We start from the raw sequence: 115006 nt of genomic DNA, 5'->3' as shown, positions 1-115006 counted from the left end.
CTCAAACACACACAGCACAAAAAAAACCCAACAACAACAACAACAACAAAAAACAAACAACAAAAACCTAACAGAAGCTGCATTTCTACACGACAGAAAATCCCCACAGAGAGCAGTGAAAAACCTCAGTTGGACTTTGAGACAGAAAGTGACTCCCAGAGGCATAAAAAGATTTTTTTTCTTCAACCTTATTTACATTTCTTATTTTGACAAAAACTGTCGATGGGACACATCTCCGCCCACTACACGTTGTTGTCACGTGATGGCGCACACGGACCCAAACATGGCGCCGCGAAAGTGCGGAGAAACTGCTGCGAGTGTTTAAAAAAACTGCACAAAATGTGATTAAACGTTTAACAGCCGGTAAGCAAACAAACAAAACAGCTCGTGTTTGTTGTTTATTATAGTTAAACACCAGGAATTTACCGTTATGTGAGATTTTCTGAATAGTTAAAGGTTTTTGCTGCGAATGTTTTATAACAACTCGGAGGTTTTAGTTTGGGTTTTAATTGTTGTTTTTATTTGTTTATCTACAGAGCTGCTGACTGAAGCCATACGGACTGACATGAGACGAACAAGAGGCCGACAAACAGGTAGAAATACCGCTTTTAAATAAAACAAACGTTTAATACAAATAATGTGAAGAAGTGATGGAATAATAAAGTCTGAAGAAAAAATGTCTGATTCCTGGCAGCCAGTGTTGCCAGATCCTGTCAGAGAAACAAGCAGCCATCGTTAAACTATAAATAGGCACCTAAAATTACTGTAACACTTATTAAAGTATTTTTTTCATTAGTCAATTGCTGTTCAGTGTTTAGATAGCCAAAATAAATTACATTAAAAAAATCCTTGGTGAGAAACTTTGCTATGGATACAGAACCCGCTCTTATTTAAACTACGGTACTACCCACCCTCATGGTTCATGCACATCCCTAACATTAACCTTAACAATAGGTTTTAAGCTGGCAGTTTGCCACTTGCCTCTTGTACACTTTCGACACATAAGTGTCCCTCTTTATCGCCTGACAACCACTGCGGTTTGTTATTGGAGGCTGTAGTGGTGGAATATGGTGTCATATCAATAGCTACATCAGTTTAAGTCATGTAGTTCAAGTCAGGTGTGGGAGCATACACTGGTGCCACGTTCACCACACCTTGGAACCACCTCGGGTCCTGGATCTGGTCCATCCACACTTCACAAGTGTCCACCTGACTGACACAGCTGGCTGAAATGTGGGCGTGTCCGTGACCTTCTCCAGCTGCTGAGGTTCTTGACACTGAGACACGTGTGTTGGATCATGCCCACAGAAACACACCACATGACCAACATGTTATGGTGGATGACTCAGCGCATGTGGTATTCATCATCTGAGTCTCCCTATGTAACCTCTTCTTTGACACAAAGTCATTCCATTGGGACCTAAGGATCCTCTAAACAGGACTGGTACCAAAGGCATCTAGTCATCGATTTTAGGTTCCAAGTTTCACAACCGTACAGTCAGACAAGAAACACCAGGACCCTAAACACTTGGACCTTCATTCTCCTGTAGAAATGTTAGCATCACCAAACACCTCTCATCTTTGAACTAGTGACTTCAAAAGCTCTTCCCAGGTGTATCTGGATCTCACAGGCTGAAAACGCATAGACATGAATGTCCCTGCTGAGATCAGTGAGTGTCTTTACAAGTTCAACATTTTCACCACATAGACACAGTTTTGATGGATAAGTCAAGGAAGTCATTGAAAGACTTATCTTTGTCTGGATCCAGGACCATCACAAACCCAGCCTGATCCCTCACTCAGTGCTGCAGTCAGGTTATCCAGTGATTCTGGAAAGACTGCAGCTTCATCCATGAAGTCAGGCTCAGTAAACCTTTCCTCACCAAGAAAAGCACCTGAGCTGCTGGTTTCCGCAGTCTGAGTTAACACCCAATCCATGCAGAAACTGAACAGTGTAGGAGCCTGAACACATCCCTGGCAAATGACGGAATTCCCTGAAAAACATCAAGTTCTGCCCCCGCTCCATCCAGCACTGTCATGTCCAGAAAGTAGTGTATTGGGGATCTTGTGAATTTTTTGATTGTCCCAGAGAATATGGAATTTGTTTCTATGACAACAATAAACGTCTGATGACTATCTTATAAAGTACTCACCCTCAGCAGGAACATAGCGTCTGTCCAGATCACATCTATGTGTTTGCATGAGAAATGAGTACCATGTGTTTGGTCCAGACCAGGACTGTGTGTTTCTCACTCACAATCCCCCAAAACACGTTCACGAACCCTTAAAATACATTAGTAAAAATCTCTTTGGACAATGTATTAATTTCTTTTTTGGGTCTCTGTTGGTCTCAGTCACTCTGGAAGGGACCACAAGGGCTCTGAGGCAGCAAGTCGACAAAGATGATGATGGTGTTTCCTCTGGAAGTCAGCCGATTGAAGAAGAAACGCAAGAGGATGATGCTCTCGATGATGAGGTAAAGAGATGCGAGGAGTCTGATGGGATCAGCCAAGGATGAGTTCACATTTTTAGGACTGCATGACTTGATTAAAAAAAGCCAGATTGTGATTATCGCAGCAAATATTCCAGTTGTGTTTTGTCAACACAGATTGGTCTCATAATTCTGTTTCCCTGTTCAAGAAAGCTTAATGAGCAAAATCACTACAGTGTATTCTGAAATATTAATTAGCAATTAAAATAATACATTTGTGGTATTACTGTGCTTCAGGGTCTGTTTGTTTTTAAATAAAGATTTTAGGATAGAACGACCGTTAAGTGGGTGTGTTCTTTTAAATGTAATCATTTTGAGGGTACATACACTCAACAAAAATATAAACGCAACACTTTTGGTTTTGCTCCCATTTTGTATGAGATGAACTCAAAGATCTAAAACTTTTTCCACATACACAATATCACCATTTCCCTCAAATATTGTTCACAAACCAGTCTAAATCTGTGATAGTGAGCACTTCTCCTTTGCTGAGATAATCCATCCCACCTCACAGGTGTGCCATATCAAGATGCTGATTAGACACCATGATTAGTGCACAGGTGTGCCTTAGACTGCCCACAATAAATTCATCTCAAAATGGGAGCAAAACCAAAAGTGTTGCGTTTATATTTTTGTTGAGTGTATGTTGCAGATGTCTAAAACCTGCAGGTTTAGGCCTAAATTCTGTTTTGTGGCAGATGGAAATCTGAATGCACACTCGAACCCTTTACCCTGAAAACTCAAACGTGCTGAAACTGTAAAAAGTAGATTTTTACGCACAGTCATCCCGTTTAATGATGACTTTCTTAGTTCAAGACTTTAATATGAAGTATTTTCAGTTGTAAAAGTTACATCAGAAAAAAGCCAGTTAATCGTTTTAGTGAAGTGATAAACATTATCGAGCTGCAGATCACCAAAAAGAGGCAAGCTGAGAGGATTGAACGGCTCTCAGCTCTGATGGATCTTCATTGAATACTCGTATTTCAACAAACTCAGTGAGGTCTGTGACAACTTTGATTGAATAATTTATTTGTACAGTTTCACACGTGACACACAAGTGGCTGGATGACAGAACTGCAGCACCGTGTGAGGAGCCGCCGTCCTCAGAGCCCCACGCGGCCGTGGCTCGTGTGACACAGTCACAGCGTTTGACCTCTTCAGGACGCCGACGGCTTTTGCTTACACATTGATCCTTAATAAATGGCTTCAGTCATTCCTCAGTAATCAATACGACAGGTTCTCTGTTGATTCTATTTTGCGGGAGTGGGGGGTGTGTGTGTGCATGTGCTACTTGAAGCCCGAATCAGATCTTGTCTTTGTTGTTGCAGAAAACGCTCTCATCTTCACGACTTCAGTCATTAAGAGAAAAACGCAGGAGAGGACGAGAAAAACAATCCAAAGGTACAAAACCTGACTGTGAAGTTACCGAAATAATTTCAGAACATTCACATCTGGACTTATTTCTTAACAACATGCACCAAAAGTGTCAGTAGTAATGTTTTTTAAACTTGTGCTTTGATTCCTTGCTGTTTATGGTTTTGTCTTATTGGTTTATGTCAGAGTTTATTTGCAGTGCATGTCAGGTTTGGTTTCTGCAGTTGAAGACTTCTGTAAATCGACGTTTCCTTTGGCTGTCAGCAGTGTTTTGATTTAGAGCCTGTGTGTTGATTCCAGAGATGACAGAGAAGGAGATGATGGACTTCGCTCTGCGTCTGAGTGAACAGGAAGCCTGCGTGGCTGCCGTCAAATACCAGCAAGAGGAGGAGGCTGTGTTGAAGGCCATCGAAGAAAGTGTAAATACAGGGGAGGGGGCTTCTTTGTTTGTTTTGTTTTCAATCCTTGAGTTTATTAGTTACTCTGGTGTGGTGTCAGAGCAACCGTGGCACTGAGGTGTAGAAGCAGGTCATAATGTTTCTGTGCTGTGCTGGAACAGATTTCACCCTTTTTCTATTTCTATGTCTTTATATTTTTGGTGGTTTTTTTTTTTTTTTTTCCACATAGATGGTTAGTGAGATGCAACCAAGCTCTCAGCCAGAAAGTCAGAGTCTTCATGCTGATGCTGATGCCTCAGTCACACTCGCTTCTCAACGCAGAATCTTCCGCTTGAACAGAAAGAAGGCTTCCATGTACAGGAAGGGAGTGACAGGAAGCAGTGTCACGTCGAAGATGAACCTAAACCGAGGTGAATAACTCAGAACTTCTGTGCCGCTTCTGTACTTCACTCCGTTTAATATGAAGAACTTTGTCATGGAATAAAGATGCCTTTGACTGTTTTACCAAGATAATTCTTAGGACAGACACACTGTCAGGTGCAAAGCACATCTGCTCCTGATAAGGTACCTGTAACGTTTCTAGGATTCAGTGAATATTCAGAATTAGTACTAATATCCGGACAGGTCTATGGTAAATCAAATAAGCAACGCAAACTTGCATAATGTATTGATCTGATGCTTCGAAGTTAACCAAATTTTAATCGGTTTCTCCTCATTACGTGCCCTTAGGTGATAGCATTAATTATTTTGAGTTATTGAGGTAACATCCTGGAGGGGATGAACTCGTTTACCAGGGATGAAACATGTCCGCTTTTTGGCGGATTTCCACTTTTTTCCATCAGGCATCTCATTGGGCAGCAAGGGGCCCTTGAAGCAGAGCTGTTGGTTTTTATTTCATATTCTCTTCACTTTCCCTCAAAGCTAAAGTTTTCATTATCTGATTAGCTTTTCAGATAACTTTGAAAACCATCATCGGACCAATTATCTTCCGATAAGTTTTGGTCCGATAATTTTTAGACCACTAACATATTTTTGGAGACATGGTGAACAAAGCTTTATAGTTACAAACATTTATTAAGTTTAAAATCACTTAAGTACCTACCTGTTAAATGGTTTGTAGTAGATGCACATAGTGCAGCAGATAAGTGAAACAATCATGCAAATGGTGATAAAAGCACCAAATTCGGCAGAAATACTCCTTAGACACGTCTCTTTTGAAAAAAAAAAAGATTGGCCACTTGACTTTTCAATCGGTGGTCAGGTAGGGGTCAATTGAAGAATTACACAGAGGTCAAAATTAAAAGACGCTCCAATCATATTGAAAAATATTCCACATTATTTGCCTGATCATAAAGATTCCAAAAAAGTACAGTTTGGACTATCTGTGACTGAATTCTATGGAGTTACGGGATAAAAACAGTAAGAATGGTGACACAGGTCAGTTTCATTTTGTACAGGGGTCAAAAGTTAAAGTTGCTCCAATTTTGGTAAAAAGTGATGCAAATTATCGGTTGAGCTAATAGTATTAATAAATGGAATAGTTTTGACAGTGTTGAATGCTTGGACTCCAAAGTAAAGGCCAAACAAGGTCTACGTCTGTTGGATTCTATGACGTGTGACATATGTTACCCCGTAACGTGATAAGTAAGGATGATACATGGTCCAAACTATTCCTTTTTAAAACCCTGTTAACTAGTAATTTGCATCACTTTTTACCAAAATTGGAGCAACTTTAACTTTTGACCCCTGTACAAACCGACACTGATCTTTGTCATTCTTGCTGTTTTTATCCCATAACTCCATAGAATTCAGTTACAGACCATCCAAACCATAACTTTTTGGAATCTTTATGATCAGGCAAATAATGTGGCATAGGTTTCAATATGATTGGAGCATCTTTTAATTTTGACTCCTGTGTAATTCTTCAATTGACCTCTCCCTGAACGCCAACTGAAAATTCACATGGCCAATCGGTTTTTTCAAAAGAGGATTATCTGAGGACTATTTCTGCCGAATTTGATGCTTTTATCACCATTTGCAGGATTCCGCTCTAAATATTCTCTTATCTGCTGCACTAACAGCTCTGTCCTCTGTAAAGAGAGGAGAGCTGGTTCCAGAAGGAAGTACTCTATCCTCTGCAGGCAAAGGAGAACTGGTCACAGAAAAGAAAGAAAGAGCTCATTTCTTTTGACCCCATACTGATATGCTGCCAATATCACCCATGTCATCCAGAGGCATGGTTAAAATTTTAACCAACATAATTTCAGACAAGTTATTTAAATTAAAGTCATGTCTGAAGTTTTATAAAGTGAAAATATCAGATATATGTTTTATTTTTAAAGTATTGCACTAATTTTGAAGGTTTTAGTGTGGACATGCTGGCTCCAGGTGCATTACGGGTAATGTCAGTACATTCACGACAGAAGAAATGCATTTGAGATGCTCTCATCAGGTTCCACACGGACAACAGCATTAGACTCTTTGTATATTGTACCTAAAACGCTCGTGAATATATTCTCTGCGTTTATAGACGCTGTTATTGTGTTTGTTTTATGTAAAAATGCCAGATCATTGGTAGATAATCCAGATCTGACAATTGGGGGCGTCGGCCCCGATTTTAAATCATGGCAGGCAGCTGGTGTTAGGAGGCTACTTGATCTCTGGGACAATGGAAAATTTAAGTCATTTCAGGAGTTAAGAGAACAATTTAATATTACGGCCAGGGATTTCTATAAATATCTTCAGCTAAGGCATTATATTAAGGCAAAAATGCAATCGCTGGAGCTCTCTGGGGAGTGCTTCACTCTTGAAAACACAATTTTGGATTGTCATAAGCGCGGGCGCTTTATTTCAAGATTCTACTCGGAACTGCAGACATGCAAAAAAGACAGACTAGAAAAACTACGAACAACATGGAATACCACTCTCAAAATGACAATAGACTCTGAATCATGGGAGGATATTGTGCTGCTACCTTCCAGGATTTCAATAAGTAATCGATTTAGGGAGATGCAATACAATATCTTACAAAATGTTTATATATCGCCCAATATCTATAGCAAATATACTCCTGGGACGTCACCCAAATGCCCAAAATGTAAATTAGTCACGGGGACCAGATTTCATTGTCTTTGGGAGTGCAAACTCATAGAAGCATTCTGGCGGGGGATATGTGGTGAAATTAGCTCTCTTATAGGACAGTCACTCCTCCCCAGCCCACTGCTGTGTCTTCTTGGCTACATTCCAGGGGACTTCAATGCCTGGAATAAAGAGATCACCCAATTTTTATTGATGTTGGCTCGAAAATCGATTATGGTTAAATGGGTGGGGGATGAAGCCCCGTCCATTCAGGTTTGGAAAAAGTTAGTTTCGGAAGTTGTAAACCTAGAAAGAATAAGATTTCGGCTTAAAGGGAAATCTCAGGATTTTAAGACTTGGGAAAAAGTACTGGATACTCTTAAAAATTAGAGGGCTGGCTTGTGAAATTTGTGTATTTTCTTTTTCCTTTTGCTGGTACTACTGTACACACATGCCCTGTTTTATTATCTGTTTTTGCATCTGTGCTGTATTGTTTTTTTTTTTTTTTTATTTCTATTTGTTTTTTGTGTGTGTGTGTGTGTGTGTGTAAATATACTCAACAAAAATATAAATGCAACACTTTTGGTTTTGCTCCCATTTTGTATGAGATGAACTCAAAGATCTAAAACTTTTTCCACATACACAATATCACCATTTCCCTCAAATATTGTCCACAAACCAGTCGAAATCTGTGATAGTGAGCACTTCTCCTTTGCCGAGATAATCCATCCCACCTCACAGGTGTGCCATATCAAGATGCTGATTAGACACCATGATTAGTGCACAGGTGTGCCTTAGACTGTCCACAATAAAAGGCCACTCTGAAAGGTGCAGTTTTGTTTTATTGGGGGGGGGGATACCAGTCAGTATCTGGTGTGACCACCATTTGCCTCATGCAGTGCAACACATCTCCTTCGCATCATCCGTGAAGAGAACACCTCTCCAACGTGCCAAACGCCAGCGAATGTGAGCATTTGCACACTCAAGTCGGTTACGACGACGAACTGGAGTCAGGTCGAGACACCGATGAGGACGACGAGCATGCAGATGAGCTTCCCTGAGATGGTTTCTGACAGTTTGTGCAGAAATTCTTTGGTTATGCAAACCGATTGTTTCAGCAGCTGTCTGAGTGGCTGGTCTCAGACGATCTTGGAGGTGAACATGCTGGATGTGGAGGTCCTGGGCTGGTGTGGTTACACGTGGTCTGCGGTTGTGAGGCTGGTTGGATGTACTGCCAAATTCTCTGAAACGACTTTGGAGACGGCTTATCGTAGAGAAATGAACATTCAATACATGAGCAACAGCTCTGGTTGACATTCCTGCTGTCAGCATGCCAACTGCACGCTCCCTCAAATCTTGCGACATCTGTGGCATTGTGCTGTGTGATAAAACTGCACCTTTCAGAGTGGCCTTTTATTGTGGGCAGTCTAAGGCACACCTGTGCACTAATCATGGTGTCTAATCAGCATCTTGATATGGCACACCTGTGAGGTGGGATGGATTATCTCAGCAAAGGAGAAGTGCTCACTATCACAGATTTAGACTGGTTTGTGAACAATATTTGAGGGAAATGGTGATATTGTGTATGTGGAAAAAGTTTTAGATCTTTGAGTTCATCTCATACAAAATGGGAGCAAAACCAAAAGTGTTGCGTTTATATTTTTGTTGAGTGTAATTAAAATGTTCAATAAACATAATAAAAAAAAAAAAATGCCAGAAGAAGCCCAGGTTGCTTCTCCATTATTTTCAATTGGAATCATTGCAATTGATTCCTGTTTGATATTTAGAGTCCTGTTTATATCAAACACTGTCGTCTTTGTTCCAGTGTAATATATATATATATATATATATATATATATATATATATATATATATATATATATATATATATATATATATATATATATATATATATATATATATATATATATATAAGATGTCTGAAATTCAGTTTGCGTTATTAAATTCCACGCATCTTAAACGTAGCAGACACGGATTATCTGGAATTTTGTTTTGGCAAGTTTTCACGGTCTCTACTGCCATTTACTGGCCAGCAGTGTTCAGTGTTCATGGCAGTATCAGCATCTGGACAGCAGTAGATGGCAGTGTTCTATTTATATCAGATGGTTGTCAAAATAATAACTTGACTTTTTGCCTTTTTTTTTTTTTTTTTTTTTTTTACAAATAAAAAAGGTCTTATTTTACAAAAGCACATTTACGAGGTCTGTCCATAAAGTATCATACCTTTTTTTTTTTTTTTAAACTATATGGATTTGAGTCATATGTTTTCACATCAGACAAGCTTGAACCCTTGTGCGCATGCGTGAGTTTTTCCACGCCTGTTGGTGACGTCATTCACCTGTGAGCACGCCTTGTGGAAGGAGTGGTCGTCGGATTTTCATTGTCTGGAAATGGCGGAATGATTTGGGGTTTTTTTCCATCAGAATTTTTTCAGAAGCTGTTAGAGACTGGTACATGGAAACCATTCGAAAAATTTATCTGGCTTTCGGTGAAAATTTTACGGGCTTCACAGAGAATAAGGACTATTACTACAGCTTTAAGGATGGCCCACAATGGCGCTCGGTGCGCCGCGCTCCGAGCCGCGACGACAGGCACAAACCACCGGATTATTTCTAAACGGATGGATGTGTGGAGCTTGGACCGTCGTGTGCACTTTCACTGGTTATCACAAGAGCTGGACATCAACCATTTTCTGGCAGATTTCACTTTTAACAAGAGATTTTGTCATGGAAAGCCGCGCGTAGGCTTTGTGCGTCACGACCGATTCGCTGTTGAGCGAGACAAAGAACGCCTCTGTTTCGGCATGCCAGAGGACAAGTTCGGACATGTCCAGCTCTCCACAATTTCTCTTATAACTCACTCGACTGGTAAGCGTTGAAAGCCGAGATAGGCATGTCCAACCTTGTCCTCTGGCACGCCGAAACGGAGGTGTTCCTTTGTCTCGCTTCCAAAGCGAATCGGTCGTGACGTGCGAAGCCTCTGCGCGGCTTTCCATGACAAAATCTCTTGTTAAAAGTGAAATCTGCCGGAAAATGGCTGATGTCCAGCTCTTGTGATAACCAGAGAAAGAGCACACGACGGTCTCGTATCCACAGAGCCGTCCGTTTAGAAATGGTCCGGTGGCTTGTGCCACGTCGTCGCAGCTCAGAGCGCGGTGCGCCGAGTGTCCTTAAAGGGGTCCTTAAAGCTGTACTAACAGACCTTATTCTCTGTGACGCCGTAAAATTTTCACCGAAAGCCAGATAAATTTTTCGAATGGTTTCCAGGTGCCAGTCTCTAACAGCTTCTGAAAAAATTCTGATGGAAAAAAACCCCAAATCATTCCGCCATTTCCAGACAATGAAAATCCGATGACAGGGCGGGACCACTCCTTCCACAAGGCGTGCTCACAGGCGAATGACGTCACCGACAGGCGTGGAAAAACTCACGCATGCGCACGAGGGTTCAAGCTTGTCTGACGTGAAAACATATGAATCAAATCCATATAGTTTAAAAAAAAATAATAAGGTACGATACTTTATGGACAGACCTCGTATATGTAAACACACACACACACACCTCACATTAACATGTTGGTTTTTATATAGAATGAATGAGTCAACCAGTCAGTGTTAGTGGAGGCACATTTTACCCGTGATCCCTTTGGCATCTGTCTGTGTTTGTTACAAAACTTCAGAATTAGTGCATTATTTAAAATTAAAAGATATTTATGTTTTAAGTTTGTACAAATGACAGAATTGACATTGAGTTATTTTGTCGGTATTAATTTTATTTCTAAATGAAATCCATAAGTCAGCACTGCTGTATTTTCCAAGACCTCCGCCTCACGGCGACAATGCTGTTGAGTGAAGAGTTGAGCTTCGCTGCTCCTCTCAACTGCTTCACTGCTGAAAGCTATGTAGTAAACAGGAGCTTCCGGCAGGGGGCAGGACGCTCAAAGACAGAAGTGCTGACTCATTGTTTGGGTCTGTGGTTGCCTTTGATGTTACCTGAAGTGATCGTGGTGTTAAAACTCAAAATCAGCTTGTTAGTAGTTGTAAGTGTACCAGAGACCATACTGGAAGTTATCGTTTAGCTGTAGCTTCCGATAAATTTTTGGGTGGTTTATTGGTTTAGCTTTATAAAAGATAAGTTTTTAGTTTGCTGATTATCTGTTATCCAAGCTAACATTTTGGTTAGCTGTGCCCACCACTGGTAATACTTACCTTTTTATGTTAAACTTACCTGTTATGGTCTTCTGAAACAGTTGATAGATGTATTCTATAAATTAAAAAGGGGAGCAATGCTAACACATTAGCATGTCTATGGCATTTTCAATGTTAAAGTTAGCATTAAGCTGTCGCCTGTCAGCACATTTGTTTGTATTTGTGTTCAGTATAATAATTAATAACTCAGCATTTGTTGATGTAAAAGAGTCAAATGCATTACAGAAACTTACCTGGTAACTCCTGGATGTTTACTGTTGAACTATTTATTTGAAGGTTTATTTTGAACATAACAAAAGAAAAGTGCTGAGTGATTTGTGAGCCAGAACTTGTTTTGCTTTTTTTTTAACACTGAAATGCTTCTTGATAATTTGGTTTGTATATATTTGATGTGTGGTTTCCAACTGATTTTCTCATCTGTTATTGCCGCAAGGAATTTTTTTTCATTAACCTTTTCAATTTACACCCCATCTATCTGTATTTGTACTTGCTTATTTGTTCTGCAGTTGACAAATATCATTAGTTTTAGTTTAATTTTAGTTTAAGTTTAATGACAATTTTTTTTCCAGTCAAACCGTATTTTCAATTTGTTCATTTCTTCATTGATTTCCTCCAGAACTATCTGCCAAGCTAGAAAACTGCTGCATCCAAGTAAGAGCAGAATACTACTAGAGTGATTTTGAATTAAGAAAGTTGGGTTTTTTCTCACCAAAATGGATGCTGCACTCACTGCAGTTTGTCTGGGATAGCCCCACATTGCATTTCAGAGCTTCTAGAATTCAAACATTTTCAAGGGGGGTTGGGGTGGGATTTTGGGTTTCAGCTTTTTTTTTTTTTTTTTTTCCTGTTTCACCACTTTTATCCCTGATTTACTCACTACATGTTGCAGGGTACACACCTAGGGTTTTGTCCTCTAGGACAAATGGTATCACTTGGTCAACTTGATCACATATCTCTGGTTATTAACACACACACACACCCCACAAATAAGATTTTTTTGTTTGGGGGGGGTGGTTGTAGGTGTCACTCTTAGCTCTAATTTATTCAACTTCAATAAGTTATTTTGTATTTGTAGCTCCAAAGGGAACAGAAGATGAAAATATGTGCCAGAATAAAAAGCGGAAAAGGGAAGATGGCAGTCGGTTGCTGGAGACGATGGACTTCTGTCAGACCCAGAAACTCTGTAAACAGCCTTCACCCGACAGAACGGAGGCTGCCTCAGTGCCTTTGGACTCTCCGCAGGTGGGTAAAATGATTTTTGCTTTCTTTAAATTAAATTTTTCTACATCATTGTACACTTTTTCCCCCTCATTTGGTCGAATATCAAAATAGGGCCCATTGATATGAAGAAGACTTTTCAGTCAGATGCTGATCATCAAGTCAGTGTTCATTACTTGCAAGATGCCTTTTGATGTGTAGAGGAGATGCTGTGTATTAAGCTGTCCTCCCTTTGCCGATTTGTGGCCCTGATTGCCTTCCTGACTCCGAAAATGAGAAAATTGGGTAAAATTTATTACAATAGAAGTCCAAATTCATGTGTCGTACTGTTGTATACCGACAATAGCTGGTTAGTGCAAACTCCACACGGACACGGCACGACACCAATACTTTTGCACACAGCACTTATGTCCACTAGATGGAGCCAAATACACATGAATGCTCCATGCCTTCTTTGCGTTAACCTGGTGATTATTAGCACAGTATTACACAAAGCTAAAATGTTAACATCTCAAAGCTGTCATCTGTTGAAGAGCTCAGCGTGCATTTCATGGGATTCGTGTTGCAGAGGAGAATCAGAAGCATGCTTTTGGTCAGAGGACAGTAGGTCCTTACAGCTGTATATCCACTGAGCGACGAGCAGAGCTGTGCTAATCTCCCCCCAAACACACCCCCATGCACAGCCAATGTGCACCCTCACTCACCTTCTACAGTCAGTGAAATCACTTAGTGTTCTATTTTGAACATGTTTAAAACCTTCCAGATTGGTCACAGCATTCTTCACATATAGAATTGGGGGGGTTTTGTGCCCAAAAATTGGGTGTCAAAAATCTACAAAGGGAGACCTGCTTAAGATCTAAAGCTAATAATTGTTTTACTGTTTGTTGTGTAAATGTGGTGTAGTGCGACTAGGGGAATGAGTCCGTGGTTACCACCACGCTTCATAAATATAAGTGCAATCCTTCATACGGCAACATTATTTTCGGTATTGTTATCATAATAAAATTGTGTTAAAATGATTTCTGTGTCTGCTGATGGGCTTCCAGAAGTGTCGACTTGGTGTTTTGTGAATGTATATTTATAATTTTCGTGTTCTGTTTTTTTTGTTGTTGTTGTTGTTTCTTTTTTTACCCTCGCTGTTAGAGCTCTAACTCCACCCAGCTTGATGATTCCCAACTACCTAAATCTCTTGTCTTCCAAGAGGAGTCTTGCAGAGCCGAGGTTCATGTACGTCGCCTGACCCCTGATCTGCTGAAGACCTACAGATTCTCAGGATTTGTGTCATGTTCTCAGGACAGTTGGACCTTGATTCAAAAGACTCAACCCAAAAGCCCAACATTTCCCAAAAGCCCTGCACACACCAGTAACCAAGCTTGGTCCAAAAGCACACCATTTCCTGATAGTCCTCTTCTATCGGAGGGTGATCCAGGTGATGATGTTGAGATGGAGCACAGTCCTGAATATATTAAAAGCCCAACATTTGGCAGGAATAGTCCAGACAGAAGGTTTCCAAATACCTGCTTATGTCAACATGGTGTCTGCCACACAGCCTGTGAGAGCTCAGGGTTCACGTTCTGTTCTCTGGACAGTTTGACTTCCTCTGTGGGGTCCACAGCTTGTCGAATCAGAAGCCCGGTATTCCCAAGTAGCCCTGAATTTTCCAAGAACTGCAATCCCCATGACAGCCCAGCTTTTCTTAAAGGTAAGGTTTTCCAAAAACAAGGTCAAACTAGCACTTCTGCAAGCAGAACTGGACAGAAACAGAAGATCGTCAGTGTTCACAATACTGACGTTTCTTCAGATGTAGAAGTTGGAGATCCAGAAAGTGAAGAGGCTTCATCCTGCAGGTCACATCGATGGCCCACCAGGTCTCATGGACCACTTCAGAGCCTGAAGGCGGTAAGTTAAAACGAATGTTGTTTTGTCAAATATCAGGAAAAACGTCCACTGTAGCTTCTTCAGAGCATGCCCTCAGCACCTCGGTGCCTCAAGAACAGTTCTTGTTTTTTTTTGGGGGGGGGGGGCTTCCGGTGCTGGCATCGTTTTTCTTTTTGGACACTGAGATGGACCGAGGGCACTCCACTGTCACTTTTGTCTCATTTCTAGCTGCTCATTATTGCACTGATTTGACACAGACTAAACTCTGGCTGAGGGTGCACGTGTCCAGATGAACGTCTGTTTGGGACTCACCTGCTGCCCTCTTAACCTTTGACCTCGGCTACCCGTTGTCTGAATGTCTCGTTGTCGTTGTTTTGAATGCAGAACCGGAAAACTGATCTCCGTCCAGATGACTCCTGTAACAGGAGATGTGTGCCGGCCACCTCAGGTACAGTGATTTATTTTATTGTTGCCGTTTGTGTTTTTTGAAGGGGGTCTTGTTGTTTTTTTTGAGGGGGGTGTCTTTTTTTTTAAGTATTGCTGATGTTTTGTTTTTTTTGCCAGTGCATTGACTTACACAGTTGTCTGCAAACTCACTGCTGTATGATATTTGCCATTGAACCCTTCAAAATAAATACTTTTACAACACTCACATTAACTGTAAGTCTGTGATATACCACATAAATAAAAGTACTTTATAATGACTAGAGTTCATCATGAAGTACGTTTTGTCAGTTTTGTGCAAAATTGAAAGGGGCTGCACCTTTAAATTAGATGCATTATGTTGTCACAAAAATGAAGAAGAATCTTCGTGCACGTTGGTGTGAAACATTCTGTCCTGTGACCTCTGCCCTCCTTTACATGCTGCTAATGTGAATTTTAGATTTGTGACACTGTGCCTCTTTTTCTTGACATGAGAACAGATGAATTAGAATAAATGAATGGAGGTAACGGATCTGTCAGTCTGGTTTCCATCTTGTGTTCTGTGTGGTGGTTTCTATGCATCTGATGGTCTCACATTCTGACAGAACTGTTTGCTCTCCAACGAGAGAACACGCAGATTCTGTCAGCTTTATTTCAGACCCTTGTTACTCCCACCTCCTGGTCCTAATTCCAGGGTGCTGTCAGAGGAGTCCACATGTTGCTGATTCACACGTGTCTCTTTGTGTTTTCTGCTTTTAGACAATAATGAAGAGGAGGAGATGAATGAAACGGGTAAAGACTGGAATTCAGGCGGGCAGGTGATAACCAGCAACATGACCCTGAACTGGTCCGACGAGGATGATGACGACGAAACGGTAAAAAGACCTCTCTTCTTGAAGGATAAAGTGTCTAAAAACTCTCTACTTTAGATTAAAAAGTGAGGGGTGAAACAATGAATCGCGATACTCATATCGAATCGTCTTTTCTTTTTTCTTGTATTGTGATGCCAAGAAAAGCCAGTTACTGCATCGTAGAACAAACATCTTACAGAAAACTCATAATGGGACATCATCAAGGATTACAACTTGCATTTCAGAATAATTTGTTTCTTTTAAAGTTAAAATATTCACCACAGAGTACTTTCTGTGTAATTAGTGAGAACAGTGATGTCATCATGTATCGTTAAACTCCTGTCAGCTGAATGAATATTCATTTCTGACAGCTCGGAGGAAGTCAGTTGATCTGTTAAAATCTACATATTTACTGTATTCTACGGAGTATAAGTCACACCAGACTATAAATCACATCTTTTTTCTGTATTTTCAGCTCTTTTATTTGGGTTTTTTGTGCAGTTTTAAAGTCTACTTTCTATGATTGGAATTTATTCTTTAATTAATCATTTAATTTAATATTATAAAATATAAAAATTTCATATAATTTAGTGCTTTTCCAGAGTGTAACTTTGTCTTTTGTTCTTTTTACTAGTTTTGGAGGTTGTGCAACTTGTATACTGAAAAATCACAACATTCATTATTAATAATAATAGTTATTACTATTTATATCGGACTTTGCCAGAAACCAAAGCACTAAACAAAATAAACTCTAGTAATAAAAGAATAAATGCCAGTGATTAAAAAAAGTGCACTACAACAACATACAAAAATCCCAAATTAAAGAGCTGAAACTACAGAAAAAAGGTGTGACTTGTACTCTGGAAAATACAGTACTTTGATTCCTGGGGAATTCTGACATAAATATTTTAATTCTTATTATTGATAACAAATGTGTGACTTATTTTCTGTATTTAAATCACAGGACCTTTTAAATTAGTAAGTTAGTCCACATCATGGTCAGTGTGTTTTCCAGAGGAAGTTGATCTGCCCTCTGCATCCATAAATCACTGATTGTCCATGTCTTGCAGGTGGTGGACTCTCCAAGTCCCGTCTTCCCAGAGGAGAAACACTTACATCAGAACAGTCAGGCATCCCCCAAAACAAACTGCAGGTACAAACAACAACAACAGCACCTGTTGTTGGATAGATCAGGCTGGTAAACGAGGCTGCTGAGGTTCTTCAGTGTTCAGGCGAAGTCGAGGATCAGCTCCGTTGTCCCACATCTTTGATGACACACTAACTCCACCCTTGTGTTTCTCTGTCTCTCTCTCTCTCTCTGTCTTTTCAAAATGGCTCATTTCTGGTGTTTTTGTGTGATACCACATGTTGCTGTAATTAAACAGTAACAGTAAACACAAAATGTTACTTAAAATTGGAAACCTGACAGCCTGTTGGATCCCTAAGTTTTTCTGGTGGCTGCAGATCACCTTCACGGGTGATTTTGATAGATGATCAGGACTTTACCTTGAGGGCAGGAGCTCACACACTTACCCACCCCTGGTCTAGACCTTAATCCTCACTATGAACAAGAGTGCTAATCCTGGTGAAGAAAAGCTCCCACATTTTTATTTTACAGGAAGAAACCCGAAGTAGACCAGACTCAGTGAAGGGGTCATCTGCTGTGGTCATTCTAACAAGACAGAAAATAACAGGAAAACAGAAAACTGAGACACACGAACATCATTTATTGGTATCAGTAGACCACAAAGAGGTCCAGATCTGATTCCCAGAGTCCCTCATTGAGGCTGGAGGTATGCAGGAGTCTGATCTAAACCAGCTGGACCTCCAGTTTGATTCCATGGTGTTTTCCTACTTCTTGAAGTGACTTTCTCAGTTCTTAAAAAATGAATTCTATATCTTTAGGCTCCAAGTTATTTTGTGGGAAGTTTGTTTTTGTCTATTGAGTTTGAAGTAGGACTGTTGGGATGGTCCCTTCGCTTACTGTGCCACGTCCTCTGCTTGCAGGTTGAATCCCCACAGCTGTGATCCAGTCATCAGTTCAAAGAATGACTCCATCACTGTGGACCAGAAAGGCTCGGACCAACGCGTCGCACCTCCTTTGCCTTCCACGTCTACCTGCATTCCTGACCCGGAACTGCAACCAGGCAGTAGTTGGGTACCTGTTGGTGCAGCAGGGACATCTGCTGGCCAGACAACCGTACACTACTACTGGGGGGTTCCGTTTTGTCCTCGGGGTCTGGATCCAAATGCCTACACACAGGTGAGACCGAATCCTTTGTTGTGTTTTCTCATTATCATATTTAATGCCTCAGGAGACATTATTTGGAATATGTTACCTGGAACCCAACACGAGAGGTTGATTAAATTTCTCAGTCTGAGCTCAGCTGACATCTGCATTAATTGTATTTTTTTCATAAACCCAATGTGTTTATACAATAACAAGTTCTACACCCGAGCAGTTTCATTTGTAAGCTTGGACACTAATGCTTGTTAGGTTGTCTTGGACAAGTAGAAAAGGTTTTTGGTCAACAGGACTCTGTTCTGTCCCGTTGTCCGAATTGGACTAGCACAAATTTGTCTCCTTTAAGACATTTGCTTCGCCAAATGTTTCATTACTCACTTAACTCACTTAGTCACTTAACAATTCATGAGAAACTGCTGACATCTACTGGACAAATGATTTACACTTACTGTGATATTACAAGATGGAGGCCACATAGTGCAAAGTCAGTGGACACGTAACAGCCAGTAATGCTGTATAATTCATTATTGGGCATTGGTTGATATTAAACACACCAACTGGTAACATTTTCACATTATCTCAGAATTTGATATCAATCAATCAATCAATTTTTTTTTTATATAGCGCCAAATCACAACAAACAGTTGCCCCAAGGCGCTTTATATTGTAAGGCAAGGCCATACAATAATGATGTAAAACCCCAACGGTCAAAACGACCCCCTGTGAGCAAGCACTTGGCTACAGTGGGAAGGAAAAACTCCCTTTTAACAGGAAGAAACCTCCAGCAGAACCAGGCTCAGGGAGGGGCAGTCTTCTGCTGGGACTGGTTGGGGCTGAGGGAGAGAACCAGGAAAAAGACATGCTGTGGAGGGGAGCAGAGATCGATCACTAATGATTAAATGCAGAGTGGTGCATACAGAGCAAAAAGAGAAAGAAACAGTGCATCATGGGAACCCCCCAGCAGTCTACGTCTATAGCAGCATAACTAAGGGATGGTTCAGGGTCACCTGATCCAGCCCTAACTATAAGCTTTAGCAAAAAGGAAAGTTTTAAGCCTAATCTTAAAAGTAGAGAGGGTGTCTGTCTCCCTGATCTGAATTGGGAGCTGGTTCCACAGGAGAGGAGCCTGAAAGCTGAAGGCTCTGCCTCCCATTCTACTCTTACAAACCCTAGGAACTACAAGTAAGCCTGCAGTCTGAGAGCGAAGCGCTCTATTGGGGTGATATGGTACTACGAGGTCCCTAAGATAAGATGGGACCTGATTATTCAAAACCTTATAAGTAAGAAGAAGAATTTTAAATTCTATTCTAGAATTAACAGGAAGCCAATGAAGAGAGGCCAATATGGGTGAGATATGCTCTCTCCTTCTAGTCCCCGTCAGCACTCTAGCTGCAGCATTTTGAATTAACTGAAGGCTTTTTAGGGAACTTTTAGGACATCCTGATAATAATGAATTACAATAGTCCAGCCTAGAGGAAATAAATGCATGAATTAGTTTTTCAGCATCACTCTGAGACAAGACCTTTCTGATTTTAGAGATATTGCGTAAATGCAAAAAAGCAGTCCTACATATTTGTTTAATATGCGCTTTGAATGACATATCCTGATCAAAAATGACTCCAAGATTTCTCACAGTATTACTAGAGGTCAGGGTAATGCCATCCAGAGTAAGGATCTGGTTAGACACCATGTTTCTAAGATTTGTGGGGCCAAGAACAATAACTTCAGTTTTATCTGAGTTTAAAAGCAGGAAATTAGAGGTCATCCATGTCTTTATGTCTGTAAGACAATCCTGCAGTTTAGCTAATTGGTGTGTGTCCTCTGGCTTCATGGATAGATAAAGCTGGGTATCATCTGCGTAACAATGAAAATTTAAGCAATACCGTCTAATAATACTGCCTAAGGGAAGCATATATAAAGTGAATAAAATTGGTCCTAGAACAGAACCTTGTGGAACTCCATAATTAACTTTAGTCTGTGAAGAAGATTCCCCATTTACATGAACAAATTGTAATCTATTAGACAAATATGATTCAAACCACCGCAGCGCAGTGCCTTTAATACCTATGGCATGCTCTAATCTCTGTAATAAAATTTTATGGTCAACAGTATCAAAAGCAGCACTGAGGTCTAACAGAACAAGCACAGAGATGAGTCCACTGTCCGAGGCCATAAGAAGATCATTTGTAACCTTCACTAATGCTGTTTCTGTACTATGATGAATTCTAAAACCTGACTGAAACTCTTCAAATAGACCATTCCTCTGCAGATGATCAGTTAGCTGTTTTACAACTACCCTTTCAAGAATTTTTGAGAGAAAAGGAAGGTTGGAGATTGGCCTATAATTAGCTAAGATAGCTGGGTCAAGTGATGGCTTTTTAAGTAATGGTTTAATTACTGCCACCTTAAAAGCCTGTGGTACATAGCCAACTAACAAAGATAGATTGATCATATTTAAGATCGAAGCATTAAATAATGGTAGGGCTTCCTTGAGCAGCCTGGTAGGAATGGGGTCTAATAAACATGTTGATGGTTTGGATGAAGTAACTAATGAAAATAACTCAGACAGAACAATCGGAGAGAAAGAGTCTAACCAAATACCGGCATCACTGAAAGCAGCCAAAGATAACGATACGTCTTTGGGATGGTTATGAGTAATTTTTTCTCTAATAGTTAAAATTTTGTTAGCAAAGAAAGTCATGAACTCATTACTAGTTAAAGATAATGGAATACTCAGCTCAATAGAGCTCTGACTCTTTGTCAGCCTGGCTACAGTGCTGAAAAGAAACCTGGGGTTGTTCTTATTTTCTTCAATTAGTGATGAGTAGAAAGATGTCCTAGCTTTACGGAGGGCTTTTTTATAGAGCAACAGACTCTTTTTCCAGGCTAAGTGAAGATCTTCTAAATTAGTGAGACGCCATTTCCTCTCCAACTTACGGGTTATCTGCTTTAAGCTACGAGTTTGAGAGTTATACCATGGAGTCAGACACTTCTGATTTAAAGCTGTCTTTTTCAGAGGAGCTACAGCATCCAAAGTTGTCTTCAATGAGGATGTAAAACTATTGACGAGATACTCTATCTCCCTTACAGAGTTTAGGTAGCTACTCTGCACTGTGTTGTTATATGGCATTAGAGAACATAAAGAAGGAATCATATCCTTAAACCTAGTTACAGCGCTTTCTGAAAGACTTCTAGTGTAATGAAACTTATTCCCTACTGCTGGGTAGTCCATCAGAGTAAATGTAAATGTTATTAAAAAATGATCAGACAGAAGGGAGTTTTCAGGGAATACTGTTAAGTCTTCTATTTCCATACCATAAGTCAGAACAAGATCTAAGATATGATTAAAGTGGTGGGTGGACTCATTTACTTTTTGAGCAAAGCCAATAGAGTCTAATAATAGATTAAATGCAGTGTTGAGGCTGTCATTCTCAGCATCTGTGTGGATGTTAAAATCGCCCACTATAATTATCTTATCTGAGCTAAGCACTAAGTCAGACAAAAGGTCTGAAAATTCACAGAGAAACTCACAGTAACGACCAGGTGGACGATAGATAATAACAAATAAAACTGGTTTTTGGGACTTCCAATTTGGATGGACAAGACTAAGAGACAAGCTTTCAAATGAATTAAAGCTCTGTCTGGGTTTTTGATTAATTAATAAGCTGGAATGGAAGATTGCTGCTAATCCACCGCCCCGGCCCGTGCTACGAGCATTCTGACAGTTAGTGTGACTCGGGGGTGTTGACTCATTTAAACTAACATATTCATCCTGCTGTAACCAGGTTTCTGTAAGGCAGAATAAATCAATATGTTGATCAATTATTATATCATTTACCAACAGGGACTTAGAAGAGAGAGACCTAATGTTTAATAGACCACATTTAACTGTTTTAGTCTGTGGTGCAGTAGAAGGTGCTATATTATTTTTTCTTTTTGAATTTTTATGCTTAAATAGATTTTTGCTGGTTATTGGTAGTCTGGGAGCAGGCACCGTCTCTACGGGGATGGGGTAATGAGGGGATGGCAGGGGGAGAGAAGCTGCAGAGAGGTGTGTAAGACTACAACTCTGCTTCCTGGTCCCAACCCTGGATAGTCACGGTTTGGAGGATTTAAGAAAATTAGCCAGATTTCTAGAAATGAGAGCTGCTCCATCCAAAGTGGGATGGATGCCGTCTCTCCTAACAAGACCAGGTTTTCCCCAGAAGCTTTGCCAATTATCTATGAAGCCCACCTCATTTTTTGGACACCACTCAGACAGCCAGCAATTCAAGGAGAACATGCGGCTAAACACGTCACTCCCGGTCTGATTGGGGAGGGGCCCAGAGAAAACTACAGAGTCCGACATTGTTTTTGCAAAGTTACACACCGATTTAATGTTAATTTTAGTGACCTCCGATTGGCGTAACCGGGTGTCATTACTGCCGACGTGAATTACAATCTTACCAAATTTACGCTTAGCCTTAACCAGCAGTTTCAAATTTCCTTCAATGTCGCTTGCTCTGGCCCCCGGAAGACAATTGACTATGGTTGCTGGTGTCGCTAACTTCACATTTCTCAAAACAGAGTCGCCAATAACCAGAGTTTGATCCTCGGCGGGTGTGTCGTCGAGTGGGGAAAAACGGTTAGAAATGTGAACGGGTTGGCGGTGTACACGGGGCTTCTGTTTAGGGCTACGCTTCCTCCTCACAGTCACCCAGTCAGCCTGCTTTCCCGGCTGCTCGGGATCTGCCAGGGGGGAACTAACGGCGGCTAAGCTACCTTGGTCCGCACCGACTACAGGGGCCTGGCTAGCTGTAGAATTTTCCACGGTGCGGAGCCGAGTCTCCAATTCGCCCAGCCTGGCCTCCAAAGCTACGAATAAGCTACACTTATTACAAGTACCATTACTGCTAAAGGAGGCCGAGGAATAACTAAACATTTCACACCCAGAGCAGAAAAGTGCGGGAGAGACAGGAGAAGCCGCCATGCTAAATCGGCTAAGAGCTAGTAGCTACGCTAAGCTAGCGGATTCCTAAAAACACGCAAAGTGAATAATGTGTAAATAATTTAGAGGTGATTCAGCAGAATGAGTGCTTTAGTTAAGGCACGTAAAGATTACACTGGGAAACAAATCGTAATCTAGATAACTAGATCAATCTAACTGCGCAGATTAAACAGCTAACAGATACAGAAAAACACCGCTGTGCTCCGGAACAGGAAGTGATACAATACCGCAGTGAGAGCCAACCACCAGTAGAGACAAGCAGATATACAAGCAAGCTGCCCATAAGAGCAATGGACACAACTAAGTTGATTTTTGTCTGTCAGCCTGTCCTATTTTTGCTAAAATTTAATTTCAAATGAATAAACATTTGAGACCTTGACACACGTTTGACCAGATTTTGCCACCATCTAGTGGGCAGTGTGAGAATTTCAGGGCTTCCGATACAATTCCTACTTGAAACAAAAAATTTCAGTAAAAAAAAAAAAGAAGGAATTTAGAAATGTCAGAAATGTATGATTGGGGGGGGCACACAGATCTTTGGCCTCCCAGTAGTAATGTATAAACATTTTGATTTGAGAGTGTTTCTGTTGTGGGGTTTTAAGATATGAAAATTTGCCGGAAGGACAGAGCTTCTCCTGACAGGCGGAATGTACAGTTGTGAAACATTTAATGTAATGAGTACATCACACCACGGCTGATCGGTGTAGGGCAAGTTCAGGTCCTGGGACCTTTGGTCCCATAGTCTTTGACTCCCTGCACGGGACACCAGTCCATCACTGGTTACTTCCCCAGTGAAGGCTGCTGGTCTCCACTTCCAGCTGGATGGACTGGGACAATGCAGATGGAGGGTCGTCCTTCAGTTGCCCATCTCGCATCCTCCCCCCAGAAAAAGCACACATTTTAACTCCTCCCTCACCCAAACCGCGGCGTGCTGCTGACCTTGTGTCTGTGCATTGGAGGGAATCTAAGAATTTATTTACCTTTGTTTAACTGTATTTTCTTCTCTCCGGTCAGGTGATTGTAGCTCAGTTGGAGGTGTACGAGAAGAGCGTGAAATGGGCTCGGCGCTCTCTGCTGAAGAAGGCTGAGTGGGGGGAGCCCGTCCTCCCCCGGGCTGAGGTACGTATGTCCTCATGCTGTGTGCACATTTAACAATGCTGCAGCCACTTGTCATGTAAGAATCACCTTTTAATTTTTTTTTTTTTTTTTTCTGCAGAAATTCCCGTCACCTCACTCACCTGGTGAATCGCCGCCACAGCAGATTTCTAGAAGGTAAAACAGGAGAAACTGTCACCAGCATAGCTTCATGTCCACCTCTGACAAACATCGCCACTCTGTGACAAACTTTGACTTATGTTCTGTGGAGTAACCGTCATACTTCAGTGACAGAACATTGTTGTTGTTTTGGTGCGTTTGACCTGAGCGGAACGTTTTGTGTGGACCCAGGCAGGGCCTCAGGCTGAGGGGTAAAAAACCGACTGAAGCAGCTGCTGCGCCGCCGCCTGAACCAGAGGAGGAAAAGGACGGATACAAAGAAGAGGAGGAGCAGCGAGGACAGGATACCGATGACTGTGACGTCTGTCCAGGTACTTAAGTAAATGGTAAATGGGCTGCATTTATATAGCGCTTTTCCATCTGCATCACACGCTCAGAGCGCTTTACAAAGTAAACAAGTAAAACACAGGTTCTACCAAATTGGGGGGAGGTGGGGGTTATTTCACTGTATTTCTCTCCTTTTGTTTTTGATTGTTTTTTTTACAACAGAGACACCACAGCTGAGTGAGAAAGATGGCGACAGCACGCCAGAGCTGACTGTGGCCGCCGACGCCGGTGAAGAGGTCTGAGCGTGTTCCTGCATTACAATGTTTCTAAGAATTTATGTCAAATATAATAATGTTGACTCGCAGCACAACAAAATTCATCAACACCGAAGTATATCAGCTAAAAAAAAAACCCAGTATCAGTTAAAAATCAGTTAATGGACAATATCAGTTAAAGGACAGTATCAGTTAAAGCAGGGGTAGGCAACCTGTTCCAGAAAGAGCCGTGAGGGTGCAGGTTTTCTTTGCAGCCACTGACTCCACCAGGTGATTTTACTGATTAATATCACTTTGAGCAGATGGAATCAGTTAATCAGTGAAATCACCTGGTGGAGTCAGTGGCTGCAAAGAAAACCTGCACCCTCATGGCTCTTTCTGGAACAGGTTGCCTACCCCTGAGTTAAAGGATAACGATGCCGTACTACTGTGTTAGGTTTAATTTAGAGCATCATATTGATACATGTATTTCAATAACCATCTGTGTTTCAGGCCTAGTTCAGTAAGCCTTACTTTAGTGCCCCCTGCTGTTCATAAGATTAGAAACGCCTGCAAATAGAGACGGTAAAAAGAACTCACACGTCTTCAGCAGCTTACTCCAGTCAAGGGTCACGGGGAAGGGGGGCTGGAGCCTATCCTAGCAGTCTTAGGGTGAGGAGGGTTCACCCTGGACAGGACACCAGTCTGTCGTAGGGCCACATACAGACAAACAAACACATTCACACCTACGGACAATTTAAAGCTTCCAGTCCACCTAAACTGCATGTCTTTGGATGTAGGAGGAAGCCAGAGCACCCGGGGGGAACCCACACAAACACGGGGAGAACAGGCAAACTATACACAGAAAGGACATAGATGGAATCAAACCCATGACCTTCTTGCTGTGAGGCAACAGTAGTAACCACTAAACCACTGTGCTGCCCGAGTAAAAAGAAGTAATTCTTAAAAATCCAGTAGGTAAAAAAAAAAAATGAAGCGGTTATCTGAGATCTCCTCCCATCTGTGTTTGATCACACGCTGAGTCAGGTCTCTCAGGACCAGAACTCTCCTCAGGTCCACCCACCACCAGCCCGAACACAGCCGCGATAATTGACTTAATTGCTTGTACACTGAGCCATCGTCTCTCCATCAACAGAGCAAAGCCACGCCCCCTTCACGTCAACATTATGTACATTTGTAGGTCAAAACAGAACTTTAAAGTTGTGAAGTGCTGCATCACCTGTGAGAAACAGCTGTGGCTGATTTCTCCACAGATCCAACCTGAGAGCCCAGAACTGCCTCAGATCCTCAGCGGAGACTCTGCAGGCCACAAGGAGGCGCCACAGGAGGACATGGAGGTGGACGGTAGGTAACCTTAACGAAGACAACAGAAAGTCCCGCTAATGTGAAGACGATTTGGAAATATGAAGTTTTATTGAAGCATTTATGAAGCATTATTGGACTTAAAGCTACAGTGTGTAGGATTCAGTGACATCTAGTGGTGAGGTTGCAGTTTGCATTGCTGTGAGAATGTTTAAAGTGTTGATTTCCAGCAGGTGTGGCAGGCAGAGAGCCAGAGGAAAATGTTGCTGTGGACAGCTCTGTGAGAGGGGAGGAGGCAAAGGAGGAAGGAAGGGATCTAGGGGTACAAGAGCTGAAGGACGGTGGAGGTCAAAGGTCGGCATCTCCGGAGGTCGAAATAACTGCTGCCCCTCAGAGTCCAGAACCTGTTGTAGACTGCCCCATCTGTCAGAAGTCCTTCCGCTTCACACAGATTGAGCTGCACGCCGCCTACTGCGATGGGGAGGCGGCCTCCACCACCACCGAGACCAGGCCAGGGCCCGACTGTTTCCAAGGTGACCAAAACTGTATTATTTCTATATGTAAAATTCTTATTTAAAGAAATAGATGGATAAATGAGTCTATTAAATCTAGTTTAACAACAAAACAGTGAATGCTAGCACCACATAAAAATAAATACGTTTTGCAAATATAACAGTCTGCCGCCAAGGCCAGGGTGTGGCAGACGCCAAGGCCTGGAGGCCAAGAAGGCCACTGCTGCTTGTTAAGAAGAAAAACATGAAAATACGAGGTCTGTTAGAAAAGTATCGGACCTTTTTATTTTTTTCAAAAACCTGATGGATTTGAATCACGTGTGGTTGCATGAGCCAACCTTGAACCTTCGTGCGCATGCGTGAATTTTTTCACGCCTGTCGATTGCGTCAGTTCCTTGTAAGCAGCCTTCCTGTCATATCCAAACTTGCCTCTACTGGTGGTTGGCTCTCACTGCGGTATTGTATCACTTCCTGTTCCGGAGCACAGCGGTGTTTGCTGTATCTGTTAGCTGTTTAATCTGCGCAGTTAGATTGATCTAGTTATCTAGATTACGATTTGTTTCCCAGTGTAATCTTCACGTGCCTTAACTAAAGCACTCCTTCTGCTGAATCACCTCTAAATTATTTACACATTATTCACTTTGCGTGTTTTTAGGAATCCGCTAGCTTAGCGCAGCTACTAACTCTTAGCCGATTTAGCATGGCGGCTTCTCCTGTCTCTCCCGCACTTTTCTGCTCTGGGTGTGAAATGTTTAGTTATTCCTCGGCCTCCTTTAGCAGTAACGGTACTTGTAATAAGTGTAGCTTATTCATAGCTTTGGAGGCCAGGCTGGGCGAATTGGAGACTCGGCTCCGCACCGTGGAAAATTCTACAGCTAGCCAGGCCCCTGTAGTCGGTGCGGACCAAGGTAGCTTAGCCGCCGTTAGTTCCCCTCTGGCAGATCCCGAGCAGCCGGGAAAGCAGGCCGACTGGGTGACTGTGAGGAGGAAGCGTAGTTCTAAACAGAAGCCCCGTGTACACCGCCAACCCGTTCACATTTCTAACCGTTTTTCCCCACTCGACGACACACCCGCCGAGGATCAAACTCTGGTTATTGGCGACTCTGTTTTGAGAAATGTGAAGTTAGCGACACCAGCAACCATAGTCAATAGTCTTCCGGGGGCCAGAGCAGGCGACATTGAAGGAAATTTGAAACTGCTGGCTAAGGCTAAGCGTAAATTTGGTAAGATTGTAATTCACGTCGGCAGTAATGACACCCGGTTACGCCAATCGGAGGTCACTAAAATTAACATTAAATCGGTGTGTAACTTTGCAAAAACAATGTCGGACTCTGTAGTTTTCTCTGGGCCCCTCCCCAATCGGACCGGGAGTGACATGTTTAGCCGCATGTTCTCCTTGAATTGCTGGCTGTCTGAGTGGTGTCCAAAAAATGAGGTGGGCTTCATAGATAATTGGCAAAGCTTCTGGGGAAAACCTGGTCTTGTTAGGAGAGACGGCATCCATCCCACTTTGGATGGAGCAGCTCTCATTTCTAGAAATCTGGCCAATTTTCTTAAATCCTCCAAACCGTGACTATCCAGGGTTGGGACCAGGAAGCAGAGTTGTAGTCTTACACACCTCTCTGCAGCTTCTCTCCCCCTGCCATCCCCTCATTACCCCATCCCCGTAGAGATGGTGTCTGCTCCCAGACCACCAATAACCAGCAAAAATCTATTTAAGCATAAAAATTCAAAAAGAAAAAATAATATAGCACCTTCAACTGCACCACAGACTAAAACAGTTAAATGTGGTCTATTAAACATTAGGTCTCTCTTTTCTAAGTCCCTGTTGGTAAATGATATAATAATTGATCAACATATTGATTTATTCTGCCTTACAGAAACCTGGTTACAGCAGGATGAATATGTTAGTTTAAATGAGTCAACACCCCCGAGTCACACTAACTGTCAGAATGCTTGTAGCACGGGCCGGGGTGGAGGATTAGCAGCAATCTTCCATTCCAGCTTATTAATTAATCAAAAACCCAGACAGAGCTTTATTTCATTTGAAAGCTTGACTCTTAGTCTTGTCCATCCAAATTGGAAGTCCCAAAAACCAGTTTTATTTGTTATTATCTATCGTCCACCTGGTCGTTACTGTGAGTTTCTCTGTGAATTTTCAGACCTTTTGTCTGACTTAGTGCTTAGCTCAGATAAGATAATTATAGTGGGCGATTTTAACATCCACACAGATGCTGAGAATGACAGCCTCAACACTGCATTTAATCTATTATTAGACTCTATTGGCTTTGCTCAAAATGTAAATGAGTCCACCCACCACTTTAATCATATCTTAGATCTTGTTCTGACTTATGGTATGGAAATAGAAGACTTAACAGTATTCCCTGAAAACTCCCTTCTGTGTGATCATTTCTTAATAACATTTGCATTTACTCTGATGGACTACCCAGCAGTGGGGAATAAGTTTCATTACACTATAAGTCTTTCAGAAAGCGCTGTAACTAGGTTTAAGGATATGATTCCTTCTTTATGTTCTCTAGTGCCATATAACAACACAGTGCAGAGTAGCTACCTAAACTCTGTAAGTGAGATAGAGTATCTCGTCAATAGTTTTACATCCTCATTGAAGACAACTTTGGATGCTGTAGCTCCTCTGAAAAAGAGAGCTTTAAATCAGAAGTGCCTGACTCCGTGGTATAACTCACAAACTCGTAGCTTAAAGCAGATAACCCGTAAGTTGGAGAGGAAATGGCGTCTCACTAATTTAGAAGATCTTCACTTAGCCTGGAAAAAGAGTCTGTTGCTCTATAAAAAAGCCCTCCCTAAAGCTAGGACATCTTTCTACTCATCACTAATTGAAGAAAACAAGAACAACCCCAGGTTTCTTTTCAGCACTGTAGCCAGGCTGACAAAGAGTCAGAGCTCTATTGAGCTGAGTATTCCATTAACTTTAACTAGTAATGACTTCATGACTTTCTTTGCTAACAAAATTTTAACTATTAGAGAAAAAATTACTCATAACCATCCCAAAGAGGTATCGTTATCTTTGGCTGCTTTCAGTGATGCTGGTATTTGGTTAGACTCTTTCTCTCCGATTGTTCTGTCTGAGTTGTTTTCATTAGTTACTTCATCCAAACCATCAACATGTTTATTAGACCCCATTCCTACCAGGCTGCTCAAGGAAGCCCTACCATTATTTAATGCTTCGATCTTAAATATGATCAATCTATCTTTGTTAGTTGGCTATGTACCACAGACTTTTAAGGTGGCAGTAATTAAACCATTACTTAAAAAGCCATCACTTGACCCAGCTATCTTAGCTAATTATAGGCCAATCTCCAACCTTCCTTTTCTCTCAAAAATTCTTGAAAGGGTAGTTGTAAAACAGCTAACTGATCATCTGCAGAGGAATGGTCTATTTGAAGAGTTTCAGTCAGGTTTTAGAATTCATCATAGTACAGAAACAGCATTAGTGAAGGTTACAAATGATCTTCTTATGGCCTCGGACAGTGGACTCATCTCTGTGCTTGTTCTGTTGGACCTCAGTGCTGCTTTTGATACTGTTGACCATAAAATTTTATTACAGAGATTAGAGCATGCCATAGGTATTAAAGGCACTGCGCTGCGGTGGTTTGAATCATATTTGTCTAATAGATTACAATTTGTTCATGTAAATGGGGAATCTTCTTCACAGACTAAAGTTAATTATGGAGTTCCACAAGGTTCTGTGCTAGGACCAATTTTATTCACTTTATACATGCTTCCCTTAGGCAGTATTATTAGACGGTATTGCTTAAATTTTCATTGTTACGCAGATGATACCCAGCTTTATCTATCCATGAAGCCAGAGGACACACACCAATTAGTTAAACTGCAGGATTGTCTTACAGACATAAAGACATGGATGACCTCTAATTTCCTGCTTTTAAACTCAGATAAAACTGAAGTTATTGTACTTGGCCCCACAAATCTTAGAAACATGGTGTCTAACCAGATCCTTACTCTGGATGGCATTACCCTGACCTCTAGTAATACTGTGAGAAATCTTGGAGTCATTTTTGATCAGGATATGTCATTCAAAGCGCATATTAAACAAATATGTAGGACTGCTTTTTTGCATTTACGCAATATCTCTAAAATTAGAAAGGTCTTGTCTCGGAGTGATGCTGAAAAACTAATTCATGCATTTATTTCCTCTAGGCTGGACTATTGTAATTCATTATTATCAGGTTGTCCTAAAAGTTCCCTAAAAAGCCTTCAGTTAATTCAAAATGCTGCAGCTATAGTACTAGCGGGGACTAGAAGGAGAGAGCATATCTCACCCATATTGGCCTCTCTTCATTGGCTTCCTGTTAATTCTAGAATAGAATTTAAAATTCTTCTTCTTACTTATAAGGTTTTGAATAATCAGGTCCCATCTTATCTTAGGGACCTCGTAGTACCATATCACCCCAATAGAGCGCCTCGCTTTCAGACTGCAGGCTTACTTGTAGTTCCTAGGGTTTGTAAGAGTAGAATGGGAGGCAGAGCCTTCAGCTTTCAGGCTCCTCTCCTGTGGAACCAGCTCCCAATTCAGATCAGGGAGACAGACACCCTCTCTACTTTTAAGATTAGGCTTAAAACTTTCCTTTTTGCTAAAGCTTATAGTTAGGGCTGGATCAGGTGACCCTGAACCATCCCTTAGTTATGCTGCTATAGACGTAGACTGCTGGGGGGTTCCCATGATGCACTGTTTCTTTCTCTTTTTGCTCTGTATGCACCACTCTGCATTTAATCATTAGTGATCGATCTCTGCTCCCCTCCACAGCATGTCTTTTTCCTGGTTCTCTCCCTCAGCCCCAACCAGTCCCAGCAGAAGACTGCCCCTCCCTGAGCCTGGTTCTGCTGGAGGTTTCTTCCTGTTAAAAGGGAGTTTTTCCTTCCCACTGTAGCCAAGTGCTTGCTCACAGGGGGTCGTTTTGACCGTTGGGGTTTTACATAATTATTGTATGGCCTTGCCTTACAATATAAGGCACCTTGGGGCAACTGTTTGTTGTGATTTGGCGCTATATTAAAAAAAAAAATTGAATTGATTGATTTGTGTGGGAGGTGTGCTGTGCGCTCTGCGTTTTTTCATTCCAAGGAAAGACGGAACGACTGGAGCAGTGCCGCATCAAATTTTGCCAGAAACTGGGCGACAGCCAGGTGGAAACCATTCGGATTATTCAGACGGCTTTCGGTGACGATCCTATGGGCATCACACAGATTAAGGAGCGGTACAACCGGTTTAAAGATGGCTGCACAACGGTGGAGAGCGAGCCACGCTCCGGGCGGCAATCAACATGCTGAAATGACCGGATCATTTCCAAAGTGAACGCTGTGGTGATGCGGGACTGTCGTGTGACGGTTCCGCATGAAAAGAGTTGCAGCGAAATTCATGCCGATGCCTTCGGCACGAAGCTGACGGCAGAGCAAAAGCGCCACCGTGTTGAAGTCTCACAGGACATGTTGTGACATGATTACCTCTTCCACAATTTCTCGGATAGTCACACGAATGAAAACCCACCGAAAGCCGTCTGAATCTTCCGAATGGTGGAAGAGGTGGGCATCATTTTTCGGAGTCCAGCATATTCTGTGAGAATTCAACACGGTGGTGCTTTTGCTCCATCAGCAGCTTCGTGCCGAAGCCAACGGCATGAATTTCGCTGCAACTCTTTTCATGGCCAAATCTTCTGTCACAGTGGAATGTGCCGAAAAAGTGCTGATGTCCACCTTTTCCGCAATTTCTCGGACAGTCACACAGCGGTCCCGCATCACCACAGCGTTCACTTTGGAAATGATCTGGTCATTTCAGCATGTTGATGGCCGCCTGGAGCGTGGTGCGCTCTCCACCGTTGTGCGGCCGTCTTTAACCCGGTTGTACCGCTCCTTAATCTGTGTGATGCTCATAGCATCGTCACCGAAAGCCGTCTGAATAATCCAAATGGTTTACACCTGGCTGTTGCCCAGTTTCTGGCAAAATTTGATGCAGTCGCGCTGCTCCAGTTGTTCCGCCATTTTCCTTGCAAAGAAAATCCGACGAGAGACTACACCCACCCTCACACAAAGACTGCTTACAAGCAAATGACGCAATCGACAGGTGTGAAAAAATTCACGCATCCGCACGAAGGTTCAAGGTTGGCTCATGCAAACACACGTGATTCAAATCCATCAGGTTTTTGAAAAAAATAAAAAGGTCCGATACTTTTCTAACAGACCTCGTATGTGGCTTTGCACATGTTGCATCTTATGCAGATCACAGTATGTTCAGCATCAAACTTTACATGTTCCACCATATCAGTGATCACTGACTCTGCTGCCAGAAGTCATATTTTCCATCTCTACCTTGTTGGAACACACCTGATAATCAAAGTATACAGGCTGCCCACACACACACACACACCTTTCTGTACGTTTGTACTTTCAAATGTACTGCTGGGTTCGTACCTCAGTGTAGAGAATGATTTTAAAAGGAAGTGTTCTTGTCATTTTTAGTGTCTGTAAAACCTCGGAGGGTGAGAACCAAGAGGGTGGATGAGGAGTCCGTTGATTCTTACACAGGTAACAAGTAAGTATAAAACATAACGTCTTCATCACCGGAAAAAATGATCAGACCGTTTAAAAAAATAGCTCTGTTTTGTCCAGAACCAGTCACAACCTGGAGAAGTGCTACATATGCCAGAAAACGTTTCCTCTGAGCGAGTACAGCCGCCACACCAAGGTCTGCATCCGGCGCTGTTCAGCAAAGCCTGTAAGCCACGCCCCCACATTCTACCAGAAATACACAACATTACAAACTACAAAGAAATTAATGTTTTACAGACTAACCTTTGACTTTTTGGATGAGATCTGTTTTATTTGTGTTATAAGTTTGTGTTCATTGCTGATCTTCCAGAAGGGAAACCTGCTTTCAGCTCTGGAGCAAACCGAGAGCAAGGACACAGGTACGAGCCCAGGTCTGAAAGGTCTGTTAAAAAGTAGATTTTTTTTTTTTGTGGAGACATTTTCCTTTGTATTTTTAAATATTTTGTATTCATTAGCTTTTCAATAGTTTTACACCTGTTTTGTGTTGTGCAGTATGTTTAATCTGTAATGATTAAGAGTCTTTAAATTATTTGATATGTGAAAACATCACTGTTTTCACAGTGTTGCTTTTCATACTGTATTTACTGCACGCAGCACATATGCACTCCATTATAAAGTGACTGTGATCGAGATTTTTTGATTTTATTGATAACCTTCTTGTGTGTGTTAACAGAAGCTGGCCCATCCACATCCAAACTCCAGTCCGGGTAAGCCTTGGTCGGTGTTCATCCTCTTAACAGACACAAGATGATTTATTCCTCAGTCCTGGTTTCTCTGGTATTTTATAAACCATTTGATCCAGATTCTGTCAGCGTTGCTATAGATTTGATGCTGTCTGTGCTAAGGTTGGGATGATCCGATCCAGTATTGGTATTGGCTTCCAGTACCAACATCCAAGTATCGGAAAATACCGATACAACCTGCGGCATTTTCCGATACTGGAGAGAAGCTGCGTCTGTGAAACGTCTCAAGTGCTGCATGCTCTCTGCTATGTTCACTGCTGAGCGTGAGGGGGGAGGGGGACCTTTCAGAAATGAAGCCAACCTGTTTGTTCCGCAGTCTAGGGTTTTAAGCCACGAGTAGCAGCAAATTTCCACCCGTCTCTCGGGTTCAAATTGTCTGTGCTGCCGAGCACGGATTTTCTGAAAAATGAACTGAATTGTTACTGAGAAATCAGCCGCTTCAATGTCCCGAGACTGTGAAACGCTATGAAACAGCAGCTCAGAACACAGAAGCAGAGCTGAACAGAGTTTCTGTATGGTGAATGGGGAAAAAAACTCTATCTAAATTAAACTATCAAAATTCTTCAGTGTTAGTCCAGACTTCCTCGCGTGAGTGTCGCTAATGATACATTTAGAAATTTACTATTTATTTTACAGTTGAAAGGCTTCATGTTTCCAGAAAGTTCCAAATTTGCTCAGAAGTAAAAAGGCGAGAGAGAGAAAGCGGAAAAGGGAGAGAGAGAAAGCAAGCATGAGAGAGATGGAGAGACTTTTTTTTGCTCCCACTTTTTTTGTTGTTGTTTTGTTTTGTTTTTTTGTTTTTTTTTGCTCTAACACTTAATTTCACAATGTAAATGTTTGTTTCAGTTGGACTTGAATTGAGAGAGAGACAGAGGGGGAGAGAGGACTTAGTTTTTACTGTAACACTTGGTTTGACAATGTAAACTTATATTTATCATGCCAATAAAACTCCATTGAAATTGAGAGGGGGGGGGGGAGAGATCGCTGTCTTTTCTCTTTTAAGTCTATAAAAATAAGTCTATAAATAAAAGTACTTAATTCTTTCAGCAAAATGTCAGATCTAGGCTTCCATCTTAGATGAACAAAATGTTGATCGGTGCATCCCTAGTCTACGCCACTATACAGAGTCCACCACAAGTGGTACTGTAATCATTCCACTTGTTTTTTGTGTGCTTCCACTCACTGAGATACTTGAAACATCCTAAAACTGGTCAATAAGGACTGAAAAACAAATCTTTTCTTTGGTCTGTAGCACAAATGTATTTGTCCTTTAATCCTCTGGGGTCCACACACTCATTGGCATATCCAAATCATTTTGCCATATCATCAGAAATTCTCCTTTTGGGATACTTGCATGTAGTATTATGCCCATGTGTTGCATGTCACAATGTTCAGAACAATCTCAGCTTTCAGCATTTGTCACGTAATTATCCAGTACACTGTAAAAATTTATAATTTGGCTCTAAAGCTGAAAATATGAAGTATGTTTTTAGAAATTCTTCTTTTTTGGAAAAAATACACCTTTTATTCATGTGGATGAACTGTTGTGGTGTTAGAAATTTTACGAAAGTCTTTAGGTCCCAAAATCAATATTCAGGGATGAGATTTTTCCGCAGATCCGCGGATTTGACAGTCCCGGGGGTCGATTTTGTGAAACAACCAAATCCGTTGAGAAAATTTTAGGGGGGGTAAGAATGCAAAAAAAAATTAATGCCAGGACTACCTTTGTTTAATAAAATTGTCGGCTATTCAGAATACTGAATGGTCTTTGTTATCGCTGACGCAGCAAGTTCAATCAGTCCGTCAGTCAGCGGAACGCGGAAGTAACGCTGTGCTGATCAGTGACCAGTATGAAGTAGGTGCACAATGAGCATGTAGTGTAAGGGAGGTAACTGTGTAGTCTTTCAACTTCCAATATTCGGTAGTTTTCCCTCCAACAAATCATAAAAACCGAGACGGTATCGAAGCGCAGTCCAAGGTATTACGCACATTTTCATTGGTTATTACAAAGCTTATGACCAATCAGCGCAAAGGTTATATATGCGTTTCTCCCGCCCTTACATGTGTGTTTGTTGACAAGTGTGCCATGCTGAAAGTGGAGAATGCTGAAAATCAAGTAAGTCTAGTTATGAAAAAATATTTTGGTCACAAAAATGCACATGTACAGTAGATGGTCTTAGTAAGGGTTTACAGTTTGAATTATAGATATGAACACCTGGCATTTATAGTAGTTTTTAATATTTTAGTGCAATTTACATGTTTTAAAACAGCAAAAATGCTTTGGCTTCAGGGGGACTTCGCCCTGCACCCGCCGGGGCCTGCGGACCCTGGCTTATTTTCCTCTGAAAATCGAATTTGCCAATCTCATCCCTGAATATTACAAACTGTGTGTGTGTGTGTCTATATATATATATATATATATATATATATATATATGTGTAGAGAGAGAGAGCGAGACAGAGAGAGAGAGAGAGAGAGATATTTATGCATAATAAATTAATGAATGTATAAAATTTAAATATGCACTGTGCAGTGCAGCAGCGTCGCCTGGTGGAAGCCTTATGACTGGGAGCTGGTACATTGCAAAAGAACATATTTGGAAAATAAAGTCACATATTGTCAACTGGATGTCTTCTATTTTCAAATAAATTCTTATTGTACACTCAACAAAAATATAAATGCAACACTTTTGGTTTTGCTCCCATTTTGTATGAGATGAACTCAAAGATCTAAAACTTTTTCCACATACACAATATCACCATTTCCCTCAAATATTGTTCACAAACCAGTCGAAATCTGTGATAGTGAGCACTTCTCCTTTGCTGAGATAATCCATCCCACCTCACAGGTGTGCCATATCAAGATGCTGATTAGACACCATGATTAGTGCACAGGTGTGCCTTAGACTGTCCACAATAAAAGGCCACTCTGAAAGGTGCAGTTTTATCACACAGCACAATGCCACAGATGTCGCAAGATTTGAGGGAACGTGCAATGAGCTGTTGCTCGTGTATTGAATGTTCATTTCTCTACCATAAGCCATCTCCAAAGGCGTTTCAGAGAATTTGGCAGTACATCCAACCAGCCTCACAACCGCAGACCACGTGTAACCACACCAGCCCAGGACCTCCACATCCAGCATGTTCACCTCCAAGATCGTCTGAGACCAGCCACTCGGACAGCTGCTGAAACAATCGGTTTGCATAACCAAAGAATTTCTGCACAAACTGTCAGAAACCATCTCAGGGAAGCTCATCTGCATGCTCGTCGTCCTCATTGGGGTCTCGACCTGACTGTAGTTGGTCGTCGTAACCGACTTGAGTGGGCAAATGCTCACATTCGCTGGCGTTTGGCACGTTGGAGAGGTGTTCTCTTCACGGATGAATCCCGGTTCACGCTGTTCAGGGCAGATGGCAAACAGCGTGTGTGGCGTCGTGTGGGTGAGCGGTTTTCTGATGTCAGTGTTGTGGATCGAGTGGCCCATGGTGGCAGTGGGGTTATGGTATGGGCAGGCGTCTGTTATGGACAAAGAACACAGGTGCATTTTATTGATGGCATTTTGAATGCACAGAGATACCGTGACGAGATCCTGAGGCCCATTGTTGTGCCATACATCCAAGAACATCACCTCATGTTGCAGCAGGATAATGCACGGCCCCATGTTGCAAGGATCTGTACACAATTCTTGGAAGCTGGAAATGTCCCAGTTCTTGCATGGCCGGCATACTCACCGGACATGTCACCCATTGAGCATGTTTGGGATGCTCTGGACTGGCGTATATGACAGCGTGTACCAGTTCCTGCCAATATCCAGCAACTTCACACAGCCATTGAAAAGGAGTGGACCAACATTCCACAGGCCACAATTGACAACCTGATAAACTCTATGCGAAGGAGATGTGTTGCACTGCATGAGGCAAATGGTGGGCACACCAGATACTGACTGGTAGCCCCCCCAATAAAACAAAACTGCACCTTTCAGAGTGGCCTTTTATTGTGGACAGTCTAAGGCACACCTGTGCACTAATCATGGTGTCTAATCAGCATTTTGATATGGCACACCTGTGAGGTGGGATGGATTATCCCAGCAAAGGAGAAGTGCTCACTATCACAGATTTAGACTGGTTTGTGAACAATATTTGAGGGAAATGGTGATATTGTGTAAGTGGAAAAAGTTTTAGATCTTTGAGTTCATCTCATACAAAATGGGAGCAAAACCAAAAGTGTTGCGTTTATATTTTTGTTGAGTGTATGAATAAGTCTTGTAAACTTTCCCTTCACTCTTGCAGATATTCTTCAGTCACAAATCATTCCTGCCAGTGCCACCTTTCTCCACCCACTCCACCCTGCCTACACTCTCTTCTTCACCTCTCGACCACACTCTCCATTACTTTGGACAGTTGACCCTAAGTATTTAAACTCATCTACTTTCACCACTTCTACTCCTTGTAACTGCACTATTCCACTGGGCTCCCGCTCATTCACACACATGTACTCAGTCTTGCTTCTATTGACTTTCATTCTCCTTCTTTCCAGAGCATATCTACACCTCTCCAGGCTAGACTCAATCTATTCTCTGCTCTCACTGAAGATCACATTGTCATCTGCAAACATCATAGTCCATGGAGACTCCTGTCAGGTCTCATCAGTCAATCTGTCCATCATCATTGCAAACAAGAAAGAACTCCGAGCTGATCCTTAGTGTAATCCCACATCCACCTTGAATGAGTCTGTGATTCCTACTGCGCATCTCACCACTGTCACCCTGTCCTTGTACATGTCCTGCACTACCCTCACATACTTCTCTGCCACTGCAGACTTCCTCAGGCAATACCACAACTCTTCTCTTGGTACCTTGTCATAAGCTTTCTATAAATCCACAAACACAATGTAACTCCTTCTGGCCTTCTCTTTACTTCTCCATCAGTATTCTAAGAGCAAACATTGCATCTGTAGTGCTCTTTCTCTTTATGAAACCATATTGCTGCTCACAGATCTTCACCTGTTTTCTAAGCCAAGCTTCTGCTACTCTTTCCCATAACTTCATGCTGTGGCTGATCAACTCTATACCTCTGTAGTTACTGCTGCTCTGAAATATTTTATTGTTTAATTTGTATTTATATTTTATTTTATTTTTTGCATTTTAAAACACTTTGGAGTTATGATAAAATATTTTATCGTTCATTGTATTTCGGTTTTTGTATTTTAAAGCACTTTGAAGATATGAGAAAGTTCTTATGTTTGCTGATCATTATCTTAAATTGGGATACATGTGCTGCGTTTGTGTGAATGTATTCTTTGATATCTGACATCTTGTGTCCTATCTCTCTTGCAGAGAGGTGATCGACCTCCGGGACAAGGACATAAGCATCTCAGGATTCCAGATCAGCAGTTCTCCCATCAGAACTTTCACTGCCATCTCAGAGGCCTCAGACTGTTTGATCGACTTTAAGAACCAGCACAGGGTCAAGAGGTCAAACCGGAGACGGAGATGATCGTGACTGAAAGTCCTGCAAACCGCTGCCTTAACCCCTGCATCGTAAAATAAAAGCCTCGATTTTTTTTTTAGGATATTTTCTCCTGATGGGACTGTAATATTTCCTGCTGTTTCAAAATGTCACTGAAATATCGATGCACTTAAACTAATACGAACTGAACGCATTCAAACTGTAATGTTCTTCTCTTCAAAATGCAGATTTCTTATTCATGAGCTCATAAACTTCTTTTTGTGCTACAACTGGGTGTTGTTTCTTGAACCTATTGAAAACCATCTTTATCACCTGAATTTTGACATTCGGTTATTGTTCGTGTTAAAATGTGTAAAACTGTTGCAGCACTTTGAGTATAAATCAGATCCAACCAGCTGTCGTTTCCCAGCACCAGAATACGAGGTCTGTTAGAAAAGTATCCGACCTTTTTATTTTTTTTCAAAAACCATATGGATTTGAATCACGTGTGATTGCATCCCAAGCTTGAACCTTCGTGCGCATGCGTGAGTTTTTTCACGCCTGTCGGTTGCGTCATTCGCCTGTGAGCAGGCTTTGTGTGAGCAGTGGTCCACCCCGCTCGTCGGATTTTTATTGGGAATAAATGTCTGAACGATTTGGAGCTTTGCTGCATCAGTTTTTTCCAGAAACTGAGAGACCTCCAGGTGGACACCATTCGGAAAATTCCGATGGCTGTCAGGGACGATTTTATGGGGATTACACAGATTGAGTGCTCCAGCCGTCTTAAAGACCGCCCACAGCGTCTGAGAGCGCGCCGCGCTCCGAGCGCTGATCGACAGGCTCAAACCCCACTGAAACAACCAGATCATTTCCAACGTGAAGGCTTTGTTGATCCGGGACGTCATCTGACTTACACAAAAATGGCAGGAGACGTGGACATCAAGACTTTTTCGGCACATTCCACTGTTAGTTTTTTCATGGAAAGAGGAGCGGAGGAATGCGCCACCGTGCCACTCACGGCGCGGCACAAAACCACCTCCATGTTGGTGTCACAGGACGGCTTTCAGTGGCTTTTCAGTCGTGTGACTATCCAAGAAATTGTGCATGAGCTGGACATGCCGGAACATGTCCTGTGAAGGCTTCATCATGGCGTTGCTTTGCGCCATGCGGCTCCGTCCCGACGCGCGGAATTCCTCCACACGTCTGTCTCAATGTGCCGAAAAAGTGCTGATGTCCACGTCTTCCGCAATTTCTGTGCTAGTCAGACGACGTCCCGGATCAACACATCGTCCAGTTTGGAAATGAACGGCACATTCCACTGTTACAGGAGTTTTTGTCATGGAAAGAGGAGCAGAGGAATTCTGCGCGTCGCGGCAGAGCCACATGGCACAAAGCAACGCCGTGATGAAGCCTCACAGGACATGTTCCGGCATGTGCAGCTCATGCACAATTTCTCGGATAGTCACACGACTGAAAAGCCACCGAAAGCCGTCTGAAAGCCGTCCTGTGAGACCAACACGGAGGTGGTTTTGTGCCGCGCCATGAGTGGCACGGTGGCGCATTCCTCCGCTCCTCTTTCCATGAAAAAAAGTCCTGTAACAGTGGAATGTGCCGAAAAAGTCTTGATGTCCACGTCTTCTGCCATTGTTGTGTAAGTCAGACGACGTCCCGGATCAACAAAGCCTTCACGTTGGAAATGATCTGGTTGTTTCAGCGGGGTTTGAGCCTGTCGATCGGCGCTCGGAGCGCAGCGCGCTCTCAGACGCTGTGGGTGGTCTTTAAACCGGCATGGAGCACTCCTTAATCTGTGTAATCCCCATAAAATCGTCCCTGAAAGCCATCTGAATTTTCCGAATGGTGTCCACCTGGAGGTCTCTCACAGTTTCTGGAAAAAAATTGATGCAGCAAAGCTCCAAATCGTTCAGACATTTTATTCGCAATAAAAATCCGACGGGAGGGGTGGACCACTGCTCACACAAAGCCTGCTCACAGGCGAATGACGCAACCGACAGGCGTGAAAAAACTCACGCATGCGCTCGAAGGTTCAAGCTTGGCTGATGCAATCACACGTGATTCAAATCCATATGGTTTTTGAAAAAAATAAAAAGGTCGGATACTTTTCTAACAGACCTTGTATATGAAGACAGGATGAATTCTTCGTGTCCCACAAAAGCCTTTGCTCAAGGTTCTTGAAATGGAGCAGTATCTCCACCTGGTGGACATTTACCATTAATGCAGGTACAATTTCACCAAGAGGTCCACTTTAGTAGATCTGAATGCAAACTGGATGGTTGAAATGTTTGCTTATGCAGGGTCATATTCCATAAAGCAAACCATGGACCAGGGTAATTTTGATAAGTCACACTCTTTTTATTTTTTCTGTTTTATAAAATAATGTATAAAAACGGAGTTACTGTAACAAAATTAGAGTTCCACCTTTCTGTATATATTTATTTTACTGCTGCCATGGTGGGCTGTATCATTGCCAGTGACCAGGAGGCTGAGTACTGCATGCCACACTTACATCCTGTCAGAGCACCTTCACTTGTCGACTGAGACCACCATGGTGGACCACAGAACGCCACAGGAAGTCTTTCCTGCCTGTGGTAATCAGACTACGATTCCAACACCCACCCCCTTTGCAGGATGAATACATAATGGGCAGAGTTACTTAGAGTTATGTGCAATACATCTTGTGCAAATGTATTAAAAACAGTTTACTGTCACTGTTTCAGTACTCTGGCAAAATGATTTACTTTGGGATAAAGTTGATCTTACATTTATAAACATGTATACCAATATTAGAAATAATAGATTGTAGGTCACAATTAATATACTGTGGCACAATATATGTTAGCATAAATATGTCTTATACGTGTGTTTGAGACAGTTGTGTTACTTCAAAGAAATAATTGTAGTTGAGTCAGCATAACATTCTTGAGTAAAATGCAGTATGTTGTCCCTTTAATTTCAGTTGCTGGAAATCTAAGTTTTATACAGGATGTATAAGCTCATAATATTTTCACTTCATTCAGATCATTATTTTATGCCCCATTTATGCTGGACTGAGACCTAGAAGATCACGACATGGTATCAACTCTCACAGGTCTTGGCTGGCCTCCAGTTTGATCTGTTGTTTGCGTTTACACCAAGCATGCATTGTGGCTAAAGGTTAAAAAGAAACATGCACCCTCTTTGCCCTTTCTGGAGTCAGGTTGACACGTGCAACTCGCATAAAAGTTATTTTGTTTTGTGATGAACATGGGAGGCGCCGTCGTTTGCGTCCTATAGGTGGCAGCACTACATCCAAAAAGGAAAAGAAACGTCTTGGTATTTTCCGTAAAGAAGAATGCAGTTAGTTTATCTACAAACATAAACACTGATGTTCCTCTGCAAAGAAATCCGATTATATTTTAGTGTTGACAGCGCGTTTTTTCGTCGATTATTATATGATAATTATGACGTGTAAATATGTTGTGATCTCTCAGACTTATTAATATTTAGACACTGGAATTGCTAACGGCGGTAAGACCTTTTTTTTTTGCTAGCTAGCTAGCTAACGCCCAGTGGATAAAAATATAAAGTTACACGTTGATCGTGCAGATTTTCTAAATGTTTACTTACTGTTCGTAGTATTCATGCTTGTCGACATTACAGGATTATTTTTGTTCAGTTAGTAAAACTGCAGAGCTGGTTGATGGTCTGAAATTGCTTACACACACACATATATATATATGACATTTATTGTTAAATAGACGTTTGCTTATTATCCTCAAAAGTTGAATGTTCTTTTTCTTAAAGTATTCCGCTTATAACGTTCATTATGAAATTACAATGTTTAACTGGTTTCCGTAAAACAAAATTTTGTTACGTGCTTAAAAAAAACCATTCCGAACCAACGCACGTAAACAGTCTGGTGCTTACGTTTTAAACTTAGGTAAAGTTAGAAAGATATTCACAGATTCGAAGTTCACGGCTCAATAGATCTTAAGAGAAACGTTGTAGAAAGACAAACACCACTAGTTTCTAACCTCAGGAAGGTAGACAACGAGCTACAACCTTATTTTTATCCATATGAGCCGTCCTCTGAGCTGAAAAAAATAACACTGATCTGAACGGGCAGGCGGCAGAGAAACGGGAGCTTAGGGACCGTCTACAAAGTGCATACATGGAAAAAAAGACACCAGAAAATTATTGAATAAATCATTGTAATAAGGAGTGATATCACCAAATTCACTGCACACATCAGTGGGGTCCTGCTGATTATACTACAGAGCTCAGTTTGGAAAAATGCCATTATAAAAAACGTTGCAGAATTTTTTATTTTTTAAATTTTTAATAGCATCAAAGCCACAAGGTGTGGTGTCACCAAATTCACTGCACACAACAGCCATGTCTTGTTGATTATACTACAGCACTCAGTTTGAAAAAAAGTAATTTTAAAAAAATTTGGAGAATTTTTAATTGTTTACATTTTCAATAGCATCAAAGTCATAAGGTGTAGTGACACAAAATTCACTGCACACAACAGTGGTGTCCTGCTGATTATACAACAACACTCACTTTTGGAAAAGTAATTTAAAAAAATTTTGGAGAATTTTTTATTTAAATTTTCAGTAGCATCAAAGTCACAAGATGTGGTGTCGCCAAATTCACTGCACACAACAGCCATGTCCTGTTGATTATACAACCCCTGGCAATAATTATGGAATCACCGGCCTCGGCGGATGTTCATTCGGTTGTTTAATTTTGTAGAAAAAAAGCAGATCACAGACATGACACAAAACTAAAGTCATTTCAAATGGCAACTTTCTGGTTTTAAGAAACACTATAAGAAATCAAGAAAAAAAAATTGTGGCAGTCAGTAACGGTTACTTTTTTAGACCAAGCAGAGGGAAAAAAATATGGACTCACTCAGTTCTGAGGAATAAATTATGGAATCACCCTGTAAATTTTCATCCCCAAAACTAACACCTGCATCAAATCAGATCTGCTCGTTAGTCTGCATCTAAAAAGGAGTGATCACACCTTGGAGAGCTGTTGCACCAAGTGGACTGACATGAATCATGGCTCCAACACGAGAGATGTCAATTGAAACAAAGGAGAGGATTATCAAACTCTTAAAAGAGGGTAAATCCTCACGCAATGTTGCAAAAGATGTTGGTTGTTGACAGTCAGCTGTGTCTAAACTCTGGACCAAATACAAACAACATGGGAAGGTTGTTAAAGGCAAACATACTGGTAGACCAAGGAAGACATCAAAGCGTCAAGACAGAAAACTTAAAGCAATATGTCTCAAAAATCAAAAATGCACAACAAAACAAATGAGGAATGAATGGGAGGAAACTGGAGTCAACATCTGTGACCGAACTGTAAGAAACCGCCTAAAGAAAATGGGATTTACGTACAGAAAAGCTAAACGAAAGCCATCATTAACACCTAAACAGAAGAAAAACAAGGTTACAATGGGCTAAGGAAAAGCAATCGTGGACTGTGGATGACTGGATGAAAGTCATATTCAGTGATGAATCTCGAATCTGCATTGGGCAAGGTGATGATGCTGGAACTTTTGTTTGGTGCCGTTACAATGAGATTTATAAAGATGACTGCCTGAAGAGAACATGTAAATTTCCACAGTCATTGATGATATGGGGCTGCATGTCAGGTAAAGGCACTGGGGAGATGGCTGTCATTACATCATCAATAAATGCACAAGTTTACGTTGATATTTTGGACACTTTTCTTATCCCATCAGTTGAAAGGATATTTGGGGATGATGAAATCATTTTTCAAGATGATAATGCATCTTGCCATAGAGCAAAAACTGTGAAAACATTCCTTGCAAAAAGACACATAGGGTCAATGTCATGGCCTGCAAATAGTCCGGATCTTAATCCAATTGAAAATCTTTGGTGGAAGTTGAAGAAAATGGTCCATGACAAGGCTCCAACCTGCAAAGCTGATCTGGCAACAGCAGTCAGAGAAAGTTGGAGCCAGATTGATGAAGAGTACTGTTTGTCACTCATTAAGTCCATGCCTCAGAGACTGCAAGCTATTATAAAAGCCAGAGGTGGTGCAACAAAATACTAGTGATGTGTTGGAGCGTTCTTTTGTTTTTCATGATTCCATAATTTTTTCCTCAGAATTGAGTGATTCCATATTTTTTTTCCCTCTGCTTGGTCTAAAAAAGTAACCATTACTGACTGCCACAATTTTTTTTCCAGATTTCTTATAGTGTTTCTTAAAGCCAGAAAGTTGCCATTTGAAATGACTTTAGTTTTGTGTCATGTCTGTGATCTGCTTTTTTTCTACAAAATTAAACAACTGAATGAACATCCTCCGAGGCCGGTGATTCCGTACTTTTTGCCAGGGGTTGTACTACAGCACTCAGTTTGGGATAAAGTAATTTTTAAAAATTTTGGAGAATTTTTGATTGTTTTATTTTCAATAGCATCAAAGTCATAAGGTGTAGTGAAACAAAATTTACTGCACACAACAGTGGTGTCCTGCTGATTATACTACAACACTCACTTTTGGAAAAAGTCATTTTAAAAAATTTTGGAGAATTTTTGATTGTTTTATTTTCAATAGCATCAAAGTCATAAGGTGTAGTGAAACAAAATTTACTGCACACAACAGTGGTGTCCTGTTGATTATACTACAACACTCACTTTTGGAAAAAGTCATTTTAAAAAATTTTGGAGAATTTTTTATTGTTTAAATTTTCAATAGCATCAAAGTCACAAGGTGTAGTGACACAAAATTTACTGCACACAACAGCCATGTTCTGTTGATTATACTATAGCACTCAGTTTGAAAAAAAGTAATTTTAAAAAAATTTGGAGAATTTTAAATTGATTATATTTTCAATAGCATCAAAGTCATAAGGTGTAGTGACACAAAATTTACTGCACACTGCACACAACAGTGGTGTCCTGTTGATTATACTACAACACTCAGTTTGGGGAAAAGTCATTTTCAAAAATTTTGGAGAATTTTTGATTGTTTTAATTTTCAATAGCATCAAAGTCATTTGGTGTAGTGTCACAAAATTCACTGCACACAACGGTGTCCTGATTATACTACAACACTCACTTTTGGAAAAAGTCATTTTCAAAAATTTTGGAGAATTTTTGATTGTTTAAATTTTCAATAGCATCAAAGTCATGAGGTGTAGTGACACAAAATTTACTGTACACAACAGTGGTGTCTTGCTGATTATACTACAACACTGACTTTGGGGAAAAAGTCATTTAAAACATTTTTGTGCAGTAAATGTTATGTCACTACACCATATGACTTTGATGCTATTGAAAATTTAAACAATCAAAAATTCTCCACAATTTTCTAAAGTGACTTTTTCCCAAAGTGACTGTTGTAGTATAATCAGCAGGACACCACTGTTGTGTGCAGTAAATTTTGTGTCACTACACCTCATGACTTTGATGCTATTGAAAATTTAAACAATCAAAAATTCTCAAAAAAAAAATTTTTAAATGACTTTTTCCCAAAGTGAGTGTTGTAGTATAATCAGCAGGACACCCCTGTTGTGTGCAGTAAATTTTGTGTCACTACACCTCATGACTTTGATGCTATTGAAAATTTCAACAATAAAAAATCTCAAAAATGTTTGAAAATGACTTTTTCCCAAAGTGAGTGTTGTAGTATAATCAGCAGGACACCCCTGTTGTGTGCAGTGAATTTTGTGTCACTACACCTTATGACTTTGATGCTATTGAAAATTTAAACAATAAAAAATTCTCCAAAATTTTTTTTTAAAATGACTTTTTCCCAAAGTGAGTGTTGTAGTATAATCAGCAGGACACCACTGTTGTGTGCAGTAAATTTTGTGTCACTACACCTCATGACTTTGATACTATTGAAAATTTAAACAATCAAAATTCTCAAAAATTTTTGAAAATGACTTTTTCCAAAAGTGAGTATTGTAGTATAATCAGCAGGACACCCCTGTTGTGTGCAGTGAATTTTGTGACAGTACACCTTATGACTTTGATGCTATTGAAAATTTAAACAATCAAAAATTCTCCAAAATTTTCTAAAGTGACGTTTTCCCAAAGTGAGTGTTGTAGTATAATCAGCAGGACACCACTGTTGTGTGCAGTGAATTCTGTGACACTACACCAAATGACTTTGATGCTATTGAAAATAAAAACAATCAAAAATTCTCTAAAATTTTTGAAAATGCCTTTTTCCAAAAGTGAGTGTTGTAGTATAATCAGCAGGACACCACTGTTGTGTGCAGTGAATTTTGTGTCACTACACCATATGACTTTGATGCTATTGAAAATTTAAACAATCAAAAATTCTCCACATTTTTTTTAAAATTACTTTTTCCCAAAGTGAGTGTTGTAGTATAATCAGCAGGACACCACTGTTGTGTGCAGTAAATTTTGTGTCACTACACCTCATGACTTTGATGCTATTGAAAATTTAAACAATCAAAAATTCTCCAAAATTTTTGAAAATGACTTTTTCCAAAAGTGAGTGTTGTAGTATAATCAGCAGGACACCACTGTTGTGTGCAGTAAATATTGTGTCACTACACCTTATGACTTTGATGCTATTGAAAATAAAACAATAAAAAATTCTCCAAATTTTTTAAAAATTACTTTTTCCCAAACAGTGCTGTAGTGTAATCAACAGGACATGGCTGTTTTGTGCAGTGAATTTGGCGACACCACATCTTGTGACTTTGATGCTATTGAAAATTTAAACAATAAAAAATTCTCCAAATTTTTTTAAAATTACGTTTTTCCAAACTGAGCCCCACTGATGTGTGCAGTGAATTTGGTGATATCACTCCTTACTACAATGATTTATTCAATAATTTTCTGGTGTCTTTTTTTTTTTCATGTATGCACTTTGTAGACGGTCCCTAAGCTTCCGTTTCTCTGCCGCCTGCCCGTTCAGATCAGTGTTATTTTTTTCAGCTCAGAGGATGGCTCATATGGATAAAAATAAGGTTGTAGCTCGTTGTCTACCTTCCTGAGGTTAGAAACTAGTGGTGTTTGTCTTTCTACAACATTTCTCTTAAGAGCTATTGAGCCGTGAACTTCGAATCTGTGAATATCTTTCTAACTTTACCTAAGTTACGTTTAATAGCTTTATTCGTGAAGCACTTTCAGGAGAAATTAATACTTAGCGCTACATCATAAAATCCACATAAAACCCTGTGGTGGGAAAAAAACCTACATTGAAATCAGTAATGTGAAACCTGGAAATCGAGCCAGAATATATTATACACACTGTAAACATAAAATGTTGATGTCAAATAAGTTAAAACAGAAAAAAAGGTGCTTATAATGCTCAAAGTATAGTCCATGAGCCAGAAGCCAGTTTTTTGACCTGATCCAGCCTCAGACTGGCACAAATGTATAGTGGCCATGCATGGTGGTAGGGGTCAATGAAGAATTACACAGGGGTCAAAATTTTAAAATCCTCCATTCATATTGAAACATATACTGCATTATTTGTCTGATCATAAATATTTCAAAAAGGTATAGTTTGGACTATCTATGACTGAATGTTATGGGGTAAAAACAGTAAAATGGGAAAAAGACCAGTTTCAGTTTGTACAGGGGTCAAAAGTTAAAGTTGCTTAAATTTTGTTTTAAAAAAGTAATGGAAATTATTGGTTGTACTAATAGGATTAATAAATGTAATAGTTTTGACTGTGTTGAATGTTTGGTCTACAAGGTAAAGGTCAAACAAGGTTGACAGCCATTGATTCTATGATGTTGCAAACTGCCCTATTTTCTGGAGTATGTCGTGTTTTTTACCTGAGGCCAAAATATGGCCATCAGGTATTGCGAAGGCTTTGCGTCCATCTGTCTGTTTTTGCTCAGCATAAATCCAGTCTTGCCAGAGTCTTTACATTGGGAAGATTCTTGGGACGCAGACCTTGGACAAGTTCAAAGATGGTTAACCTTGACCTAGCCTATTTTAAGAGGTCAAAAGGTCACATTCTGTTTCCTATTTTTATGCTCATACAGCCAAGGGTATTTTAGCATTGCATTATTTTGATTTTGATTTTTTTTTTTTTTTTTTCTACTTTGGGAGGTCCTGCGATTTGTATGTGGGGAAAAAAATCGCACATTTGTTATTAACAGTAATAATAATAATTGTGATGGCTATGTATGTTACGATGTCCCCTGGAGTAAAAGCACCAAACACAGAAACTCACTTACTCATCACTCATCTTCAACTGCTTATCTGGGATTGAGTTGCCGGGGAAACAGCTCTAATAGAGGACCCCAGGCTTCCCTTTCTCGAGCCACATTCACCACCTCCCGAGGCGTTCCTGAGGCGTTCCCAGGCCAGTGTGGAGATATAATCTCTCCACCTAGTCCTAGGTCTTCCCCGGAGTCTCCTCCCAGATGGATGTGCCTGACACCCCCCCCCCCGGAGCATCCAGGGGGCATCCTTACCAGATGCGGCTCCTTTCAACATGAAGGAGCAGTGGCTCTACTCCGAGCTCCCCACAAATGACCGAGCTTCTCACCCTATCTCTAGGGGAGACACCAGCCACCCTCCTGGGGAAACCCATTTCGACCGCTTGTACCCATGATCTAGTTCTTTCAGTCACAACCCAACCCTGATGACCATAGGTGAGAGTAGGAATGAAGATTGACCATGATTGAGAGCTTCGTCTTTTGTTTCAGCTCCCTTTTCATCACAACAGTATGGTACAAATCAAATCAAAATCAATATTCACGCATTAGGTACTTCATTTGCAGAGAAAGCGCCAGAGCAGAAACAAATAGAACATAGCACATGTCCAATCACAGATTACAATCCCAAGTTCATGAGTTCCATAATAAATACTTTAAAAACATGAAATAGATTAAAAACAAAGGTCAGTCATACTAGTTAGCTACAGTTTAGTGTAGCAGTCAGCTGTTTAACAGGCAAATGGAGGTGGGGAGGAAGCTGGAGGTGGCCCTCTTTGTCCTCAGTGGGAGCGACCTGTACCTGCGCCCTGAGGGCAGCAGAGTATAGTGAGGGTGCAGGGTGTGAGAGGGGTCAGTGGAGATCTGGTTGCCTTTCCTCAGGACTCTGGTATTGTAGATGGTGGTGAGTGACTGCTGTTCCTGACCAATGATTTTGCTGCTAATTTTGATAATTTTATTAAGAGTGTTGCGGTGAGTGAGATTAAGTGAGCCAAACCAGGCGATGATGTTGAATGTGAGGATGGATTAAATAAAACATTTATAAAAACGGTAAGAATGGACTGGTGAACCAGATTTTTTCTGAGCTTACGGAGAAAAAAGAGGCGCTGTTGGCATTTTGAAAAAATATATTCAGTATTGAGTTGAAATGTAAATTTATGGTTGATTATGGAACCGAGATATTTATATGAATGGACCTTTTTGATAATTTCATTGTTGACTGTGAGTGAAGGTGTGGTGGGGTGGCCATGGTGGAAGTAAATTCTCCGGCCAATCTCACACTCCATTTTTCCCTCATTCATGAACAAGACCCAGAGGTACTTGAACTCCTTCACTTGGGGCAAGACCTCATTCCCTACCTGGAGTTGGCAATCCATCGGTTTCCTGCTGAGAACCATGGCCTCAGATTTAGAGCTGCTGATCCTCATCCCAGCCGCTTCACACTTGGCTGCAAACTGATCCAGTGAGTGCTGAAGGTCACAGGCCAATGAAGCCAACAGGACCACATCATTTGCAAAAAGCAGTGATGAGACCCTGATCCCACCAAACTGGAAACCCTCCTTCCCCTGACTACGCCTTGATATCCTGTCCGTGAATATCACAAACAGGATTGGTGACAAGGCGTAGCCCTGGCGGAGACCAATCCCCACCAGAAACGAGTCCGACTTACTGCTGAGCACCCGAATACAGCTCTCGCTTTGTGAGTACAGAGACTGGATGGCCCTGAGAACAGAACCCCTCACTCCATACTCCTGCAGCACCTCCCACAGTATCTCCCGGGGTACCCGATCATACGCCTTCTCCAAGTCCACAAAATACATGTAGACTGGGTGGGCATACTCTTAGGCACCCTCCAGGATCCTTGTGAGAGTGAAGAGCTGGTCGGTTGTTCCATGACCAGGATGGAATCTGCATTGTTCCTCTTCAGTCAGAGGTTCGACTATCGGCTGAACGTGCCTATCCAGCACCCTGGAGTAGACTTTACCAGGGAGGCTGAGTAGTGTTATGCCCCTGTAATTGGCACAAACTCACTGGTCTCACACAGAAACTGTAATAATAAAATAATAAAGGTTCACTACAATAATGCCCAATAATTCCAAATTAAACAGTTGTTAATACATAAAAAAAGGTCCTGGTTACGTAGATATGGGTTTTTCCACTGCAAGAGACATTTGTTTTAACATTCAATTTATATCCAGAAAATATGGTATGCATTTTTAAAAGTCTGTCAGCTGTCAGCTGTTTTGAGGCTGACCGTTTAGTGCCTGTGCTACAGGTAGTGAAAGGTGGTTTATGGGAAAGGTGGTCTTTGCAATCCTGTTGATCCTCCATTTAGACCATGATTCAGCAGGAGAAACCGGTACTGACAGGTACCATGCCGGTGGTGTGGCCCACCATCCTGGACCTGAGCAGGGACGAGTGCAAAAGAATTCTCCGTAAACTTGGTAGGTTCATGCAGTGTAGAACTTAATAAATATGCAAAATGATCTTAAAAATGAATATGTCAACGCCAGAAAGATCTGTTCTGTGTCATGGTCACTGATGCATGTGTTGGTGCATGAGTCACTGCTTAATGTTTGACATATTTTCCAGAGCTGGAGGCTTACGCCGGGGTCATCAGTGCCCTGCGAGCCCAAGGAGACCTGACAAAGGAAAAGAAGGATCTGCTGGGAGAACTCACCAAAATCCTTGGGTAAACATGAAGGACGAATGTCCCAAACTGAACTGCGGCAACAAGCCACAGACACAAGTGTTTTTTGCGTTGTTGCCACATTGCTTCATTTAAACTATGCTATACTAATTTTCTCCAACACTATATTCCTGGCAGGATCTCTACAGAACGGCATCGTGCAGAAGTCCGCAGGGCTGTCAACGATGAACGCCTCAGCACCATCGCCTATTAGTACGTGCATGCAATCCCATCAGCAGCCATGTTTGTGTTAAGGGCTGGAGCTAACCAGGATGTTGATGATTTATTCAAATCATAGTGATGCGAAACATGAGTTAAAAAAAAAGAGCTCAAGTGTAAACTGCTTCCTTTCACCAGTAAACAGGAGAAAACATCAATCCAGAGCAAAATGTGTGTGCAATTACCTCACAAAATGTAAATCAACATTATGATTTGGCTTACCCTAGCCTAACCATCCTCCTCGTTGTCTTCTGGCTGTCACACAAAGTGCAAATAATTCAAGTGCAGAGTAGTATGAAGGTTATTCCCTCTCTTTATTCAATGGCACAGTCTTTCAGTTTGAGAGCATGATTTATTAGATTGGATTAATTCTCATTCTCTAAGACACAGCATGTCTTCTTCTTTCAGGTCTTCTTGGTTTGTGGGGGTTGGTATCCAACTTAATGGTGCATTACTGCCACCTTTTGCTCCAGATTGTGGATCAGACAGTACTTCATTCAGATCAGCAGCTTGTCACACATGTAGACTGTGCCATCATGTGGCTGTAGATGATAGTGCAGTATTTTTTGACATATAAGTCAAAGGACCAGCCAAACAAGTAAAATAAATAAAGAAATGAAAAACAAGATTTACAGTCCAGAGAGTACAGTAATCCTTTCAGCCTTACTGGACACTTGGTCCTTGGCAGACATGTGCTCTTTAGTGGGTGCAGTTATCGTTGTAAAAATCTGCTTCTTCTGTATTTTCCTGTGAGAGGATGAGCAGATACATGTTATGTTCACTGTTGGTCTGTGAGCTGCAGTTTTTATTATTGACCAGCAGTGATGTTCTGAAATTTGTGTATCTTCTTTTCCTCAGCATGTGGGGTCCAAACAGTTCCTCAGAATGGTCCATTGAAGGACGCAGACTTGTTCCCTTGATGCCAAGACTGGTTCCTCAGACTGCATTTACTGCAACCGCTAATGCCATAGCCAGTGCCACAGCCAATCAGAATGCCTCTCTTCTCTTACCGGCTGAAACAGGAAACAAAGAAGGTAGGCAGATGAGACTCTGACTGTTTTTAAAAGCAGATTGTGTGAGTTTAAGTGGTGAAGAGTGTGATTGTTTCCCGTCCCACAGTGGTTGTGTGTTACTCCTACACCAGCACCACTTGCACGCCCACCAGCGTTGCAGCAACCACTGGAGCCATCGGCGTGACCGTGAAATCTCCACGACCCCCAAGCCCTTCTTCCAACGTGGTGGTCCTGCCCAGTGGAAGCACCGTTTATGTGAAAAGTCAGTGGAAACATTTTCTTGTTGGAAACATGAAAATGTATTTAAGAAAATTAACTCAGGTTTTGTGTTTTGTTTAGTTTTTTTTGTTTATTTGGACATGTCTGGTATTTGTAGAGTTAGCGGAGCTCCAGATATCACAAATATGTCCTTTTGCTGTATGACGACGGCCTGATGATGTCATTACTTGTGGCGTTGTGTGTGCTTGCTTAAAGGACGTGCTGGTCTTGGAGGGAAATAAGAAATGGGACCACATGTCTTTGATCTTCTCCTCCTCAGGCGTGAGCTGTTCCGATGAGGACGAGAAACCTCGCAAGCGAAGGCGGACTAACTCGTCCAGCTCCTCACCAGTGATGCTGAAGGAGGTTTCCAAGGTGACCCAGCCAGTGTCCAAGAGCATCACAGTGCCGGTGAGTGGCAGCCCCAAGATGAGCAACATCATGCAGAGCATCGCTAACTCCCTGTCGCCACACCTGTCGCCTGTCAAGATCACCTTCACCAAGCCCGCCATCCAGACCACCAACGCAACCACACAAAAGGCAAGTGAAGTTTGTCTGTAGTTCTGTGCAGGAGTTGGACTACCAATCTACAGTTTGGAGTTTGATTCCAGGTGTGAGCTTCAGGCTCCTGCACCCGTCTCGGTCCACGCAGCTGTAAATGGGTACCAGCCTTGACTAAGAAAGTAACCTAGAATGGACCGGTGCCCCATCCCAGGGAGAGTTGAAGATGCTTATCCGCTTCACAATACAATATCCAGGAATAAACACTGGCTCAGAACCTAAAGTTAAATCTATGTTCTTAATGCGTTTAGTAGGAGATCGTCATCGTCTCAAACTCTCGTTACAGTTTGAAGTCACCTAATGAAAGAAATAAGAAGCTTCCTTCTTTTAGTCCATGGTCCAGGCAGTTTTTTAGAGCCACTTAAGGGGACTAAACTAGGAACAGTTTGCACCATCCGTCAGGCTTAGTTACCAAGTTAAGGGGCGATGTCGTAGAATCCAATGGCTGCTGACCTTTTTTGACCATTACCTTGGAAACCAAGCGTTCAACACTCTCAGAAACTTTCTATTTATTAATCCTATGAGATCACACCATAATTTGCATCATTGAAGCCACTTTAAGTTTTGATCCCTGTACAAACTGAAATTGACCTTTGTTGCCATTTTTTTCTGTTTTCACCCCATAACTCCCTAACATTCAGTTATTTATAGTCTAAACTCTGGCTACAGCTACCAGAGTGTACGTTGCACCTGTTTAAAACACAAAACGCATCTTGAAGAGGGGAAAAAACATGTCACACCTTTTCAGTATTTTTGTCTCTTTAATTCTGGGTTTTTGTGCATTGTTGTACTTATTATTAAAATGTATTTTGTTTAGTGCTGATTCCTGGGAAAGCGCGATATAAATAATAATTATTATTATTTAGAATGAACGCCGGGGAAGACCCAGAACATACTGGCGGGATTATATCTCCTAGCTGGCTTGGGAATGCATCGGGATTCCCCAGGAAGAGTTAGAGGTCTTGGCTGAGGATAGGGAAGTATGGGAAGAGCTGCTTGGTCTATTGCCACCATGACCCAGATAACCGGCAGAAAATGAATGAATAACAGATGCGAGTTTTTTCAGAATATGTTACAGGACCTCTCAGACTTAATGAAACCTAAAGTTTACTTTATCAAGAGCTAAAATATTTCACATTTTAAACATCAAACCTACCATCCCTGGTTCTCAAGACCAGGCACCTGAGTGGCTCTATTCTACTCTATTCTACTCTTCTTTTTTAGATATTTAGATATACCTTCGTATACACTAGTAGAGTTCTACTTTAGAATTGGAATATATTATAGAAGACATACCTTACTGAATTTTCATGGGCTGTAACGGCCGTTAGCTTGAGCTTGTCTGGTTGTGGTGCCGCTAGTTTCATGTTTGGTTTGGCTGTCACAGTCTGCTAAAAGTATTTTTTAGCAGAAACAGAAACAGTGAGTGTTTTTACTGTAGTTTTAATGGTGGATTAAACGCAGTGTGAATTCTTAATGAATTGTGGAACGTGCCAAGTTCAAGGCCCCCATCCTTCCCGTGCTGTAACTTTGGTTTACGTTTAAAGGTGCTTTAAAGAAACCAAACCCTTGTCTCATCTCTGCTCAGGTGATCATCGTCACGACTTCTCCGAGCTCCAGCTTCGTGCCGAATATCTTGTCTAAGTCGCACTCTCACAACAGCAACACAAAGCTAGGCTGCACCTCCATGTTGACCACACCCACCCAGAAACCGACAGTTGTCTTCCCCGCCGGCTCCAGCCCGTCCTCCAGCACCATCGCGGTGACCACAGTCGTCTCCTCCACTCCTTCGGTCGTCATGTCCACCGTTGCACCGTGTATGTCCTCTGTCTGATGTTGCACTTCCACATTCTGCCACATGGAGCATTTCTTTCATATTCATTATAAATCCACAAATGTGTAATCTGCGTCTAGCCCTGCAGGGGGCAGTCTTCCCCAGCAGGTGACCAGTTTAATGGTTCAGAATTTTGCTCAAGGACTTTTAAACACTTGGCTTCAGAGCGCAGCTCAGCCAGTCTTCTGCTTTTGGTCTCACCAACGCCGTCTCCTGTTGCAGGTGGTGCTTCGGCTGGAATGAAGGTCACTTCAGCCAGACTCCCCTCACCAAAAACCCTGGTGGGGTCACCCACTCAGATCCTGGCCCAGTTCCCCAAGCAGCAGTCTCCCAAACAGCTGCAGCAGAGTTCGCCACTAGGAGGCGCCACCGCCAGCCAAACCCAGAGCACAAGCACTTCTCCCAGCTCCAAACCCACAATCCAGATCAAACAGGAGTCAGGTAAACACTCACAGATGGAGCAGTGTCCACCCACTGGTGTTCGTCTCATCTGACCCGGTTCCTGTGGTTCAAGTGGACTCGCTGTTTGATCACATGATGCAGCGTAAAGCTGTCGCATCAGAACCAGTCTCAGTCCACTGATCCCCAAACAGACTGATTAGAGGATTGTGTGTCTGTGATGTTGATGTGAGTTTAGCAGATAAATGACAAATAAATGTAGGCGTCTGTGTGCGGGTCACAGCAATGATCAGTTCTCTATAATGTGGTAACTATGGCAACGCACACATCAGTGTACCCATGTCTGACTTTATGTAACTTCCTGTCAGTCAGTTATCAGTTTCAGCTTTGAAATAAATACTGCAGGTGTGTGTGTGTGGGTGGGTGTGTGCGCATACAAATGAGCAGTTAGAGCAGTTTTTTTTTTGTTGTTTTTTGGACAGATGACCTTTTTTCATTGAGGTTACTATGGAAACGAGAGTGTTGCCGACGCATGCTGCTGTTTGTTTTGTGTGCAGGAGTGAAGATCATCACTCAGCAGGTTCAGCCCAGTAAGATTCTCCCCAAACCCTCATCAGTGGCGTTGGCCAGCAGCAGCTCCGCCCCCATCATGGTTGTCAGCAGCAATGGCACCATCATGACTACAAAACTGGTCACCCAGCCCACAGGTGAGTGGTCCACCACCACAGTCCAGCCCTTTAAGTTTTCTATATACATAAAGGGCTACGTCTGTCTGTCTGACTCTCCGGGATAAACTCCCAAACTATAATATGTAGCCCTAAAAACTATATATATTCTGAATCCTTATGACATGGGGAACAAACTAGTACCATTTTTTTTAAAGTTGAACTGAAAATTACCCCAAAATAGCCATTTATGTCAGACTATACATTGTTGTACCATGTGCTTTTCATGCTGCCACTTCTGTCTGTCTTTCTGTCTGTCTGGGATAAACTCCCAAACTATATGTAGCCCTAAAAACTATATATATATTATGAATCCTTATGACTCTTTCTCTCTGATTGTTCTGTCTTGAGTTATTTTCATTAGTTACTTCCTCCAAACCATCAACATGTCTATTAGACCCCATTCCTACCAGGCTGCTCAAGGAAGCCCTACCATTATTTAATGCTTCGATCTTAAATATGATCAATCTATCTTTATTAGTTGGCCATGTACCACAGGCTTTTAAGGTGGCAGTAAATAAACCATTACTTAAAAAGCCATCACTTGACCCAGCCAGAGGACACACACCAATTAGCTAAACTGCAGGATTGTCTTACAGACATAAAGACATGGATGACCTCTAATTTCCTGCTTTTAAACTCAGATAAAACTGAAGTTATTGTACTTGGCCCCACAAATCTTAGAAACATGGTGTCTAACCAGATCCTTACTCTGGATGGCATTACCCTGACCTCTAGTAATACTGGGAGAAATCTTGGAGTCATTTTTGATCAGGATATGTCATTCAATGCGCATATTAAACAAATATGTAGGACTGCTTTTTTGCATTTACGCAATATCTCTAAAATTAGAAAGGTCTTGTCTCAGAGTGATGCTGAAAAACTAATTCATGCATTTATTTCCTCTAGGCTGGACTATTGTAATTCATTATTATCAGGTTGTCCTAAAAGTTCCCTGAAAAGCCTTCAGTTAATTCAAAATGCTGCAGCTAGAGTACTAACGGGGACTAGAAGGAGAGAGCATATCTCACCCATATTGGCCTCTCTTCATTGGCTTCCTGTTAATTCTAGAGTAGAATTTAAAATTCTTCTTCTTACTTATAAGGTTTTGAATAATCAGGTCCCATCTTAGGGACCTCATAGTACCATATCACCCCAATAGAGTGCTTCGCTCTCAGACTGCAGGCTTACTTGTAGTTCCTAGGGTTTGTAAGAGTAGAATGGGAGGCAGAGCCTTCAGCTTTCAGGCTCCTCTCCTGTGGGATCAGGGAGACAGACACCCTCTCTACTTTTAAGATTAGGCTTAAAACTTTCCTTTTTGTTAAAGCTTATAGTTAGGGCTGGATCAGGTGACCCTGAACCATCCCTTAGTTGTGCTGCTATAGACTTAGACTGCTGGGGGGTTCCCATGATGCACTGAGTGTTTCTTTCTCTTTTTGCTCTGTATGCACCACTCTGCATTTAATCATTAGTGATTGATCTCTGCTCCCCTTCACAGCATGTCTTTTTCCTGGTTCTCTCCCTCAGCCCCAACCAGTCCCAGCAGAAGACTGCCCCTCCCTGAGCCTGAATCTGCTGGAGGTTTCTTCCTGTTAAAAGGGAGTTTTTCCTTCCCACTGTCGCCAAGTGCTTGCTCACAGGGGGTCGTTTTGACCGTTGGGGTTTTTATGTAATTATTGTATGGCCTTGCCTTACAATATAAAGCGCCTTGGGGCAACTGTTTGTTGCGATTTGGCGCTATATAAATAAAATTGATTGATTGATTATGACATGGGGAACAAACTGGTACCATTTGTTTTAAAAGTTGAACTGAAAATTACCCCCAAAATAGCCGGCTGTGGGTATGACTAGGCAGATTCAAATTTCCAGCCCTGTATATGTGTTAGCCATCTCTGTTTATTTAATCCCTTCCTTCAGCTACTTTATGTTCTCAACTGTTAAGCACCTGACTGTCCTGTACAACCCAGTTTGCCTTCCTGTCTGAATACATTCATTTTATGTTTGTAAAATTGCAATGTAAAAACAGTGAAATACACCACTACCTCAATTTTGATTCATTTATATTTACTGTTACCTACCTTTTGTGTGTAATTTTGTTATAAATTTGATTGCAAAACAAAGCCTGCATGAAGGAATTCAAATGTGTTTGTCTTTTAACCAAGTATTTCCACTTAGTTTGGGGAGTCCACCTCTTATAGTTCTGCTAGACAAACTTTAGCCCATTAACTATTATATTTGCAAGACATCAGCATTACAAAAACAAATGTTGGGCAGTTGTTTTGATTAAAATGATTGGCATTTGGCTTATGTCTAAAACAGGTTAACCCGGGCAGCGCCTGGTACCCTAGCTAGTGACATCATAAAGGTGTATTTTCAGTCAAAATGCTTTGTAACGGTTGATGTATGAATTTCTGTTTTGCTCTCGCCCCCGTTGATGACGGTAAGATATATTGTTGGCAGCACTCAGTCTGTCTGTTTGAGTCACTCAAAAATTCTTCCCTCAGCTGACCTGAAGCAAAATTCAGCAAAAGCGAGCGTGTCAGTGTCACGGAGGTTCCCCTTTGGGTGACCTGGTAGAGAACAGGCCTTGTGTTTGAGAAGTCTGGAGCTCAAATCTCTCCATTACATATTTGGTCTTTTTGAACATTTAGGTCTTCTGTGCTGGTGATGTCCCTTCAACAGACTATCAGTAAGAAGAAGCCCAGTTTATAACACGACTTTCCATCTATTACTCTTACAGCTAGTCAGGCCACCTACACGAGGCCCACCGTCGGACCTGGTATCGGTGCCAGATTAGCTGCCTCCACTGGTGGGACCACCTATGTGAAGACCACAAGTGGTAGCATTATCACAGTGGTGCCCAAGTCTCTGGCCACGCTGGGAGGAAAGATCATCAGCAGCAACATTGTGTCCAGTGAGTCGGTGATGACACGATGTCCGTCTGTCCTAAATGTCTGGATCTAACAGCTCCACCATCCCTGTCCCACAGGTACGACAACGAAGATAACCACCATCCCGATGACCTCCAAGCCCAATGTTATTGTTGTTCAGAAGACCACCGGTAAAGGAACAACCATCCAGGGACTGCCCGGCAAGAACGTGGTCACCACGCTGTTAAACGCTGGGGTCAGTCAGACACCACGCCGTCATGTTATTGTTGTTCTTAACCAGCAACTGCAGCAGTTTAGAGAACATTTGCCAAAATGTATCCGTCCCAAATTGAGACATAATAATTGCAAGTTTTGACTTTGGGTGGTTTCCTGTTGCTGTTTAATACCTGATTGTTTACGTTTTTGGCAGGAAATCTGTACTTTTTTCACTTTCTTAAAAAGCACAAAAATAAAGATGCCAGTATTTTAAATAAATAAAACAAAAAAAAACTCCCTTAGATTGTTCATTATTACTGCTCTTTACAGTCACTGTCGCCCATCATATTTTGCAGATTATATTTTTCTGCTCATGATTTGAGTCCTTAACTCCAAACCAAGTCCATATAATGGACGATGCACAAGCTCCTCCCCCACCACGTGCTTTGTGCTCTTGGCCATTTTTCAGAACAAAGCGTTGTGGTTAGCACTTTTGACGTGTGTCGATGACGTCATCAACAAGTGCTGTAACGGTTGGGCGGTATAGTCAGAATCCCCCCCCCCCACCTACTGACATAAATGAGCCATATGCTATAAAAATGAAGTCTTTGTAGTTCAAACTTGGTGCTGAAGTCTTACATCATAAAGGATTTATGCACTGCACGTGATGGATTTATGGTGTTAAATTGTTCCTGATGGGCTTTTGTACGTCTTGCTCTTCCTGTTGCTCGCTACCTTTGACCTCAGGGAGAGAAGAGCCTTCAGGCTGTTCAGGGCACCAAACCTGCCATCATCACAGCCTCCAGACCCATCACCAAGATGATCGTCACCCAGCCCAAAGGGTTGACCTCTGGCTCTCAGGCCACCGCCACCAAGATCATCCCAACAAAGATCGTCTACGGCCAGCAGGGCAAGACGCAGGTGATTCTTGTCAAAATCAGACGCTCCTCTGCACATTTTCACTCCTGTCTGATTTAAATTTGTTTTTTTTTTAGTCCACCAGTGACATTTTGTCGTTGCTGAGTTTTATCCTTCAGAGAAATGTAGTGATGTTTGAGAATGAGGTTGTTCTTTTCAACTGCTCTTTGGTATCAACAGTGTTGTCACCGCAGAAGATCAGCAACATCAGTTTGTGTCATTACAACTGTATAAAAAAAGAAAAAACACAAAGACAAACAAAATTGCGTTTGTTTCTTGGACCAGTTAAAGAACCAACACGCATCCAAACCATTAAAAATACAGTACGAGGAGATGCCTGCATGTGCTCATAAAGTGCACTCCATGACTTAAATTAACAAAACAAACTTAAGATCAGATGTGTGGGGGGGGGATGAGACGAGGCATAATGATGAGTAACATAAGTAGATGATTACGGACACGCCCACGCTTCACCTGAAAGGCTGGGATGGATCAGTTGTCTGCCCTGATGGTGGCCATCTGGGATCCACGGGGGTTCTGTGGTGTCATAGATGTGGCAGAGGGGGACACCAGTGTATACTCCTCTGCACAACACCCCAGAAAGGGTGTGCGTGTGTCTGTCTGTGTGTGTATTGCTGAGTGAAACCACTGTGGGCGTTTTTCAGTTTTTAGTTGTTTTTGACGATGAATGGAGAGGGGATTCTTTCTGTAGAATGTCAGTTCATTTCTTGTTTAGTTTAAAAAAAAAAAAAACTGAAAATTCTAAGTATGGGATGTGAAATTATACTTTGTGATTTAAAAAGAAAACGCCCACGAGTGGCTGTAGCGCACAGTTAGATAATGACGTGTCGCTGCAGTCATTCTTCTCACATCCGTGTTTCAAACTGCAGATGGAAACTGTTTTTTGAGATCTCGTCATATGTTTGTAACATTCAGAAGAAAAACGTGACTTTTGTACCACAATAGCTTCACAAAGCTGCTTTTTTTCCACTTACAAGCCATATGTAATGATTTCAGTGTCAGATGTTCTCACCAAAAATAGTAGAGTCAGCCTTTAAATTCATTCTGCTTCTCAGTCCTTTTTCTTTTTTTTTAATCAGCCATTCACATGGAACAGTCAGAGGAACATAAATTCCTGAAGAACTGGTGAAAAGATAAGAAATGTAATGTGACTTTGACCACAGAGTTATCATTTCAAACACCTTGATCTGGATTTTCAGTCCTGGAGTATCGGTTCTGCATGTGAAAACAAATGGATCCCAGACCGGTTAATGTTGTAACTAAAGCATCATGGTGAGCTCAGAAAACCACCGTCGCCTCTCGCCACCAGCAGATAGCCATGTGGAAGCACACACATACACACACACACTTTATGAGGTACAACCAAAAGTTACTAATTCATCATCACTGAACCTGCCCAAAAAAAAGACTGGGGGGGGGGTGTTTGAGTGGGTGTTTGTTTACTTGTGTTTTAGGTGGCGTATCAGTTGTGAGCGAAAGCGGATGGAAATGTGACTCAGTGATTGACGGTCATTATAATGAACAAGAAGGCACTTTACCAAAATACCTTCAGTTGGAGTCGTCATGGAAACCCTGTCGGGATTTCACAGCATGTGTTCATGTTCACAGACTCTCGACATCATGAACATAGCTGATGCCAGCCAACGGTTGAGCAACTTTAATAACGGCATCCAAGAAACCAGAAGGCCCTGTTTTGACACTGGCCACAAAATCGAACGCATTGTTTCAGCAGCTGGGCGCCGGGGGCTAACGAGTTGGATTAATAATTTACTAGAAACATGATTGTGCTGCAGTCTGAACTTAATCTCTGCCAATCAGAGCACCACCTGTCTGCTCCTTTTAAACCAGAGTGTGCTAGCTGTACGGCTCTGTGTTCTCGAGCAAGACAGACGCAAGTGAAAGGATTACTGGCGTTTTAATGGGTTACAGCCTTTTATGCATCTACTCTGTACTCTGGCCAAACAATCAGTTCGACACAGTTGTGAACCCTTTCAAAGTTCTCCATCGGGTTAACACATTGGTGGGGTGGTGCAGTGCAATTCACCGCCAAACAGTAGGGGTGCAATGTATTTGTGAAAACTGTCCTACTATTACATCTACGTTGTGAAACTGGATGTGAAAACTGGATTGTGAAACTGGAAAATTGAGTCTAGAAATGATGTAGTTAGCCGACATCACAGGCCCATCAGTCTGTCGTCTTGATGTGTAATTGTAATTTTTGGAATGTGCACCTCAGGGCTACAGAGAGGGGCGCAGAGGAGGTGCGTAACAACGTAGAGGACTCTGCATGGCTACAGAGTTGCAGATGCGGCTAACATAAATTGGGCTTTAGTGTGAACCTGCAGACACCAGTGCTGCCTGAGGTGAAGCATGGTTGAGGTTTTGTATTTTTTTTTTTTTTCTCCCCCATGAGTGTTTTATTTTTGTTTCATTTAATGGTTGTTTTCATTTCACTTTTGTCATGTATTTTATGGCACATAGAGATTAAGTGACATAGTACCCCCCACCCCCCACCCTCCCCCATGATGAACATCATCAGTTCACTTTGCAATCTCACATCAGAGAGTCCCTGTAAATATGAGTTTTTAGTTTTATAGTGCTGAGTATGTGTGAATAAGTAAACAATGCGTTCAGCACCGGCGAGGTGTACACTGGGTGTTAAACCCTCAAATTCATCCCGGAAGTGTGAAATGGATCATTTATACACAGACGTTCTGTGCAGACAGGTAACACAGTGCATGTAAAAAAGTTGTCGTACTACGATAAGTGACTAGGTTATTGCAGTGTCGGAACAATCGGAAACACATTGGTAAATGTTCGGTGTTTCCTTCAGGTTCTTATCAAGCCGAAGCCCGTCTTCCAGACGGCCATGATTGAGCGAGGCAGAGGACCAGGCAGCTGGTCACTGAGACGCTGCATGCAGGTGACCCGCTCAGTGGATCTCATCCAGGTACCAGACCTCAGGCCCAGACGGGGTCCACAAGGACGAGTCTGTTCTTCTTCACCGAAGCTGGCAGTTTGCCCAGTGACTCCTCCCACAGCAGCGTCCAAGTGGTACGGTCCGGAGGACCAGCGAGGTCTGAGATGTTGGAAAAATTTTACTTTCACGAAACTCTTTTGAGAGCCTGAGGTAAATACTTCTTGGACCTCCTAATTTTGACCCCCCCCACCCCCCCCCCCCCCCCCCCAATGAAACACTTTTAGGATTACATTTAACAGATTCAGCAGAACCTCTCATGTAAATCAGTAGATTATCCCACAGGTTTGGACTATGGTAATAAAAAGCTTTGCGTCCTGCCGACATCTTCTTAACCGTAGGAGAAGAGTGTGAGTTCACCTCCCAAGAGTGCAGCACACAAGACAGTTTATAAGATAAGAGCACGTCCTTATACATCAACAACAAAACCTTAAAATCTGAGCTCACATTCACAGGAATATACTTTCTTCTAGCATAATCTTAACTACACTTTTTAACTCTGCTAAGCAGAGTTAAAAATTAAGAACGGTTTTCAGTGTTGGATTAAAAAAAAGAGACTTCTTTTTTTTGAGTCTCGAGAACTTTGATGATGTTAGAAATGGGTGTTTCTGTGGATTTCAGATGGTTAACAGTGTTGAACTGTGCATCTATCAGTGATTTTTGACCCAAAATTAAATTCTGGTTGTAACATACTGTACAGATCTTAATTAAAAAATCAGAGGAGTGTGTTTTATAACTCCTCAAAAACACATTCTGGTATTCCACATCCAACGCTCCCCCACAGTATGAGTGATGCTGCTCGTCTGAATCTCAGCAATTCATTCATTAAAGCTATATGGCCTTTTGGTTTATAAGATTTAAGTCATAAAAGTAACTTTCTTTGGCATCACTATAATTTTATTCCTTAGCATTTAAATAAGGGATTTATAATACGATTTTGCCAATATAATCAAAAGTTTCACTGTCTGGAAACTATTTAGAATTTCAACCCCTGAAGGGGAGAATTTCAAACGATCAGATGCTATGACCTATATTTGGTAGTGTTGTCATAGATCACATGGGGGCTTCCCCGAGCTGTGTAAGGGATGTTTGGAAGGACACGGTGACAGCCAATCAGAGTAAAGAAACACAGCATGAAGTATTTTTTGTAAAAGTTGGTGAGAAATAAACACTTCTAAATCTAAAAACACTGTTTTTGAAACTAGATAACACCTCTGAAGTGATTTACAAGACGTTTTACGGATATTAGCATGCACTTCCCGAAAATGCGCAAGTGGGTCACAGGTCATCTCAAAACCTCAAGCACACACTTTCTCCTGCAGTCCATCTGCACGACGGCATAAGAAGGAAAAGACAATATTCACCACGGAATTCCCCCATATAAATATGTTCTCTTCATTAAAATGAGCTGTAATTTTGCAACATGTTACAAAAATGTTTGGATTTCAGTAGAAGCCAAATTTTGTTAGTTTTGTGAAATTTGAAAGTTATTCTTAAGTTTCTGTCTGAGAGTTAATATGATGAGTTATTAGTCAGGTAGGATTCACATGATGGATTGTTAAAATTCCGTTTTTTAAGAAGTATCTGATTTTGTTGTAATTCGTGACAATACCACAGTGGCCTTTATTAAAAATCAAATTTAAAGGACATCTGCATTGAAAAAAATGCAGTCAGATTTTTTTGAACAAAAAATGACTTACATTTACGCATGAAATCCTTCTGAATGTAGTAAAGTAAATCTGCAAGCCCAGATCTGTCATTCGACGGAGAAATCTTCATTTGAAAATGACAAATTTACAGCTAACATTTAGCCCTCCGCAAATTGTCCCTCTCATCATGGACGCTGCCAAGACGTCACGGACAAGACCCTCTCCCAGCATGCATTGCGCCAATTGTAATTTGTGGATTTACGTCAGTTTGCATCTGCACCTTTTTCTTGTCTTATACGGAAGGATCTACTTTTTTAAAACTTCATATTGTCTTGCGGCACATTTGGTGAGTACACGTTTCTTTTATTTGCGCTTGAAAATTATTTTGGGGGACTTTTTCATACGCCCGTTTGATTGAGTGGTGTCGCAATGAAAATCTACTGTCTTTCGCTTCCGGTACCATCGCGGGATATGGAGGCGAGACCCGCAAAGAATCCCAGTCATTAAAAATATATAAACCTCTCTCAGCGTCCATGGAGCTCTGGGGCTCCGATTGCCGAGACGTGCGGTGCTGTGGATTTTGCCGCAAGAAGTCTGTCCTTGCAGCAACAGGTGTACCGGCCGCTTCACATCAAAACGGCGAGCGTAGTCTCTGGACTTGTTCCAAGTGTGCTGCAGCTCCATTCAGTAGACAGAGAGGTGATGCCGGTGTTGTGCGCTGAATCTAGCACAACACCGGCTGCAAAGCAGACACGGGCTGTGTGAGTGGCCCACGTCGGCGGTTAACAAGCTCGTTAATGAGCCCACAGACTTAATAAGCGCAGCGGAGGCAGAGAGCGGGAGAGGAAGAACGGCGCCCGCTGTCGATGTCGTTGCTGATCTGAGCACACAGATCTGTATCGCACATTCATTGCAGCTTACTTTTGGATGTTGAAACCAGGACGTGTATAAGTAACATTACTAACAGATAAAATCAATTTCAATGCGGGATCGGACTGAAGGCGGGAGTGCGTTGTCTTGTTCCTGACGTCATGGAAATGATACGGCTGTACAAACTGTTTTCACAGAGGGCTAAATTTTAGCTGCAAATTTGTCATTTTTAAACGAAGATTTCTCCGCTGAATTACAAATTTGGGCTTACAGATTTACTTTACTGCATTCACAAGGGTCTTATAAATACATATCAGCTATTTCTTTCTGAAATCTGACCACATTTATTTCAGTGCAGGTCTACTTTAAGAACAGTTGAGTTTTGTTCATCTGTTATTTTCCAGTTTACTGTGCATTAATTACTGTTGTCGTTCCACTTCAGTTTATCTGTGTTGTAGTTCTGATTAATTGCCTTTGGGTTTTTGTTTTGTTTTGTTTTTTAATGTTAAATGAAAACGTAACTTTAGAGCTCTGCCTCACGTGTAACTTCTCACCGCCGTCGTTTCAAACCGCTGATGCTGGACAGCGTCCGCTCTGCTCATATGATGATCAGATGGTGCCCTGTGCTTTCAGAGCCCCCGCCTGTAGTGCACGTGCTGCCCCCTAGGGAGCAGGAGTGGAGCGAGCACGAAGTGGGTGTGGAGTCCAGCCCCACTATCATCTACCAGGAGGTTTCTGGCGGGGATTCCCACTCTGCAGCATCTACCATCAAAGCTCTGCTGGAGCTTCAGCAGACAACAGGTGAGCTTTTAGCTGTGAACAGCAGGGGGTGATAAAGATTGAGTGGAAGCATTGTAAAGGCTTCTCTGCAGCTGCTGATTTAGATGATGAAAAGTTTCTGTCAAAACACCAGGTTTAAAAAAAAAATTAAACTAGAAGCACTCGGAGAGCACAAACCTCCGCCAAGGCCATAGGGTCACTGATGTCACATGGCATACCCTTTGGCAAAGAGACTTATTCCATGTCGTTTCCACGCATCTACCGTCATGTTTCAGATTCAGTGGTTAACCCTCTGTGGTCCGAGGGCATAATTTGGGCAATTCACTCGCCTGGCATAAATGATTTATTATTGTTGTTAACAGCTGTCCCTGCATCCCACAATAAAGTTTTATGTCTCTTTTTTTTTTCAGGACAACCTGTACTTTCAAAATATATATGCTATAGTTGTGTTTTTTAAGTGTAATAAAGGTTTACAATCAAAAATAAGAAAGGAAAACGTAAAGTGGAAAATAATTTTCCACACACATTTATTCAAAACACACAGCAAACTATAATAAACTAGTAACACATCACTCCTAAAAACAGTCTTTGGTGTGTCACGTGAGGTGAATCTGCCCTACGATTGGATTTTGGAAAACCATGTGACGGTGAACCAATTCCGATTGGACACTCACATTGCTCACATCATCACACAGCTTCTATGAGGAGTACAAAGATGGTGGACGGTGGGTCGAAAGTCCGCGGAGTTAACTTTTCAGCAAAAAAAAAAGTAAGTTTCTATCTCATATCATTAAAAAGTTATTTATAATTTAGTAAAGCTTGGTCTCAGCCGCCTACGACGGTGTCGGCCCCAGAGGGTTAAACTCTTAGATCTTCAGCAAATGTATTTATAAAGAGAAACTACATGAACTACACGTTTTTTTTTTTTAATAACAAGTTTATTCAATGAGGAGAAACAAATGCTAAATTATTGTTGTGTCGTAACTTAATTTTTGTTCAGCCTTTGTGACCCGTCTTCATGAAGTTATATGTAAAAATGTTGAAATTGGCCCTATCCTGCCATGATAAAGAATCCTTTAAAAAATTACTGGATCCGGATCATGTTCCGGATCATTACCAAAATTTAAGGACTTCTAAGTTTGGCCAAGATACACCCCTGGTAAAAATTTCATTGAAATCCGTTGAGGATTTTTTGAGTAATCCTGCTAACAAACCAACCAACCAACCAACAAACGGATGCAACACACAAACGGATGCAACACACAAAAAAACATAACCTCCTTGGCGGAGGTAATTACAATAAATGTGTGTAGAACCTGCAGCGCTTCAGAGTCTGATGAAGCAGAAAGAGTGCTAGAGGTCAGTATCAGAATCATTCATGAGTGATGTTTGTCCTGACAGTGAAAGACAAAGGAGAGTCCAAACCGCGGCAGCACACCATCGACCTGAGCCAGATGGCCGTGCCCATCCAGCTGGGCCCAGACAAGAAGACCGGCCCAGAGTCACCCCTACCGTCCACTTCGGAGGCCGAACTCAGCACAGACGAGCCCTCAGCAGGTCCCGCACACGCCATTGTGTTTCCACCGTCTCTCTGCACAATTTGCATGTTGTGGGCACGTGCACGTTACGTGCATCTGCGTTCATATTCTGGTCTGAATGGACTTGAATCAGATCATTTTCTGACACATAATCTGATCTCTTTGACCGATTAACATCACTTTGTGTGGACTTTTTTTGTGCTGCAGGGAAAATGGGCAGGAATTTAGTGACGCGTAATGTTGAAGTATCATATTTTCCAGAGTACAAGTCACGTCTGCTAGAAAAAGGGCTCTTGAAGAGAAAAAATCCATATATACATTGCACTGGAGAATAAGTGGCACTTTTATTCTGGGTTATCAGCTTTTTGAGATTTCTGTGCGTTCTTGACATGTACTTTTATAATTGGCATTTATTCTTTTATTATTAGAGTTTATTTTCTTTAGCAGTTTGATTCCTGTGCAAGTCCGATATAAATAATTATTATTGTGAATAACAAAATCATGATTTTTCAGTATATAAGTTGCAGGACCTCCCAAACTAGTACCAAAAAAAGTGACTGCAGAAAATATGGTTTACTTTTTTGGGGGGATTGATTCTGCGTTAACTAGCCGACATAATGTGAATACATTTGTAAAGTGCAAAATTTAAATTGTGATCATTTTTTTTATTTGTGGTTAATTATGTACATTTAAATGTATTTGTTTGTTTATTTAAATGTATGCGCGCAGAGATTATTATTTTTATTCTTTTTACTGATCAGCTGACGGTATGACTGTGTTCCCGCCACAGGTAAACTGAACAGAGTGGGCGTGGCCTCAGAAGGCAATGACGTGGTCATGTCCTCCACTCAGCAGCCAGCTAAGGTTTACAAAAGCAGCGGTCAGGTAACCTTGGCGACCAAACCTGCTCCCGCTGTGGCTGCAGTGTCGCAGCTTAGCCACACGGTGAGCCGGCACACGCCCGTACACCCTCAGAGAAGAACCGACAACCTTTTACTGTCGCACGTTCTGCAAAGTCTGCAGCTGTAGAGGCGGAGTCTAAAATTAACTTTGTAATAAAAGATGATGAAACATCAGGAGACGAGATTCAAAATGATCCTGTTAAGTTCCTTTACTTGTTGAGAAATTTGTCAAAATAATTGTCCTGTTTAATTTAGAAGTCGGGGGGGCTGTTTGTTTTTATTTTGGTGTTGCTAACGAGTGACGTTATAATTACTCAAGTTCCTTGTTGAAGTTTGTGGTGACATCTTCAAACTGGCAGTCCGAGTTTGACACTTTTTGTCTTCTCCACATGAAAGTGAGAAAAATAGATGGATAAAGATTTGTGCTGTTTTGTGAGCCACATTTCCCGCGTGGGTTAATAAACACAAACTTGTGTTGCAGCCGTCCGATGGCCACAGCAAACCTGACCCCGGGTCAGAGGTCGGCGAGCTGGAAGGAGACACGTTGGACCCTCAGACCGGCCTGTTTTACCGCTCCAGTCAGCCTGCTGCAGACGCTGTGAAACAAACTGCCATTTTGTCAGCGGCTCAGCCGCCGGCAGAGGCTGAGCAGATCCGCCATGGTGCCGCCTCCACGCAGCCGCCGCCACCGCTGCAGCTGCAGAGCAAACCTCAAGTCAGCCTGCCTTCCTCTTCCTCTGCGCCACTCCAGATGAAAAAACTGCCCAAATTACGAGAGCAGATTCAGCCTAAAGTCCAAACCCTAACCCTGACCGCCAAGGACAAGCCTGCAGCGCCACCGGCCCAGACTGTGTCAAAGGTCGCTGCCCTGGTCACACCAGCCAAACCGCTACTGACCCCACAGCTGCCAAAGCTCCAGCAGGCACCCACGTCCCTCCACAGGCCCCTGCACACGCCCATGTCTCAGCCGCCACCGCTGCAGGCGCACCACCCAGTCAGCACGGACAAGACCAGCCAGGTGGGGGGTCATGCTGCACGCGTCCGGCTGCACGCCGCGTGCTGCATGCCGCATTTTAGAATCTAGAATTTTTGTAAGCAGTTGTTTTCTGATTGATTGTCACCAGTTAAAAAAAAGTCACCAATAATTTCATATGATTGTAACGTTAACAAGCATTTGTTCACTGCAGCCAATCATCACACAGAGCGCCACCATCACCAAGATTACCTTTGGCAGCCCGCACCACTCGTCACCGGTCTTCAGTGCTGGTGAGGCCGCCGCCAAACTGATCCCAGAGTCCAGTTCTGGCCCCTCTGGAGACAAACCCTCAGTGTCTGACATCCTGAAGATCTCTATGATGGAGGCGGAGATCGATCCGAGCACCGAACCCATGGTGGTGGATTCCTCCAGTGACTGCGGCCCTCTGGGCAAAGCCATGGAGGTCGGGGTCCAGACGGTCTCAGGCACGCTGGACTCGGGTCAGTTCATCAGCAGCTCCGGCGCCTCAGTGCATCACGGCCACAGTAAGACTCAGCACAGCCAGTTCAGCTGCGTACAGGGACTGACCGCACAGCGCAGCAAAGACAACCTGGACGTTATCGAGGTAACGCCATCAAAACGTCTTTCATGTCCTCATCAGAACCCCGTCTGTGTGGAGCGCACTGCTCTCACCGGGGTTTCAAAATAAAAGCTGCGATAATAGGTTGTCCATGTCTACAAAATAAAAGCCGTTTGAGTAATAAGACACACGTGTGCAAACTAAAAGCTGCAGCGGACAAGATGTTCGGTTTTCAGAATTCAGTATTATCCAGTCAGTGAACAGAGGCTGATTATTCCATAAATAATGGTCTGTCCTCGTAGTGTAGGACAGATGTTGGTTATGTCTTCTCAGATTAAGAGCAGTGCTGATAAGATGATGGGTGTTGATCGTGTCTTCAGAATGTGCGTGCAGAAGTCTGGATCAGACCTGATGGATCTGAAACGAGTTTGTTGTAGATCAACTGATAAAACTTAAATCTTTTAAATGAACCCTGAAGGTGAACCGCGTTTAGGATTCACATGCTGACACTCACTGACATGACAGCCTGCGTCCTCTTGGCTGCGTTGTGGAGGTGTCACACTGACATACGTGTGTGTGTGTGTGTGTGTGTGTGTGTGTGTGTGTGTGTGTGTGTGTGTGTGTGTGTGTGTGTGTGTGTGTGTGTGTGTGTGTGTGTGTGTGTGTGTGTGTGTGTGTGTGTGTGTGTGTGTGCGCTCGGTGCAGGTGATTCCTCAGTACTCCATCCTGCCAGATTCCAGCCAGTCCAACGTGGTGGTGGAGCCCAGCGGCTTCCTGGAGATCACCAACTACACCAGTCAGCAGCTGGAGGAGGATAGTCCCATGGAGCAGGAAGTGGACAGCAGCAACGACGAGGCCACCGCCACCAGCCCCCCCAACCAGCCGTAGACACAGACCGTATCCACACCGTCTCCTTTTCCCTTCTGTAAAGTAGATCAAATCGGTGGTGTTTTAAAGCCACTGAAAAAGACAAACTGCAGTATTTTCTTCCATAGTATCGTTGTACTGTGGTACTGCGGAGCAACACAGTACTTCACGATTAATAAGAAGACAGCTGTTTAACATGTAATTCTGATTTTATTGACTGAAATCTTTGGTGCTGCATCAGAAACGTTTTAATTTAATTTAAACCGAATCGTCCACATTCTTCTGTTCATTTTATTCTCACTTTTTTTTCCTCTAAACATTAATTTTTCTGACTTTTTTTCCCGGCTGTGGCCTTAAAACCGTTCAAAACAAGCTTTTTATTTTTTCTGCTGTAGAAAATTCCATGTTTGGTTTTTCTTGCAAACAGGTGACTTTTGTAGAACGTGATTTTTGTGCCGCGTCGTCTTCGGTTGTGTTCAGTTTAACCGTGTTGTGTTTTCACAGGAATCTGCACATTTAGGATTTAGGTTTGTCGGAATTGTTTCAATTGTTGTGCAGAATAATAAAAAAAAAGGGTCAAATCCAGGATTACTTTTTTTGTTCCTTTTTGACAGCAGACAAACTTACAGAATTACAGAAATTCCTTCTTTTCAGGTTTTTGGCCGTCGCGTTCAAAATTAATTCCTTGATCCAAATTCAGCTGTGGATCGTAATCAGAAGTTAAAACAACGTTACATTTAAGTTGGATTACACAAAAACTAATGAAGTGATTTCAATTAAACTGGATGGAGGCGGAGCCAAAGCAGAACCAGTTCATTCTCCTGTGAATCCAGAACAAAGGGGAGATTCTGACTTTGATTCTGATCCTATCTTTTCCTGATCCTGAATTTTGGGCTTGAGTTATTCACAGCCCATTAATTGTGATCAAAGGTCAGTCATCAGGATCAAAGGTCAGTACTCTGGAACTGATCTCTTGTTTGTTGCCGGAACATTCGGGGATACACACTTTGTGTTAGGATAAATATTTGGGTACATTTGTCCCAAACTCTCACCCATTTACATAATTTTTCTTTTTTTTTTTTTTTGGTTTTTGTAATGTTGATCTTAAATTTAATTCCAACTGGCATTTTTTAAAAAAGTAAAATCTTAAATCTTTCCTTAAGTTGTAGGGTCTTTGATCGAAGTTCAGATAGTATGTGTAAAGAAGATCAAAGGTCAGTGCTTCCAGTCATTAACTTTTGTTAATGAAGATCAAAGTTCAGCGATCAGGATGAGTAATGAGGATCAACGTCAGCTCGTCAACGTCAAGTGCATCAAAGGTCAGTGTTCACAATCAGTAACCGTTATTAATGAGGATCAAATTTCAGATATCAGTATCAGTAATCGAGATTAAAGTTCTCTGGATCAAAGTTCAGTGATCTGCATCAAAGTTCGGTGCTTCCAATCAGGAAGAGTCGTTAATGAGGATCAAAGTTCAGGTAGCTGTATTAAAGGTCTGCTCACAATCAGGAACAATCTTTAATGAAGATCAACATTTGGGAATTTGGACCAAAGGTCAGTGCTCAAAACCAGGAGCAGTTGTTAATGAAGATCAAAGTTCGGCTATCAAGACGAGGAACAAGGGTCAAAGTTCAACTATCTGGATGAAAGGTTGATCATCAGGATTGAAGGTGCTCAGAGTCAGGAGCAGCTGTTAATGAGGATCAAATTTCAGGCAGGGGAATCAAAGGCCAGTCATTAATGTTAATTCAGGGTGAGTAATGACAATCAAGGTTCGGGTATCTGGATCAAAGATTACTGCTCACAATCAGGAATAGTTAATAGGATCAAAGTTATGCTATCAGCAAGTAATTAGGATCAAAGTTTAGTCAACAGGATCAAAGTTAAATGGTTGCAATTAGCCATTAATGAAAATCAAAATTCAGCTATCAGGATGAGTAAGATGATCAAAGTTCAGGTATATAGATCAAAGGTCAGTCATCAGGATCAAATGTAAGTGCTTGCAATTAGGTACACCTTTTAATGAGGATCAAAGTTAAGCTTTCAATATGGAGAGAGCTTTCAAAATTCACCAGGAACAGTTGTTAATGAAGATCAAGGTTCACCTGTCAGGATGATGTAAACCAGCCCAGGTTGTTTGTTTTTGCCTGAAGCTTCTTCATGAGGAGTTTGACTGAGATTTGCTGCTGGTCCTCAGGAAATGAAATGAGACAAATTCACAGACGCTTCATTTAGTTTTGCAGCACAGATTCAAATCATCACATCAAAGAATGAAAACCAAGATGTGGGTGTGTCCGTGCTCAGGAAAGGTCGCGACCTTTCGTGCCCTCCCAGTTCAGATGGAGTCCGAATGTTTTCAGCAGATTGTTGTTTTGTTCTTTAAGACAAAACAAAGTTTTTCTGGACTCGTACCAGCTGCACCTCCTTTTCCTGCTCATGATATGAGCCGTGATAGAATCAGAGAGCCGGCGGGAAATATTTGTGGCTACTTAAGTGGAAACAGACCTCAGTCACCGTGTGACCAGGCGCTGATTCACAGTCCAAGAACGACCGACCATCCGTCACTGTTCAGTCCTGCTGAGATCAAGAAGCTCTCACCGAGCAGTAAGCGCCACCCACCAGGTCCAAGCCCCGGAACCAGACTGAAGCCAATCTCCAAGTCTGACCCACCATCAAAACCACAACACCGGCCCCAAAACCAGACTGAAACCAAGGACCAAGTCTGACCCACCATCAAAAGCACAACACCGGCACCAAAACCAGACTGAAGCCAAGGACCAAGTCTGACCCACCATCAAAACCACAACACCGGCCCCAAAACCAGACTGAAGCCAAGGACCAAGTCTGACCCACCATCAAAACCACAACACCGGCCCCAAAACCAGACTGAAGCCAAGGACCAAGTCTGACCCACCATCAAAACCACAACACCGGCCCCAAAACCAGACTGAAGCCAAGGACCAAGTCTGATCAAAGGTTTTCTGTGAAAACTCAAATACATTATATTTGTTTAATGAAAACCTTTCAAATTGTTCTAATTGTTTTATAAAATTCACATCTGTCAGCTGTATTTTTTTAAATCAGTTTAAAGCTTTGTGACATCACATTCAGAGCAAATATAAAGCAAAACGACAAAATGTAAACATTTTTAGACTCAGAATTTATTTAGTTTGTTTTAAAATGGTCTAAAATGACTTAGAATCAGTTAATAACAGATTGTTAATCCCTTTTAACACATTTTAATTTAATACTTTGAAACCAGATTGTTGCTAATCAGATTAAAGAATGTTTAAAATATATAAATGTATAAATTACATTTGTGCAGAAATACAACAAAAAAGCTGATCGTGATTAGTTAGTTTAGAGCAATTTAAAGTAAAATAATTTGCTTTAAAACCAGTTCAAAATGTGTTTAGACATTTAAGAATTTTGGAAAAAAAAAATATCAAGACTTCATATCTGAAAAACTGAAAACAAACTGACATTATTTCATCAGTTATTTTTCTGTTGGACCAAACGTGTGTTTTTCTCCCGTGAATCAGCGTCAAACTCTGCGTGCAGACCAAAAAAAGTGTTTTATCTGCATTCTGTTTATCTGAGTCATAAAGTTCTCTTCTGGTTTTATTTGAAACAAACTGAATCAACATAAAGTCCTAAACAAAGTTCTTGGAAAAAAAAAACTTGCAGTGAGAAGAAAAAATAAACTTTATTGTTGAAGTTTGTTTGTAAACTGTCTGCTACCCTCGTCCATCTTTATTGTGTTTTTCATTTTGTTCCTTCTTTTAATTTACGTCACTGGAAGGAAACCACCAAGAGGAGCTGACCTCTGACCTTTCCCATGGTGCTGTGTGGGAGAGACGGGATTACTGTGGATGAATAACTCAGTCTGAGAGCAAAAGGAGGAAAGCCAGCCGTGTTTAGACTCGCTCATCCTCCCAAAGTCCCAGTTTGGAGAGCGGCCAGAAGGAGTACAAACAACCAGAACCACAAAAAAACGGCCAACGGAGAGGACAGGAGGCCGCCATCCGAGTCCGGTTGGTCATCAGGTTTTACAAAGATTTTAACCAAGCTGAAGAAATAGGCAATCAAACAACACAACTTTTAAAAAGGACAAAAAAAAAGATTCATTTGATGAGAAGTCCACGCAGGTGTTTGCACCACAGGCAGGGTTCATCTGGGCTTCGTTGTCAGTGGGTCGGTTCCTGCAACACTGTACATGCCAAAGGCAGACTGCACAGCTACAGGCCTGCTACAGGCAGTCCGGCACCCTGTGGTTTGTAGTGGTCCATCCTGCAATCCTAAACGATGTTATACATACCTTGGACAGAGGGGGAAAAAAAGAGCAGAATCGGCCGGAAAAACTACGCTAAAAGTATAATTCACCAGCAGTAAATCGACAGGAAAGCAGAGAAATTACTCAGGTGATCGCTGGCTGCGAGCCCCAAGCTTCACTAACAGACCCAGAATTTAGATGAGGTTAATAACCTGAACACTACCACTACTCATAACAATATCCTTAACACTACCACTATTCATAACAATACCTTTAACACTACTAATGGAGCTCAACAGTGACCACCCACTCTGGTTCCGGAAGTAAATTTTCCATTCATTTTCGCCATAGGGATTACAAAAAACCTCAGTAACTGCTAAATTACGCCATCTTGATTTGTAACTAGCTACGTCGCAACAAAGTGATATTAAACGCATGTATATACGACAAAGGTATGTAGGATCTCAAACTCGTTTAGAAGAAAATACATTTTCATCGCCAGCGTACTACATTACCCAGCAGCCTCCACTGTCATGTGATCCCACAGCATCGCATCTGATTGGTGAAGCGTGGCCAGCATTCCTCCCCCGCGAAATGTGTTTTTGGTTTTTAATATTTTAGCAGTCATTTGCATAAAACGACAGCATGGCATCTCTCTCAGAATTTATGTTTTTTTTCAAAGATGACAGTAAAAGTGTGAAAAGGGGTGAGAATCATTACAAATCTGGACATGTGTTGGAGTGCAACTACTCAGAGGGTCAGATTTGGGGGTCTGTAAAAGCCAGCATGAAGGACAAGGCTTATAAAGTTATGGTGAGTTTGCAGGGTATGTTAGCATTGCTGAGTATTAAATTCAAGTATTAAGTATGTTGAGATTTGGAATTTGACGTGATTTTTTATGACTGAGTAGGAGAGACCCTGGTTTGACTGTGAAGAATAGATATTTGAATGTATTTTAATATGCTAATTTAATGTTTGTAAAATGTGCCCAGGGACTGCAGATGAAAATAATCTTTAGCTAAATTTGGTGTAAAGCATTTAATCTTTTTTGATTGTGTTTACACATGATCCCTGTTTAAATAAACAAATACATTAAACTGGACTATTTCATTTATATATTTCATTGATTTATTGTGATGGTGTTATGCATATTTTATACTGCAGATCCTCATGGAAGACCAAGGAAAGATCAGGGAAGCCACTGGTGAATGTCCCAGGGGAATCAAATGTAGCCATGCCGCAGCCCTGCTGGTGTGGGCAATACATAATGTGAGTTCCACAGATGTTGCCTGCAAGTGGAAAAAACCCAGCACTGGCACCATTGTGAAACCTGTAGAGGAACTTTTTCCAGCTAAGGTGCCCGTTACTCACCAGCACACCGAGCCAAGATGACCACCGGTGGCTCTTGAATCAGTTTCAGGGTCAGTTTACTGGGATTTCCTGGCTGCTAGCCCCTGAACCTCAAGTCAAGCATCATCCGCTGCTTGAGCTGTCAGTTGAGTGCATCGTTAACACCAACAAGCACCTGGGCAGTGATGCTGTCCTTTCTGCGCTGCAGTTGTTGCCATATCAAATAAAAGAAACGCAGGAAGCGACTGTAGGCCAAAAAGAGAATAAATTGTGGCATGAATTAAGGAAGGGTCGCTTGACTGCGAGTAATTTTGGATTGATTTTAAATTCCAAAAGAGTCACCCCATCTCTAATCAAGAAGTTGACAGCTATGCAGAACCTTCAAGGGGTGCATGCCATCGAATGGGGAAATGCCCATGAACAAAATGGCATAAAAGCTTTTGAGGAGGGAGTGGGAAGACATGTGTCCATCTGGTTTGTGGCTGTCTGGGTCTGGTATCCTCGGTGCTTCTTTTAGAGGTGAAGTGCCCCTACAAGTGGAGGGACAATACAATGGAGGAGGCAGTAAGGGACAATTCTTTTTATTTGTACCAGGATGAAGCAGGTGCATTTCATTTAAAAAAAAGAGCACCCATACCGGCATCATGTTCAAGGTCAACTGCACATCACTGGTTGGGACACTTGCTTCTTCAGTGTGTGGACCACAAAGGAGTGTCTTATCATTTAAATCCCTCGGGATGAAGCTTGGCAGGAAAATGTGCCTGTCCTAGAAGCCTTCTTCCATACCCATATTTTGCCCTTGCTTTTATGAATTACTATTAATAACTGTTGATATCTTGTGTTATCTACCAGTTTTATGTTTTTATGTTCAGTAGTGGATGAAATACTCAACTTTGTTAAGTAAAGGCACAGATACAGTTGAAGAAAGTCAAGGACAAGTTTAAAGGAAATTGTTAAAAATGTACTTAAGTACAAGAGTAAAAGTATTGTACACTTTAAATTGTGCTGTTTTGGTGATCAAATTGATTACCTATTTTTGTAATAAATGAGTAGGTATTTGTTTGATCAAAATTTAATATGTTGAAAATGACTCTCATTTATCTGGTCCCAAACTGTAAAACAATACTTTTCAGTGTCATTTAAAAAGGTAATTGAGTAGAAAAAACATTTAGTGCTCTCAAGTGTAGTGAAGAAAAAGTAAAACATATCCACTGTAAAGTGCACATATGTAAATAGTTTAAGTACAGCGCTTTTACTTTTGTACTTAGTTACTTTCCCCAACTGTTGTTTAAATATTCCAACATTTTAAGACATGCATCTGAAAGCAATAAAACAATTTTAATGTGTTTCTACATCAAACTGAAATTGGTCATATTCATAACTGATAAACACTGAGAGATTACACAACAATGTGAGGTTAGCCCCAAAAAACAAATCAGTCTAATCACTGATATTTACACTGACTTCCCTAATAAGTGGGTTCTGGAGATTAACTAAGGCACAGCAAAGTTGCACTACTACATTTGCATGGCTCCGCAAGGTGTGAGGTATGCTGTTTAGGATTTTAAAGTCCTTTAGACGAGCATTGGCCAGTTCAACATGCACTCTTGCACGTGCAATTTCCTTTTGTCAGTTGGACCTCAGCTTCTGTCAGCTTTCCATGATGTAAAAATGGGGGGATGTTTAATGTCACACCTTGAGGCAAAATGTCAGATATCAAAAATCCTTTATCTGCAAGGATTGTGTCACCAGACTTGAAAACTTTGAGAATCCCACAGTCAGACACAATGCTTTTGTCAGAGGTAGAACCCGGATACAACTTGCTGCAAAACGTTATTACAGCATTTGGAGCCACACCGATTAAAACTTTGAAACTGTGCATTCCCCTGTATGCAGAGTAAGTCTGCTTTTGCAAGTCCATTGAGGATGGAGCATCAATTTTAATGTCTGTGCAATCAATGATCATTCTGCAGTTTGGAAAATGACGAAATGAGGATGGAAGGCTTTGTTGGTTTTTTTCACAACTGGGCACACTTGACATTATATCCTTGAACCACAGCTGATGAGCAACATAAATAAAAGTCAGGACAACATTACTTACACATGTAGCACTGCAATGAAAAAGTTGGGCAAGATGCAGGTTAGTGTAGTTATGTCAGATTTTCATTAACATCATTAAAATTTTGTCTTCAAAAGGTAAACGCACAATATTCCATTTATAAAAGTAAATAATAGATGATCTAAATCTATGGATGTATCCATGTATGCATGTATTAACAAAGATATTAAAAATTTGTCTGTGAGGTAAACCAGTTTCCATCCTCAAGACCTTTTCATCAAGAGCGGCTGCTGAGAACCTGGCACATGAACAAGAATGGGCAGGCAGGCTCTCTATGGTCTGCTCCTCTGGCTCTGCTCTGGTCTGGGACTTTTTCGGTTTTGAAAATGTGTTGGTCCTTTCTTAAGACCATTGGTGAAATGGCATGAACATATTCTTGAGTTAGCATCTGGAGCTTTGTCTGCCCGTCTATGTAAAGAAGGATATTATAGAAACATAACATTTACTTTGTTTATTACACATTTGATTTTTTTTTTTTATCACAACTTTATTGTCCATTATGAGCAAAAATTTGAAAGTAATTTACATATTTACCTTATGTACCTCATCCACCGAAACTTAGTACTTCTGTCCGTTGGAAAACGATGGAATTTGTACACAGAAGTATCCGAGCGGTGCTGGCAGCCAGGAGCATAACACTGCACCATATTCCTATTCAAATATCTAAAAAAAAATAATAATAATAATAATTAACATATATCACATTACAATCTTAGAAACAAGTTAATTATGATCTTTTCATTCTTATCGGTAGATAACGCGAAACCACGTCTTTCTAAGAAATATATATTAAGCGAGTCATATCTAATTAATTTCACATACTTTGCTAAGTATTTAATAGTAAAATATCAAATAAACACTACTTTAAAACCTACTTTTGCACTCTTTACCCGCAACAACGCACTCCTGCTGGCGCAATTGTTTACGCTGCAATGACTTCTGGGATGCGTAGTTTTTGAAACCAGGAAGTGAAATATGTACACAGTGTTGTACCTTGGCCTTTTTTTTTTTTAATGTTTCGAACTTATTTTTAAATTTAAATGATAGCCGTTTTGGTCACGAGTACCCACGTAGCTGATTAGCCCTTCACGTATCTGTATATGCTTAATATTAGCATTTTTAGGAACGCCTATGGCCAAAATGAATGGAGAAATTTACTTCCGGCACCAGTCGGCTCTTCGAGGTGGGCGGTCACTTTTGAGCTCCATACCCCTACCTGGACAGACTTTTTAACCTGGGTCAAGTTCTCTGACCATTTAAAAACACTGGAACACTTTAAAACGTCTCACGATTTTTGAGAATGACTATTAGTGCACCCTCTACTGACAGAACCTGTTACTGCAGCTTACGTTATATTGGTCGCGTCTTCGCTTTTTAGTGCCTTATCTCAAGAACCAGTTGACCAATTTAGTTCATAATTAGCAGAAGGGTGTACTTGAATGATCCCTCGACACCAATTGATTACAGTGACTTTGGGGTCAATTTCAAGGTCACAGAAAGATATTCAAGATATTGTCATTGCCACCATTGTTAGCATATCTTAAGAACCACCTGACCAGTTTCATTTGTATTCAACATAAGGGTGTACTTGAGTGATTCCCAACACTTTGTATTACTGATTTGTGGGGACTGGGGTATATATATATATATATATATACACAATGAGTAAAATAAGTATTTGAACACCCTGTGGTTTTGCAAGTTCTCCCACTTAGAAATCATGGAGGGGTCTGAAATTTTCATCTTAGGTGCATGTCCACTGTGAGAGACAATCTAAAAAAATCCGGAAATCACAATGTATGATTTTTTTTAATAATTTATTTGTATGTTACTGCTGCAAATAAGTATTTGAACACCGACCAACCAGTAAGAATTCTGGCTCACACAGACCTGTTAATTTTTTTTAAGAAGCCCTCTTATTCTGCACTCTTTACCTGTATTAATTGCACCTGTTTGAACTTGTTACCTGTATAAAAGACACCTGTTCACACACTCAATCAATCACACTCCAACATGTCCACCATAGCCAAGACCAAAGAGCTGTCTAAGGACACCAGGGACAAAACTGTAGACCTGCACAAGGCTGGGATGGACTACAGGACAACAGGCAAGCAGCTTGGTAGAAGACAACAACTGTTATGATTATTTATTCGAAAGTGGAAGAAACACAAGATGACTGTCAATCTCCCTCGGTCTGGGATTCCATGCAAGATCTCACTTTTTGGGGTAAGAATGATTCTGAGAAAGCTCAGAACTACACAGGAGGACCTGGTCAATGACCTGAAGAGAGCTGGGACCACAGTCACAAAGATTACATTAGTAACACATGATGCTGTCATGGTTTAAAATCCTGCAGGGCAGCAAGGCCCCCCTGCTCAAGCCAGCACATGTCCAGGCTCATTTGAAGTTCAACAGTGACCATCTGGATGATCCAGAGGAGGCATGGGAGAAGGTCATGTGGTCAGATGAGACCAGAATAGAGCTTTTTGGAATCAACTCCACTTACCGTGTTTAGAGGATGAGAACAACCCCAAGAAAACCATCCCAACCGTGAAGCATGGGGGTGGAAACATCCTACTCTGGGGGTGCTCTTCTGCAAAGGGGACAGGACAACTGCACCGTATTGAAGGGAGGATGGATGGGGTCATGTATTGCGAGATTTTGGCAAACAACCTCCTTCCCTCAGTAAGAGCATTGAAGATGGGTCATGGCTGGGTTTTCCAGCATGACAATGACCCCAAACACACAGCCAGGGCAACTAAGGAGGAGCTCTGTAAGAAGCATTTCAAGGTCCTGGAGTGGCCTGGCCAGTCTCCAGACCTGAACTCAATAGAAAATCTTTGGAGGGAGCTGAAACTCCAAACCTGAAAGATTTGGAGAAGATCTGTATGGAGGCGTGGACCAAAATCCCTGCTGCAGTGTGTGAAAACCTGGTGAAAAACTACAGGAAACGTTTGACCTCTGTAATTGCAAACAAAGGCTACTGTACCAAATATTAACATTGATTTTCACAGGTGTTCAAATACTTATTTGCAGCAGTAACATACAAATAAATTATTAAAAAATCAAACATTGTGATTTCCGGATTTTTTTAATTTTTTTTTTTTTAGATTATGTCTCTAACAGTGGACATGCACCTAAGATGAAAATTTCAGACCCCACCATGATTTCTAAGTGGGAGAACTTGCAAAACCGCAGGGTGATCAAATACTTATTTTCCTCACTGTGCATATATATATATATATATATATGTATATATATATATATATATATATATATATATATATATATATATATATATATATAAAATCTGCTAATGACATTTTCATTGTCTAAATTTTAATTAGATTCATAAAGTAATGTTGCAACACAAAGCAACCAAATTATTTTAAAACTCACTTCAAAAGTAAAATTCCACATGCCTCAGTTCTTTATTTGTTTATTTATTTTGCGATAATGAAGGTTTTGAACTGTGACGGCGTCCAGGAGCCTGGCCAAGGTCTGGAATTAATGGGTCTTAATGCGCCGGAGGTCAAGGCCGAGCATTGACGCTGCCATTACCTCAGCGGGGACACAGGATGGGATAATCTGAATCAGCACGTCCATAAACTGAGACACGTGTCTCCAAGTTGAACTCAGCTAATCAGACAAGCCCCCAGGAGCTTCTGGATCCTTTTTTACAGGACCAGAGCCAATTGGTTCTGAGGCAGGGGGCCCAATAAGCACAGAAACCTGCCTCACGTGGTTATTTGATCCAGTAAATATGTTCTTCAGCTGCTCGTAGGAGCCAAACTTCTAATTTATTTTTATTTATTTATTTAGTCCTTCGGTTCCTGTCATTCATAACGTGAATTATCTCGACCTTTCCGCCTCATGTATGTAAGTACTTATTACCTCCGCCAAGGACGTAATAAAATCAGCGGCATTTATTTATTTGTCTGTTAGCAGGATTACGTCAAAACTACTTCACCGATTTTGACTACATTTTCACCACAGATAGATATTCAGTCATGGAAGACGCCACTGAATTTTGGAGGTAATCCAGATCCAGATTCTGCATGAGGATTTCAATTTGTACGCTTCACTTTGTCAGATTTTGGATTACATCAAAACTACTTAACAGATTATCACCAAATTTTCACCACACATTGGTGTTAGGCTTTGGAAGACTCCATTAAATTTTGGAGGTGATCTGGGTCCGGATCCAAATTCTGGATCAAGATTTCACTTTGTAGACTTTTAAGGATTACGTCAAAACTATTTCACGGATACGACATCACGATGTAAAACCAAGATCAGGAGGACACTATTTTGTTTCAGCTTGTGAATTAAATATCAGATTGCAAAATCCTCATCAGTCGGATGGTTCTGGATCAGTGTGCAGTTAATTTTTCAATTTTTCAATTTATTTTCCTTTATATAGCACCAAATCACAACAGAGTTGTCTCAAGGCGCTTCACACAGGTAAGGTCTAACCTTACCAACCCCCAGAGCAACAGTGGTAAGGAAAAACTGCCTCTAAGGAAGAAACCTCAAGCAGACCAGACTCAAAGGGGTGACCCTCTGCTTGGGCCATGCTACAAACATAAATTACAGAAACAATTCACAGAACAATTCACGGACGAATATACAAGAATTGCTGTTGGTGTACAGGACAGGAGGGTTGCCAGCACAAACACAACTCCCATCTCTGGATGGAGCTGCACCTTAAACAGAGAAAAAAAACAGAATCAGGCATCAGAAAGACAAAAACATACTGTATAATTTGCCAGCATTAATCAACAAGAAAAACAGAAGAAATACTAAGGTGATCGCCGGCTGCTAGCCCTAAGCTTCACTAAAAGACCCAGAATTTAGGTAAAGCTGAGGCCGCAGCACGCTCCAATTACTAATAACATGAATTAAAAGAGTAAAAAGCGTAAAACAAAACTGTACCAGTATGCTAAACATATGAAAGGGAAACTAAGTGCATCTTAAGTCTGGACTTGAAAGTCTGCACAGAATCTGATTGTTTTATTGACGCAGGGAGATCATTCCACAGAACAGGGGCACGATAAGAGAAAGCTCTGTGACCCGCAGACTTCTTATTCACCCTAGGGACACAAAGTAGTCCTGCACCCTGAGAACTTAAAGCCCGGGCCGGTACATAAGGTTTAATTAGGTCAGCTAGGTAGGGAGGTGCCAGCCCATGAATAATTTTATAGGTTAGTAGCAGAACCTTAAAATCTGATCTCACTGGGACAGGAAGCCAGTGAAGGGATGCCAAAATGGGTGTAATGTGGTCGAACTTTCTGATTTGTGTCAAAAGTCTGGCTGCAGCATTTTGAACCAACTGGAGAGCCCTAATGCTGGACTGCAGTAAACCAGAAAATAGAACATTACAGTAGTCCAATCTAGAAGAGATGAATGCATGGATCAGGGTCTCAGCATCAGCCATACTAGTTACCATAGTTACAGCCATAGTTACTACACTGTGTTGTGGAATCCAGATCCAAGTAAAGTCCGGGTCATGATGTGAATCACATATCTGTTATTTTGACTCCTCGTCAGCCCTTGGCAGACATCAGAAATATCGGATGGATCTTGTTTATTCTGTGTGGCAAAGTGTTTCCTGCGTTTGACGCTCAGGACGCTGGTCGTTGTTATTAACAGTACCAACGCCACTTGTGTTTGAATTTACACGCCAACAAGAACCACAAATGGACAATAAATAACCATAGAAATCCTGGTGTTCCACCAGCAAATCCCCATGATGGCGGTGAATTTCCACACCAGAGATTGTTGCTGCCAAAATAAGTGTGCCACCCTCTGGTGGTACAGGACTCACTGGTCAGAGTATTTCTCCGATACATTGCATAAGCGGGAAGGCACGGCTCGAAATCAAAGCACAAAGGAGCAAGTCAGTCCTGTACAGGCCCTGATGAACCCCCTTCTGTATGGGGCGCCAGTCCAACTCCAGTTACTCACATGAGCGGGAGTCGAACCAAGGTCTACATTTTGGTAGGCCAGTAATCCACTGAGCTACCTGCTCTATGATGCACCAAAAGCTGCCTCCAGGTTTGATTACCCCAAGAGCAAGCACACAGGTGACAATCTGCTAAGGAAAAACTCCCTCTGATGATTTGAGGAATAAACCTCAAGCAGACCAGACTCAAAGGGGCGACCCTCTGCTTGGGCCATGCTACTGACACAATTGACAAAGCAATTTACAAAACGAATATACAGGACATTTTGCCGGTGCACATGACAGGAGGGTTGCAGAAGTAGACACCACACCCAATCTTGATGCAGGGAGATCATTCCACAGAACAGGGCCACGATAAGAGAAAGCTCTGTGACCCGCAGACTTTTTATTCACCCTAGGGACACAAAGTAGTCCTGCACCCTGAGAATGCAGAGGCCTCGCCGGTACGTAGGGTTTAAGTAGGTCAACTAGGTAGAGAGGTTCCAGTCTGTGAACAATTTTATAGGTTAGTAGCAGAACCTTAAAATCTGATCTCACAGGGACAGGAAGTCAGTGAAGAGATGCCAAAATGGGTGTAATGTAGTCAAACTTTCCGCTTCCTCTCAAAAGTAGAAAATAGAACATTGCAGTAGTCCAATCTAGAAGAAACAAATGCATGAATCAGGGTCTCAACATCAGCCATAGACAGGATGGGATAAATCTTTGCTATATTTCGCAGGTGGAAGAAAGCAGTCCTCGTAATATCTCTAACGTGGAGGTCAAAGAACAATGTAGGATCAAAAATTACCCCAAGGTTCCTCACTTTGTCAGTGTGATGTATGACACGTGAGCCTAGGCTAAGCGTTAGCTGGTCAAATTGATGCCAGTGTCTCCCTGGACCAAGAACCATCATTTCAGTCTTATCAGAGTTTAAAAGCAGGAAGTTGCTAGACATCCAGCTTTTCACTGATGCAAGGCAATCTTCTAAGGATTTTATGTGTATGAGATTACCAGCAGTTATTGACATGTACAACTGAGTATCATCAGCATAGCAATGAAAGGTAATCCTAAAACACAGCAATATGTGCCCAAGGGGTGCCATATAAAGGGAGAAAAGCAGGGGGCCTAAGATGGACCCTTGTGGAACCCCAAATTTCATGTCACTAATGCTACGTTTACACATAACGATGACAAGTCACGAATGCCACGAAGTACACATTCTTGGCCGCTGATCACGAATGTGATTATTCGGGGCAGAGGCATCAGGTGTCCTCAGGAACTGCTGCAACCTGTTACCACACGTTACGATTAATGGAACATGTTGCCGGAGAATTATCAGGAACCATTATGCACGGTCAAGAATAGTGTTCCACGTTGTTACGCGCTATCGCGCGCTATTGCGCGTAACAGCGCATCGTTAAGTTCTGTCACGTTGTGAACGAGGTGAATTGTTTCCACACACACACACACACCCATATTCATCCAACCGAATTCAGATCGCTCCAGTTTTTCAGAAGAACTTTGTGACTGCATGTGTAGTTGGGCTCTGTGCCATGGAGTGGCGCAGAGAGGAGGAGGAGGACAGCGCCAGATGTGTGGCTTCATGCGGCTCTCGTCTGGCGCATTTTCCCAAACATCAGGCACATGCAGCAGGTGGAACACCTGCAGGAGCGCGCTGAAGAGCACTGAAATTTGACTTTTAGCCGACTTGGTGTCAGCAATCAAACAATGTTGTGCAGCGCAGGGTTAAATGGTGCGCGCGCTTCTTCCTCCGCCGGACTGGAGGAGGGGCAGAGATGTCTGGCTGCACGTGAGTCTCCTCTCGCTCCTCTGGTTCAGACTCGTTCTCCCGCTCATCGGTTACAGCAGGTGGAACACCTGCAGGAGCGTCCCGAGGAGCTTCAGCAGGAACTGTGAACCGACATTTGAAGCCGAGTTTAATTGTGTGCACGTGACAGAAAACTGATCCGTCGTGGCGCGCAGTGAAATGTGACGCCGTGTTACAAGTCGTGTCAAAACTTGACAGTTTCCGTGTCACTTCGTAATAACGCGTGACAGTTTGGGCTTCAAGGTTGTGCTTTTTGTTGATGTTCCGAGTTTCGTCAGCATGCCTAGTGAGATACTATCAAATTCTGTAAACAGGTAACACCTCAGTAATGGCGCCCACCTCAATAGCAGGGTGTAGTGGCTGGGTTAAGGCATGCCAGAATATGTTTAACCTAATGTTGTCTATTTTATTCTCAAAGTAATCCAGGAAATTTTGTGCTGTAAAAGGAGAGTGAACTACAGATGGTTGCCCATGAATAAGTGTTGCCACCATGTCGAACAAGAACTGAGTTATGCTTGTTTTTGTTGATCAAATCAGAGTAATAGGTCCGCTTTGTAGCCAGTAATGCATGCTTATAGTCTAAGATAGCATCATGCCACACAAGGTGGAATACTTCTAAATTTGAACTACGCCATTTCCGTTCTTGACCTCTGGCCTTATGGTAAATGGACTGCATTTATATAGCACTTTTCCATCTGCATCAGACGCTCAAAGTGCTTCACATGTGAATGCCACACATTCACCCCCATATGAGGGTGCTGCCATACAAGGCATTCACTACACGCCGGGAGCAACTAGGATTAAAGACCTTGCACAAGGGCGCCCTTAGTGATTTTCCAGTCAGGCTGGGATTTGAACCAGGCCTCTCACGCCCAATGCTTTAACCACTAGATCATCACCTCCCCTTATGCTTGAGGTCACACAAGTAATCACTGAACCAATGTGACTGTGTTTTGGGGGGGCGTGGTTTTAACACAGGTGGCGCAATCATGTGGAGTGTGGTTTTGAGCACTGAGTTTAAACTATCCACAAGTCTGTCTACTGATTGGGCATTTTCCAAACGTGAAGGTAAGACATCAGGCAGTCTAGCTTCGAGTTCAGTAGTCGTTGATGCGTCGCCCCAGTGATAAATAAGGTTGTTCTTCCACTAAACACAGCAGCGAAACTGTAAACTTAATAAGTGAGTGATCAGAGACCACTGATGTAAGAAGCATGGTGTCAATATTCATGACAGCAATACCACATGCGAGAACCAAAGCCAGGGTATTTCCACTAATGTGCGCTGAGTCCTGAATGCATTGCTGAAATCCTAATAATCCGCAAATCTATAAATGATTTGCAGATGGATCAGAAGGCTTATTTACATGAATGTTAGTCACCAATGATCAGAATGTTATCTGCACTAGTTGACAAGTTAGAGATAAACTCACCAAATTTATCTAAGAATTCAGAATATGGGCCAGGAGGCCTATATACAGTGACAAAGTAATACGGCTGATTTTTATTATTCCAACCTTGGCAATACGTAATATCCTGAGCAGAGCAGAGAATCAGATGCTCAAATGAGTTATATTTGTGACCCCCAACATCTAATACGTTAAACCTGTATTTATAAATAAGAGTAACACCCCCGCCTTGCTTTGCATCACAAGGGACGTGACTAAATGTATATGCTAGTGGGCAGGCTTCATTTAAGGGAAGGACAGCTGTAGGTTTAAGCCAGGTTTCACATAACCCAGTCATATCTAAGTGATGATCAATAATTAAATCATTAATCAAGAATGTTTTTGAGTACAGTGATCTTATGTTAATGAGACCCAGACTAAGGACCTAAGTGGAGTTGACAGTTGGACTATTTTGGTTTAGGGGAGGTTCCAGAGTAGCATATACAACCCCTGGCAAAAATTATGGAATCACCGGCCTCGGAGGATGTTCATTCAGTTGTTTAATTTTGTAGAAAAAAAGCAGATCACACACATGACACAAAACTAAAGTCATTTCAAATGGCAACTTTCTGGCTTTAAGAAACACTATAAGAAATCAAGGAAAAAAAGATTGTGGCAGTCAGTAACGGTTACTTTTTTAGACCAAGCAGAGGAAAAAAATATGGAATCACTCAATTCTGAGGAAAAAATTATGGAATCACCCTGTAAATTTTCATTCCCAAAACTAACACCTGCATTATATCAGATCTGCTCATTAGTCTGCATCTAAAAAGGAGTGATCACACCATGGAGAGCTGTTGCACCAAGCAGACTGACATGAATCATGGCTCCAACACGAGAGATGTCAGTTGAAACAAAGGAGAGGATTATCAAACTCTTAAAAGAGAGTAAATCATCATGCAATGTTGCAAAAGATGTTGGTTGTTCACAGTCAGCTGTGTCTAAACTCAGGACCAAATACAAAAAACATGGGAAGGTTGTTAAAGGCAACATACTGGTAGACCAAGGAAGACATCAAAGCGTCAAGACAGAAAACTTAAAGCAATATGTCTCAAAAATCCAAAAATGCACAACAAAACAAATGAGGAACGAATGGGAGGAAACTGGAGTCAACGTCTGTGATCGAACTGTAAGAAACTGCCTAAAGGAAATGAATTTACATACAGAAAAGCTAAACGAAAGCCATCATTAACACCTAAACAGAATAAACAAGGTTACAATGGGCTAAGGAAAAGCAATCATGGACTGTGGATGACTGGATGAAAGTGATATTCAGTGATGAATCTCGAATCTGCATTGGGCAAGGTGATGATGCTGGAACTTTTGTTTGGTGCCGTTCCAATGAGATTTATAAAGATGACTGCCTGAAGAGAACATCTAAATTTCCACAGTCATTGATGATATGGGGCTGCATGTCAGGTAAAGGCACTGGGGAGATGGCTGTCATTACATCATCAATAAATGCACAAGTTTACATTGATATTTTGGACACTTTTCTTATCCCATCAATTGAAAGGATGTTTGGGGTTGATGAAATCATTTTTCAAGATGATAATGCATCTTGCCATAGAGCAAAAACTGTGAAAACGTTCCTTGCAAAAAGACACATAGGATCAATATCATGGCATAGGGTCAATGTCAACGAGCAGATCTGATTTGATGCATGTTTTAGTTTGGGGGATGGAAATTTACAGGGTGATTCCATAATTTATTCCTCAGAATTGAGTGATTCCATATTTTTTCCTCTGCTTGGTCTAAAAAAGTAACCGTTACTGACTGTCACAATCTTTTTTTCTTGATTTCTTATAGTGTTTCTTAAAGCCAGAAAGTTACCATTTGAAATGACTTTAGTTTTGTGTCATGTCTGTGATCTGCTTTTTTTCTACAAAATTAAACAACTGAATGAACATCCTCTGAGGCCGGTGATTCCATAATTTTTTGCCAGGGGTTGTATAAGATGCCTGGAAGTAGGTTTAGGTTTGAGACATTCCACATGGGTTGTAGGTAGCAAACATGAAATATTTGATATTGCTGGAACAACCAACAGGCCATCCTCAATTTCAATAATAAGAAACCTCAAATTTGGTAGTTTTGATAGGGATGTGGTGGAAAACGCTTAACATTTCTGAAGTGATGTGCTTTTTGAAAATAATTTTAACCTGCAATTAATCAACTGAATTTGAGGAAATTAAGTAAAATGTGGAAATGGATGTTGAGAAACATTCCCAGAGTTAGAGAGTCAGTAATACAATCAATGCTAAATTATGGTTAAATTCACAGAAATGAATCATTAAAGTATGATGAGCGCCTTTGGACTGCCCCTACAAGTTCTAACCAGCGAATCATGTGGCTTTTAGATTTTTGGTTTAAAGAATGTTTACATGTGTACCTAATAAAGTGGCCAGGCAGTTTTATTTCATTATTAATTATTACTTAAAGGGAATGATCATAATAATTCTTTTTATAACTGTGAAGATGTTCATTTATATTAGAATATGCTTTATAATGTTAGATTTCATATATATACACATATGTACACACACACTATCTACACTCAACAAACATATAAACGCAACACTTTTGGTTTTGCTCCCATTTTGTATGAGATGAACTAAAAGATCTAAAACTTTTTCCACATACACAATATCACCATTTCCCTCAAATATTATTCACAAACCAGTCTAAATCTGTGATAGTGAGCACTTCTCCTTTGCTGAGATAATCCATCCCACCTCACAGGTGTGCCATATCAAGATGCTGATTAGACACCATGATTAGTGCACAGGTGTGCTTTAGACTGTCCACAATAAAAGGCCACTCTGAAAGGTGCAGTTTTGTTTTATTGGGGGGGATACCAGTCAGTATCTGGTGTGACCACCATTTACCTCATGCAGTGCAACACATCTCCTTTGCATAGAGTTGATCAGGTTGTCAATTGTGGCCTGTGGAATGTTGGTCCACTCCTCTTCAATGGCTGTGCGAAGTTGCTGGATATTGGCAGGAACTGGTACACGTTGTCATATACGCCGGTCCAGAGCATCCCAAACATGCTCAAGGGGTGACATGTCCGGTGAGTATGCCGGCCATGCAAGAACTGGGACATTTTCAGCTTCCAAGAATTGTGTACAGATCCTTGCAACATGGGGCCGTGCATTATCCTGCTGCAACATGAGGTGATGTTCTTGGATGTATGGCACAACAATGGGCCTCAGGATCTCATCACGGTATCTCTGTGCATTCAAAATGCCATCAATAAAATGCACCTGTGTTCTTCGTCCATAACAGACGGCTGCCCATACCATAACCCCACCGCCACCATGGGCCACTCGATCCACAACATTGACATCAGAAAACCGCTCACCCACATGACGCCACACACGCTGTCTGCCATCCGCCCTGGACAGTGTGAACAGGGATTCATCCGTGAAGAGAACACCTCTCCAACGTGCCAAACACCAGCGAATGTGAGCATTTGCCCACTCAAGTCGGTTACGACGACGAACTGGAGTCAGGTCGAGACCCCGATGAGGATGACGAGCATGCAGATGAACTTCCCTGAGATGGTTTCTGACAGTTTGTGCAGAAATTCTTTGGTTATGCAAACCGATTGTTTCAGCAGCTGTCCAAGTGGCTGGTCTCAGACGATCTTGGAGGTGAACATGCTGGATGTGGAGGTCCTGGGCTGGTGTGGTTACACGTGGTCTGCGGTTGTGAGGCTGGTTGGATGTACTGCCAAATTCTCTGAAACGCCTTTGGAGACGGCTTATGGTAGAGAAATGAACATTCAATACACGAGCAACAGCTCTGGTTGAAATTCCTGCTGTCAGCATGCCAATTGCACGCTCCCTCAAATCTTGCAACATCTGTGGCATTGTGCTGTGTGATAAAACTGCACCTTTCAGAGTGGCCTTTTATTGTGGGCAGTCTAAGGCACACCTGTGCACTAATCATGGTGTCTAATCAGCATCTTGATATGGCACACCTGTGAGGTGGGATGGATTATCTCAGCAAAGGAGAAGTGCTCACTATCACAGATTTAGACTGGTTTGTGAACAATATTTGAGGGAAATGGTGATATTGTGTATGTGGAAAAAGTTTTAGATCTTTGAGTTCATCTCGTACAAAATGGGAGCAAAACCAAAAGTGTTGCGTTTATATTTTTGTTGAGTGTATATATACACTATAAATACTAATTGACAAAAATTAGGAAATCTTGAATAGAATTTTCTCCCACATGAATAGTGAAATATTGCACCAGAAGCTGAACAAAAATACTTTGAAACAGCACTTTCAGATTTAAAACAGAAAACAAACCGAACAAAAGTATCACATAAATATTCTGACTTGTGTTGTAACATTATAAAATAAATGGAAGTTTTTCTTACAGAAACTTTATTTTTTAGAACAGTGCTTTCCCTTAAAAAAATCTTTATTAGTCTCAGTACCTTTTCTGAGATTCAGACAATCAGTTATTTAATATATATTTCATGTTTCTCAGTCTTAAAGTGTAAAAAATACAACAACCTTCATTTAAAGCAGTCACAGTTTATCTCGATAATAACAGTGATGATGATAATTTTGGCAGAATTCTAAAATCAGTTCAGATTTTGAGTCCCAGTGGGGAAAAAAAAAAATGAACAAACCGATCACTTATCCGTATTATTGATTTCAGTAACCTTCGGGTGTTTCAGTATTTTCTGATCAATTGAATCATTTATTTGTGAACATCTTCACTTCAATCACAGCCTATTAAACAGTTTTTACACTGTGGACTCAAAGGTGTTTTTAATAATGGCAACAAATCAAAAGAAATTCAGACTTTATGTACAAAAATGAAAACATGAATAACTTTTCTCATCGATACAAATCTTTACAACATGACATCAATTAAATAAAAACTATAAAAAGGTTTTATATGCACAAAAATAAATTATATAACATTACACTCTGCTGTCAAACTTATTTTTTAGTGTTTATTGTCAGATACATTCATAAAAACAAGATAAACTTTAAAGTGCAAACTACATAAAAGAACACATCAGATTTACTTTGAAATATTTGTGGTTATATAATCAAACCCTCATTAATAAAGCATGAATTTGTTGTAGTTTTTATTCTCATTTTAGCTTTAAGACTTTAAAGCCCCCCTCAGACATTTTACACCAGTTTGTCTCCGCAGTATCATTTAGCAAAAACAAACAAAAAAAGACTTGAAACATGTCCAATTTAATCTGACTGGTCTGCAAGTTTGAAACAAGATCATTCCTATTTAATTAAATTTAAACAATTTAATGCATTTTAAAAGTAGAAGAACAAGGGTGATACATTGCATTTCAGTTTTGCGCTTTGATCCATTTGGATCAAAGTTGTGGCTCTTTGTTTTAAAGTTGTCCTAAATTACATTTTACAAATTAATATAGCAGCCAACAACTATTTATGTAAATATTTTGTGGTTTAATGGCATCCTGCAGAGAGAATGAAGCGACACTCCCTCTGTGCTTTTCTATCCTCTGTTGATATTCCCAGTGTGGCTGCACATGCACATTTAGTGCATGTGAGTCCTGCCCTCACGTTCATAAAAAAAACAAAAAAACAACAACAGTACTCACTGCTCACCGTATACCTGCAGCTAAACAGATCGCATTGACTTTCCCGAAACAGACATAAAAATCACATTTTGAAAAAAAAAAAAAAAAAAAAAAAAAAGCATCTGAGCAAAAATATGATCAGACAAGAATCCACAAACATCTGACGTTCCCCACAGAGAGAGCTGTTAGACCTGTTAAAAGGCTCCAGGTGCCATTCCTTCTACTTGATGTGAAGGGAATCTTTGTTTACATTATGAAAATCAGGCTATTGTGACATTTAGCGGCAGAAAAAATAAATAAATTACAGCACCTTTAAGTATCATCGCTGCCTGTTGGAAATGTATCATTTTCTGTGCGTTTCATGTTGCGTATGTGAAAAGGGCTTTAACAAGTAAAAAAGATTTCACCCACTACGTTTCACTCCCAGTCACTTCATCTTCACCGATGATTCATTGTTAAATTTAGCATCATTAGCTTTTGATTTGAATGGGTTAAATTTGGATTTCTCTGTTTAAATTATGATATTTGAGCATTTGGTTGGAAAGCCTCAACCTGCAAATCCTCTAATGGCCACTAGATGCTGGCTCCAAGAGTCCAACTTTTAGAGACAAAACAGAAGTGTCCTAAATTGTCTTTAGAAAACCTGAAATTTATTTATTTACTTTTTACAGATCCCAATGAGTGTAATTACTGATTCATGCTTTTGAATTGTTCATTTATGTTCGCGGATTATTTATTTTCCTTCTATTTTATTGTTTGTACAACGTCTACTAACCATTAAAGGAACAATCGGACTCAGCGACAGAAGTACGTTTTGTTAGGTTTTCTTGTTTTGGTCTTTAACGTCTTGCATGTTTCACCATGGCCCTGCCCACATTCAGACCAGCGGAGCTCCAGGACCCTCAAAGGTCAAAGTTCATTCTGTGTCAGATGGTTTGTCATTTGTAATTAATTTTACAATAACTGTATTTGTTTTGTTTGTTTAGTGATCGGAGCTCGACATGCAGCTACAAATTATTATTATTGTTAAATGTCTTACAGCAGTAAAACGTTTTACAATTCCTTATTATTTGTTTTTAGCAAGATAAAAAATTATATGGAAATAGTTATTTTTTGAAAATGATTTAAATACTTTCTAATTTAGCCAACATTTTACTCTTTGATACTTAAATCCAGTTCAAAATTTGGTTTAAAATTTAATATCCTGAATGTAGAATTATTTTAAACCAGTAAGATTAGTTGAGTCTTTATTCAGCACTTTTGCTGTTTACAATTGCTTAAAACTAATTTTAAAAAAGTAATTAAAATAAGTTTGAAACATGCTTAAGCAATTTTAAAGTGCTTTTCGTTACTTTCTCATGTTTGCCGTAAAACTGTTTATAACTGGTTAATTTAAAAAGAAAAAATCTGGAGCAAATCAAATTTGCTTTTTTTTAAAAAAAATCAATGATTTGAGGTCAGTTGATGAAAACAGCTGATTTTCTTCTGCTGATTGATAGATTCAGATTTATGTTTTTCTTGGCCACAATTTCAAAATTATCACAAATATTTCAATGTCAAAACCGAGTAGCTCAAATTTCATTCAGTAAAATCTGGATTGATGGCGTTCTGATCTAAAGGAGTTGTTTAGTTCAATCACTGACAGCAAACGGGCAGTGAACACAAGGCCGCCGCGTGTCACAGCATCGACGAATCAGTCACAACGAAACCCAAAATCAATGCTTCTAGAAACGTTCCTGATCTCATCAACGAATCACATTCAGACATTTTTGTCTTCTGGGTATAAACTAAAAACCATCAAAACTTCATATCAGAAGTTTCAATGTTGCAAACTGAAATTCCTTCATCTTTGAGCGGCATTCCTTCATTTTAGCTAAAAACAAAACAATCAGGTGCTAAAACTTCGGTTTCGCTTTTGTTTCCTTGAGTGGCATAACTTCACCAGCAGTCCAAGCACCAGGATCAGCGCCAGCGTCGTCACTATGACGACAATGAGGTTAAGCCTCCAGATGTCCACAGTACGGCAGGAGTCCTGGGTCACCTGCTCAATGTTGATCGGCTCCGAATCATCCACGTAGACGCAAGTCACCGTTTCAATGTCTGGAACAACCACCGCCGAGCGCCGGACCATGTGGAGGAAGCGAAGGTTGCTACAGCAACTGAGGGGATTGGAGCCCATGTAGAGCGTTTTGAGTGAGCGCTCCAGAGCCAACACGGTGCTGTACTCCAAAGTGACAAGGTTGTTGTGTCGCAGATTAAGGGACTCGATGGACGAGTCTTTGTTCCACTGCGGGAGGGTTGTCAACTGGTTTGTGGACAAGTCCACAAATTTCAGACTCCTCAGCGAGGACAGGTCCACATTCAGTCTAGAAATATTGTTTTCTTGCAGGAAGAAGTCTACCAGGGAATACTCAAGACCAGTAAGGGAATGGCTGTCCATATCCAAACCCGGGTTCAAGGACAGGTCCAGTAACCTCAGAGGAGTGTTTGAAAAAGCGTTTGCAGGAAGCGTCTTCAGATGGTTTTCAGAGAGGTACAGATACTGCAGGTTTGAAACCGAGCCAAAGGAGACACAGCCTGGAGGGTCCTGGTCTGGGGTGCAGATTTTCAGCCTGTTCTGCTGAAGCTGTAGATATTTAATCTTTGGAAGTCTTTGGAATGTTGGATGCTCCAGGGTGGTGAGGTCATTTCCTTGTAAGAAGAGCTGCTCCAGCGACTGCAGAGTGCTTTCCCCAAATGTCAGCGTCTGCAGGGAGTTGTAGCTGAGATCAATGATCTTCACGATCTGAAGGAGGCCTTCATTGATGATGGAAAACGAGCCCACGCAGTTGTTGCTCACGTTGAGGACCTGCAGCGACGGCATGCAGCAGAGAAACGACTGCGGTATGATTTTCAGTTGGTTGTAGCTCATGTCCAGGTGTTTGAGTTTGGAAAGGTCTTGGTGCGTGTTGCTAAATCCCAATGATGTGTGAGACAAAAACGTGTCCCTGAAGTTTTCCAGTTCCTCTCGACTCCCCGTAATGTTGGTGGTCTGAAGCTGGTTTCGAGAAACATCCAGATATTCCAGCTTATTTTTTTTAGGGACCAGAGGAAAATAAGGCATTTTGTTTTGGCTCAGGTCCAGATGGAGAAGCTCATACACATCGTCTGAAATGGAGCTGCGGAAGGTCTCCATACTGTTCTGGCTCAGGTTTAGCACTTTGAGTTGAAGGAGATTGAAGTCTGTGATGCAGGAGATGGAGTTCTTGGACAAATCGAGCTCAGTCAAGTTGGACAAGGAGTCAAAACCTCCGCTCTCGATCTCCAAGATCACGTTGTTGTGGAGGCTGATTTTTCTCAAAGCTGAGGAACCACTGAACATGTTTTGCCTGATTTTGGTGATGCTGTTGCTGCTCAGAGAAAGGTTCGAAAGAGACGGTGACTTGGACAGGAAATAGTCTGTCATGCTCTCGTGAATGCCGTTAGTCGACAGATCAAGCGACTCTACAGCTGTAAGAGGTCCAATGTTGGTTTTGGAGAGAGCAAAAACATTCAGATGGTTCCTGGACATGTCCAGGACTTTCAGATCAGTCATGTCTTCAAAGAGTTTGGGTTGGATGAAGTGGATCTTGTTTGAGTGAAGATTGAGTCTCCGGAGGCTGGTGTGGTGTGCCAGGGCTTCCTGGGTGAGGTTTTGCAGCTGGTTGTGTGACAGGTCCAACGTTTGGACACCTTGAGGAAGGTGGAGGGGCACGCTTCTCAGGCTCAGGTTCCTGCAGAACACGTCCAGCTGCACCTACGAACAAACAAACAGGAGTGAGATGAAGCTGGTGGACCGCCACACAGTCACACAACCTGGACCTCATCTGAAGCACTCGAGATACGTCGTGGTCTCAGCAGTGACATGATCAGATTCATGGCCGATTGTTCTTCTGATCAGTAATTAAAACAAAAAAAATGAGGTTTTTTGGATTTCAGCAGAACTGATAAAAACCAAACCTGTTTTTAAGAAGCCTCTATGAAGTGGATCTGGAACAGAGGCTCTGGCACTGGGTTTAGGATCCGGATCCTTTGTTGAACATTATGAGAGATTTTGGTGCAAAACATCCAAACACACAAAAAGACTATGTTTTGTTGGACAAAACAGACTTTAATGGTCTCTACAGACAGAGCAGAATCCAAATCTGGATCCAGGGTTTTTATATGGTGATAAAAGGTGTTTTTAATCATGTGTTCAAACATTTAACTCGTATATCTCGATGAGAACAGTTGGCGCGTGCCGTCCAGCTGACGGCGAGGATTCCTGAAGGAGTTACTCACAGGTTTAGTCCTCTTTGGGAGTTTTTTTTTCTCCCTGAGGAGCCAAATATTTAAGATTTTAGTCTTTAAGTGAAACCACATGGACGAGCTCTTAAACATCTCGTAAATCCCCCTGCTGTTTTCTCTGAGGTCCCGTGGGTTTTTTTTTCCAGGTGTCTCTGTAAGAGAGATGTTTGTGTTGAACAGAAAAATGTTACCAGCTCGCGTTCCGAAAACACAGTTGCTATATCATAAAGTAAGATCAATCAATCAATCAATCAACTTTTTTCTTATATAGCACCAAATCACAACAAACAGTTGCCCCAAGGCGCTCCATATTGCAAGGCAAGGCCATACAATAACCATGAAAAACCCCAACAGTCAAAACGACCCCCTATGAGCAAGCACTTGGCCACAGTGGGAAGGAAAAACCCTCCAGCAGAACCAGGCTCAGGGAGGGGCAGTCTTCTGCTGAGACTGGTTGGGGCTGAGGGAAAGAACCAGGAAAAAGACATGCCGAGAAGGGGGGCAGAGATCGATCACTAATGATTAAATGCAGAGTGATGCATACGGAGCATCAAGATCGATGTTTAAGATTTTATTCATGTCAGTCTTGATGAAATTCAACACGAACCAAAAATTAACGGGAGGTAAATGGCCCGAGGGCTCGAGACACATTTGCCCAAATATTTATTGTAATTATATTTATTGTATGTTAGTTTACATATACACTCTGTGTCACAGTGTTAAAGTGTCTGATTTGTTTTTAACGTTATTTATGACTTATAGACAACAAATGACAGTACACTTCATAGTAAGTAGTAGTAAGTATACTGGAAAAGTACTGAAATAATACACTTACAAATGCACTATAATGTATACTGGAGAAGTACTAAAGTAGTACACTTACAAATGCACTATAATGTACATTTATATGTACATATATATAGGGGAGGTGATGGTCTAGGGCTTGAGTCCAGAAGATCATGGGTTCAAATCCCCGCCTGACTGGAAAATCACTAATCACTTGTACAGCAGCACCCTGACATCGGGGTGAATGTGAGGCATTATTGTAAAGCGCTTTGAGCGTCTGATACAGATGGAAAAGCGCTATATAAATGCATTTACTATAAAGTATACTGGAGAAGTACTAAAGTAGTACACTTACAAATGTACTATAATGTATACTGGAGAAGTACTAAAGTAGTACACTTACAAATGTACTATAATGTATACTGGAGAAGTACTAAAGTAGTACACTTACAAATGTACTATAAAGTATACTTGAGAAGTACTAAAGTAATGCACTTACAAATGTGCTATAAAGTATACTGGAGAAGTACTAAAGTAGTACACTTACAAATGTACTATATAGTATACTGGAGAAGTACTAAAGTAGTACACTTACAAATGTACTATATAGTATACTGGAGAAGTACTAAAGTATACTGGAGAAGTACTAAAATGCACTTACAAGTGCACTTAGTACTAAAGTATTAAACTTGAGTTGGACTTGTCTTTTATTTTTTAAGGGAAACCGACATGAAACTTCTTCTCGCCGTCGCTCCCGTACTCGTCTTTGATGTCTTTGAAGAGGCGGCACCTTTTTTTGTTTTTGCTCTGGTTCCAGCAGACGACAGATGCCAGACTGAACGCTGCGATTTTGGAACAAATTAAACAAAGGGTTGGTGGGGGGGGGGCAACTGTAGCATGTTCCATCAAAACAAAAAGTACTTGAATACCAACGCTGCATGCTGTTAACAAATACGTCTTCCTTTTATGCTTTTATGATGTTATCATGACACCACTTATACCAGTCAATCACAAATATTGTGCTGATCAATATAAATCTTCAGATCATCTCTCGAGCCCTGTTGGTTGCTGAGATGAAGCAGAAAATGTTTTCATTGACCTTGACCTTTATAAGAGCTTCTCCAAAAGTTCATCATCTTCAGATATCTGCCCGAGTGACGTTTGGAGAAAATCTGTCCAACCGATTATTAGTCATCCTGATCACAAACAGACACGCACACGGCACGCGCGTCCAGCACACACATCCAGCGCGCATGCCCAACACACACACACGCATTGGGTCCAACACACACACGCGCGTCCAACACCCATACACACACACACACACGCGCGCGCGCGTCCAACACACACACACACACAAACGCGCGTCCAACACACACACACACACAAACACGCGCGTCCAACACACACACGCGCGTCCAACACACATACAAACACGTCCAGCACACACACGCACACACGCGCGCACGCACGCGCGCGTCCAACACACATACATACACACACACACACACGCACGTCCAACACACATACATACACACACAAACACATCCAGCGCGCATGCCCAACATACATACACGCATTGGGTCCAACACACATACATACACACACACACACACACACACACATCCAGCGCGCATGCCCAACATACATACACGCATTGGGTCCAACACACATACATACACACACACACACACACACACACACACACATCCAGCGCGCATGCCCAACATACATACACGCATTGGGTCCAACACACATACATACACACACACACACACACACACACACACACACACACACATCCAGCGCGCATGCCCAACATACATACACGCATTGGGTCCAACACACATACATACACACACACACACACACATCCAGCGCGCATGCCCAACATACACACACTCATTGGGTCCAACACACATACATACACACACACACACACACACACGCACATCCAGCGCGCATGCCCAACATACACACACTCATTGGGTCCAACACACATACATACACACACACACACACATCCAGCGCGCATGCCCAACATAAACACACTCATTGGGTCCAACACACATACATACACACAAACACGCGCGTCCAACACACATACAAACACGTCCAGCACACACACACAAACACGCGCGTCCAACACACATACATACACACACACACACACACACACAAACAAACACGTCCAGTGCGCATGCCCAACATACACACACGCATTGGGTCCAACACACATACATACACACAAACACGTCCAGCACACACACAAACACGCAAGTCCAACACACATACACACATACAAACACGGCCAGCGCGCACACACGCGCGTCCAACACAAACACACACGTCCAGCACACACGCACGCACGCACACACACACACGCGTTCAGCACGCATACGTGTCCAGCGCACACACACTTGCGCGCGCGTCCAGCACGCACACACACGCGTCTAGTACACACGCACACATGTCCAGCGCACGCGCAAACACACACACGTGTCCAGCACACACGTCCGGCTCTTCTGCACACACACACGGGTCCAGCACACACACGGGTCCAGCACACATACACACACACGTCCAGCACACACACGGGTCCAGCACACATACACACACACGTCCAGCACACACACACGGGTCCAGCAGACATACACACACACGTCCAGCAGACATACACACACACGTCCAGCACACACACGGGTCCAGCAGACATACACACACACGTCCAGCACACACACGGGTCCAGCAGACATACACACACACGTCCAGCACACACACACGTCCAGGAAACAGAGATTTCACACTTTAAAAATTAAATGACATTTAACTTATTTTGACTGTGGCAGTCGTGTGCGCTCAGACTGTGGGATAAAAGTGTCACAAATAAACTGCCTGTGGTTGACTTTACTTACTGCTCGGCATGCTGGAAGGTGGTGGGGAGGCCGCGTGACCGCCGATGCGCAGCTGAGGAGAAGTGGGACGAGAAGCTGGAAGGCGGCCATGGTGCTGCAGTGGAGACAAGAGTCCACACACATGAATGCAGGAAGCAGCAGGTGACACCAGGAAAAGGGAAGTCGTCCTACTGGCTGCGTGACCTTTGACACAGCTGTTTGTGCCCCGGTGCACAAAAGGGGCTTTTTGCTTTGACTGTGACATTTGTGCAACGTAACGCAGCTCAGCAGATAAGATTACCAACGAGGAAGAGTTTCCAGCAGCTCAGGTTGAAAATAAATCACAGGGCTGAGGCGTGTTGTCGGCGTCCTGAGACCGTCTGCGAGGCCTCGTGACTCATCCACTTTGAGTTCTGGCCCTCGTTATGAGAAAACTTGTTCCTGATCGTAAGCACAACAAACGCGGCGCTGTGCACAGAGCGGCGTGGGAGTGGGGACCTCTGGGGCAGCAGACGCCCACTAGGCGCCGCACAACGACACGGAAACTCAGGTGATGTTTAAGATGCAAACTGACACCAGATTTAAAATATTTTAACTTATTGATCCTGTCATTCCAAGAGAGTGACAGTGACATCACAAAGTCCTGTAGATCCAAGAACTTTACATACTGATGTCAGAAAACGTGGCTGTCATTAGTAGTTGAAAACAAAACAGTAAAACCAGGTTTCTGATCAATAATCACGTCATCAATCAAGTAATCAGTTCCGACTTACCTGCATTTAACCTTCTGGAGTCCAAAGACACCTCATCTGCTCTTCTTCTACTCGTTTTAATTTATCTACAAAACATCCTTTTTTCCCTTCATCCGTGTAGGAACTGGAAAAATTCTGATATTTTTGCCGATTTGAAAAAAGTGTAAGAACTGGAAGAGCGCTCTGTACAAGACTGCAGGACCTCAGACCGCTCGTTTGTTTTAAAAGGTCCTGGCTCCGCCCCTTTATTTGTATCCACCCCTAACAAATTTTGAATAATGGTTAATCTCTTAACATTTTATAATTATATCATGGCTCCGTCCACTTGATCAAGATCCAGGAGTCTAATTCTTGTCTGTCCGAGGTCAGACTTTGCATCATGTTTGAAGGAACTTTACAATTTTTGACGAATCCTGATGACACACCCACAGCTAAAAGGAAATCACTCATGATGTCACAAAGGAAATGAGATTAGGTTCTGAAAGCTTATCTCTAAAAACCAGATCGAGACGACTAAGTGAGTCTGGATCCTTCTGACAGCTGAGTTTCTGGGCTTTGGTGAGTTGATGCAGATCAAAAAGTTACGTTAGTTTACAGGAAACATGTTGAAAATGCTGATAAGATCAAAACCTTTTTAAATCTCTAATCCGGAATCCATGTTGCTAAACAAAATCCGGTGCCAGTCCAAGTTGTGGATCAGTCAGCAGGACTTCCAAAAAAGCAAATCAAGGAACAAAAACAAAGAGCTGAGACTTTACCTGACTGTGAGCTGAGGACTAATCTGAGGACTGGATCCAGATCCTGTCAGGGTCACCCACCACCCTCCACAGATCAATTCGAGCAAACGTCACGAGTGTGTCTCATCTGATCCACATCGTCCAGCATCACATCCTGTGAGAGATCCTGATGTCTCTCCTCCTCCCACTGCTCTCTGGGAAATGCCTTATAAGGGGGCTGGGAAGTCCAGTTCCATTCCAAGAAGACCACCTCCCCTCCCGCCTCCCAAAAACAGGCTTCTCTAGTCCTCTGACTGGACCAGTTCCTCCCTCACAGGTTCCAATGTATCTGAACCAGATTAAGACCGCAAATTAAAACCAGTTAATTAAACTACTTTGAATTGACCTCGTTTAAACTGGTTTACATTTGCTTTAAAATACTTTAAATCTGTTTTAAAGGAGTTAATATATAGTTTAAAACCACTCTGAACTTAATCTCATTGTTGGTCTTTTGGCTGGACGCAGTGTCTCCAGGTCACCACAGCGGAACCAGTACAGATCCATGTTGGGATTTGGCACTAGTTTTACACCAGATGCCCTTCCTGAGGCAAAAAAAAAACACTTTGAATTTAATTTCTGGTTTAAACCAAATGGAAATAATTTAGCCGCCAAAAAAAAGAGGCTTTAAATTTAAAAGTCTAACATGAAAATCTTTTACGATGATATTCATCATAAAACTTCTTAAAGTCTCTCAGTTCATCATCATTCTCCAGGTGGAAGCAAAATCTAAACAAGAATTTAGACGATGCAGGTGAACCAATCTGAAAAGTTTAGCAGTTAACAGGATTCACGTCTTTTCGTTGGCTGAACACGTGGTTCGTCCATTGACTCACGGCGGTAAAAAGGCCATCTCTGACCCTCTCCTTGATCCCCTGCAGTTCACCTACAAAGCCAACAGGTCTGTAGACAACGCTGTCAACACTGCCCTCAACCTTATCCTCCAGCATCTGGACTCCCCAAGAACCTACACCAGAATTCTGTTTGTGAACTTCAGCTCTGCTTTCAATACGATCATCCTGGCCCTGCTGCAGGACACGCTTTCTCAGACTGGTGTGTCCGACTCCACCTGCAGGTGGACCACTGACTTCCTGTCCAACAGGAGGCAGTGTGTGAAGCTGGGAGGACACGTCTCCAACACACAGCCCATCAGTACCACATCCCCCCAAGGCTGCATTCTTCACAGACGATACAACAGTCATTGGACTCACCTCTGATAAGGACAAGTCGGCCTACAGACGGGAGATCGATCACCTGGTGTCCTGGTGCAAACAGAACAAACTGGTGTTCAATGCCCTCAAGACAGTGGAGATGGTTGTTGACTTTTGAAAGAACCCAGTCCCGGCCAACCCCATCACCATGTGTGATTCCCCAGTCGCCATTGTGGAGTCCTTCTGCTACCTGGGGATCACCATTACCCAGGACCTCAAGTGGGAGCTGAACGTCAGCTCTCTCACCAAGAGAGCACAACAGAGGATGTACTTTCCGAGGACGTTCAAACTGCCAAAAACAATGATGGTGAACTTCTACACTGCCATCATTGAGTCCATCATCTCCTCTGCCATCATCATTGGGTACGCTGCTGCCACTGCTAAGGACAGGAGCAGACTGCGGTGTATCATCCACGCAGCAGAGAATGTGATCGACTGCAGTCTGCCATCCCTATAGGACCTCTACACCTCCAGGGCCCTGAGGCAAGCAAGGACGATAGTGGCCGATCCCTCTCACCCAGGACACAGACTTTTTGTCACCTTCCTGCCTGGCAGACGGCTGAGGTCCATCAGGACTAAAACCTCAAAACACACTTACCCTGCCCCTCCCATCCCACTACCATAAAGTACAGATTGGTCATCCCTGCACTGCAAGGTACTATACACCTGTATTCCAATCACCTGTTTTTGTACAGTCCCACTCCAATATTTAACAATGAATATAGTTTTGTCTGTTTTTACTTCTTATGGAAGTGTTTCGTTTCTTATTGTTTATGCACCAATGACATCAGATCAAATTCCTCGTATGTGACAACTTAGTTTGTAATAAATTACATTCTGATTTGAAATAAACTTTTGCCTCATTGATGTTTGTGTGTGATGTTGAGGCACATGCACGCCGCTGCAGGTTGAGGCCTCAGCCACTGAAGTGACAGACAGGTGAGCGGAACAGGAAGTCGTGTCACCTGCTGACAGTGGCGGGGCCCTCGGGGACACCCGGTGACTCGGGTCAGGCAGACAATATAACTCACACGTGACTGCGGCTGTAAGTTTACAATTTTAACAGGAAGCAGTTTAGTGGAAGTGATCGTGTTATTGACATGAACATACATCTAAAAATACTTCATTATAACTTTCAGTCTCCATAAAGGGACCAAAGGCGCGCTGAGGCTTCAGTAACTCACCGCGATAAATGTGACTTTGTGTGTCACATGGCTTCCTCAAAAATGTACCCACAGTGCACCAGTTTCAGAACCGTTGTGTGCTATTTTAAAACAATATGAAACCCACAAACTGCTATTTAAAGCCGATGATGTCAAAAATGTCTTAAACAAGATTACAGCCATTTATGGGTTAACTAGTTAGTATCAGGTGTTTTATAAAGCACTTTAAAGCAGTTGGCTTTGATTTAGAACCAGTTTAAACCAGGCAGTATCTTCTTTAAACTTGATTAAAATCTGTTCAAACCTGCAATTGTCATTTAAACCAGGTGCTAGTTTATTTCACCTGTTTGAACGAGCTCACACCACTAAGAATTTATTAATTGTATTTATAACATAACCAGGAATATTCAGATAGTAAAGTGTCTATAACCTGTCCTACCAGATAGTAAAGTGTCTATAACCTGTCCTACCACACAGTAAAGGGTCTACAACTTGTCCAAGGTGTAGTTGATAATTCTTTAAATTATTTCCATATTTGCTGTCTGCAAAGTCCTCTGGAAGTTGGTGGTTTGACCATCAAACCCTCATCTCCACATGTGATCATCATCAGAGAAAATCAGCCACAGATGCTGAAAATCCTCGCCCTAAATTTTAACAGTGCTGCTGTTGAGGATGGATAGATGATCTCCACAGAGGACATGAGGAGCTCCATGGTGGTCCTTTTGAAACCTTTAACTTTTTTTCGTCTTTGGAGATCTGAGGTGTTTCCTTCATATGGATGATTCTTATTTGTATTGTTAAGACCAGGTTTCATGAAAGGTTACCAACATGTTGTGGCTAAACCAGGTCAACAGAGATCAGTCGACTCATCCATGGACTTGTCTTTGAATTCATTTCTTCTAACTTGTCGCCATCAGGTGGGCACCAAGAGGATAGTGACTGAAATTAGTTTCTTTTACAGGACGGCAAAGAAACCTGGATGAAGAGTTCACGACTCATCCTGAGACAAAGGGCAGACAGTTTTGGAGTCACCCTCAGATACGAGATGAGAAGTAACTGAGAAGGAACTCTTGACATCCAGACAGATCTTATAGTAGAATTGCTACTCCATGCCTCATGGAGACTTTCCATGCACACCCAACTGGGAGAGCCTCAAGTAGACGCACGACTCATGGAGGGACTACGTATCCCACATGGCTTGGAAATGTTTTTGGATACACGAGGATGAGGTCCAAGAGGTTAGCAGAACATCAGGACATTCTTAATCTGCCACGATGACCCAGCCCAATATAGGTATTATAGGACAAATTAATGGCTTCAGATGGTAGATCAAACCAGTTCTTGGGTCTGAGGATTGTTTTTATGTTTGCTTGGATGGAGATCTCAGATTATTATTTTATTTCATTTTAAACCTTCCCATCGGTGGTTTGATAAGATAAAAAACAAAAACAATACTCCACACAACTTGAAGGAGTCTTTGTTGATCCTCACTCATCTTCAATCGCTTACTCCAATGAAGGTTCACGGGAGGCTGGAGCCTATAACAGCAGTCACAGGGGTGTGAGGCAGGACCACATACAGACAAACACATTCACACCCACACCTACAGAAAATTTAACAGCTTGGAACCGGTTCATGTACTAAGAGTTACTGAGAAGAACAGCAGCAGGACTCAGGATTTGGTTTTCAGAAATAAATGCATGAAGCAAAACAGGTTTGATCAAAACGGTAGAGAGAAGAGTCTGACCTGATCTGTTGCTCTGCAGGTTCCTCGTTACAGCAGCTTTCACGTGCGCTCCTTTATCAGTGTCAGTACCTCAGCAGGTCAGGTGTCAAACATCACATGGTCTCACCTGGGGGACTTGGCACCAGCGTACGGGGGTTTCCCAGACTGTCCAATACGTACTTTCTATTCTTCAACTTGACTGACAGGTGGAGAGGGGTTTTTTTGTTTGTTTTTTTTAAAGGTTGTCCTGCAGAATGAGGTGATGTCAGCACTTCATCAGGGGTGAGTGTGCTGTAGTTCAGAACCTGATGCAGCTCAACAGTGCCTCCTGCTGTCAGGAACAGGACAGTGCAGCCTTTGTAAACCTCCCCTGAGGAGGGGGTAACTTCAGATCTGTGACCTGAGTGCTCCTCTAGTTCACATTTAAACAGAAGTCTTTGTGTCTGCAGCACAGGAAGAGGAAATGAAGCCTGCAGCAAACAGTTTACAGTGTGAACACAAACGTATGCATGGCGCCCAAACACCCCGTGCACGTGATTCACAAGAGACTGATGGGATTTTTAATCACAACCTTTCTGATTAATCTGATATAACAAAAACTGAAATGTCAAAACAGACTGACAGGTACAATCAGGCCCAAAAGGACTTGGGCACTTTTGTGTGTGTGTTAAAGCAGATTAAACGAGAAATATGATCTAAAACAGCAAATTGTTGGATTTGAGGTCAGTTTGACTCAAACTGCATGAAAACAAAAAATAAAAATCCTAACACCTACACCATTCAGAAGATCTGGAACATTAACCACTTCAGAACTACAAGGGACGAACCTTGAACCTGACCCAGAAAAATAGGGTGTGTTTCTCCATCTTTTATATTCTGAGAAACCTACGTTTCTGGAGAATGTTTTGACTCATTGAATGTAATGTTGAGAAATGTTGGTTTCTAAGAACTATGGCCTACTTTTTCTAGGTCAGGCTCAAAACTTCTCAATCACCCCTTGTATGAAAACTCAGATGAAAAGTTTTTTCAATCTATTATACAGCAATCGTGATAAATCTTTTGTGCTCAACTATCTCAACGATGAAACTGATTGACCTCTTTATTTTTTATACACACACACACATATAGTGGAGCAGATAACTTTTAACAATTGTTCATTTCTGGAAAGAAGCACCAAAGTTGGCACAAATACTCCTTAGACATTACTCTTTTGAAAAAACTGAGTAGCCATTTGAATTTTCAGTAGGCGGCCAGGTAGGGGTCAATTGAAGAATTACACAGGGGTCAAAATTTAAAAATGCTCCAATCATATTGAAAGCTATACCACATTATTTGTCTTATCACAATGATACCAAAAAGGTATAGTTTGGACTATTTATGACTGAATGTTATGGAGTTATGGGGTAAAAACAACAAGAATGGTCACAAAGGTCAATTTCAGTTTGTACAGGGGTCAAAAGTTAAAGTTGCTCCAATTTTGGTAAAAAGTGGTGCAAATTATTGGTTGAACTAATAGGATTAATAAATGAAATAGTTTTGACTGTGTTGAATGCTTGGTCTGCAAGGTAAAGGTAGGGCAATGTCGACATCCATTGGATTCTATGATGTGACGTTACCCTGTAACATGATAACTAAGCATGCCACATAGTGCAAACTATTCCTTTTTAAAACCCTATTAACTCAACCAATAATTTGCATCACATTTTACAATATTTAGAGCAACTTTAACATCTGACCCCTGTACAAACTAATGCTGACCTTTGTTACCATTCTTGCTGTTTTTACCCCATAACTCCTTAACATTCAGTCACAGATAGTCCAAACTATACCTTTTTGGTATCGTTGTGATCAGACAAATAATGTGGTATAGCTTTCAATATGATTGGAGCATTTTTAAATTCTGACCCCTGCGTAATTCTTCAATTGACCCCTACCTGGCCGCCTACTGAAAATTCAAGTGGCTACTCTGTTTCTTCAAAAGAGTAATGTCTAAGGAGTATTTGTGCCAACTTTGGTGCTTCTTTCCAGATGTGAAGGATTCCTCTGTAAATATTCTGTTATCTGCTGCACTAACACACACACAATGCCTCTTGAAGATGAAAAACCCACATACAAGTCACATTTGTCCTGTATTACCAGCTCTTTAATTTGGGATTTTTGCACTTTACTATCATGAATTTTTTATTCTTGCCATGTATTCTTCTTTATTCTGTAATTGTTTCAGTTGTAGTGCTCTGATTCGTGGGAAACTCCAGCATAGTCATCATAGTTGTCATAAGTTGAACAGAATCATTTTCCTTCACATTATGTGCTTCCATCATGTGAAGTTTAATTTAAATCCTTAAACAGGTTTAGGAGGCCCCCCCACACACACACCTCATTTGTTTACAGGGGTTTGTAATAAACAAAGGAGTTACTTTGTAATTTTTTTCCATTGTTCACTTTTCCCTTCGAGGGGCATTTCCATGTCAAACTGCTGGCTGGATCTCTTCTGTTATTTGAAAGCCATTTTTATATTTGAATTTCCCTTCATCGTTAGCATTTAATAATAATAAAATGTTTGTGTAATTATTCCGGACTTCCACAGAGAAGTTTGGGGTTTTTCCGCTCCAGCTGGGAGGTGTTCACGTTTTCACTTTCAGCTGCTGCCACAAAAAACAACCAAAAATTAGTTTGTGTGAAAGTGAAAGTAAAAAACCCCCCCCCCCCCAAAAAAACCTGTTGATTATAGACCCAGAATAAAGTCCTAAACACCAGCACATGGTCTGTAAATCGGGGTTATAAAAGTCATTAACAAGTATCTCCACCCACAGATTAACTTTCCCCCTCAATTAATTTCAGGAGGAGTTTCTGTGACTAAAAAGATTAATCCAGGTTTTGAGTATATTTCTTATTGTTACATGGCAAACAAGGTACCAGTAGATTCAGTAGATTCTCACAAATCCAACAAGACCAAGCATTCATGATATGCACACTCTTAAGGCTATGAAATTGGGCTATTATAAAAAAAAAAAAAAAAAAAAGTAGAAAAGGGGGTGTTCACAGTAATAGTAGTGTGGCATTCAGTCAGTGAGTTCATCAATTTTGTAGAACAAACAGGTGTGAATCAGGTGTCCCCTATGTAAGGATGAAGCCAGCACCTGTTGATGCTTTTCTCTTTGAAAGCCTGAGGAAAATGGGATGTTCAAGATATTGTTCAGAAGAACAGCAGTTTGATTAAAAAGTTGATTGGAGAGTGGAACACTTAATGCAGGTGCAAAAATTATAGGCTGTTCGTCTACAGTGATCTCCAATGCTTTAAAAAGGACAAAAAACAAAACAACAAAAAAACAAAACAGACGCGTGGAAGAAAACAGAAAACAACCATCAAAATGGATAGAAGAATAACCAGAATGGCAAAGGCTCACCCATTGATCAGCTCCAGGATGATCAAAGACAGTCTGGAGTTACCTGTAAGTGCTGTGACAGTTAGAAGACGCCTGTGTGAAGCTAATTTATTTGCAAGAATCCCCCGCAAAGTCCCTCTGTTAAATAAAAGACACGTGCAGAAGAGGTTACAATTTGCCAAAGAACACATCAACTGGCCTAAAGAGAAATGGAGGAATATTTTGTGGACTGATGAGAGTAAAATTGTTCTTTTTGGGTCCAAGGGCCGCAGACAGTTTGTGAGACGACCCCCAAACTCTGAATTCAAGCCACAGTTCACAGTGAAGCATGGTGGTGCAAGCATCATGATATGGGCATGTTTCTCCTACTATGGTGTTGGGCCTATATATCGCATACCAGGTATCATGGATCAGTTTGGATATGTCAAAATACTTGAGGTCATGTTGCCTTATGCTGAAGAGGACATGACCTTGAAATGGGTGTTTCATTAGTAAACTTCTTTTCCCTTTCATATGGCTAGCATACTGGTAGTTTTGTTTTACGCTTTTTACTCTTTTAATTCATGTTATTAGTAATTGGAGCATGCCGCGGCCTCAACTTTACCTAAATTCTGGGCCTTTTAGTGAAGCTTAGGGCTAGCGGCCGGCGATCACCTTAGTATTTGTTTTTCTTGTTGATTAATGCTGGCAAATTATACAGCATTTTTTGTCTTCTGATGCCTGATTCTGTTTTTGGTGCAGCTCCATCCAGAGATGGGAGTTGTATTTGTGTTGGTGACCCTCCTGTCCTGTGCACCAACAGCAATTCTTGTATATTTGTCCGTGAATTGTTTCTGTAATTTATGTTTGTATCATGGCCCAAGCAGAGGGTCACCCCTTTGAGTCTGGTCTGCTTGAGGTTTCTTCCTTAGAGGGAGTTTTTCCTTACCACTATTGCTCTGGGGGTTGGTCAAGTTAGACCTTACCTGTGTGAAGCACCTTGAGGCAACTCTGTTGTGATTTGGCGCTATATAAAGGAAAATTAATTGAAATTCAAAATCTTGGTTCCAAACCAACAAAATTAATGCCTCGCAGATGTGAAGAAATCATGAAAAACTGTGGTTATATAACTAAATACTAGTTTAGTGATTCACAGGATTGCTAAAAAAAAGCAGTTTTAACATAACAGTTTTGAGTTTGTAGCATCAACAGCAGATGCTACTGTTATTGTGAACACCCCATTTTCTACTTATTTTTCACTAATAGCCCAATTTCATAGCATTAAGAGTGTGCATATCATGAATGCTTGGTCTTGTTGGATTTGTGAGAATCTACTGGTACCTTGTTTCTCATGTAACAATAAGAAATATACTCAAAACCTGGATTAATCTTTTTAGTCACATAGCACTACTATTATTCTGAACACTACTGTATACTCTGTATTTAATTTCTAAACATGTAATCATTTTTGATTTTATCAAAGCCAAGACAAATAATAATGTCATAGGTTTCTTTACATGATATACTAAATGAAACAGGTTTAATAAATATTACACAAACGCGCTTACTACTCCCTAAAACACTAAGCTAGAATGTTGCCTAGTAATAAGGCATATGTAAAAATAAATAAATAAATCAGAATTCATTTTTACACTTTGCTTATTTTTAACTTTACAAAGGCTGATTGATTATTTAGAAACAAAAATATTAATTATAAACACATGATATCAAACGGAGCTTAAGAAACTATTTTCAGTATGTTTCACTGTCTAATAATCAGGTCACTTTCCAGAAACATCTTTTAAACTGTCAGGAGTTGCACACAGCTTACGCTTTAAGAACACGTAAATGTACATGTCGCTGATGTTTGGCTGCTCAGGGTAAAAATATTTGTTTATGCACTTCAGATCATCACCACATGGGAGCAGTATGCTTCCACCTCCCATGCAGTCAGCTGATCAGGCTGATAAACGTTCAGATGAGTTTACAGAATAATTGACATCAACCAGCAGAAAATGTTTGTTATTTGTTTTGTTGACATAACAGAAAACTTTCCAGCATGAGCTTTTATATAAAATTTCAACAGTGGATACAGAGGTGATATAATGTGCATAAAACAAATACAATAAAAGGAAATAAATGAATCTTCCTCTTTGAGCTAGTGCTCAAGTTAGCTGATGAAATGTAAAAGGCACTAAATGTACAACATTCCAGTTTTAAAGATGTGAAACAGGCCAATAAAAGAAAAAAGCAAAAAGAGAAATCACAGAGCATTCGATGTTTTTGACTTAGTGCAGACTTTACAACATTTTACCAAACAATTCTCAAATAACTATTCACCATCGAGAGGAAGCGCGCTGGAGAACCCGAACTTTAAGACACCAACACTTGAGCTCAAACGGGAAATCTTTATAATTTATATTTTACATCACGATTTCTACAAAGCACAAAACATTTGCATTGAATCACATTTAAGAGAGAAATGGTTCCGTATCGTACGCGTTGCTAGCTTTCTGCTGAACGCAAATGCTCACCAGTAAAATAAAAAAATAAAGTTAAAACTGTTGAGCGTGGACGACGCCACCGTTTGGATGTTGTGGTTTTGTCTCAATTCAAAATGGATCGAATGAAAAGTTTTTCATCAGGAAGTCGTTCTTAAGCAAAAGCGGAATGTTTTCTGGAAATAAACATTTTGCCACGTTAACACAAATTCACTTTGAGATATAAAGTTTCGAGTAAGACTTTTCTTAAAGTGCACCGGTGATTTTACTTGGTAGCAGCTAATAAAATGTCCAGCAAACATCCGTTACAGCTCAAATCTGCTTAAAAAAAGTCACAC

General features: G+C 41.5%; 3 protein-coding genes and 1 long non-coding RNA gene across 6 annotated transcripts; 2 read left to right on the top strand and 2 right to left on the bottom strand.

Moving 5' to 3' along the window:
• The first annotated feature begins 276 nt into the window (after positions 1-276).
• Positions 277-39803, top strand: uimc1 (ubiquitin interaction motif containing 1). Its single transcript, XM_034177695.1, has 24 exons — positions 277-363; positions 537-593; positions 2355-2476; positions 3820-3892; positions 4166-4284; positions 4493-4673; positions 12643-12809; positions 13929-14487; positions 14587-14684; positions 15048-15111; positions 15846-15961; positions 17008-17090; positions 17945-18200; positions 24184-24288; positions 24386-24441; positions 24616-24755; positions 24934-25007; positions 26240-26330; positions 26519-26833; positions 33314-33386; positions 33464-33569; positions 33714-33762; positions 34077-34110; positions 39482-39803. The coding sequence occupies exons 2-24, from the start codon at positions 566-568 to the stop codon at positions 39639-39641; spliced, it is 3069 nt and encodes a 1022-aa protein (XP_034033586.1). The 5' UTR covers positions 277-363; positions 537-565; the 3' UTR covers positions 39642-39803.
• A 3123-nt stretch (positions 39804-42926) lies between these two features.
• Positions 42927-73231, top strand: emsy (EMSY transcriptional repressor, BRCA2 interacting). Its single transcript, XM_034177693.1, is given in 21 exon segments — positions 42927-43118; positions 52119-52227; positions 52376-52475; positions 52611-52685; positions 53550-53725; positions 53811-53966; positions 54243-54502; positions 56112-56340; positions 56580-56798; positions 57314-57463; positions 60222-60395; positions 60471-60607; positions 61315-61488; positions 64340-64387; positions 64390-64560; positions 67638-67803; positions 69184-69339; positions 70111-70265; positions 70704-71240; positions 71410-71823; positions 72484-73231. Coding segments are annotated over 20 exon segments (3786 nt in total). The 5' UTR covers positions 42927-43118; positions 52119-52121; the 3' UTR covers positions 72667-73231.
• Positions 73232-80700: 7469 nt separating this feature from the next.
• Positions 80701-81315, bottom strand: LOC117517889. Its single transcript, XR_004562880.1, has 3 exons — positions 81263-81315; positions 80922-81050; positions 80701-80795 (listed from the first exon to the last, which is right to left on the bottom strand). It is a non-coding gene; the product is annotated as an uncharacterized LOC117517889 (long non-coding RNA).
• A 12923-nt stretch (positions 81316-94238) lies between these two features.
• On the bottom strand, positions 94239-104817 carry lrrc32 (leucine rich repeat containing 32). Of its 3 annotated transcripts, none has more exons than XM_034177691.1 (3): positions 104688-104817; positions 103199-103292; positions 94239-98967 (listed from the first exon to the last, which is right to left on the bottom strand). In XM_034177691.1, exons 2-3 carry the CDS (start codon positions 103286-103288, stop codon positions 97081-97083), a joined length of 1977 nt encoding a protein of 658 aa, XP_034033582.1. In that variant the 5' UTR covers positions 103289-103292; positions 104688-104817; the 3' UTR covers positions 94239-97080. The 3 variants fall into 3 exon arrangements, with proteins under 3 accessions (XP_034033582.1, XP_034033583.1, XP_034033581.1); XM_034177692.1 differs by lacking the exon at positions 104688-104817 and adding an exon at positions 103951-104094; XM_034177690.1 differs by lacking the exon at positions 104688-104817 and having other exon boundaries at positions 103199-103565.
• Positions 104818-115006: the final 10189 nt, after the last annotated feature.

The sequence above is a fragment of the Thalassophryne amazonica genome, chromosome 9, assembly GCF_902500255.1.
Source record: "Thalassophryne amazonica chromosome 9, fThaAma1.1, whole genome shotgun sequence".
Taxonomy (NCBI): domain Eukaryota; kingdom Metazoa; phylum Chordata; class Actinopteri; order Batrachoidiformes; family Batrachoididae; genus Thalassophryne; species Thalassophryne amazonica.
This window is presented reverse-complemented; position numbering and strand designations above follow the sequence as displayed.

Excerpts from the sequence above, each read along its gene's own strand:
- uimc1 (XM_034177695.1), top strand. The coding sequence starts at position 566 with ATGAGACGAACAAGAGGCCGACAAACAG. Across the intron at positions 4,285-4,492 it reads TGAAGGCCATCGAAGAAAGT|ATGGTTAGTGAGATGCAACC; the intron begins GTAAATACAGGG and ends TTTTCCACATAG. Across the intron at positions 15,962-17,007 it reads AGGATGATGACGACGAAACG|GTGGTGGACTCTCCAAGTCC; the intron begins GTAAAAAGACCT and ends CATGTCTTGCAG.
- lrrc32 (XM_034177690.1), bottom strand. The coding sequence starts at position 103,321 with ATGTGTGTGGACTCTTGTCTCCACTGCAGCACCATGGCCGCCTTCCAG. Across the intron at positions 98,968-103,198 it reads ACCTTCCAGCATGCCGAGCA|GTGCAGCTGGACGTGTTCTG; the intron begins GTAAGTAAAGTC and ends GTTTGTTCGTAG.